The 143,724-nt window shown below is 37.4% G+C and overlaps 9 protein-coding genes, 1 non-coding gene and 1 pseudogene across 22 annotated transcripts; 6 read left to right on the top strand and 5 right to left on the bottom strand.

The window, feature by feature from the left end:
- The first annotated feature begins 7,550 nt into the window (after positions 1–7,550).
- Positions 7,551–13,417, top strand: LOC131310766 (protein LONGIFOLIA 1). Of its 3 annotated transcripts, none has more exons than XM_058337960.1 (6): positions 7,551–7,749; positions 8,062–8,596; positions 9,029–9,099; positions 9,614–11,599; positions 11,702–11,852; positions 12,403–13,417. In XM_058337960.1, the coding sequence occupies exons 2-6, from the start codon at positions 8,440–8,442 to the stop codon at positions 13,233–13,235; spliced, it is 3,198 nt and encodes a 1,065-aa protein (XP_058193943.1). In that variant the 5' UTR covers positions 7,551–7,749; positions 8,062–8,439; the 3' UTR covers positions 13,236–13,417. The 3 variants fall into 3 exon arrangements, with proteins under 3 accessions (XP_058193943.1, XP_058193944.1, XP_058193945.1); XM_058337961.1 differs by having other exon boundaries at positions 7,551–8,190; positions 8,309–8,596; XM_058337962.1 differs by having other exon boundaries at positions 7,551–8,598; positions 9,055–9,099.
- Positions 13,418–16,166: 2,749 nt separating this feature from the next.
- On the top strand, positions 16,167–16,238 carry TRNAT-CGU (transfer RNA threonine (anticodon CGU)). Its single transcript has one exon. It is a non-coding gene; the product is annotated as a tRNA-Thr (tRNA).
- A 7,982-nt stretch (positions 16,239–24,220) lies between these two features.
- Positions 24,221–26,686, bottom strand: LOC131310198 (transcription factor TCP5). Of its 3 annotated transcripts, XM_058337099.1 has the most exons (3): positions 26,434–26,587; positions 26,244–26,352; positions 24,221–25,789 (listed from the first exon to the last, which is right to left on the bottom strand). In XM_058337099.1, the coding sequence occupies exon 3, from the start codon at positions 25,750–25,752 to the stop codon at positions 24,685–24,687; it is 1,068 nt and encodes a 355-aa protein (XP_058193082.1). In that variant the 5' UTR covers positions 25,753–25,789; positions 26,244–26,352; positions 26,434–26,587; the 3' UTR covers positions 24,221–24,684. The 3 variants fall into 3 exon arrangements, with proteins under 3 accessions (XP_058193082.1, XP_058193081.1, XP_058193083.1); XM_058337098.1 differs by lacking the exon at positions 26,244–26,352 and having other exon boundaries at positions 26,412–26,686; XM_058337100.1 differs by lacking the exon at positions 26,244–26,352 and having other exon boundaries at positions 24,221–25,783; positions 26,412–26,588.
- Positions 26,687–41,042: 14,356 nt separating this feature from the next.
- On the top strand, positions 41,043–52,859 carry LOC131310197 (nuclear transport factor 2). The gene is made up of 10 exons (XM_058337097.1): positions 41,043–41,209; positions 43,450–43,608; positions 44,743–44,935; positions 47,844–48,150; positions 48,235–48,470; positions 48,812–48,986; positions 49,804–49,925; positions 50,017–50,076; positions 52,232–52,295; positions 52,408–52,859. Exons 2-10 carry the CDS (start codon positions 43,532–43,534, stop codon positions 52,638–52,640), a joined length of 1,467 nt encoding a protein of 488 aa, XP_058193080.1. The 5' UTR covers positions 41,043–41,209; positions 43,450–43,531; the 3' UTR covers positions 52,641–52,859.
- Positions 52,860–54,978: 2,119 nt separating this feature from the next.
- Positions 54,979–63,926, top strand: LOC131310196 (glycerophosphodiester phosphodiesterase GDPD6-like). 2 transcript variants are annotated; one of them, XR_009195143.1, is made up of 9 exons: positions 55,043–55,255; positions 56,929–57,098; positions 57,478–57,661; positions 57,778–57,852; positions 58,473–58,582; positions 58,940–59,158; positions 59,365–59,520; positions 60,720–61,026; positions 63,890–63,926. XR_009195143.1 is itself a non-coding variant. In XM_058337096.1 (8 exons), the coding sequence occupies exons 1-8, from the start codon at positions 55,243–55,245 to the stop codon at positions 60,957–60,959; spliced, it is 1,167 nt and encodes a 388-aa protein (XP_058193079.1). In that variant the 5' UTR covers positions 54,979–55,242; the 3' UTR covers positions 60,960–61,114. The 2 variants fall into 2 exon arrangements, 1 of the variants encoding a protein (XP_058193079.1); XM_058337096.1 differs by lacking the exon at positions 63,890–63,926 and having other exon boundaries at positions 54,979–55,255; positions 60,720–61,114.
- A 1,361-nt stretch (positions 63,927–65,287) lies between these two features.
- Positions 65,288–69,850, bottom strand: LOC131311715 (uncharacterized). Of its 8 annotated transcripts, none has more exons than XR_009195549.1 (5): positions 69,655–69,849; positions 67,787–68,555; positions 66,094–66,342; positions 65,884–66,010; positions 65,288–65,712 (listed from the first exon to the last, which is right to left on the bottom strand). XR_009195549.1 is itself a non-coding variant. In XM_058339270.1 (4 exons), exons 1-3 carry the CDS (start codon positions 69,665–69,667, stop codon positions 66,126–66,128), a joined length of 999 nt encoding a protein of 332 aa, XP_058195253.1. In that variant the 5' UTR covers positions 69,668–69,850; the 3' UTR covers positions 65,288–65,712; positions 66,094–66,125. The 8 variants fall into 8 exon arrangements, 3 of the variants coding, with proteins under 3 accessions (XP_058195253.1, XP_058195254.1, XP_058195255.1); XR_009195550.1 differs by having other exon boundaries at positions 66,094–66,334; XM_058339270.1 differs by lacking the exon at positions 65,884–66,010 and having other exon boundaries at positions 69,655–69,850.
- Positions 69,851–82,216: 12,366 nt separating this feature from the next.
- LOC131309614 (exocyst complex component EXO70E2-like) lies at positions 82,217–84,130 on the top strand. Its single transcript, XM_058336222.1, has one exon. The coding sequence runs from the start codon at positions 82,217–82,219 to the stop codon at positions 84,128–84,130; it is 1,914 nt and encodes a 637-aa protein (XP_058192205.1).
- Positions 84,131–92,806: 8,676 nt separating this feature from the next.
- LOC131311925 (uncharacterized) lies at positions 92,807–93,653 on the bottom strand. The gene is made up of 2 exons (XM_058339562.1): positions 93,170–93,653; positions 92,807–93,023 (listed from the first exon to the last, which is right to left on the bottom strand). The coding sequence occupies exons 1-2, from the start codon at positions 93,376–93,378 to the stop codon at positions 92,930–92,932; spliced, it is 303 nt and encodes a 100-aa protein (XP_058195545.1). The 5' UTR covers positions 93,379–93,653; the 3' UTR covers positions 92,807–92,929.
- A 21,017-nt stretch (positions 93,654–114,670) lies between these two features.
- LOC131311913 (glycine-rich RNA-binding protein 2, mitochondrial) lies at positions 114,671–120,431 on the top strand. The gene is made up of 5 exons (XM_058339548.1): positions 114,671–114,885; positions 115,708–115,852; positions 115,932–116,000; positions 118,858–118,964; positions 119,517–120,431. Exons 2-5 carry the CDS (start codon positions 115,717–115,719, stop codon positions 120,108–120,110), a joined length of 906 nt encoding a protein of 301 aa, XP_058195531.1. The 5' UTR covers positions 114,671–114,885; positions 115,708–115,716; the 3' UTR covers positions 120,111–120,431.
- Positions 120,432–122,844: 2,413 nt separating this feature from the next.
- LOC131311912 (uncharacterized) lies at positions 122,845–130,191 on the bottom strand. The gene is made up of 3 exons (XM_058339546.1): positions 128,461–130,191; positions 126,644–127,047; positions 122,845–123,797 (listed from the first exon to the last, which is right to left on the bottom strand). The coding sequence occupies exons 1-3, from the start codon at positions 129,332–129,334 to the stop codon at positions 123,117–123,119; spliced, it is 1,959 nt and encodes a 652-aa protein (XP_058195529.1). The 5' UTR covers positions 129,335–130,191; the 3' UTR covers positions 122,845–123,116.
- A 5,089-nt stretch (positions 130,192–135,280) lies between these two features.
- Positions 135,281–138,256, bottom strand: LOC131311911 (chaperone protein ClpB1-like; annotated as a pseudogene).
- Positions 138,257–143,724: the final 5,468 nt, after the last annotated feature.

The following is a 143,724-nucleotide window of genomic DNA, read 5'->3' as shown; positions in this document are numbered from 1 at the left end:
CAAAAGACCTCAATTGGCGGAATTAATAATTCTCACAAAAAAGACTTCTATAACTCTGTGCCTGCATATACTCCATAATTTAGTCACAGGATCATAAGATAACTTTAACCAGGTGTAATTTTTTATTGCGTACAATTCAAAATTGCACGAGAAAAGAGATACAATGATACTCCTAGGTACATAAAGATGACCATGTTTGTCCAAGGACCTAATTGAATTTGTTTCATGGTAATGTTGGTTCCACATAGACATTATGTTTCTATGAACTATTTTTTTTTATCGGCAAAAGTAATATTTTATTAAGAAACTTGATCAGGATATATCAAGTATGGAAAATGGAAAATCCAACCAAAGTTGGATAAACGAGGGCAAAGCCCTAAACACCTGGGGGCGTTACGCCCAAAACATCTAAGGGCCTGAGAACCCAAATCAAAACGATACAGAACAAGCAAAAGGCCTTAAATGCCCAAATAAGAAAATGCATTTTGTTTCTGTGTACTATTGACTGAATAAACTTTTAAGGGAGCACTTGCATTTTGTTTAATTAGAAAATTAAAACGATACAGAACAAGCAAAAGGCCTTAAATGCCCAAATAAGAAAATGCATTTTGTTTCTGTGTACTATTGACTGAATAAACTTTTAAGGGAGCACTTGCATTTTGTTTAATTAGAAAATTACTAAATGGGAGAAATATTTTGCTCATTGTTTTTCTTGATTCTTGCACCTGAGTACTCCAATGCATGAAAGCCGAGGCTTTGTTCGTTTTCCATTTTAACTTTGTTTTGTTTTTGTTTTCTAATTATTACCTTATTTTTCTCTTTAATCACTATTCTATTTTTTCAATTATTATTTTTATTTCTCTCTCTACTCATTATCTATCTCTTCAATCATTATCATATTTCTCTCTCCCCCTACTATCAAAACTACAATATCCAAAGATGGAAACCAAACAAAGTCACTCTTAACTTTGATTCGGCTTCGAACAAAGTGATTATTTTAGTGCTCCTCAGCACGGAGCATTATCACGTGGTGTTTCAAGAGTCAACTTCAACTAACACACATTCGAATGGGAGCCATGCATGTATTACTTGGTGGTAAAGTCCACAAAAATATGTGGTTGAAAAAGCTCTTGGAATACGTACCATGTGAAGTACTGGCCGCCACACGTGCTCCAGAACCAAGTAATAATTTTTCCTTTAAACCCGTCTTGCTGAAAATGGACAAAGACACTCCATTGATGTGTCATGATCATGATTTTATTGACTAGGATCGAGTTGTGAAAAGTTTGGCATCATGTGCTGATTATGTGTGAGAAGGAATGAATGAGTAGTTAGGGTACTTATGATGATTGGGATGGGTTAGTTGGTGAGGAATATTGCTCTAAAAGAGACCAGCCAACACCCACCCACCCACCCACCCACATGCATACAATTTCTTTACTTTTATGGGAGGGATCGAGGGGCCGACACCCTCAAAATTGTCAAGAAAAACTCTCATCTCATGTATGCTATAAATATCACGAATTGAAAGAAACTGCTGCTAATGACGGTTGCTTTATCGATTCTAAATGAAAAATGAGAAGATTAGATTGAGCACCTATACATATCAGATTAAGCTGATTTTTAATGGTCCACTTGGATTTTTTTAAAATTATTGAACGGCTCGAATTTTTCATGCAGGGCCCGGAATAGGTCCTGCGCGCGTGGCCATTGGTACAGAATCAGTAAGGCCATCGTCTGTGGCTGTAGAAGGACTGTAAATATCGAGGGCTGGACAGTTCTTCCCGACCTAATTTTGGACCCTTTTTTAGCTTAATTGATTTTATGATTGGCATTGTTTATTTTTTTATAAGTTTTCGAGAACATGTTTTTGCTTCACAGTTGAGCCAGGCTGAGCGAAGGAATATTCTTTTTATGTTTTGCCATGTCCCCTACTATATCTGTGTCCACATGTTTTTAAAAATTACCGTATCTCGAGTCTATATCTGTGTCCGTATTCATACTACAACGGGTAGGGGCAGTCATGTGCCTAAGAAATCTGCGAAACCACAGAGGCAATGAGGCATGCATATTCACTCAATTCTTTTCTTTTTCTTTTTTTATCTATGCAGCGCGGACACTTTAAGAGAGGAGTCGTGTCTATATGGTACATAATGGATATCTTACTCGGATATTCTCATTTATGTATTTGATTCTTCTCATATGTATATAATATACTAGAGATTGATCTTATTTATTTAGATAATTAAGTATCACATATTGTTTTTGAATCCTCTAAGTTGCATTTCCAAACTTTTGTTAAATTAAGATTGTGATATTTTTACCCAGAAGTCAAAGTAACAAGGTCTACACTTAAAAAATAAAAACAGTTTCTAAGAATAACATAAGATTAAAGTAATTAATGTCTTACTTTTCCAGAATTCATTGAATTGACGAATTCTTACCGTGTCAAATGTCCGTATTCCATAGATTGACTAATGGCTACTAAAATTATTCATAATTCTTAAATTGGTTCATCTTCACGAGTGAACCTTTTTATTAGAACGCTGGCGAAGAAAATTTCATTAATTGCCAAGATCAAAAGATGTAACAAATACAATAGGATCGAAATGTGTTGAGAGATCTAGCCTCCAAGAGTATGACTCTTCTACTACTGCAACTCGCATAAATTTATTTTTGTGTGTAACATGATTCCAAAATTACTCCTAAAAAACAGCTTTATAAACGTAGCATGACTCCCGGTAAAAAAAAACAAAAACAAAAAACCTAGCATGACCATATCCGTATTCTATTTTTTGTAAGTTTTTTATTTTTTTTTATTTTTATGTATCGATCGAGCATATATTGCATATGATATCCTGTATCTGTCGTGCTTCATATTACTAGTTTTTAGTCTATATATGACCAGTAATATTAATATAAACTCCTATTGAAATTTCTTATAGACCAAAATGTCTTCTTCTTTTTTTATCACTAATTAAGCTGGTGTAAATTAATCTAATAGAATTCCTGTTATTAAAAATCTGGTACTAGAAATGTGGTAGTTGATTCATAATGGTCTCCATATATAAACATCACTTTGAATTATTCATAGAAATTTAAAACTAGATTACACATTTCATAACAATCTCCAATGGACCTATGGGGTTGGCCATGGTGGTCTTGGCTTGAGACTAGGGGTATGCTTTCTTTTAAAGTTTCAGGTTCAACTCTCCTTGCTAGCAACTCTTGGGCCAACTCTTGGTTAGAATATTTTTTTAAAGGTCCTTCTCCTCTTCTCTTCCCCTTCTATCTCCCTTGATGTACCTTAATAAAATTTTGCCTTTTTTTTTAAAAGAATATTTTATTTAAGGCTTTAAATTTATATACAAAATGTTATAAATTCAAAGTGGATTTAGGGGGTGCATACCATACACACTTGTGAATTGTAAGAAAGAGAAAAAGTAGTGCTTTGGTTGGTATCCTATCCTATATAAGTAATGAGTGAGAAAGGCATAGATCGATGAGGGGACATGAAAATTACTAGACAGATGGTTGGGATTCTAATTTGCTTTGATGTGCCAATGCCAATATTGTTTCGGAAACTAAGGGCAAAAGCTATTCTTTCTTGACATTGAAAGTTGGCCAAAACAAACATCCTGATCATCTTCACGTTTGGATTTTTGAAAGGTTTGGTGGTTCAAAATTAAGAAAGGTATAAAATGGGAAAACAAAAGGGGAGCGGAAACGGGAAACATGCATGCTAAGTTAAAAAGGCTGTACGTTTCTAACTAAATTAACATTACAAAATTAAAGTCTCTGCATGCCCAATCGATCTTTGCCGTCTGTTCGGCAATCAATTAATGGTCTACGTTATTTTACTTACATTGTAGGATAATATTTGAAACATGGATCGTTGAATTCTTTACATATATTTTCGTCCAGCACTCTTTGTTAAAATAATTTGCCACTGGCATCTTCCAAATTATAGTTAAGATTAGTGGGCGTTTCAACTACTGGACGTTATATATCCATTGAAGGGAGAGAATCAGGATTTGTCACATCATTTTCTCTGTATTTGTATATAGTGTTTTTTTTTTAATTTGTATAATTCCCTCTTTTATACAAATTTTTCTTAGGGATATGCCCAAAATAAGCGTTCCATAACAACCATAACACATGTGCAGTTTAAAAAATGGATTGAGAAAATTGATTTCCTTGGTATCGATAAAGGAGCAATCCACACGATTGCCTGTTTATTAAGATATGTTTCACCTTGCAGATAGCGATGTCTGATAAATCAATTTCCATCGTGGCATAAACAATTAACTTGGGTGACTCCTAAAAAGTAAACGGCTCAAATTGTGAAAGTCACCTTGGAATGAGCCCACATCAAATCCCATTGCATGTGCAGTTGAATAATCTAATTGCAGATAAATCAATTCCATGAAAAATACAATTTGGTCATTTCCATAGATGTCTCTGCAACTTTTTTCAACACGATGTGAGATGCATCATGGAAGAGAGGAAGTGAAGATTAACAAGTTCTCAACCCAGACGGGTTTGACGAAGTGAGCATGAGAAAATAAATATGTGATTGTCCTTCACGAAATCGCATGTTTGAATCTCAGGGAGTTGGCCAAACATTTCAAACCTTGGAAGCCATTAGCAGGTTTGCATGTCCGCTAACTTCAGAATTTTGAAATTAGTTGAAGTACGTGCAACCTGGCCTAGACATCTGGTCGTAAAAATGATTAACGACTTTGTCCAATATTATTCTGTGCTATAAATTGGAAAAGGGCTTGGACCATTGGGGTAGGAGGGGGAAATGCATTCTCCCCTGTTTTTCCGGTTCATAAATCCAGTTTTAATTTCTCTTTTATTAACTCTTAGCTAACAAATCACATGCCCATGCAGGCAAATCCAGACCCACCCACATGAGAAAATTATCCCACATGTAAAAGATATGACGTCCCACGCACTCCTCTCTCCCTTTCACTTCCCAATGTTATGTAGATGATAAAAAAATCAAGGTTATCAAAATAAGAGCAAGTTTACCAGCTTAGGTAAAAAAACATTTTAGGTATTTTACCTAAGCAAAAGCTCAAAATGGGCACTGCATCAGCTTAGGTAAAAAGAAAGCTATTATTCCTTTGTGAAAAAGGTTAGCTAAATATACCATGAACTGTTCACTATGCGCCCATTATTTTATTAATTTTTCCTTTCTCTCTCCTCTTCTCCCCGTCCCATCCTCCCTCCCCTGTATACACACATGAAAAAGAAAATTAATATTTTAATAAATAAAATAAATAAAATAGATTGTATTGGTGTAGTGTTTAAAGAAATATGAGTAGGTAAAATAAAAAATGTGCACTGTTCAAGAGTTTTTTTAGCAAATAACTTGTAAACTTGCTCTAAGACGATAAATTAAGTTTTTAACAAATAATTGGTAAACTTGCTCTAAGACGGTAAATTAAGTTTGGACAAATATGTGGTAGAAAAGGCCATTGGAGTACCGTGTAAGTTGTGAGGCACTGCCACACAGTGCTCCAGGACAGAGCTGGCTTAGAGGGGAAGTCGAGGAAGCTGTCTCTTCCAGCCCTCAATTTTTTGGCCTGAAGAGGGCCTCCAAAAATACAGTTTACAGTTTTACATAATAAAAAGTTTCAATTGCCTTTGAGTAATATTTTCTTGGTCCTGTGGCAGCTTAGGGTTCTTTGAATACTTAAGAAGTTGGGTTTGAATTTTTACCCCTTAAATTTTCCTCAACATTTTTTACAAATAAGTTGTTACCTCTTGTCGGTACTGCTCCAGGAGCAAGTAATAATTTTTCTTTTGAACCCATCTTGTTGAAAATGGACGAGACACTCCATTGATGTGTCATGATCATGATGTGTTGTGAAAAGTTTGGCATGATCATGAGGTGATTATGTGAGAATGAAATGAATTGAGTAGCAATCACCTTCAAACGTAGGGTAGGGTTATGATGAATTGATGATTGGGATGGGTTAGTTGGTGAGGAATTTGCCCCAAAGAATTCAGCCAACAGGTACCCACATGCATGCAACTTCTTTACTTTATGGGAGGGAGGAGCCGACACCCTCAAAATTGTCAGAAAACTCTCATCTCATGCTATAATATCCCCGTCCTATTTTTAACCCCTTTTTAGCTTAATTTTGTTAGATTTCTTTAAGGGTTCGAATCTAAAATTAATTGGTAATAGGTGGAGTAGTTTTTAACCTCTTTATAGCTTAATTTTGTTAGATTTTCTTTGAGGGTTAAAACCTAAGAACTAATTGGCAATAAGTGGAGTAGTCTCTAGATTTTATTAACCAACCTTAGATGACTTAGATATTCGATGTGGGATAAAGTCTAACACCCTTCTCACGTGCAGCCCAGATGCACATGAAAGTGCGAATTGAGGAGACCAGGAGATTCACTAGGGCGCCAGAAACTCAACCACGTGAGATGAGGCCACCCAAAACTTAACTCTGATATCATGCGATTGTCTATTTTTGATAACTCGTAGAGAACATGTTTTTGCTTTACATATGAGCTAGCCAGAGCGGGGGAATTCTTTTTATGCTTTGTCATGTCCCCTCTTATGTTCATGTCCACATTTTCTTAAAAGTTTCATATTTCGTGTCTATATATATTTGTGTTCGTATTCGTGCGACATGGGAGAGAGAGAGAGGGGGGTCAGGGGTAACGGTAGGCAGTCACGTGCCGAAGAAATTTGCGAAACCACAGAAGGCATGCATGCATATTCACTCAATTCTTTTTTTATCTATATGCAGAACAGATACTTTAAGAGGGGAGTCGTGTCCATATGGTACATAATGGATATCTTACTCGGATATTTGTGTATATATATAGATATATATTGGGATGGTTCCGGAGACATCTATAAAAATATCGATATATATATATATATATATCTATATATATTTGATTTTTCTCATATGTATATAATAAAATACTAGAGATTAATTTTCTTTATTTAGATAATTATCAGATATTTTTTGAATACTCTAACTTTTGTTAAATCAAGATTGTGATATTTTTACCCAAAAGTCAATGTAACAAGGTCTACCTTTAAAAGAAAAAAAATGTTTGCATATATTTATCTCCAACTGTATCGAATCATAATGTACACATCGTGAATGAATTTCAACACAGTTATACAACCAAAATTTGACAACTTTGACTTCTATGCAAGTTGGAAAATCCCGCTACAGTGTGCATCACGACGGATCTCACATCAATATTAAAAACTTTGTTGACACGATCATCTATTTAGAAGATTGGACTATTCGAACGTCGCACCTGTTATCTAACCATATTTATGGTCAAGAATAAAAAGTCTAAACGAATAACTTATTAAATACTACTACTTTTTCAAAATAAAATCTGTGTTCTCTTAATATTCTTTCGTAAGATGAAGGGCCCAGATTACTCATACCGATCTATGGTGGGCCCAGAAATTAAAACTGCAACTTACAGCTGGACTTTTTCTAACTGCAGGCAAGCCCGGTCCAATTTCAATGGAGAAGTACATTAGTACAGTATTTTGTTGCCAATCTCTCACTCATATTGATCACATAAACTTTAGTAGTTTACCCTGAAACCATCCAAATAGCATCTGGGCGGCCGTCCTTTTGTTTTCTAGTTGTTGTTCTGTAAAGAAAAACTGCAAAAAAATCTCCACTTGTACCTGTAGAGATTCCCCAAACAGTATTCCTGCCGCTGTAATTTTTAAGGAAATTGAAGGTAAGCTTGCTGATTACTGTCTGTATTGGTGGAAAATTGCAACTGGGTATTGGGTGCCCCATTCTCTTGTTCTGGAGATAAGGCACTGTTTGGTTTAGGGATTGATTTGTTTTGTGGATATCTTCTGTTCTTCTTGTTTGCTTTGATTTCACGTGAAATGCCAAACTTTTGGAAAGCCCTAAGGAATAGTAATCTGTATTAACTGACAAGCTTGTTGAGCTTTTGAGTTCTTATAGTGGGTATCGTGTGGAAGTCTTTTTATCCCCTTACAGAAAAACTCTGATTGGCTGGAATTTTTTTTGGGTTTTTTAGGGACAGATCTGTGAGGCTAGGAGTGGGCAAGACAACATAATCTGATTTGTTGGGAAACAAGCTTCATCACTTGTTTACTTTCTGCCAACAGTAGAGGGGAAAGAAGAAAGAATCAACAACATGATTATGGTATAGTTTCTGGCCTTGCCTATTGGGGTTTTGTGGTGGTTTGTGATTGTGAGGTCTCCAAATCCATAGATTATCATATCGTTCGTTGACCATGCAATTCACTTTAGTTTCTTCATAGATTGGAGTTGTTCTGTAGTCTTAAATCGTGCTTTCCGGGGATTTGAATCTGAAGTTCAATGGCTTGGAGGAAGGATAAATAGGTTTAGGGAGTGACAATATTCAGTCTGAGGATTTGAAGAGAGGGGAAAAATGGCTGCAAAACTCTTATATGCGTTGACCGATGAAAACCCAGATTTGCAAACCGAAATAGGATGCATGAACGGGATCTTTCAAAGGTTTGATCATCAACATGTCGTTCCTGGTAGGCGCAGCGTCAGTGAACAAATCCCCCAGAGGCACACTTCTGGTAATCCTCTATTTGGGCATTGGCTTAATCTGTTTTGTTGTTTGTTGTATTTTTGTGGTTCGTGCTCCTCAATTGTTTGGTTTTCGATCTGATTACCTCAATGCAACTTAAATGGTCGGTATGGTACGAGGCTGGACATATTGAGAAATTTAGGAGAGGTTCTGATACTGTTCTTTTTTTCTTTTTTGTCTTGATAACCGGTGACTGGGCAAAATTGGCCAAGTCGACCAACTAACTCAGGGTATTAATCCTGGTGGGCAAAGCCTGTATGGATTGGCCCAACACAGGAATTGATGGCACGCTGGTGGTTTTTTACTTAATTCTTGATGATCTCATCAATTACCATAACTTTTTTGAATGATCGTCTTGGGTTGCTTTTTTCCTAGTTGTAGCTTGTTTATCATCATCTAACTTTTTTCTTCTTTCATGTAGGTGGTTCCCACTGGTACAATGACACTTATCAACCAGAATCTAATCACATATATCAGTACCCAACCACAAAGGTAAGAACCCTCGCTGCTGGTTTCTAAGTAACTCCTGAAATATGTTAATAGCATATGCATGTGCTTATACTCATATACATAGATACATCTATATGTCTATGTACTAATATAATATAGCTATTTAGTTCGAAGTGTTCCTGTTGAGGATGATCTGACTAAATATTAACTGTTGTGATGTTAGTGAATGATGCAATGTTGCCTATAAGATTAATGTACATAATACCGCGATCAAATCCTAATGGCATTGCATGCGTTGTTATGCCTCAAATACGTATGACTTCCCAGTATAGAAACTATTCAATGCAAACCATCGCTTAAATTTGTTGTGCTAAGTCTTGCCATTACCTGAAATTTGACAGAAAGTTTAATTAACTGTGAACCAGAAAATTTTATGCTCTGAATTTGTCCCTGAGATTTTCATCGGGCTTTATTTGGTGCTGCTACTGTTTATTGAAATGATATGTAAACCTATTTTCTTCCTGCTACTCTGAGTGTATAGCCCTTTCAATTGCAGGAGAAGTATTCAAACAAAAATGCAAACGAGAAACAAAGACTCTCAATGGAATCATCCCGAGCCTCTATCATGTCCTCCTCTCGTTCATCGTCCTTCTCTTCCCTCGACTACAGAATAGCTCAACCGGAATCCTTACCCTTTGACCAAACCATGTTCCCCGAAACTCCTTCAAGATACCCCACAATGAGCCAATCGAGCACCTCTCCAAGGATGGGACGCCGATCCCTTGATCTTCGCGATGTCGTCAAGGAGTCCATGTACAGAGAAGCAAGGGGCATATCAGTTAAAACCACAGACAAAGAGGAGCTGTCTGATCGTGTGGTGAGAAAGGATAAAGACTCCCCAAGGCTTCTGCAGCATTCCAAATCCTTCGGTGGAACGCAAAATCATCCCGCCGATCTCAAGGAGTCTGTAAGGGCTCTTGCTAAACTGAGAGAATCACCTTGGTATGTCAATGAAATTGGAGACCGTTCAAGACCATCATTTGAATCGGCGGATGGGTCAATATTTTCAGCTCCAAAAGATTCCCCTAGGTTTTCTTACGATGGAAGGGACCTAAACCGGTTTTCCTTTGAATCAAGGGACGAATTCAAATCAGCGCCAAAGCTTAAAGAGCTTCCGAGATTATCATTGGATAGTAGAGAGGGTTCAATGCATAGTTTCAACTCTGATTCAAAATCAAGCTTCCTTTTGAAAAATTCGGTCAAGGAAGGTGGCAACTCCAAACGACCTCCTAGTGTTATTGCAAAACTGATGGGCTTGGAAACGCTACCGTATCAGTCCTTCGATAGTGATAATAAGATAGGATTGATCAAAACAACCCCTGTTGAGAGTCCTGACCCCTTTTTGAGGTCATCACGAGTGTCCAATTCTCCACAGAGCTTTTGGAACGAACCGGCTTCGCCACGTTGGAAGAATCCAGACTCAGTTATGAAACCCATTTCAAGTTCGAGGGTCCCACTTGAGCCAGCACCGTGGAAGCAATTAGAAAGGAGCCGGGGTTCTGAGAAGCCTGCTTCTAGGAGTGTGAAATCTCCAACAAGGGCTAGTGACTCCTTTACTTCTGTTTATAGTCAAATTGATAAAAGGTTGAAGGATCTTGAGTTCAATGAATCGGGAAAGGATCTCAGAGCTCTTAAACAGATACTACAATCAATGCAGGCAAAGGGGCTCTTAGATACCGGACGACAAGATCAAGATTCTATCTTTGCAACTCAAACAAGTCCGCGTGTAAATGCTGGAATGGTAAACCAACAGAAGCCACATGATCATCGTGTTACTAATTCAACAGAAAGGGGCTTTACTTTTTTGAAGAACATTGAATTACCAATCGTGATTATGAAACCAGCGAAACTTGTGGAGAAACACGGTATTCCTGCTTCTTCAGTAATCGCGATGGATGGCTTATCTGGTCTCTCTAAACTCAGGGGTGGTGACTATGCACATGGCAGGAAGGGTTCCATTATTACTAGCCATACACCTAAAGAACAGGTTCTGCAAACCGGTGGCAGAGGAAATGGAGTCAGTTCAACTGATACCAAGAAAACCAATAACAGAAATTCAAAATCAGCACAAAGTTCAACACAGTCTCAACATTTATCGAAAGAGAACAGCACAAGTTTGGTGAAGACCTCAGGATCCGTGAGCCCAAGATTGGATCAGAAGAAGCTTGAGTTGGAGAAGCGGTCTAGGCCGCCTATCTCACCTGATTCCAGCAAATCAAGAAGGCAACCCAACAAGCAGCAACCGGAGTCCAGTTCTCCGGGAGGAAAACGTAGGCCACGATCAGTGAATTTGCAGCAAAATGATGACCAATCGAGTGAAATCAGCTGCGAAACTAGGTATCTCAGTTATGAAGAGGACGTAATTTCTATGGGACCGGATGGAATTATTGGGTCAGACTCAGGGACGGATACAGAAGTCACCATTTCAGAGCAATGTGCAGAGACGAAAGCCAAGCATGAAGTTAATGGTTTGGTACAAAAGGTAGGTGATTTTGATCTTCTTTCTTTCTTCTTTGTGTTCAATCATGGACTATACCGATTACTCTTATAGTGGTTGACCAATTTTGTGATATTATTGTTACAGAAATTAGCTCCAAGGTTGATCGAAGATGGAGCATTGGCGGAATTTCCTATAGTTGCTACTGAGAATCCTAGTCCTGTCTCTGTTCTTGACGACACAGTGTATGGGGATGATGCGCTGTCCCCCATTAAACAGATATCGGGCTCTTTCAAAGGTAGTAGTTTTCTTTGCTTGACAATTGGTTCGACATGGCTGAATAAATTGACATGTCTGTATACAATGTCTAGGCTTCTGATAGAGAAAAAACATATTCCAAAACTTGGTTGATAGCAGAACACAAATTCAAATATCGTGACTTTGTTTTGACACAACTATGGTATGGTCAATGGTGTGAGAAACTGAATCTCCGTCGGTGTTGTATGAGGGGTACCAAACAACAAGCGTATTGTCAACTAGCTGTCCAAGGAAAACAATTAACGTTGTGAAAAAGTTTCGCAACTTCCCTTGTGATTTTGGTATCTCGGAGGAAAAGGAATAATTTACGTTATGGTTGAGTCTGCGTTCACATGTTGTGTAAAATCTCGAAAACACTGCACAAAGGAATGTTGGCTTTGTTGCAGCTCCATTCTGATATCAAAAATTTAATTATGTTACGACTGGAACCCTAATTCGGAGTAAAATAGTCATAATCTTCGTTTTAATACTGTGTCAGAAAGCACCATGTTATTTCTACCCATGTCTCACTTCAACTTTTCATGAAACAGATGGCGACACTATGAATTATAATGACGACTGCAGTAGAGACCCATGGAGTCCAGAAGATAATCTCATGTCCAATAGCTCCAATTTTGGTCTCAAGTCAGGAATTGATCGCATGAAATTGCAGAACATTGCGAACTTGGTGCAGAAGCTTAGACAATTGAACTCAAGCCACAATGAAGCCAACACTGATTATATCGCCTCTCTCTGTGAAAACACAAACCCAGATCACCGATACGTATCTGAGATATTATTAGCTTCCGGTCTTCTCCTAAGGGACCTAAACTCTAGCCTGACAACATTTCAGCTTCACCCATCCGGTGACCATATAAACCCAGAGTTATTCTTAGTCTTGGAACAAACCAGGTCAAGCAGTTTACCAAAGGAAGAATCCAACATCAAAAACTTTGCTCATTTGAAGCACGAAAAAGAAAAGTTTCACCGAAAGCTCATATTTGATGCCGTTAATGAGATTCTCATAGAGAAGTTCCCTTCAGTCGGGGGTTCAGCCGAGCCATGGTTGAGGAGAAATAAACTCGCCAGGAAATCCCTGACCGCACAAAAGCTATTAAAGGAGTTGTGTTCAGAGATAGAAAATTTTCAAGAGAAGAAATCAGGTTGTGGGTTAGAAGATGGAAATGACGGTTTGAAAAGCATCTTGTGTGGGGATCTGATGCATGGCTCGGAGAATTGGACTGATTTTCGCGGTGAGATCTCTGGGATGGCGTTGGATGTGGAGCGTTTAATCTTTAAGGATTTGATTGGTGAGATTGTTAATGAGGCGGCCGCTGGTTTGAGAACTAATCCGGGTAGGCATCGCAGGCGGCTTTTTGAATAGCGTTATTTCTTGGGTTTTCCTCGGTTCTTTTTGCTTTTCTTTTGTTTTTGCTTTCCTCTTTGTTATTTGTTTTGTTTTCCATTCTCTTCTTTTGATCAGAAGAATAAGAACTGAAACTTCCCGGTTGGATTGTAAAGAAAATTTCCTTCTGGAGTGAATTATTTCAACATGGTTATTGATAAGATTGTACTGTGACCCTTTACCCGTATATTACTATGTCATGTGTCTGTATCCGTAATGTTCGTATTCTGTGCTTTTAACACACAAAAAAAAAAAAAAAAAATACAACCCTAAACTTCACAGAGGTTGTGCCAACAAGGCTGATGTTCACATTGGTGGTCGAATTTCGAAAATGAAAATTTTCCATGTCGTCCATCATTCCCCACCCGTGGTCCGTATTTGAACTGCTTATCTAGTATCTTAGAACTTCGGGTGAAAGTTGTTTACGCATTTGAACCTGCCACTTCGCCAGTCAGAAGATCAACTAAAGGAGCGCGAACACTTCATTTCATTTGGCGGTTTGATACATTTTACAAGCAGACATGCACGCCATTTTAATTGGCGGTCTGATACGTGTTAAGACACACATGCCCGAACATCATGGGATATGTGTTAGACATGTTACAAGTCATATTTATTTTGTACTTATATATATCGGGCAGTAATAATGCCAAAACTGTTTTTGTTAGTGCCAAAACTCCAGCGCGTAAAAGCCTTGTACACTGCATATGGTACAAACACTTTGAGCACTAGAGTTTTGACACCAACAAAAACAGTTTTGGCACCAACAAAAACAAGTTTGGCATTATTGATCATTTCCCTCGGCATAAACAGAAATATATTGTTGACACTTAGGGAGTAAACATTTTTATTTTTATTTTTTTGTTGAAACTTTAGGGGCACAGCTCGGACAGCATGTGCAAAAACCTTTTCAACAGCTGCATCATGCATTACGGGAAATGCCACTGAAGGTGTAGGTTATGGAGAAAAGAGGTGGATGAACTTGAGCAAGAAATTCAAGAGGCAGAGAGATCTTGTTTCTGTCCATGTGCATTGACAGGCTTAATCTCCATGAGGAATCCTTGCTTCAATTAATCCATTTCATGATGTCAAGTTATTTCTCCATTTTGTCGACATTATATGCGCGCTGTTACTACTATCAACTTTTGACTCGGACGGGTAAATGAAAGGAGCTACTGGAGTTGGTCTCGTGTTGAAGTTATTCTAAATGATCAGTTTGGGAAAAATAAAATTTGAACGCTTGTTTCAAAATATAGTTGATTTTCAAATTGAATTTTAACGACTCACTACTCAACTTGACCAGAACTCGTTCAACTTTATTTTTCATTTACGTACAAGACCTGAATTTACTTTCCCCGGAAACCAAAGGCAGACCTACCTTGGGGCACATGAGGTCATGCTCTTTAAAAAAAAATTCCCAATTTTGTGTGTGTGTGTGTGTGTGTGTATATATATATATATATATATATATATATATATATATACGGGGCGGTTCCGGGGACACTTAAAAATACACTTCATAGTTTCCGATCGAATTTTGATGATCCAGGCCACTCAATGTGATCAGAACGTGATTTTAAGGGTGCCCGCGAGAAATCAGCAAAAAAAAAGACCGGGAAGGGCTTCATCCGAACAGTTTTTTTATTGAACTTTATTGAACGGTCCAATAAAAAACTGCTCAAATCAAGCCCTTCCCGGTTAGTTTTTTTGCCAGTTTCTCGCGGGCACCCTTAAAATCACGTTCTGAACACATTGAGCGGCTCGGATCATCAAAATTTGATCGGGAACTATGAGATTAAGATTTGGAGTGTTTTTTTAAGGGTTTTTTTAAGTCTCCGTAACCGCCCCGATATATATATATATATATATATATATATATATATATATATATATATATATATATATATATATAGTCCTCTTCTTATAAGGACATCCACATTTTATTTAAAATGCGAACGTCCCCTTTTGTCCCTTTTTTGATCGAATTTTGATAATCTGAGCCGCTCAATGTATTCAAAACGTGATTTTAAGAATATCCGCAAGAAATTGGCAAAAATAAAAAAGACCAGGAAGGGCTCGATTGGATCAGTTTTTGATAAAAACGCTATAAAGCTCGGATCATCAAAATTTAATCGGAAAATGGAGCGTCTTTGTAAGAAGATTTGTGTGTGTGTATTATATGTCGAATGTGTGCAAGTAGGCAATGTTTAATGCAGTGGTAAGGTGCTTGCTTTGTGAATGAAAGGGCATGTGTTCGAGGCCCCCGCCCCAGTCCTGTTTTTTTTAATTTTTTTTCAAAATCCACTAGAAAATACTGCAAATCTTGGGAGCAAAACAAAAAAAAGAAATTTTTAACTGTTTCACTGTGAGCGTCGTTTATATGCCACACCACTGCTCCAACCTATCTTCCCACAGGTAGAACCAAGGTTTCCTCCACTCTCCAACAACTTCAATCATTTGTGTAGTACTCAATATAAACTCAACATTGCATTTGTACATTTTTGGTCTCCGAAACTTATACTTGTAGAGTTAATAATAAAAAAATAGATGATGAACATGTGATAATTTTGTTTAACGTATATAGTCGAGGTGTGCAAGTTTGCTCAAGTAGCTTGTTATTAAAATACATATATACTTTAAAATTGTTACTTTATCATGAATGCTAAAATTATTTTGATGTGAATGTGCTTTAACTGTAACTCATTTATTACAGCGTTACAAAAAAAAAATTTATGCCCCTATTATGTCAAATTTCTGGATCCGCCACCTCTGGAAACAAAAGATTCTGATACAAAGTCTATTTTCACTTATAATAATGTGAAATAATCATTCCTTGCTTTGTTATGTTGATGCCATGTAAGCATGTTTTTTTCATTAGAAATATCAGTTGTCCGAAAATTTTGCCATACAGCTTCCGTAGCATAGTGGTAGTGCGTTCGCTTCGTAAGCGAAAGGTCGCGAGTTCGATCCTCGCCGGGAGCTTCCTTCATCTTTTGCGGGCAAATAACTAGGTGATGTAACTGCTATATCTCTTTGCCGTCAATATGGTCCGGATAGCCTCCATTGGCAGAAATTTGTCCTTCAATTCAGCAATTGGTTTCTTTTTTGTTTTTCTGTTTTTACAAGACGCCAACAGCTACTTTGAACGCGGGTCAGGAGGCGCTACCGCAGGTCTACGATCCACAACTAGTGGAAGTTCCCTCGCGTGCACAGATGTTTTCCTTTTCTTTTTTGATCGGTAGAGAAGAAAATTTTCATTCATTACAAGAATAAAAAAAAATGAATCCGGTGAATTCAAGTTTCAAACATCACACGAGACTTAATGCTAATAGAAAAGGATCAAATTGTATCCGAGGAGAGGGGATACAGAAAAGTGTGGGGGTAGTGTTTGATATGGCTTTTTATCTGGATCTCGGGTTTGGATCTGGAACTGAGCTGTCAACCATATTGATCCTCTAGTTTTCATGCGGGCTCCTGTTCAACTCTGGCTAGATTTTCCTCTGATCCGGTTAATTTGTCCCGACCTAGCTATTCGGATCTTGGCGCTTGGGTTTACGTATAGGACCAACACCACAGTTCGGCCCAGAACAGATGGTTTGGATCAAGCGCTCAGCCTCTTGGACTGCTGACCTGCTAGGCTGTCATAGGCTGCTGATTCGACCCACTTAAAAAATAAATAAGAGAGGTGCACATACCCCCAAAAAACACTCAGTGAGAGAGTGAAAGTAATTTAATTCCCATAAAATGTTCGCGTCATCCGGACATAACTTATTCACAACCTCCGAATTAATTGTTTTGTAAATATTATTACTACAGTTACCACCACCATGGCTATGCTATGTAAGTACCAGTTCAACCATTTTGATCAAAAGAATCTAGATGGTAAAACAAATGCAACAATCAACGATTATCATCGTATGAAGCTAGCTAAGCCTCCATTTGAAAAAGAAAACCCAAGCCTTTGAGAAAAATTGGAAAATGGGTTATTAGGAAAATCGCGTGCGTATGAGCCGGTTCCATTATGTATTGGTCCATTTTTTATTTCTGGACCGGTTCACGGCCGATACTCGACCGTTGCACATGATAGGTATTTTAATTCTATTTCTTAACACTTTGATGTAGAATACGTGGAGACCCAATTTCATGATCAGCTGGACTAGGCCAAGCTCCGAAAGTCCAAATGGTGTTTAATTTCAGATTACCCAAATTGGTTAAATTCGGACGAGCTCGGAATAGGCTCAAACTTGATGGACTGACTTATTTTCACGCTCCATTTTTGCGCTCCGGTCAATACTCATCAAACTTAGGTTGATTTAAGGTTGATGATGAATAGTGCTTTCGGCCTAATTCTTTCGTTTTTGCTTTCTATTGCGTTATTTTGCCGTTTTAAGAAAAATTTATTTCGTTAATAACTCTTAGATTGTAATTCCTTTTAAGTTGATTCTTTTTGGGAAAATCTTGTTTTTCTTTCCCGTTTTCTGTTTTAGAAAAAGTCCCAAATTCTGGGACTTTTTATTTTCCAAATTTATTTTTTAGGGTTTCGGCCTATATAAGGGTTTGTAGCCTAGAGTTTATGCAACTTTTAATCAATAATATTGCAGAAATTCTCTCTTTCTTACTTGTGTGCAAGATTTGCTCATTGCGACGAGTTGTTTATCTCGTTTGGACTAATACGCTAACTAGTCTCTCGTGAATTCCGCTGCGTCACACTTAATATTTCTTAATCATTCGTCGCTATCTCCGATTTCGGTTACGTGTTGTTCTACACGCCATAGTTATTGATACCGTTCCGTACCGGCCGGCACGTACCATTTTGACGCAAAACCGGTATCCTAACCCCCAAATTCCGTTCCAGATCAAATATCGGTCGGTACCGGTCGTTTCGGGAAATACCGGCCGAGATAAGATTACCGAAAATTTTGGCCGGAATTTTGTAGAGCCTTTTTTTTTGCCTCGGTATTTTTTTTTATTTGTTTTCTGCCACGGTATCCTTTTTCTGGTAAAAAAAAAAAAACGTTTCTCTGGGTTATCTCTTAACCCCAAAAAAAAATTAGGCTTTAACCATAGTACGTACGCGAGGCTCAAAATCCCAGATTTGCATCCCCTCTGCGCGCGAATAACCCGTGACGCGTATCCGGTTAATTGGTTTTCAAATCAATTTTTCCAAATTGCCTTCGGCCATGGCCTATTTTTTCAAGCGCGTGAGACCTCTCATTGGGTCCTCATTCACAAGTCTACTAATGTGCAAAGTCATTTAAGATGAAAAAGAGTTTTGTAATTAGGCAATGTGGGACAAAATGTAAACACATAGGTATTTTATGACGAATTGCATAGTATGAGAGATTTTTTGAATTATAATTATATATAATTATTATATATATTGTAGTTGCGGTAAATCCGAAACGATACCCAGTATCTAACCGGTATCGATATGTACCGTACCAGTAGAAAAATCGGTACCCTTTCCGATACGGTATTCAGAACATTGCTACGCGCTCGATTCCGTCGCACCGCAACCGTTTGTTCCATGTTTCAGAACCGTTATATAAAACCTTGTAAATACCCCATGATGCAATTACTTTACCCCACGCTCATCCCTTAGATTTGTTCATAGGACCACTTTTATTACTTTTTCTCTTTTATGCAAGCTACTTTACATTACATCCACTTTAGCCCCATAAAGTCTGTCCTTCAATTTTTCTTGGATCTTGTGGCACAACTTGTCAGCTACTGCTCCTGCTGCAATCCTGTCTATATATTCTGCACTCTTTTACCATCTTCTCTTTTTCCTTTAATTTTTTTTTGCTAAAAATGTATTTCGGTACCTCCGTCAGGGAGTATTACCTCGTCAAACCACATATCATCCCACAACACTCATGTCGGGTCCGAAGTTAAGGCCTCGCCACATATGAAAGGTGTTAATTAGGAGTAATCTAAAGCCCCCCAAAAAAAAAAAAATTTATAGAGACTCGAGTTAATTTGGACCTTGTCCAATCAAATCCGAATTTCAATCACTGAACCAAATCCTCTAGTTTCTTCTCATTTTTGGGACAAATGGACTTCTAATCTTTTTCCTCATCATAACCATGTTTTTTATCAGAATTTTTTTAATAAATCTTTGAAAAAGATTAGTAGATTACAAAGATTTAACGGATCAATGGTACACCGGCGAACGCCACCCGAGAACCAAATCTAAAAGAAGGCAAGGAGCCAACCATAACACCCTAAAGAAAAACAAAACCGAAACATCCGCTGAAACAATTCAAACAACCTAAGACCAAAAGAAACAAACACCAAGAACACAACCTAAACCCGCCAAAACCTATAAATTAAAATCCACGTTGAAGAAACAAATTGATATGATTTCGTAACATGTTTTTAAGTAAAAAAAAAAAGTTTGAAATCCAAAATTATTTATTTTCCCAATATAAATGTGTTCTGAAAATATATATATATACGATCAATTCATGATATCTTACATGTCCATAAATCAATTGAAGAGAAACTCAACCATACGATCAACTAGAGAGGATGCCATAACTTTTTCCTGGTGTGGTGCTAGGATTATTTGAATTCTTCCATTACTAATTATAACTCTCTAGGCTGCTAGCTAGAGATGAGTAGCTTTTGGCATACACGTCTTTTCGTGTGTGGTCACACCGATAATCTCCTCCATAAGATCAAATAGGCACAAACATTTTATTTATCCGAACCCCAAGGGATCAACCTAGATATTTGCTTCCTCCTAATATCTCAAATTCGAAACATTTCAAGTCTTATCAAACTCTTTGGGGTCAGTTCACGTGGAGCCTTGATATGGCTTTAAATGGGGCTTCTGTTGGTGAACGATGGGATAATTTTTCAAAATTAGTCGAGATGCGCGCGTAAGTCAAAAAGTTTGTTGTGAAGCCATACAAATTTATCTTCTTTTTCAACAAAGCTGAAGAAGATCTCAAGAAGACAAGAACTATTTGAAATCAAGCTCCAAAGCCATCAAGTTAAATCCACAAATTCATCATCTCCTACGTACCATCAAATATTTGAAGTAGATCTCAAATACTGATAATTTGAGAATAATCTCCAAAGCCCTCAAATCAATATTCGTGAAAATTTCCCATATTTTTCAACCAGATTGGAGACGATCGGTAAATTAAATTTAAGAACAGACTGCAAAGCTCTCAATTCAAAATCCATCAATTTCGTCGTCATCCTAAAAAAGACTAAAGCAGATCATTCACAAAAAATAAAAAAATAAGACTAAAGAGCCGATCGGAAAAAAAAGAGAGGCTAAAGAAGACTTTGCTGTTCAATTTGAGAACAAGCATCATGCATGCCCTCGACTCAAAACTCTCGCAGAGAAGAATCAGAGGATTCAATAATTTCTCTAATTAGATATTAATCAGGGATCGTAGTCTTTTTATTCAAATCAATAACAACCGCATTTTTCCTCTAGTTTCCCCTCTTTGTTTTTATGATCGAAATTTGTGTGGGTACACGGGTAACAAGTAATTTTGACCTAATTTCCTTCTCATCGTACCAAAATATCTAAATCAATACGCTACATATCGTATTAGCCGGATTCGTATTATCCTATATATGCATCGGACGCTTCTTGATTCATATAAGTCTTGAGGCGATTCATTATTCTATTTTCTAGGTGTGCTAGGGCTAGTTGACGACTGCTACGTTGATTCAGGTCCTTTTAAGCTTTTTCGCACAAGAAATAGTATAAGAATTAATGATTACAAATTCCTCATATTTATCTTTTGATACTCATGTTATCGGGGTTTTTTTTTTTTTAAACTGAATGGCGAAGATATTTTTCATTTATTACAAGGATAAATTATTAAATGAAAACGGTACAATAAGAAAAGCATTGAGAAAGTATCGAAAAGTGCACAAAACCCACCTACTATTGCTACTCGCAAATTCGTAACTTATCTCTTAACCTTTCGAATATGTTTTTTGCAAAAAGAGAAAAACCCAACAAATGCAGTTGGCAAATCGTTAACTACACAAAACGCCCAAAAGCCTCGGAAAGTGCACAATACTCTCCTACTAGCTACTACCGATACTCCTTTTATTGTTACAACACGACCATTACCTCTACGCACGTGTTTCGATGTTGCTATTGAAAAACAACCAACGCTACGTACAGATACGTACAAATGGATCGGCTACAGATGCATTCAGAGTCGTACAATTAATACACGTGGGCTTCACATGATGCACGTGGAATCTGCATACATCGAACAATTAAGAACACATCTCTGTCTGCATCTATGCCTGAGCATCTGTTTGCAGAGCTTTTCTAATAACTTATACATACTGCATATTTTTGGTGGTTGTCATGAAATGGATTGTTGTAACTCATCACCAGGTGCATGCACGATAATTATCTTATAGGCCTATTTGGATAGTGAGAAAGAAAGTGAAGAAAAAGGGGAGAGATCGTTCTCACCAAATGATTCAAATCGCACTATTTTTGTAAGATTGATGATAAAGGAGAATGCGCCAATCAAATAATATTAGGTAAAAAGTATCTTCTAATTTTTTTTTTTCCGTTTATTTGAAAGAAAGTAAAACAAGGTTAGGGTTTCTAACAAACGTCTATTGGCACGTTAGACAATAAATTCCACATTTCTTGGGTACGCAATGGATTATCAGTCAATATAAAAAAAGAGTCGCCAAATAACTTAAGCTAGTACAACCTTAATGAATAAGTCTAACGTGCAACCTTAATGAATATTGAGTCGCCAAATCTTTTTAAAGGGATCTAATCAAATAAGTCTTGTACAACCTTAATGAATACTGTAGAAATTAAAGGTAATCTAGTGAAGACATTAATTTGGTTCCAATTATGAACTGCAGATAATTACGATATGTCGGTCACTGTAATTTTTGGGGGGGTAGCTAAGCATATTTCGAGAACTTATAAGATGTACAACGGGACTCGATTGGTCCTAGGAAAGCTAGGGTTTGCGTTTATTGACGATCGATCTCAAAAACTTTAAACTAGTTGTTATCCTAATTGCAGTTTCTGGATCCGTCGACTGTCTAACAAATCGTGGAAACTTCATTAGGTCATAAAATGAACTATCCAGTACTGCAAATCTAGTATTGTTGAACTTTGGAGTAAAACGTAGGTTATGACAGGCCAATGTTGCTGCAAGAATTCCAACTTAATTCATACCTCTCTCGTCGACGCTAAGGTCCCCTCCACGACCACTTGGGCTAGAAAAGTTATTCTAGTGTTCGGAGATTTTCTAAACAAGTGACTGTTCGTTTACATACGTTTGCCAGATGCATGGCCTGATATCCGTGTTCATCATACCCTCTCGATCTGTCCCAAATTGTTGGTAGCTTACGAAAAGTCAAGTAATTTTGAGATCAAAAAATTATTTTTATTTGGTTTGCTGCCAATTAATTGTATTTCTAGATCATTCAATTATAAAGCAAGCAGTTCTATATGTGTTCCAAAACTAACCAAAAATATGTGTAACACGCCAAAAGTATCCGTAACATTTCTTTTCCGAACAAAAAATATTTAAATCTTTGAATAAATAATATAAATTAAAATGGGCGCCCCAGGGCGAGGCGACGTCAGTACAAGGAGCGAGCATCTACCCGTAACAGTTCTATGGTACACTATATATATGTGTATACCATAGTTTTCTCTTGTATTATGGCCCACATAATCACTACAAACGACGAAATAACTTCATCTAGTACACTGAAAGTAAGTTATCTTAATTATACTCACCAATTTCGGCATGATATATCAATGTTTGATGATGTGAAAGAGCATGCAGGCAATATTTAACACAAGGACGTACACCCCATGAGAGAGCATTTTATTACTTGTACTTATTGGAAAGGAAAATATGGTTACACTTTTGACACCCCCATGAGAGAGCATTCTCCAAACGAGCTGCATTTTTTTTTCAGAATCTGAACCATATATTTCTCTACAACCAGACGCCATTTTCCATTTCAAAAATCCGATCCTTTTTTTTATTTTTCCGAAAGGAAATGAAAAATGGAGTTAGAGACGGATCGATCTGTAGTTTATAAGATGCACGTAAGTTCTTGTATGCAGGTGCGATGCATGCAAGTTGTATTGACAGTGTATTCAAATTAATGAGATGAATGTTGAATATATATGAGCCGAGAAAAAAAGAAATGTTGAATATATACGATAAATTAGGGCGCTTCAACTAAGGTCACCCTTATACCACAAAAATGCGGACGTCGCTCAGCTGCCGTTGGATTGTGTTTTGAATTGTCCGGATTCGCGAATAGATATTTATTCGTATCTATTCGCGCGAATAGATTGTCTGCGAATCCGGACCATTCAAAATACAATTCAACGGCTGTTAACAGAAGTCTGCATTTTCCCACTCTAAGAGGTTAGCTGAAGCGCCCTCATACAAAAAATATGTACAACAAATAAAGTTAAAACTAATTTGAAGGAAAGGATGAGTTTTGGAGATCGACTTTTTTGAAAAGCAGACTTAAAAATCAAGAATTATGATTTGAGTGTGTTTGAATAGTAGTATTTTCAAAATACATGTTACAATATTAAGGTAAATTCGATTTTCCGAAATGGAAAATAGGGGTGGAGTTGCTCTGAATACCATTTAAAATAGTTGTACCGCGGTATGTGTGTGTGTGTGAGACAATCATACCATGTCTCAGAATTTATTTATTTTTATCGACAACAAAATTTTATTGAACTCGACATTGACATTGAGATTTATCATCTTTTCACTGCCTCGGTCATGAGAGAGAGAGAGAGAGAGAGAGAGAGAGAGAGAGAGAGAGTTCTTAAACAAAAATCAGACACTACAGAATAAAGGGATGAAATCACTTCCAATTCAAATAATTAATCTGAAACCCTAAGGAGTAGGGGTTGCAACAAATGGATGGCAATCATACAAGTTAAAGCCTACAAAAACAGATTCTAATGTCAAATAATGGCCACTTATATTTTTACCCACTCACAAATTAATAATGTAACTCATTACCATAAATCCTGCAAAATGCACTCAATAATATTCTACTACTATGACAAGAAGAAGAAAAACATAAACCAAAGCATGCAGATTATCATCATACAGTATAATTAAGTTTTATCTCACTTTGCAGTAACAAGCTTTTATATATTTATGTTTCATTTGCTGCATATAATCGTATTTACACACAACAAACACACTTACTCTCTTGAAGAACCCGCCGAGCAAGGGATATCCCAGAGCGCGATTTTGAGTTCTCCTCGTCTGATTCGTTCAGAAAATGTCACTCACAACTGCAGCTAGCTAGGTATCGAACAATATCTTGACCATGATCTTCCCCATGAAAAGCTTGTCTGCTCATGCAAGGAGGGCTCAATTGGTATTGTTCGAGAATTATATAACCGGTGCATCCTTTATTGGGTAGCCTTTGATTGTTCGATCTGCGAATGAAGATCGACTTTGGAGGTAGAACTCATCGGAGAACTAAAAGAATTGAGGGACGAAACGAGTGAGTTCGGAACAACGTGTTGTGAATTTGAGCTCATCAGTGGGAAGTGGTTAATTTGCCTTGTATCGCCCTCTCCTAGAGTGGTAACATAGGGAGGAAACGGAGGGAAAATCGACGGTGTTGCCAAGGGCGGAGATAGAAACAGTTGAGAGCCAGACGAGAAAGGCGCCATCGATGATGGTATCGACATCAAGTTACCGGGATTGGCGGTTTCCGTTTGGGAGGGAAACTGAGACAAGGATAGAGTGGAATTAGGATCCCAATGGAAGTAGTTGTATGGCATGGAATTGTTGAGCAAGTTTGGGAAGGAATTGGAGGAGTTGCTGGCAATGGGAAAGAAGTTCTGGGCTGAGAGATTTTGCTCTTCGTTTGCTCTCATATTCCACTTGGTTTTCTCAACACTAGTAGTCTCCCTCTCAACTTCCTTGAGCTTCCCTCCAAATTCCCAGCCTTTCATCAATGATTTCCCCATCATTTCTTGATCGTCTCCCGCGTTACAGTTGATCTTAACCCCTTCCTTGGCGTACGTTGGATTCGGACTAAAGAAGGGAGAGAAAGAAGATTGAGGGGAATTCAAATCATGAGAAACTAGGGTTGCCGGGTGGAACTGGCTGAAATTCCCCGGGGGCATCTGAAGAGGTGGGAGTTTATCGATATCGAGCTTAGTAGCTTCCATCAACCAGTCTACCACCTTGCTCGGCTGGCTGAGACCGAGCCTATCCTGAAGATCATATACCTGAATAGCTGTGGGAACCGAAAGCCTGATCCGCCGGTCTCTCAAGCCCCTCACGGTGCAAACCTTGCTGTGCCGGTCTTTTCCTCCAAAGGCACGAGAGACGCGTACAATTCTCGGGTTTCTAAATGCCGACCATTGCCTTGAGCTTGATGGTGCCTTGGGGAACTTGTTATTGTTGTTGTTGGTGTCGCCTTCGGCCTTCGCCTCGAAATCTTTTTCTCTTGTAGCTGTGATCATCTTAACTCATCATTGAGCTGCAAGGGGATAACTGAACCTACACAAATTTTCCAATTGTTGGTAGGCAGTATATAGAGGCGATCTTGTAGTCATTTTCATTCTAGCAATTCTTTTGCAACAATCTCTAAGAAATCAATAAAAATATTCTTCGCCGTTCAAAAAAAAAAAAAAATGGACGCAAATAAAAGAAATCAAATCAGTTTGCATGTATGATGAAGATTGAACACCTCGAAAACCTATATCTATAATTTATGTTTAAGATAATGGTAAATCATGACAGAAAATGGACTAGAATTAAGGTTTTATAGTGCAATTTTGTAATTGAATTCAAGAAGTGGTTCTTCTTCAAGAACTTTTGTGAAGAAAGTGAAGTAATAGTTAGGGTTAATTTTAGAGGTGACTGGCCGGGAAAATGGTTCCCAACAACCCAATTGAACACAAGATTCACAAAATTACAAAAAAAAAAGTAGTTGCGGATTGTGAGAACAAACTTGCAATAGAAATGATTAGGACCAAAATCTGATCACTTCAAAATTTCTTCCTTTCCTCTCTTCTAGTATTCTTCTTCTCCTTGATCTAAGATGGTTTCTCTATCTTTCACTGTGCAAGAAAATAGAGTTATTTGACTTTGAAATTAAGATCATGGAAGAAAAACTCACATGAGTCGGAAATCTCACTCACGCAATTCGCAGCTCTTCAATTCGACTCTTGATATATTCCAAAGCATAAAGCATATCCGATTGAGGATTATTGTTGTCGGAGGAGGAGGAGGAGAGGAGAGAAGAGGAGAGGAGGAACAAGGACCTTTCAAGTCTTCTCTTATATGTAGATGAACTGTACGTGTGAACGTACAACTGGATGATAAGATCTAAACCTTTTTTTTTTTTTTCAGAGAGGAAACTTAAGACACAATTTTTGAAAGACAAAACGCGAGAATCTACCATGCCAAGTTGCACGCGGAAAGAGCAAAAAGAAAAAGATATGGCATAGTTTCGACCACGTGGCCTGTCTGTTAATCGATGCGCTAAGTAGACGTTAGTTTAGACGGTTCAGGTCTCCATACATAACACGAGAGATCATAAATGCACATAAAATTAGCCATATACAAGTAGCTACGTAATCAAACTTTGCATTGTACATTTGGTAGTAATTCTTTTTTTTTTTTTTTTAGTACTTCGGAATATTATAGATCGGTCAGCTGAGAAGTTTTGCAGCATAGGTGCATACATTTTGGTAGTAATTCACGTATAAACAAGTACTAAGGCAGGAAATTTAATTAAAACTTTTTTGGGGACCATCCAAAAAAGGAAGGGTGATTGCTTTATTGACAAAGCATGGATTGAAAAAATGCATGCCTATCTCAATAAAAAGAAGGCATGACGTTGAACCCTTTCTTGCACAATATCCTTAAGTTCTTTCTTTCTAGGGCTAAACAACCCATATTTTTTATTTTTTTGATCGGCAAAGAAATTTTTATTTCCTTCTTCTTCTTTTTGGTTTAAAGTCTTCATTCTCTTCTATTATCCCCGTTTTTCAAGAAGAATTTTTGAAGAAAATTATCGTGGTACATATCACCAAGAACAAATTATATCAATAACTAATTAGGCAGTCGAATTAGGCAAGACCAGGACGGTTAACTGCTTTTTAAAAATACGCATCTGTACGTATTTAGAGGACAACGAACAATTGTTATTACTGTGAATGGGTTCTTCTATTGACAGCTAGGCTGTTAATGAACCAAAGAGAATGACAAAATTAAAACCACGTATTTTAATACACTTGTTACACTTTTCGACACACTTCTATACTTGGTTCACGCGTTCAATACACTTTTTCGATCGACAGGCCACCAGGCTGTTTTTAGCATTTTCCCTGTTGTGATGAATGAGATAAGTTTGAGCATGTGACTGTCCAATGAGTTTTTATGGCCTAGGGGGGTATTAGAGTTTTTATTCATCAGCTGGGTAGATGTTTCAGCTACTGCTTTCATAGAAGAGGGACCATATTCAATTATAGGGTTTTTAAAAGCATGCATCCACTTATATAGTAGCAGTAAACTAGTACTACTCAGATCAGGACCACATAGAAGTTGGCTGTGATGAAGTGAGATTTGCTAGCTAAAGCCAAGTTGGACTTTACTTAATGAGCTTAATTATTAGGATTTTTAATCACTGCTTCAAATAGTTAATCCTCAATCTTTCTATAAATAATTAATCTTTGGCAAAGAAAATAGATTATCATGTTTAGGCCGAAACCCTATTGGTAATTTGTTTAGTTTTTCTTAAACTTGGTGTATATGTACAAGGTACAGGCGTACTGAAAACACGAAAAAATTAAAAAATTAAAAAAACGTGCATCGAAATGTGGCTTTCAATGGCTAAAAATTAATGATTTTCAATTTTCTCTTTAGACCTTAGAGCTATGAGAAAAAATCCCTATCGCTAGTCCGAAATTAAGTCGGCCATTTTAGCCCCTTTTATTCACTGAAATAGCTTACGATATAGGATCCATTAAGAGGCTGATAAAGTGGTTAACAACTAACCTTGAATTGGGCCGGTACAGTATTATTTGAAGTTTACGGTTAAAGATTTAATCAAACCCTAGAAAGCAGAAAAGGAGAAGAAAGAGGAAATCAGTTCAAATGAGAAGGAGGCAACCAAACTTCAACTATTTTTGCACAATTAAATGGAGAGAGAGAGAGAGAGAGAGAGAGAGAGAGAGGGATTGATTATATTTACCTGGACAATGAGTAAAAGCGAAAGTGAGAAATACTCCATCTTCAATGTGATTTCCCAAGATTGAATGAATGGAAGATACCCAGAGAAATAAAAACCCTAACTGCAAACCCTAAGCCTAAAAAAGGGGGCAAACTCGTACTACGTTCATCTGTGTGGAACAAAATCAATTGCGTAAATAGGATATGTTCACCACCAAACACAAAACCTCTGCGTGGTGAGATTTCCACTTCTGATTTGAAACCCCCCACTTAAGTATTCAATGGCAATAGTGTAAATAATAGAAGGGAACAAATTTGATTTGGGGTAGAGAATGACTGATTGCTGTGAAGAAAAAGAAGAAGAACTCGACTCATCTCCATAACCACGGCCAATCACCCAAACAGTCTACCATTTACCACCACTCACAAAACTCTGATTCATGTATCCTCATTTCTTTTTCATCTGTAGGAACTCATTCTGGCGGCGATGGCCAAGAGAGAAAGAGTTGCAGGTATCCAAGTTTGGGAAAGCCGACGTTATGCTCTCAGAATGACATGGAATGAGCCGTTGGAATATTGGAAGAAAAAATGGGGAGAGACTTTTAGATTGTCTCGAATTTGGGAAAAGAAATGGGTAAAACCCAAAATGGGAGGTTTGGGTCAAAGATTGGAAAGGATTTTTTGTGGGTTTTGCCTAAATTTTAAATTTGAGTCTTAAAATGGGTCAATGTTGGAGATGCTCTAAGGATTTTCTCGGTCTACGCGCTATGTTCGTGCGGAGGCATATACTTGGTAATGGACTTTGCACAAATGTGTGGGGAGTAGTCTCCTGGAGCATTATATGGCGGTACTCTATGAGCAAATAATAATTTCTTCCTAAGGAGGGAGTGATAATTTTTTTTGTTCGGCAAATTTTTTTTATTAATCTCTGAAGAGGATACAAAGATTAAAAGGGGTAAGGGCAAGCAGAAGCAACCCAAACACAAAAAGAAAACGTTGGCGAGGAAGGAGTGATTATTCCATGCTCCTTGAGCATTGATTTATAAAAGTGTGTGGAGCCTACACAAATGCGTGACACAAAGCTCCTATGGATCAACAATGCTCCAAGAGGATAAAATAATTTCTCCAAAGAATAAGGGGTCGAAATGGCATAGAGAACACCAATTAACTTAATTATCAGTTACTTCCTCCGTCCAAAAATAAATATCTAGTCCACAAAAACGAAAACTTAAAAATAGTACAAATTTTCCAAGAAAAATTCAAACTTTTTCCAACAATTTACTAGATATCCATAAATTTTTTTTAAAAATTTATGAAAAAAAGTTAGAATTTTTTCTTATAGGAAAAGTATTATTTTTAAGTCCTCATTTTGCGGACCGGACATTTATTTTTGGGACGGAAGTAGTACTATTTTCAGTATTTTGATGCTTATAAATTTGGTTAGTAAAATTAGAAGGAGGGGATTTAATTTTTTGGGGACCTTTTGCAGCATAAAAAAGTCAGTACAAGGACAAGTAATAAGAGTGTACCTATTTTGATCCTTCGTTTGGTTAGTCATTATAGAAGGTAGGGATTTTATTTTTGGGGGCCCTTTTGCAGGGTAAAAAAAGGAAGTACTGGGACAAGTAATTATAAGAGTAGCTGTATAATAATATCGGGACATTTAACAGTTTAATATATGAATCGAGAATGGAGTCTTACTCAAGTTAATAAAACTCTTCTTCTTTTCAAAAAAAAACCAGTAAATTTGGTAACAGTAGTATTATAAAAATAAAAATAAAAACCCAGTAAATTCGATTGTTTGTTTGGAGTTGAGGTACGAGAAGTTCTTGGCTATTTACATTTAGGTTTTTTTTGGTTTTTTGGTTTTTCCGGTTGACATCTTGCCTTTAGGTCTTGGGTGACTTTATGCCGGTGTGCCCTTGTTCCTTTTAATCTTCCTAATCATTTATAAAAAGTAATAAATTCTTTTGCTTAGTAAAAAAAAAATACTGTAGTATTATAGGAGAGTATATGGGTGTAACAGTAGTACTTTTAGATTCATAAAAACTTGATCAATTCTTTTGATATATATGTACAGTTAACTTTTTTTTTTGGGTAATGCAGGGTCCCGAGCCGGCTTACGCGCACCTTGGACTAATCGTTACAGCCCCTTCCACAGCCATTTCACACGCTTACGTGAGGTGGTGAGGTGGCCTCAAGAGTTATTGACAAGGAGAATCGAACTTGAGACCTTAGGATGAAGCAAACACCTAAGTCCAGGCAAGGCCGGCTCATAAGTTTTGGAGGCCGAAAGCGAAACTCTAGAATGAGGCCGGCCTCCATATATTTTTCATACAAAAGTTGGTCAACAAAGAGTCTTAATAAGAAAAGAAAAAAACCCATTACAAAAAAATTACCATTACAAAATATAAGCATGTAATTATACAAAAAAAAAAAAATGCAACTATTACGATACCTCAAAATCCATCATTTGAAAAGTAGTCTTCTCACACATTTTGCTGCAAACATACTAATTCCACCGTTAGGCCTATTTTATGGCTCCTAAACTTCAATTGGACCTATTTGTGTTAAGGAGGTTTAGTGCAAAGAAAAAAAAAAGAAGGAAAAATGACGGTCCATTACATGTTTTGATAATTAATACCCGTCAAAAACATGCTGAGAACATTTGTTCAATTTGGAGCCATATATATATATATATATATATATATATATATATATATATATATATATATGTGTGTGTGTGTGTGTGTGTGTATGTGTGTGTGTCCTAGAATTTTGAGACCCTCATTTTTAATCTCTTTTAGGGGCCTGAAGCCCTTGTTTTTCTCCAGCCTCTCCCTCCCGTCGGTCCTAAGTCCAGGCCGAGACCACTTAGGCCAAATCCTTCATGTTTATGTACGGTTAAGTTATCCTTTGGACTCATGAAAACTTCTCTCTCTCTCCCTCTCTAAGCAGAAAGTTCCCTGGCATCACGAGGAAAACAGAAAAAAGTTGAAGCAGAGTAGGTTATTGTAAGGCAACACAGTATTATAAATGGTCGTCTGATCCAATACAGATCTCTGCACTCTTGCAGTGATGACAAATACTGTCTCGCAACCGATCGGGATGAAAAAAAATATCAACTACTAACTGCAAGAACGAGAACCGACAGGGAGTCTGTTCCCGAGCACAAAATTTTATCTGAAGCTCGTCTCGTGTCCTGCAGGGATGAATAGAATCGCTCAATTTGTTCAGATTATATTACATACCTATATAAATACTAGGACAACTTATATATGACTCAATGGAACATTGTCTCCCATCACTCCAACAAAATAAATAAAGTTTTTTCCTGCAATTTTGACTTTTCGTAATTTATCTTAATAAATTGTGGTGAATGAATAGTTAACATCAACCACATGTTTCCCTACCTTTTGTTGCACCATCCAATCCGGACCTTAGCCATACATTTTGGGAGTAGCGCCTCTCCGGTCTTGAAAATGAACTTGAGCCTCCAATTTGCCCCCTTTTCGGAGTGTATTTCTTTTTTCTTTTTTTTTGCCAATCGGTAGGATAGATTTTTTTATTTTTTTGGGTACGCCGGAATTTCAAAATAGATCATTACATGAAGTACAAAGTACTAATCACGGGACACTATATCTATTGTGTGAGAGTCTACGGAATAACCAGACTCAACAATTGAACCAACAGGATAAATAAGCCCATCAAATGGACCACAATTATTAGAAGCCCAACTCAACTACAAACTCCATTAAGGAAAGAAATAACCCCAACAAATTCAAAGGAAAGAACACACATACGCAGGTAGAAAGACTCGAACTCCTAACCTCGTAATGAGATGTAAGAATTCGGGCCAACTGAGCTAGTCCTAGCATATCCAAAACATAAATCATGTCAAACTTCAATATTATGGATGGGCATATACTGGAACAAGTATTCAATATGGATGGAAGTCAGGCTTCTGGTTGAAGTGATTTTATTCTGTTTGTTGGATTTTTTTTTTTTTTTTTAAGGAAAGTATACGAAAATTTCATTTTGTTGTCTTAACTTACAATTAATTCAGGCAAATCAACCCTCCTCCAAGAAAAATTGTGGGATGGCCCCCATCCCTAGAGCCAAAGACGTTGTGCGGGGTTGTGCGGACAAGTCGATCAAGTATGACTCACAACCGATACTCAACTATTACGGTTGATCAGATCGACCCATGTTCACAAATTTACCAATATATATAACCGATTGATTCCCGCTACTATATATGCTCCCCATAAGTATCACGATCGCTACCATTATTTAAAACATTTATAAACTCCCAACAATAAGGGTGCATTTTTGTAAGCTTTTTGTCTAAAACTTTTTTCGGTATTCTTTGACTTATCGTAGTAACTTTTTGTTGAGCTTTTTATTGCGAAGAAGAATCAAAAAAGTAGTATAAAAAATGTGTGCCTGTGTTGAAAAAAGTTTATATAAAACGATACTACAGACAAAAAAAGACAACTGTTTCTTATTTTATTCATCTTTAGTGAACTATTTTTTTTTCTTCTAGTCATAATTTTTTACTTTTTAACCTCTCCTCCCCTTCGTCGAGACAGATGATTAATTCAAAAAAAAATTCAAAAAGCAAATATAATAAAATTTCAAAAAAATACTAAGAAAACACACGAAAGAGAGAAGAAACTAACAAAAAAGTTCATTACAAGAATGAAGCCTAACCAAGTAACCATGGCAGAATTAATCAACCAGCGAAATCTCCAAAATGAACCGTATGTGGTGTTATCATGCATAGATGATTGAACGCAGAAGCAATTACTCCATTGTACTGTAATCAAGACGATTGAATGCACCCCTGCTGTCCAATGGAGTAAGTATTTTAGAGAGAGAGAGAGAGAGGGTGGGGACACATTCATCTGACAAAGGACTATCACCGTCACCAACTACTATCCCCATTGAGCTATCATTATCATCATCATCAATAATTAATCATAATATAGTAGTACTACTATCAGTTGGGAGAGATACCTTATTTTTTTACTGTCAAAATACTATCAGTCGTAGGAGTAATAGAAATGATGGGAGGAATCATGGAGAGAGAGAGAGAGGAGGGCAGGGAAGACCACCGGCCATGTAGCGCAGGCATGCACTACTACTACCGGGCTGCAAGGCACAGTTTTTAGTCGTCCAAAAGTGTTTTTAATGGTCCAGATACTTTTTCAGAGGAGAGAATACTTTTCTTTGGAAGAGTTATTTTTAAAAATTCAAACCGTCGATAGCTGAGATGGACAGCTGACGTAGTGCATTACAGGACCCCCCGAGGGTGGTTTAACGTGTAAGGGTTGACTTGGTCGTCAATGCTCTAGAGAGTTGGGAGGAATCATGGAGCCGATCAGGTGTAGAGCTTATTCTTTTAAGGTTTTACGTCCGAAATCTTTTGCAGGTGATATCAATTCTTTCGGAAACCAGCGCGTGCAGAGCTTTTCACGAGTGCACAGTGGATTGGTCTCCACAATTATTCGAGATGCGGCTGGCTAAGCTGGTCCGGATGCTTTAAAAATAAAAAAATAAAAAAAAGAAAGAAAGGAGAAAGAGGCAGTAATATATGTGCATCCAATACTTGAGACTGACCAATTAGTCGTCCCAATGGACAGAAGGAAGAAGCTCACTTACTCTCTCTTCTCTATTGATTTGCTCTTTTTGTTCTTTTTTTCTCTGGAGTCTGATGATGGAGTAATTTTTCTTACACATTTTTTTGCTGCATTCTGATTCCTGGCAGAGGCCACAGGCCCCCCCCCGAGAAATAGAAAAAGGGAAACCAAAGGAGAGGAGGAAACAATAAAGTACTGGTGGATAGCCGTGATGAAAGCAATGTTAAATGCATTGCTATCTCTCCATCAATGACAGTGCCAATTGTATGCGCAGAAAGTAAACTCCAGTCCTTCTGGCTTCAATCTCTCTCTCTCTCTCTCTCTCTCTCTCTCTCTCTCTCTCTCTCTCTCTCTCTCTCTGCGTGGGATCCTCTATTCCAACATTACGTTTCCATCCTCTGTTGCAAACTATGCTAATTGAATCTCAGCCCTTAAATCAAATTCCTTCTCTCTAAATTTCAGTTTGACCAAAGGAAAAAAAAAAGCTCGTTCTCTTTACCCTTTTTTTTATCGACAAAAGTAATATTTTATTAATAAAAAAAATAAGGGAATTCCAACCAAATGTTACAAATACGGTCAGTTGGGACAAAGCTCGAATACATCTAAAGAGACAAGCCCATAACATTTGTGAGCCTAAAATGCTTAGATCAAACAATAAACATGCACAAAAAAAAAAAGACTAGACCCAACAAAGTGAGCTAGTCTCAGCTCAAGAAAACCCTTAATCTAACCCTAATCTTCTATACAGATTCAGTTCAACGCCATCCACCCACCACCGCCACCAAAAACAGACAGCCCACCACCAGCACCATTGGACCGCCACCTTTAGAAAACAACCTGGCCACCACAAGCCAACACCACTGGAGAAAACAAGCCGAAGATGAGGACCCCAGAAACTGTAGAGAGCGCTCGACCAAACTGTTAGGCGATAACTGAGACACCCAATAGTGAACTTGGCAGGAGGCCACGCTGGTTACCCACGCTTCCAAAATCGCCACATCGACCACACCGTTGGTCAAAACTGCCAGGTCAATGTGTGAATTTAGTTTTGTTAGGCGTGTTGGTAACGGATTCATTGCTTGGTTTGTAAGAGTTTTGGAGGAAATGCGTTTTTACTTGGGAATCCTTTTCGTCATTGTGGTTGTCCACGTCTTTGTTAAATGATGGATGTGCTCTTTGGATAGATGTGCTCTTTGTTTGTTTTTTCGATGATTATCAATGATACGCGTTGTGGCTATCCACGTATTTGTTAAAGGATGGATGTGCTCTTTGTTTATTTTTTCGATGATTATCAATGATACTAGTTATCCTTTTGGGAAGAAAAAAAAAAGAATGTGATTTTGACACTTCATTTTTTGTTTTGTAATCTCACAAGGTCAAGACACAATGAATGGAGTGCCAGTGGCTAAAATTGGAGTGCCAAAATCAATTTTCAAAAAGAAACGGGCAAATGCTTATCGTAATTTTTGGCGCTGTATTTTCCAATGTGACCCAATTGAGAAGCTTTTTTTATTTTTTTTATTTTAAATTGACCGATTGAGAAGTTTATTCCTTTTTTAAAATGACCAATTGAGAAGTTGAATATAAAACTAGACAATAACCAACCAATTGGGGCTAGCTCAATTGGTCAGGACTTTTGGATCTCATTAAGATGTTAGTAGTTCGAATCTCTCTACCTGCGTATAGGTGTTCCTCTTAACAGGCTTTTCATTACTTCTTTGCTTCTATCCCATTATAAGCTTATTTCTTGTATTGGTTGAATTTGTAGGCTTGGTTGGTCTCGTGGACTCTCGCAATTAATGTAATGTCCCAACTTTGTACTTTGTATTTCATATATGATATAAATGATCTCTTTTTATCAATTGAAAAAAATAAAACCCTGGACAATAACCTAGTTATCATCAGAGAGGAACTCTTCCAACTACTTTTGTAAGGACAAACTTTGTGGATAGTTGGGCCAAAAAGGCCCAGTTTAGACCATGAAGCCCATTAAAGAGGTTGAGAAAATATCCACCGAAAAAGAGGGAATCAAACTGTTATACTAGCCTTTCAAAAAAACAAAAATGCTACCAGCACAACCGTTGTGTTGGATGTGTGCGTAATTTTGACCGTCCAGATGTATTTGGACGGTCTAGATTTAAAAAAAAACTCTTCCAAGGAAAAGTTTAACTTTTATGGGGAACAGTTTGAACGAATCCTGACCATTTATTACAGCAATGAACAGCTAGAGATTGGTTGTGTGTTGTGTTTTACATAACTGTTGTGTGTGTAGCACTTTTGTTAAAAAAAAACTGTTAACCTAGTACACCCACCCCAAAAAAATTGGTCAAGTGAATTATAATTTCGGTTCGTCAAGAAAAATCAGAAAAAGTATAGAATTATGAACCAAATTCAAATTCGATGCAAACCTATCAAATACAAAAACAAATAAAATAATAATAAGGACAAAATACAGATTACCTTCCTGTGATTTGAGACTTTGGCACATCACCTTCCTGACTTTTTGAAATGACCAAACTCATCTCCTTGTAATTTGGGACTAAAGTACAACCGAGATATTTTTCTTTCTTCCAAACTAACGGAAGGTGTGCTACACATGCCAATTATGAGAGTTGGAATGAAAAATAAGATTAAATAAAGTTAAATTTGTATGTAAGAAGACAACACTACCCTTTTTCTTCATCTTCCCCAAACGAAATGAATCAACAAACAGCAACCCTCCAGCACTGGTGACGTAAAAAAAATTGAGATTAACTTTCTCTTCGTCTAGACAACCCCACAATTAAGATTAAACTTTCCAAACCTATTTCTATGAAAAGCAGTGGGAGACTGGGAGTCATCGTTTTCAATGTCAATTTTAAAATCGAATTCTTGACAAATTCGAAGCATGCCGGCAAGCTACTGGGTTTTGTTTGGTGGGTGTCATGTACACGATATGTAGATTTCTGTCAAAATATAATTGATTTTACCAATTTGTATGCCAAGGACATTTAAAGAAATTTATGTTCGGCGTAATAAACCAAATGGCTTTTTTTTTGTCTTTATTCAAATTTTTTTCGCATTTGTTAGTGTTTCGTCAAATTTTTGTGGATTATTACTTCGTCATAACAAAAGAAATCTAAAAAGTATAAAATTATTATCAGAACCCAATTTTTTTAATAAAAATAAAAAATTGAATTATTGGCTTATTTTTGTCTTTATTCATAAAATAGGTTTTGAATGTAATTTTTTACTTTGGAAAATTCTAAAATCAACCCATTGGGCTGACAATAGTAAGAGTGTGAATGTATATTAAAATGTGTAAAAAGTACACAGAAATACGTATTTTTTTATCTTCTAATGTTCTTATCGTTAGCCCATTGGGCTGACAACAGCAAGATCGTTTTACTTTTTAGATTCTTCTCATCATGAAGAAATCATGAAGAAGCAATAATCTACAAAAAGCGCCGGCTCTAGCGGGATGACGCTTACATCTCTTAGTCGCAGAGGACGTCTCAGTACTGGAGAGATCGTTTTTGATGTCACTGAAGAGATCGTTTTTGATGTCGCCGTCGCTACGGAAATCGTGATGAAGGTGAGCATATAAAAGATTTATTGGAGGTTTTTTCTAATGTGGGTTTATAATTTTAAACGGTAACTTGTTCGTTTGTGTTGCTGTTGAATCGAAATAATGAGTTTTTGCACCTCATCTTGGTTTTCAATTTTTTTTGAGTTAATTTTTTTACAGGGTTTTATAAAATATTATTCTAAAATTTATGGATATTTTTCTATATTTTTTTGGAATTCGAGGTGAGCTCCACAAAAAATATAGTGGATGGTGTAATGGATGAATGATAGTGTATGTATCATCCCTCTTTTACCATTGAAGGAGTGTGAGTTTTCAGTTTTTTCCATTAATTGAGAGTGTTTGATCTACTACTATTACATATCCTCTCTAAAAAAGACAAGGTATTATAGTCATTTTATCAATTTCCGTTAACGGTGTTAACTTGGCACTTTAGTCCGAAACCACGATGAGGTGAATTGGCTATTTCAAAATGTTAGGGAGGTGATGTACAAAAACTCCAAATACTGATAGGGAGGTAATCCGTATTTTATTCTATTAATAAACAAAAAAATAATCCAAGTGACTTATTAAGCCAAACCACTAGTCTTTTACCATCAAAGGAGTGTGAGTTTTCGGTCTTTTTGCTTACTAATAAACAAAAAATAATCCAAGTGGCAATACTAAGTGTGTGAATGTGTATTAAATTGTGTAAAAGGTACACAAAAATATATATATTTTTTATCTTTTAGTATGCTTATCGCTAGTCTAGTGAGCTAACAATAGCAAGACCGATTAAAAAATTGCAAAAAGACCTTAAAAAAGTTTGCCCAAATATTACTACCTTAATTAAGTTGCTGGCTACTTGATCCATTAACTTTTCCTTAACTTTTGTTGTTTTCTTTTTAGCTTTAACTTTTTTTTAAATGCCATATTTGATTTGCAAATTTGAAAAAAAAATTATGTCAATAAACATACAAATGGAATTAGGGCTGCAAACGAACCGAGTCGCTCGCAGCTCGGCTTGTTAGTGGCTCGTTCAGGCTCAGCTCGAAACTTAAATGAACGAGTTCGAGCCGATTTTTTCAGCTTGTTTTGTAAATGAACAGAGCTTGAGCTAGGATAAGCTCAGCTCGAGTCGGCTCGCGAGCCGGGATATATATACTTAAGTTTAGGATTTTTATTTGTTATTTCATAATTTGTTCTTTCCGTTTTCACTTTCTAGTCAACCAAAGGAAGCGAGAGCGCACACACATCAGTACACCCCCGCTTCATAGGAAAATGGAAGATATATACCTTCACAATCAAAATATTTTTAGTTTTATTAAGCATATGCGAGAATATATATATACATTTTTCGTTGGTTAGTTACGGCTCGTGAAGAAGTTCGAACTCGAGTCAAGCCAAGACTTGCTTGGCTCGAGCTCAACTCGTTAAGTTTTCACTGAGCTCATGTTCGATAAAAACTTAATAAACAAGCTTGAACACCGTAAAGCTCGGCTCGGCTCATTTGCAACCTTAAATAGAATATGGTCTTTCACGTCCCTTAAGCCCCATTCCGTTAAAATTCTTTTTTTTTCAAGTACTTATTTTTCTTTTCACAAAATAGGTCATTCTCTTACAATATATCATATTTAATTTAAAAAATAAGTTATTTTCTTTAAAAATTTTCTCTTCACGTCATAGTTCATTCTCTCATAATACATCATCTTTAATTTAAAAAAATAGTTTATTTTTTCCTAGACTTATACTCCGTTCCGAAAACCTTCTTAAAAAATAAGTACTTATTTTGCCACTTGTCATTCAAAAAATAAGAAGGGTCATTTCATAAAACTCAGATAAAAAATCTCTTTCATATTTTCAAACTCAAAAATAATGTAAATGAAAAAAAAATTCAATTTTTTTTGCACTGTATTAAAGATCTCAATGAGATCTATCAAACAAGATCCATAATGATAAGAAAATTATTTGCGTAAACACATAATTTTTGAGTTTGAAGTTGCTTTATACAAAAAATAAGACTGTTACTATGATAATGGGCGCCGGCAGAGGAAAATCGTACCGGCGGCCATGCCGGGCCGTCTCCGGCCACCAGACGGCCGATCCGAGCCGTCCAAAAATTCTAAAAAAAAAAACGAGGGGGCCAATGTGAGAATCAACGGCATCTGAGATGTGTAGGGTGCTTGATCCGAGCACCCATTTTCCATGTATATATGATCAAGCACCCTACATGAAAAAGGGGTGCTCGGATCAAGCACCCTACACACCTCGGATGCCGTTGATTCCCAAGCAAGCCCCCTCAATTTTTTTTTATAGAATTTTTGGACGGCTCGGATTGGCCGTCCGGTAGCCGGAGACGGCTCGGTGAGGCCGTCGCTACGATTTCCCTCCCCGGCGCTCATTGGTACCTATGTAAATTCTGAAAAAATAAGTACCACCTTCTTATTTTTTTGGAACAACTCTTATTATTGGACAAAAAATAAGTTCTTATTTGTTTTCTGGAATGGGTTTTTAGGCTATCCACAGTGGCATAATCAAAAGCAAATTATTTTTAAAGTTAACAATATTTGGGTAAAAGATAGCTCACAATGGTATAATCAAACTTAACAACATTCTTAGAAATAATCAAATTTTGGGCTTTGGATAACCAAAACTAGCAACCATTTTCGCTCCTCTCCTTGTGGTAGAGTATATGAAGAACCTTGCATTCTTTTACAAATTCAAGAACACATTTGTTTTTTTTTTTTGAGTACATGATTTTTTTTTCCAAATTCATAATACGAGGGAAGGAAGTCACCAATTTTTTCTCCAAAATTAAGGGAGAAAATCGATATATTTTTGCAAAAAAAAAAACGTAATGGAGGGAAGTGATCAATGGTGGAAAACATTTGTCGCCGCATTAAGGTTTTTCACTTTTTTTTTTCATTTTTATTTTATTATTTTTTCGTTCCTCTTCTTGTGATTGAGTACATAAAGAACCTTACATTTTTTTACAAATTCAAGAACACATCTATTTTTTTTGAGTACATGATTTTTTTTCAAATTCATAATATTATGGAAGGAAGTCACCAATTTTTTTCCCAAAATTAAAGGAGAAAATTGATATATTTTTGTCAAAAAAAAAGTGTAATGGAGGGAAGTGATCAATGGTGCAAAACATAAGGGGAGAGAAAGTGAAATTGTAGTGTATCCCTTATTTTAGTTATGGACAAGTGACCATTGTGGATCTCAACATTGTTAAACTTAGCAACCTCTTAAATGGATAATTAAAAACTGATGTGTCAATTTTTAATTATGCCTCTGTGGATGGCCTTACGGGCCTTACTCCCATTATTTTTAAGTCCTATATTTAAAAAAATAACTTAATACACAGAAAAACAGAGCAACAAGAAGTCACAAACATAAACTTGCGTATCTCTGCTCTCGTCCTTGTTCATCTTCTCTTCTCTTCGTGCCCTCACACTCTTCCTCTCCATCGTCAGCTCCATCTCTCTCTCTCTCTCTCTCTCTCTCTCTCTCTCTCTCTCTCCAAGACTCACAATCACTCACCAACAGGTACTCCTCTCGCCCTCTACTCATTTCACCTATTGGAAATGTGCTTCATATAGCTTTTCTGTGCAATGTATTGGATCGATCGGTTTCATTCTCAGCTACTTTTCCTGGGTTCCCTTTTTCTTTTTTGGATTCGAAACTTTAAGCCATTGCTGCTTACACTTAACGCGTAGGTGTTTTTGATAATAGGGATCACGGAGGAGACTGTTCATTTGATGGGTGGTTTGGTTTAGATCAGTAACTTTTATGATTTGGGTTTTGTATCGTCTAGTGGTTTAGATTCTATTAGATTTCAGCTTTTTCTTGGTTTAAATTTACGGCCTTTACGCCATGTGCATGTTTTTTTTGTTGCTTTTGTGCCTTCATTGTTTCATTGGGTTCATGGGATGAGCAATTTTCTTTAGGGTTTCGAAGTACTGCTATGAGGTTACATATCGGGCTCGGGTTTACAGTAGTGTCCCCTACATCATCCCTTGTCCACAAGTAGTCACTAATAGACATGAACTCTATCAACTTCATTGAAATCCATGAACAGAAATGAACTCTAATATGTTAATGTAAGCTTCCTCACAACAAGTATGTAAACAAGTTCATTTATTATGTTACAGTTGCTCTCAGCCAGTTTGTACGTCTTTGATTGCTGCTTTATTATTTGATCATCAATGCGACCAATTATATCTATTTCAATGCATGTAATCTAACGGTTAGTTCATTGATCTCCCATTTAGTGCCTTTTTATGTTGTAGAAAAGAAAAAAAACAATTGTCCCCTTTCTATATGATAAGAGAGGGTAGTAGGCATTCTGTAGGAGGATTTGGCCGAGCGGATTACAGAAGGTAGGAATGGAATGAGCTCCAATGATTGCATGTTGGGAAGGACTCTAATTTTCCTTTTTCAATTGGCAGCTCAAAAATTATTTACACTGTGGATGAGGGGGGTCGTTGTATATCCTAAACCACAAATAAACCTAATATATAAGGTGTTCAAGTGAACAGCCTCCTCACGTGTAACGCCTCCATTGCTCGTCCCATGGTACATTAATCAAAACATTACACAATGAATTCTCCCAAGTCTGGGAGTTTGTTGGGTTGCTGGAATATAACTGAGCAACAGATAAATAACAAGCTAGAGTAAAGATCATATACCACTAGGATATCTCCACATAATTAGGCCTATAGTGTTAGTTTTTGTGTACTTAAAGAACATAACGATATAAGTAGGCCAATTACTTCCCAAAAATTTGAGTCGCACGAAAGTGCTAAGGAGAGGTGGTTAATTGTCGCACGATAGGAACACCTCTTTCCTGAATAGGGGAGAACGTATTGTCAATCAAGTCCCCCTGCATTGTAGTCTTGTCTCCCTTGTCTGTTTGTCGTTGCAAAGGGAACTGGAATGCGAACCTCGTTGGCACTTCTTATGTAACTTCAGCTTCTTGAATAATCACAATTTATGGATAATGTCCATATTCCATAACGTCATCACAGGTCGACTAATAGGACAGAAATATCCATCCACCATTGTCCAGCATTCATATGAGTAAGGATATAGTACGTGTTGTACGATACAATTACGTCAGTAGCTAAATCTCTAATTAGTAGGGCAGGGATACATGTAAAATGAACCTGTTTGTAATTTGGTGGAATGCTAATCTGTATCAATTAGAAATTAAAATAGAAGAATTAGTTAAATGGCTTAGTTGACTTTGATCCAACCTATGAAGCACAGTTTATTTCCTAAAGTAAGGTACAAATCAGAGTTTGATGTTATTACATAAAGTCGGTATACATCAAAAAGTAATTTACAAGCAGGTTAAGCATAGGAAAAAGTCTCATAAAGCTAATTTCATCTCTGTTTAGAAGAAAATACTATTTTGAATGGGGTACGACTTGGGTATATACTGGGTTCCTCTAGGATACAGTAAAATCCGAGAAAAAAACTGGTTCATGTTACATGTATGAGGTATGCATGCAAAAGTACCATGCAATTGCTGGTTCATGTTACGAGTTACAGGTGCGACCCTTTTCTGAAGTACCAATGCACGTAGCTTGTGGTCGTGCTTTTGTACTCGACCCACAATAGGAAATATATGGTAGCAATAGCCAATTTTTGAACGATATTGGTGTAGTCAATAGCCTTCTCAAAGTTGTTTCATAGTGAGGCTAAGAAGAATGATTTTGTAGCGGATTTGATCGTGGCCAAATGACATGGACAGATGGACTTGTTTGGCTGTATTTGTTCACTAGACCATCACAGGATTGGGAGTTGGAGGTCGTGCTAGTGACTCAGTTCTTTGAGCTTCTTCATGGGAGTGAGACCTTGCCTCTCATGGAAGGTAGGTTGAGGTGGAGGCATGATCAAAGGTTTATTGGTGGGATCTTTCTGTCTTCTTGTTGTTGGATCAGGTAATTCCTTTGCTTGGAGGACCATTTGGAAGTTGGGGACGTCTTCTGATATCAATTTAGTTTTTCTGGCGTGGAAAGTGGCCTTGGATTCAATTCTCACTACAGAAAGAGACGGAGGATCAATTTCTTTTTCATTATGACGTGTCTAAAGACCTTTGGGACTTATGTCAAATATATTTGGGATTCATTGGTGATGCTTGGTTCTATCTAGCAGTTTTGGAGCACTTCGTCTGAGTCGTGTGCTTGTGAAGAGACAGGTAGAGGAATAGGGAGACTTTTGAGGGCCTAAGACTTTAGTCAGCTGTACAATCGTTGAAAATTCCTTTTTAGAAATTTCGTAATTTTACAGAATTTTCGTTTTTGAATCCTCCTTTCTTCTTGTAGATTTGTTCCGTAATCTCAACGTCTATGTTGAGCCCCTTTTGATCTGTCATGGTTTTTGTACTATGGTTGTGTCCCTCTACGAACTTTTTGATTAGTGCATATTTGCTTGTAAATAGATTCAAAGAAAAACAGAAAAATAATAGTTTCTTTGAGGAAGAATTCCATATTTCCATGTATCGCCCAACTTTCACGAATCAAATTAAATGGATCCTTGTGAACAAAGGAAAACTCTTTGGTTTTCAACTTCCTTGGGAAACAAGAAATAATTTCCATTTGAATAGGGAAAAAAATAAACTTTCTAACATTCAACATATGAGGCTATTTGAAACCACCGCTTGCGCTTTTATAACCTTTTGGATATTTGAAAGGATGGTTCTTGTAGTCCTCACGCCTTGAGATTTTCTACTGCATTGTCCTCTCTGTGTATGTGTAATTGTAGCAAACATTCCGGTCCTTGATTCTTCCCTATAATTATTGTGACAACTAGAAGTTTCTGTATCTATAATTATTGTCTTCTCCTATTGTTAAGTTAGTTATTCTACTGTTTTATGGCCTTCAATAAGGGGGTTCATATTATTTTTGTCTTTGTTGCGTAATGGAGCCTGATTTTTTCCTATCATTTTTTTTATTGTATTCTTTTTTTGTTGTGTACTCAAATTTGCTTCAGATATATTTTTTCTTACATTTCTATGTTGTTATTCATGAAGTTAAAATTGATATCCTTTTAATTTTTTTGATGCTTATTTTCAGGCAGATGGCAATGCAGGCGGCATTTCCTTCTGCTGCACTTCATGGTGCTCAAATTGTTGCCAATGCCTTTGTTGAGCAGTATTACCACATTCTTCACCAATCTCCCGAATTGGTTTATAAATTTTACCAAGATTCAAGTGTGCTAAGTAGGCCCAACTCCAATGGTGTAATGACTTCGGTGACAGCAATGCAGGTGAGTCCATTGTGAATTTAACATGTACACACTTGTATAATTTACAAGTATAGAAGGAAGCTACTTTTGGATGATTCTTTAATCTATTTACTTGATTACCCTTGAGTCTAATTCTTTTTCTGTTTTTTTAGTGAAGCCTAAAGAGTAAAGACAACAAAAGGCATCAAAAGTGGTGGTGCAACCTATTTATATATGTGGTATATGGTAGAAAACAAACTATGCCCCTAATGGAAAACAAATATCACTTGAAAGAACAACAAAAGAATGCAATTAACGAAGATCATCTTCTGAGAAATAAGAACGGGTACTCAATTTTAGATGCTTGAGGCTCGATTGACAACCCAGCATTTTCAGAAGACTGTCTATTGTACAGTTTGTACTCTATTCCACGCCACCATTTGAGACCTAACGACACTACTCTGCATCCTATTTGGCACTGTGACTTTCAAGAACCTTCTGGATGGTTCTTAGCATTACCAAAGGTGTACGTACATACACACACACGCCTACTCACCGGAGTGTATGGTAATGTGGCTGAAAATCTTTGTCCAAGGCTATTATTAATATTCAATAATAGCTGCTTGTGGGCTACCACAGCCCTGGTGGATCGGGGCGGCCCGAAAAATAATGTTTTGATTTGAAAAATTGAGGAGTTGCCACCCGGATTTATGGTTTGCCACCCGAGAAACTGTTTTAATTGAAAATGATTGTTTGAATTTGAAAACCAGAGATTGTTTTGAGTTCGGAAGCCATGTTACGAGAGGGGAAGGGTTTTATGGCACCCCTCTCGCCCGACACGGAGTCGGTCTCTACTCAATATTTGTGGGATTTATCGAAAGCATTTTATTTCATGAAAACAACTAGTATATTCATAAAAACAACAAATAGCAGTGTATACATGTGATTGTGTACAAAGTATGCATGAGATATGAGAGATTAAAATTAAAAAGTACTTCAAAATGAAACAACACCACTGAAAGCACTCCTGAGCACTAAGCAGTGTTCCTGGGCGCTTAAAAGTGATCCTGGGCCCATAGGAATGGTCTTGGGCCCCCAACCAAGCTCTCAGAAGTGGTTTCGGGCGACCAGAAATGGTCCTGAGCGCTCGGGAGTGGTTTTAGGCCTCCTGTGGTGATCCTGTCCCCCTAGGAATGGTGTTGAGCACTCAAAAGTAGTCCTGGGCACTCAGGAGTGCACCCAGGAAGCTAAAAAAAAGTTTAATTGAATTTTTTTTTTGGATCTCTTTGCTCTTGTTGTTAAACCAAGATCAGATGGCTCACAACCAATATGAGGAACTGGTATGAGCCACTGATCTCCCTCAGACAGGGAAAAACAATAGGCTTAGGTACAAAAATGAAATTTTATACCTTTTGATCAAGCTTGAACTTCACTTCTTGAAGGATTTGAGGACTATAATATGGCTGGAAAACAGTGAGAAACGGAGTCTTAGATGAATCTAAGACTGATAATATTTTTGTGATTTTCTTGGATTTTTCTTTGAAAATTATTTGAAGGTGGAAGTTGAAAAATGTTTGAGGGCGGTTAAGAACTAGAGTTTCTGAAAATAGGGGAGTGAGAGAGAGAAATTTCGTGTCCTCCCCCAATGCTAGCACAATGGGGGTATTTATAGGGGGGGGGGGGGAATAAGTTTGAAAATTAAAAGAAAATGAAATGGAAATTGGTTTTCGGGGGAAACATGTGATGATATTCCTGCCGGCTTAGGCAGGCCTCTGGCACGTTCAGGTTTGAACTACAGGACTGAAAAGCCTGAAAAAATGTGGTCAAAGGTCAAGCTCAACATCCAATGGCCTGTCAGAGCTCCCGAGCGCTCAAGAATGAACTCCTAAGCGCTCAAGAATGCCACTCCCGAGCGCTCAAGAGTGCCTGCCCAACTTCAGAGGGGCGCCACGGACACTCCCGAACTTGGATTGGGTGTTTTTCGAAGCGTTGGAAAGCTGGTTGAGTCCTCTTTCTAACCTAATTAGTTTCATTCAAATATATTTTATACGCTGAAATGTGTACCAATTTTATCCTCAGGGTGTCGGAAAAAAAAGATGGTTTTGGTTTGAAAAAGACCAAGAAACATCGTTCAAGCTTTAGCCGAGTCCTGTTTTGATTCCGTTTCATCATCGGGGAGCCTCAAGGCCACAAATTAAGGATAAATAATAGGTCCAAATTGGGGTGTCTACACTACTGACATCAACTTCGACACCTCAGCATCTCACTGCTGAGTGTTTGGCGCAGGGCTGCAGGTGCATACTTATTGACACCAAATATATGGTTGAACCAAAGGTCTGGGTTACTTAAGGGAAAAAGTCAATGGGAAGACACTCGGTTCTTTTAAGTTTTTGTCATGGTCTGAAGGTGGAAGACATTATTTTGGTTGTTCAGAGGAGAGGTGGTAATACACGTCAGGGGCACTGACTTTGAAACCCAAACATTCTCTATGCTATCACTTGCAGCACCATGAATTAGTGGGATCAGGTCTGGTGATTGAAATGAATAGTTTGACTAGGTTGGGGATGAGCTTTCCTTAATTTTGTGGTTCCTTTTGCTATGTAGACTTCCTTTCCATTTTTATGCCATCAAGTCATATGCCCCTGATGTCAACTCAAGTTCAAGTATTCTAATTGTAATGGATACACTGTGTGGAGTAGTGTCCAGTGTCCACTAGAGATGATTTTCTGGAGCAGCCGAACTCGACGTTGAGTTTAAAGCTTTGTTAGAAACTTCCAGAGTTTATTTATTTAAGTTTATATTGTCACTTGTATGATTTGTTTCTTGATTTGTGCATGTGTCCTAGAAGGGACATTTTTTTGCGTGTCCATCCTTCAGTGTTCAAACATTCTTAACTTCATATGCGACCCACGTCTGTTAACAAAATCCTGTTCTTGTTTTGTTGGATCAGGCAATCAATGAAAAGATTCTATCCATGGAATACCGGAATTACAAGGCAGAGATAAAAACTGCAGATGCTCAGGATTCATACAAGGAAGGAGTGATTGTTCTTGTAACAGGATGCTTAACTGGAAAGGAGGACAGTGTTAGAAAGAAATTTACGCAGACATTCTTTCTAGCTCCACAAGAGAATGGCTATTATGTCCTTAATGATGTTTTTAGATATGTTGATGAAAGCCAATCATTGGATTTCAATTCCGTGTCGGAAAACGGCATTAATGACAACACTCAACTGGCCCCCTCAATGTTGGATCCAGGTTGGCTCTAATTTTGCATCCTTCACTTGCTATATTGAAGTTCTCTTCATAATGAATCTTGGTTTTTTAAAATCCTTTTCTCAGAGTCCATTCGTGGTCCTGATCAGCCTTCATTGGAGCCTGTTGCGACCATTGAGGCTGAGGATCTGAATGGTGCAGAAGTTTGTGACCCTTCGGACCATGAGGAAGGATCAGTTATTGAAGAAGAGATTATTGACGATCCCCCAGCTCATTCAAGTTCGAATGAAGTTGATACAGTTGTCAGTTTGGATCCTGCGGCTGCTGCAGCACCAGGGGAGAAGAAATCTTATGCCTCAATCGTGAGTCTATTCAAAAGTTACCTCCTGTATGGTCATGTTTGTTTAGCTGGACTAGTAGTGGAGGGGTAAATAATACCATAAATATGTAATCCAGTGGGACTTATAGTGACGGTTTGGTAATACCACATCCCCCAAGAATATCCCTGTTCTGTGGGCTAGTATATATCCAAAGAAGATTTAATCCTAGCTGCAGAAGGTCCAACCAAATGTGAAATATGTGGTCCCCTTGGATTAATCGTCAATCTGAGCCTTTAATCTGGACAAACAAAGAGGGCCTACGGCCCCTACAGGCTTTACTATTGACACTTTTGGAAACATTTATTTGACGGAATTTCGTATAGGTGAAGGTTACTAAGGTTGTTGCTAAAGCATCTACCCCAGTCTATGTTCCTACCCGTAGCATGAGGGTGGCAGCTGCAAATGTAGATCAACAGTCTCTGGGTTCTGCAAAACCACCTCCTGAGTTAGAAGTGCCAGCTCCTAGTGACAGTGCTCCTGAAAGTATCCAAGAGGAAGGTATCAATCTTTTTGTGTACTTACCCCCAACGATTGGGGTGTATGAGGGTACTGTTATTGTTTTTTTGTTTGCCATCTGCATAAATAACTAGCAAGTAGCAACTTAATAAAATGGTGAATGTTCTTTGGGGGAAAAAGTTGTGTTACCGGCGATAACAAATAGTTCCGGGACGGGAACGGGAACATAAACATTTTACTCCACAGGCCCTAAATTGTGGTGCGATAGGTGTAGATTTATGGAGAGAATGAACTTAATTCAATTGCTGATCAGCCTGATCTAATAAACTAGTATGTTTTCCAAACTAGTCATGGGAAACATATATTTAGGAGCATAATAATAATCAAAATATTTTATGGTTTCTCTTCTCAGAAAACTCCACTCTTTCTATACTTTTAGTTTATTACATTTCGTTTTTGTGAGAAACTCTGGTGATTGCTTAATTCCCTTTTTTGGAAGGAAGGTACCATTTTTAGGAACTTGCATACCAAAATGTAATTCGCTAGGGTCCTGGCAATGCCTGGTAACATAGCGCAAATGTCCTTTACCCCCTTTTTGGAGCCTCTAGAAGCAGACATCTGATACTGAATCAAGGGACTTGTGGCTCCCCAAAGCAAGCATTGGGCTACTTCCAATACTGAGTTCTCATTAACACCCTTGTGCATCCTTGTCCTTCATCGTAGCATTCATCCTTATCTATTGTGGGTGGTGGGTTAAACATATGACTATGGTGTATAGATACATGTTCAATATGTTTTGACGTTTTTACATATCTTATTCTGAAAGAAGTTTTCTAATTTCGACTCATACCCCGTAAAGCTGAAGGCCACTCCATATATATTCGGAACTTGCCTTTGAATGCTTCGGTTGTGCAGCTTGAGGAGGAGTTCAAAAAATTTGGGCCCATTAAGCATGGTGGAATCCAAGTCAGAAGCAACAAGGTCTGTCTTTAGATTTCGCTACCTGTATTCTTCTCCAACACAACATTTCTGGACACAATACTCACCAAGTTTATATGGTGGGCAACAACAGGGATTTTGCTTTGGCTTTGTGGAGTTTGAATCATTGGATGCCATGCAGGCTGCTATAGGGGTACCACTTTTAACACTTTGCTTTCATCCTTTTACATGCTACCTGCTGTACTATGCTTCTGTCTATCAGTCGAAACTGAGACCTCGTTTGTTCACCCTCTAAATCATACATTTTTTTTGACCTTGTGAAGGAGGTTGAGCATAAAAAAAAGAAAAAAAAACTACCTTAGTTTAGCTCAATAACTGTGTGATACAGCCTTTCCCGAATTTCTGTTCTAACTAAAATTGACGATGATGAAGAAGACAGAAAGGAAGAGGAAAGATTTTCAGGGGGTGACTATAATTGTCTCCTATGCCTTTTTATTCCAGAAGAGATAAGAATTGGTACGAATATTTTACTTGTTTTTCTCACCTTGGAAATTGTAGACCCCTTGAGGTACTTATGGAAGTCCCTATACAGGTTTTCTTTTCAGACATTTTGTGTAATTATGGGTGGCCAAGTAGGTTCCTTCAACAGCCTGGAGACAAAATGGTTACCAAATCTAATACCATTAGCTTAGGATCCTAAGAGGTGTAAAACACCTAAAATAACTTGTACAAACATGAAAAAATCCTGGTGAAATTCCCATTGTAATGAAGGGAATAAGAATGACTCCAAAAAGGAATGAACAGTAGTTTGCTACTAACATAAATTGACTTGGGTTTTTCAATGACATTATATGTGGCTTAGAATCTCTGTGATACATTGCTATTACATCTTTGATCTTTCCCCTATGTGGGAGGAAACTCGACCTTGAAATTTTATGCTTTTATGTCAATTTTCAAATCCCTCAAGCAAGTTATTTGGAGAACTGTAAAGCCACTATAGGTTTTTGATCGTAATGTTATACTTCAATTCTAAGTATTGGGACGTGTTTCTGATCAAAAGTTCAAATAAGTTCTTGCATCAATTATTAAAGGCCTAGGATAAAGTTGATCTCATCAAATGTAATAGGATCATCCCTTTGGAAACTGTATTTCTTTATGACAGTTAATTTGCTACCTTGCTATCTTGCTATCTCTAAGATGCCACGAAAAAGGCCCTAAATACGTACATAAATATGCGCAGCAATATATATGAAATTTGCAACTATAAAGAGTTGGTACCATAAAATGAGAGCTTGTTTAACAAGATTAAGCAAGATTAAGCACCGGTACCATAATATTGGCAACTGGCAAGCTCTCATGACATTGTTTAGCTTAAGGTGAGATAACAGCAAGATTAGACAAACCAACAGACCTTATTAGCAGAAATGTGAGAAGGTTAACCAGATCATTTAACACAATTAAACAACCCCCACATATCTAATTTCCATTCTAGTTCTTTCTTTTTCTGGTTCAATTGGAGTCATTGAACAAAATTGAATTTAAACTGGAGTTCAACTGATTTAATGTTCTCAGTTAACATACGCACCAAATTAGAGACAGTTATTTTCACGGAAACATCTTGATAGAGGACAAGGGGAAGGGTTTCTTTAATTTATATGCTCTGGTTTATGCATGTTTAGATACAAAATAATCTAGGCTACTCATAAAGAGTGTCGGGTGGATAGATTTGAAACCATATTGTAGATCCAAAACCATATCATGATGTGCAAGTCTAAAAGAGTGGATCACAATGAAATCTTAGTTGCTATTGTAGATCTAAAAGCATCAATCAGAGTAATATCAGGAGAGGCGGGGAGAGAGATGATGAATGAGAGTACCTATGAGATGTGTTATCGGGTTAGGAGAGGCGTGTGTTTCGGCAGCATCTCCCAGAAAAAGTGTTTTTAAGTCATTCATTTTCTGTTGACCGAGGAAAGCATTTTTGGTTGAATTATGTTTTCCCTCGCACCAACAGGTGAGCACCAAAATGTTTTCTTGTGGAAAATGTTTTGCACCCGAAACAAGCAAAGCTACAATTTGTTTCCAAATATCAGTGACCTTCAAAGTACATATTGAAAATATGTGAAAAAGCTGTTTAATAATCCTTTTCCTTTTGGGTGAAGCAGTTTGTGAGCTACTTTAAACCCTTGGTCTAGTCTGACCAGAGTCACCAGACTAATAGCCAGATCTTGCATGTTTAGTAGTCCAATTTGCTTTAGGTTTCACAACTTATCTGACCACTGCTCAAAATCAGCTCTGTGGACTATCCTTGTTTCAATTTCAATTGACATTGTAGATAACGTTTTCAGGCCTCAACCGTAACAATTGGGGGTCGTCAAACCGTAATTGAGGAAAAGAGGACTACCACTCGAGGCAAGTTCTGAATTTCTCTTTTCCTCACATTGTTTAAGTAAAGACAACTGAGGACTTTCCTGGTAATTTTGGAGTTTTCCTTAATGAAAACACACTGTCCTGTGATTTTCAGTTGGAAGCAGCGGGAGAGGGAGGTATCCTTCAGGGAGGGGTGGATTCCGCAATGACGGCTTCAGGGGCCGCGGCAACTTTGGTGGTGGCAGGGGCTATGGCAGAAGTGAGTTTTCAGGCCGACCCAAGGGCCCAAGTGGACGCGTTGGAGAAGGTTATCAACGCATTGATCAGAACGGAGGTGGGAGAGGAGGTCGTCAGGGAGAGGGCAATAAGAGTGTTGCTGCAGCATAAAGGGTCAACAAATTCATCGTTGGAGATCATTTTTTCTCAGCAGAAGGGGAATATTTTCCTTTCTTTTCCCTTTTTGCTTAGTTTAGGATTGATATTTCTCTTTGATATTATGTCAACCCCTTTTCTGTCTTCGGGATCACGGTTAGGTTACGTAGTTGGTAAATTATTCAGTTCATTCAAAGGTTTCATAAATGACATGAAAAGGTGTTTTGATCTGCATCTATAACTCTCCCTGAAGCATATCAAAGGGCACTCTCTCTCTCTCTCTCTCTCTCTCTCTCTCTCTCTCTCTCTGCATGTGTATGTGTGCGTGTACACTCTGTTGTTGTTGCTTTCGAGGATATTGGTGGTACCAAAACCAGGGCCATGGATGATGCAAGTACGAAGAAATGAAAATTCAATGATAATCCTACTGTGAAGTGTCCATAGTCGTATATTAACGTGGAGCATTGATTTAAATTTGATTTCTGAAGGTCGGATAAAAAAAACTTGAAGCTGCCTCTGAGAGGAGATCCGTTTCTCTATTCCCGACGGGGAAAGTTAAACTTTCCTGGCTTTGGGATAGTACATGCTTTCTCTTCTTTGTTTGGGTCTCTGAACTGCTGCACCTTTTCTGGAGTTTCATCGGTGCCAGGGTGGTTTTCGGCATTGCTGTTACTTGGGCAGGCTTTTGCACACCCAGAAGGTAAAATTGAGGAATTCTAGATTAATAGTCAAGAGGTTCAGGCATTAGAGAGATCAAACTCTGTCTCAATGAAGCATTATATTTGATGGACAGAATTGCATGTTCCTTGGAGCTTCCAAGTTCCGACCCCACAAAACAAAGTAACAATTTCTTCTTTAGTTCCTCAGACGCCAGATTTTTACTTCCTTGTCCTCTGGATTAGGCAGGGTCGGCTCCAGGATTTTCATGCAACGGTGACAAATTTTAGAACTTGTTAGTGACGGAAAACTCTTCGCAAAAAGTAAACTTTAACTTGGCAAGATATATAGTATAGATAACCGGATGTTCGGGCTAGGTTGCGCGCATATCGACTAAGTTCAAGGTTTTGAAGTTAATGACATGACAAACCTCCCATTAGTCCATAGGATTTGAATATGCGACAGTGTAAGCACTTATTAGTTTTCTTATCCCCGAGTCCAGTAAGAAGGTCTGGCTTTAGATTTCGCTATCTCTATTTATTTTTTTTTAAGACCATTTGGATAATTTTCTAGGGTTAGTTTTTGAAAATTACAAACTTTTCTGTTTGACTTTGGAATGGAATAGAACTATAGAAGACTAAAATTAAGAAAATGATTATCAAAAAGTAACAAAATAGTATTGTAAGATTAATGTCAGTATAATTCTTGCTGGAAATCCTCTAAGAAATTGTGCTCCATGCTTGTATGATTTAGAAGTTAAAAAACCAGTAAATCATAGGCTCTTGTAGTCATGTACCATATATATTTCAGTAAACCTACGAAATATTAACCCCACAAATACCAGCAAGTCGAGTGGTACTCATGTATCAGGTGGTTGTTTCAAATCTATCCCTCCATCCCATTCTCAATTACAATACTATAATAGAATAAAGTTTTATTGAATTGCAAAAAAAATCCTGGGATAGGGAGATGCTGCCAAGCGGGGGTGCTTGGCAACGGAGCCGAGCAGCCGTTCATCTTAGGAATCAACCGCTTGGATGTTGACTGAACAATGGATGGTTCAGATCTGTATGCGCTCAGATTCAATATGAGCCGTCCGTGCCGAGGGACCTGGGAATGCTGCCAAGCACCCTGGGTGCCAAGTGGGGTGCCGAGTGGCATCCGACCGTTTATGTTAACATAGACGGCTCGGATTGAATTTAAGCTCATACAGATCTGAACAGTCTATTGCTTGGTCAAAATCTGAGCAGTCAATTGCTGAGATATACGGCCAGATTGGCCGCTCAAGCACTCTCGCTTGGAAGCATCTCCCAATCCTTGTGCCGAGATGAATGACCGAATGTCACTCGGCACCTCACTTGATAAGAGGTGCTAGGCAGCATCCTCAGGTATGGTGCTATTGACTAAACAATATTTTTGATATTTTCAGTACTTAGTTCAAAAATACTCACTATTTAAGACAAATCATTTTTCTTAACTAGTAAATTGACTAATGATATTTTTAGTAAAAAAAATAAATAGGAGTATATAGCACGAACGTACCGAAAATGATTGGCTCGGAGGGCGAACCGTTGGTCACGGTCAACTTTTATAGTCAAACATCAATTATCCCCAAAGAGACATTGACCCTTTTAGATTCCCAAAGCCTATAATACTCACAGACCAATCACAGCCATCTGCACTTCTCCCATAAGTAATATGGTCCATCCACCTCCTTATCACTCTCAATCGGATATTCACGGCAACGAATCAAAGAATTCGAAAAGCAATTGAGTCCCCACTGGACTAGAAGACTTTACAACCTGTTTGTACATATGAAAATACGTAAGTACAGTACATTGTATAGAAAACCCAGAAATAAAACAGGTAGAAAACAGATCAAGAAACAGCACAGAGAGAGAGAGAGAGAGAGAGAGAGAGAGAGAGAGGGAGGGAGGGAGGGAGAAGGGGAGGCTACACAATGGCTTCTTTTGGTGAGGATCAAACCCAACTCTACTTACTTGATTGCTAGATTTTCCTGTGATACGTACATGTCTTTATACGCATATATATATTTTTGGTGGTTTCTCATTGGAACTATCATTTGTATTTTTCTGGGTGTTTTGCTTTGGGTACAATTTTCACTTATATAATTGCTGTTTGGTTTTTGAATACTGGCCTTTTGTCTAATTTCTGGAGTATTTCCCAAGTTGTTTCTCTCTTTGGATAAAAAATACCCGGTAGGTAGATTTTTCGGGATTAGTTAAGGTACGTGTATAAGCTGACTCAACACCAGAGTCATAAAAAAAAAAACCAGTGGGCAGTAGTTATAGTCAATGATTAATCACTTATTTAATACAGTGATGAAGCCTGTTGTGATTTCGATTTGCCTTAAAAATGCAATTAAAGCAATTGATTTTCATTTGTTGTTCTTGCATGTGATGATATTGATTGAATATGAGAGTATATTGCCATTGCTATTGCTTGTTCCTGCATTCTGTTTTTAGCAATTTCATTACTCTTGAATTAAGTGGAAAGGATTGATTGACGGGACAAGAATTTGCATGTGTACGCGTTTAACAGGAAATTGCTTATATCAATCCTAGTATGATATATAGAGATAGATTGTGGTATAGGAGTCTTAGTGTGGACCTTCTTCTTTTTTTTTAACCCCATCATGGCAATTTTTGGCATGGTTTAACTTCTCGACGAGCTTTGCAAAATAAACTGTTATGTGCTGACCATCTCGTTAGTTCGGGATGGATCCGAAAACACCAAAACTGCACCGATCCAGTTTTTTTGGGGGGAGTTCGGGAGCAACCAACGACAGCTATCCTCCTTGGGCGTGACCAAAGGAGCCCCCCTCCCCGCAGGGTTTCTGTGGTGATTTAGGAACTTCCCGTGCGTCCATCATCTATAATAATTGCACGAGGAAAAGGTTTTGATGTAAGCATTCACGATGATCAGTGTCATGGTTAGTGGGATTGCACAAGGCAAGCCACGGGGATATCTATATGTGAAACTCATGTCAATCGCAATGGTTGATTCCCTTAAACTGAAACAAAATGGCTCTTCTCTACTGACAACTGAGTTATGAGAAATGACAAAATGCAATGACCTCAAGTAGTTGGTATAGGACATTTTTTGGGCTGGGTGTATGCGTACTCTGCTTCCAAATTTCCTAGTTGAGGTCTTTAATTTAACCATGTGTAAGCGTTTGCAGACATAACTATCATAATCTTATTTTTTTCTAAATTTATTTGTTTTGGTCCACTTGTGTCAATCACAAGAGATTGGTTGCCGGTCAGTATCATTGATTTTTTGCTCTGGCATTAAATGGGCCCCCGCTAGTGGACGGTAGGATTGGTCCCTGGGATTAATCAATGCATGAGTAAGCTGCCATGGACACTTGGTTATAAAAAGAAAAAGGTTTCTTTGATTTTAAGGTTGAATTCACAATTCTTGTAAGTAATATCAGTTTCGGATTAGATAATCCCGTTTTTTGTAATTCTGTAACCAATCAAACTACCAGACAAATGCATGTTACTCATGCTTTTGAGGGGGAATTTTTTTCATTTTAACGTAGTCATTGAAACTTTGCATGCTAGTGAGAATGCTTATTTTTTGCAAAGTTGGTTGATACATTCTTCCGATAATTGACTCGCAGGCGTTCTCCCTTTTATTTTGTTGTTACTCGTTGTTAAATGTTCCGCAAGGCCTTTGTATCCACTACCAAGCAAAATCAACAGACAGCCTCTGCAGACTTTTCGCCCATTTAACATTGCACATCGAGGTTCAAATGGAGAGATTCCTGAAGAAACAGCTGCTGCATACATGGTAAGCCCCACAATATAAAATTTCAAACATCTGTAAAATTTGTTTGCCTGTTTTGATTATCTAGATGATCTGATAAATATGTACTGGCCCTAAGCCGATCAACTTGTCTTACTACTAGTCCAATAGGGTTAACGCAGTTGTATAAGTGTGTTTATGTTACGTCCGAGGCTGAATGCTATACTTATCCCATAAAATTAGTGCTACTAACTGGCAGTTTTGGGGTTCCGCAAAATATCCAAAAATTCGTGATTTTGTCTTTCTTGTTTTTAAACCTTTGGAATTGATCCTTTAGTTTTACTTTTTAACCTGTTGATCGTTGTCTTCGGTATGCTATGAGATTATAAACATCATTACTGAAAAAATGACTAATTTGTTGCAGAGAGCTATTGAAGAGGGTGCAGACTTCATAGAAACAGATATCTTAGCTTCCAAAGACGGTGCACTAATTTGCTTCCATGATGAAACCCTTGACGCTACAACTGATGTAGCAGAACACAAGGAGTTTGCCAACCGTAAAAGGACCTATGATGTCCAAGGGGTTAACAAAACTGGTTTTTTCACTGGTAAATTCTTTTATCTAAAACACGTGTTGTAATAATGCTTGTGAAGTTGATTTTATGCGGTCACTGAGGACATTGTGAGTGGACTCTTGAATGAATATTTCTTAACTATGGCGCAGTTGATTTCACACTGAAAGAGCTAAAGACATTGCGGGTGAAGCAGAGATGCCCCTTCCGGGATCAACAGTATAATGGTTAGTTCCCTTCAGAATATCTTAGCATGAACCCAAGTAGTTCCAAGATGTTATTTTTATATCTTATGACATTTTCTTTAACTTGTAACTTTGTGCCTCACTATATAACCTGACAGGGAAATTTGAGAATGGATTACCTGTCTGTGCTGTGTCATGTAAAGGAGACCATTTGTTTAGTGTTCGTGGGCGCAAGTTTAGCTTTTTTTACTATAATTTTTTCTTTGATAACTTAGGTGTCCGGGCTAGCTTTCGCGCACCTCGACTAATCATGCAAGTTTAGTTATTAAATCAACAGTTTAACTTCGACCTCACAACTTAATTCTAGATTTCGATTTGTCTAAAGGTCTTGTATTCGTACGAGTATTTTATAGCTCTGTTACTAAACTGACTGATTGAATAGAAAGATGAACATTTAAATTAGACAAATGTCTTTTTGACGCAAATTCCTGTGAACAAATTAATCGAAGTTGAAACTATTTGGTAACGAATTAAATTCGAATTTGGTAATATGTAGGATCAGATATAAGTTCTCTTTAAGTAGTTGGTAAAGGAAATGGTAACAAAATAACAAAAGTAAGGCAATAGTTTCCTCAGGTCTCTGTTATTTGTTTACTATGCAGGAAAATATCAGATCATTACTTTTGATGAGTTCATTTCAATTGCTCTGGACGCGCCGAGAGTTGTTGGAATTTATCCCGAGATCAAGAGTCCAGTGCTTATCAACCAGCATGTGAGTAAACTTTTATACAGTGAATGTTGCTTGAAGATAGTTTTGTAAAAACTACGATCTTGTTTGGATGTTTATTTTAGAATCAATCAAGAATCTAATAATTTAGGTTGTAGAATCAGAAATTTATTTATTTGTCAATTTTCCAAACAAACTCAGTCGTAGAAATCATCAAAAATACGTTTCCAGAATTTAGTGAATAGATTAATAACATATGAAAAAGAAGAGGGCTTTTGTTTCCAAAAAATAGTATGTGATAATCGTTTTGCAAACCGAGTTATAAAAACTACTAGCAAATAGGGAGACTGATGGAACTGAATCGAGAACTTATGTTTACCGAGAACTGCTGTTTTGAAACAGGTGAAATGGTCAGACAGTAAGAGATTCGAGGACAAATTTGTGGAGATTCTTAAGAAGAATGGATATAAAGGCTCGTATATGTCAAAAGAATGGTTGAAACAGCCTGCATTTATCCAGTCATTCGCTCCAACTTCTCTTATCTATGTCTCAAACCTGACAGACCTTCCCAAAGTCTTCTTAATAGATAACGTTACGATGCCAACCCAGGACACAAATCAGGTTTCTCTATATTTTCTATTATTCTCCTTTTGGGAAAGTAGTAAATTACACATTCAGGCCATTTTTATAAATTCTCTTACTGGTTTATGCAAGTTCTAGTATGGGTCACTATCTCCGATGTGTGCTTCATATGATACCATGTTCGTTTCGAAATCTAGGACTGTGTTATATTGTTCTGAAACTAATATCTTTGTTGACATATGCAGTCGTATTCGGAAATCACTTCGGATGCTTACCTTGACTTCATCAAGGACTATGTTATGGGAATTGGACCTTGGAAGGATACAGTGGTACCTGTTGAGAATAACTACTTGCAAACACCAACTGATCTTGTCACTAGAGCACACGCTCGTAACCTACAGGTTTTTACTCTCTCTCTCTCTCTCTCTCTCTCTCTCTCTCTCTCTCTCAGTTGCATAGTTTTATCAGGTTCATCTCTTATGTCTGCAGTTTCTTGTTATCTGTTTCTTTTCTGTGTATCACATTGCAATGCAAGAAATATACTCGAGTTTTGCGTTTCAATTCTTGCTCCTAGCACCTCTCTCTGGCAGACCAGGAAAATTCGAGAGAAAAACAAGGATAGTGGCCATCATTAATAAGGTGATAATTGGATTGTCATGATCCACAGTGGTTGTCCATGGACAAAAAATTAGTAATAAGAAGAAGAAAAAAAAAAGGGATCTGGAGCAAACCTGTGAATGTGAATGTCCTTAAAAAAAAAAGAAAAAAAAAGGATTAATTAGGGAAAAAAAAGAAGTTCTTTTTGCCCATGGACATTATAATTAGTAATAAGAAGAAAATTCTCTGAAATACTTAAAGCAAACATGTGAATGTCCTTAAAAGTGATTAGGTTAGAAAAACCAAAGAACCACCACAAAATGCTGACCAGGTATTTCACGAGTCACAGACTCTGAAGTCCATAGAGGGCAGGTGTAGATGATGGATTTAAGGAGGGATTCACCAAGAGAAAGGCAAAAAAGGATCGGGAGCACCTCCTAGCAATAAATCTAGCTTTTTCTCTTCATATTGATGATCCAAACACATGTCTATATATTGCTGATATCCATTGCACAATGTTCGCCCTCAAGAGCCACATGGGAGTTAATGTTGTGTAGGCATACATACGGGATATATGGACTGCAATCTGATTCATAGGATTAATTACCTTGAATATTCGATGCTTTCATAAACTTCTCACTTGCTTCGACTGACTGATGGAAAAGCTTGTCAGAAAATGGACTTTCCACTTCTGCAGATGTAAAAGCCGAATGGATATGTTGAACATCCAAAGAATAGTCGCATTCATCGGATAATACGTAAAACAGTCGAAATAGGATAGGAGAGAATAAAGTCCAGATTGATGCAGAATTTTGCATATCTTGAAAGGTTTTTTCTTCTGTCTTAATGTAATTAATCTGCAGGAAACTGGATACGGTTGAGTCCAAACATGCATTTTTCTACCTATGCATATGTGCTAATTAACTGCATTACCTGGTTTATTCTAAATTTCCATGCTTTGTTTCTTTTTTAGTTTAGCCATTTTAATCTGTCATCTTTTCAGGTCCATCCATACACTTACCGGAACGAGAACTCTTTCTTACACTTTTACTTCAATCAAGACCCATACGCCGAATATGATTACTGGATAAATAAAGTAGGAGTGGATGGACTCTTCACAGACTTCACCGGCAGCCTCCATAAGTTTCAGGAATGGACCTCCCCTCTCTCCCATAACGATGACGACGAATCCGCACTGCTGCATAAAATTGCATCGATGGTGTCAAACTATAGAAAGCATTGAGATTGTTTCCTCGTACTTATCGTAACTTCTTGGAAATCAGTTTCGAAAAAAATAATTGGTGGATAGTGTTGACAAAAGGATTCATCATTTCTCCGGTTTGAAATCTTTTTTGTGACAAAATTTTGGAGCCTTAATCATTCAATTTGGATTATGCATATTTTTTTTTTTTTTTCTGAGGATCGCATGTCGTGAGCATTTTTCATGACTAAGAAGCCGTGGCAATCAAGTAGTCTAAAGACACCCTAAAAAATATGTGGCTTTAAGCCATTTCACAACGCCATGGTTCACGAATAGTCCAACACATACTACTAATATGCATTTCAGAGGCTCGCGACTCGCGTCTCAGAGGCGATATAATAACAACTTTTATAGAGAGAGAGAGAACTAGTTTTGATTTAATTACGTGGAACTCAACTTGCAGTTCGATTACAAGGGCCTAGCTCGTCTATTTATACGGAGATTAGTTCAACTAAACATAAATTAGGCAACTAACTACTACTACAGATGACAGAGAAAACTTCCACAGCACACTAACGAACTATACGCCAACAAATTAAACTGCCAGCTGTATTCTGTTGACCATGAGCTAGATTGAGTTGATTCCGAGTGATCCCTGAACTCACCACAATATCTGACTCAGTTGGTAAACCCTGGACCCTTTGCCGCCATCTATCCAATTTCAACTGTTAACTCCAACTTCCAAATCACGGACTCTAAAAGCAAAATCAACAATCCCAAGACTACCTTATAATAACCAAAGAACCTTCTACCCACATAGACACTTTTTACACATACATTCCACAAATTTTTTGTGGGGCCCCCTATGGGATTCCAAAAAATGATCTGAGTCATTCATTAATTTTAAAATATTTTTTAAGGGACCTCATAAAAAATCAGCTCAATCGAATACATGTAAGTGCTTGATCCAATCTTATAACTTTTCATTTAGAATTTCGGATTAAAATTTGAATGAAAAGTTGTAAGATTGGATCTAACCTTTTACCGGTATCTGATTGCTGATTTTTTACAAGGTTCCTTAAAAAATGTGGGACCCCGTAGTGGGCCCCACAAAAAATATGTACAATGTCTGTGTAAAAAGTCTATGTGTTTGAAGTGTTTTTGCTAACAAAATCATACCCAATGTCGTAGATAATGTCCCGTGTACCCGAATAATTCTCGGGAAATTCATGTTGAGAGTCATCACCAACTCTCTAAAAGTCTCCGGAATGTTCTGGATTTATCTAAAATCCTGTAGAATATTCCGGACCCGTTTAGTACCTTCCGGACTTCTCCAAAGTGTTCCGGGTTATGCTAGAAACTTTCAGAATATTCCGGAAGCTTATGGATTACGACAGAGTCTTTTGGGACTTCTTAACTCTTTTATAGAAGAATTGTTCTTCCTTATCTACAGACTTTTTGTAGCTCTTATAAAAAGGAGATAGGTGAAGTCATTTGTAAGACGTGTGTGGTGAGAGCACCAAGTGTCAGAGGGCATGAGTGAGTGAGTGTTACCGTGTCCTTGAGAGGTGTCTAGTGTACATGTGCTGGTTGTGTTATTGGACAGTAAATCTAGCCAGCTTGCCGGAAATCTCCAACAACCTAGGCTGCTGGAGATGGTCTTAGAGCATCACCAACCCTTACTATTTTTTTTACCCAAATTTTGGTTGAGATTTAGGTCAAAAGCTTGATTTGTGTAAAACATCTCCAATGCAAAACCCATAATTTTACCGTAATTTATTATTGAATGACACACTTTTAATTAATGAGTGGCACACTTGTAAATGAGAGTGAAAAGTAGGTTTGAAAAAAATAAGTATGGGTTTGAGTCTCCTCGAATTTGGGTTGGAAAATGGTTGGGTTGGAAAATGGGTGGGCGAATGGGTATCAGGGTATGATATATGATATTGAAAATAGGTTTTTAAGCTTTTTACTCAAATTTTGGGTATGGGTAATAAAATGGGTAAGAATTGGTGAAGCTCCTAATAGCCTAAGCATGCACTCTGGAAGCAGGGTCACATTTGGAAGGCAAAGCTCCACCTCGGGAACCTTCTGTTGTAGCCCAATCTCGTCGCAATCAAAGCCACATTGATGCCTTCATCGTTGCCGTTGAAGAACCGGGAGTCCGTCGCAAAATATCACTTTCTTGGTTCTGATTATAAGGTTGATATTGTCCTTGATTTGGACTGATTAGTTCAGATGAGATTCGATGAAAGAAGGTCGTCAATGAGATCACGTCACTGGTTGGTGACGCATCTTAAACAAAGAATTCTAGGAATTTCTTTCATTAATGGCCAAAACTCATTGGGAAAGTTAGGAAGTTGTCGAGAAATAATTTATGCAAAATTGGGCAATCGGGTTCGAATTGAGACTTGTCGACAAAGGACATGATCCTCGCTCGTACTTGGGTAGCGATGACAAACAATCACATGTTTCCTGTCGATCAGCTCATTCAATGTCCCAATGAGCATTGGCGACCCCGCTCGTACTTCAATTGAATTTTGTCTGACTTTTTCTTTGGGCAATCGGGTTCGAATTGAGACTTGTCGACAAAGGACATGATCCTCGCTCGTACTTGGGTCGCTTGTACTCGGGCCCGAGCGATGACAAACAATCACATGTTTCTTGTCGAAGCTCATTCAACGTCCCAATGAGCATTGGCGACCCCGCTGGTACTTCAATTGTATTTTGTCTGACTTTTTCTTTTTATTATTGTAATAGGTCTCAGTTGAGCGACTTGAAATTTTGTAGGTGTGGATAAACAAAGTAGGAGTGGATGGACTATTCACAGCCTTCATAAATTTCAGGAATGGACCTCCCCTCTCTCCCATAACAATGACGATGAATCCGCACTACTGCATATAATTGCATCGATATTTATCGTAACTTCTTGAAAATCAGTTTCGAAAAAAATAATTGGTGAATAGTGTTAGGTTAATGAAAAAAGGAATTCATCATTTCTTCACTTTAAATTCTTTTTCGTGACAAAATTTTGGAGACTTATTAATCATTCAATTTTGGTTATGTATTTTTTTTTTCATTGAATTGCATGTTGTGAGCATTTTCCATGACTAAGAAGCCGTGGCAATCAAGTAGTCTAAAAGACACCTAACAAAAATATGTGGCTTTAAGCATTTTCTCAACGCCATGGATCACGAATAGTACAACACATACTAATATTCATTTCACAAGGCTATTAAGTTTTTTTTATTTTATTTTTAGAAGAAGATGATATCTCATTCAAGATCCAAACGCAACAAATTACAAAGGAAAGTGAGAAAAACTGCAATGGGGGAGGGGGTAAGACGTCAAGGCACGTATTTGCATCTCGCGACTACACCAAGAAAAAACATCATCAACTATGGCCCCAATTTCCCAATTCTTTGGAAGAACCTGAATTTAGCTTCTCAATTATCCTCTTGGAATCTGATTAGACAATAAAATTCCTCTCACCCCAGGACTCTACCATCGCACATACAAGCCTTATGAACGTCAATAATAGAGGGAGGATAGAAGAAGGTGAGGAATTCAACTTTGGATAAACTGCAGTGAGAAACTCCCCGTTAACCGCATATGCCATACTCTTGGACTAAAATCTCGTCTATCTATCTATCTATCTATCATCAATCTATTAATTAATCAATATCCTATGAAAATGTATTTGAACCCCACAAACCCCCAAACCCCAATTCCTAATTTCCTGAATTTTTTACTTTTACCCTACCTTTTACAATGACCAGCCTTGAGGTATCTGAGAAATACACTAGCTTACCCTACCTTTTCTAAAATTCCATTCACCTCCCTCCTGGTTTACTTTTAGTTTTTGATATCAAGTTACCCGCTCCGTTAATTTGCTTCTCACCACATGCTGTGTTCTAGAACTCTATTTAAATACTTATTTTTTAAGAAGCACTTTCAATTTCAAAAATAATGTGTTCATGCAAATAATTTTTTTAGTAATATAAATCTTATTTGATAGATCTTATTGAGATTTTTTGAGTGGTGCAAAAAAAAATTTGAAAAATTATTTTTCATTTGCATTATTTTTTAGTTTGAAAATATGAAATAAGTACTTATTTTTTCAACCAAATTTGCATTACATATATATTTGCGTCCCGAGGACCCAATGCCAATTAGGAAACATTCTGCTGAATACTACTCCTAGTTTGATCGCACACAAGTTAACCAACCAAACAAGTGGAGAGGCTTACATCGCATGCTAATTTGGTTGAACTTTTTTTTTTTTTTTTTTGGGTACTTCGGAATATGATAATTTGGTTGAACTGGACTACAGCAAAGACTGGTTTTTTCATGAAATGAAACCGAGACACAAGGGAATAGTAAAAGAAAGGGCAATAAGGCTACATAGTAACATCAACTGCTGTAAGCATACAAACTATCTGGATTGATTACCAGCTAGTCCCCTTCGCCATTTATTTTTGCTCTTCTTTTTTGTGCGTACGGAATTGCTGTCAAACCCTCTGTCGAATTCAGATATTCCGCTATACATAATCAACAGGGAAATGGAAGACAAAACTAAATGCTAATGACGATTCAAGGACTCTACAAAATGCTATCATGTCCAGATTCTCAACAGCTACACCTCGGCATCCATGTTTGAATCGAACAACATATTAACCTCAAAAAAAATTCCTTCACCCTTCCGAAACCAGAAGTGGACTAGTATTCAGGGAAAAGAATCCTGCTTCCATAGGCTGCATATATTTTCTTTCTGCATTCTACAAAAACTATATACCTGAAACCACCAAACAGAAGAAGAAAAGCATGTTATGTACGAAACTAACAGAAAAGAAACACTTCCTTGTATATTTTTATGGCTATTATCTTTTTCAATCAAGAAGTTCCGAGTAATTCCCACAACCATCTGTTCAGTGAAAGTAAATGCGAACAAATAGAAATTTCATACATGGATCTCATACAGAATGATGTTGCCTTTTCGTGTTCCTTTTCATTTCAAAACCAAAACCACCACCATTCTGGATGACAAATTGACATCTAAGCGATGTTACTGCCACATCAGTCACATGGGGTTTCTGCATAAAATTTCAGTTCTAACTCATTATTCCATTTAGAGTTGGAATCAAGGGATGTGCAATTTTAAAGGGAAGAGTCTTACAAGCTTTTTCTTTTTTGTCAAAGAAAATTATCTCAGCCAGTCTGTCGACAGCAACATGTGAAGCAAGAAAACCAGTTGGTCTGAGGGATAGGTGGTTGATGAGCCGTTGGCTGTGGCTGCAGCTGTGGCTGTGGCTGCTCTGCCTGTGGTTGTGGCTGTTTTGGCGTCTGGGGTTGAGAGTGCTCCGGGCCTACCCTGGGTGAACCACTTCTCTTCGATGAACCCCATTTCCCAGCGTCCCCTGTCAATCTGCAATTTTAGAGGTATTTCAAATGCTGTAGACTGTTTTGTAAAGACGTTCTAGCTTTACAATTAAAATCATGGGAATCAACTAAATGGGAGACTATGGGGTAAAAGAGGCCATCAGGTCAACTAGTTTTATGCAGAAGATGTGCGAATGAAACCTAACACCACGTTACCAGATGGGAATTCTATTAAGAAAAATGAATGGCGGTCTTTCAGAGTTCTTTTTCAACTTTGTTACTTCATCTCTCGAACCTTCTTGTCCTGCTCGCAAATGAGATAAGCACTAATGAGGCAAATGCAAGCGTTGATCTTCTAGGTTTCTATACATAGTTCTTTTGCTTACCAACAACAATAACACAATAAGGGATGAATATCATCAGTACAGCTTCTATCCTTGTCCTAAGCAAACAAAGAATACCTATTTAAACTAACACGGTAACACCAATCTACTACTGAAAAGGTTAACAAAAAATATATACATACTCTTACATATATTTCCAAGTGAAGCCAAATATTTTTCTGTGGCAATAAATCTTCTACTTAGAACATTATATCTACAAAATCGTATGAATGCCCAGTACACACCAACAGCATATACATAGGACATTAATTGAGAAATGACTGTTTTCTGAAGTGTGACCAAAGACTCGTAATTCTACCCATACTCCTCAAGGACATGTATGTGAAACTTCCTGAACGTAGCAAGAACTAGAAAGCAACTTCACAAATTTGGAAAAGTTTAAGGAAATTGGAATATACACAAGATCACATAGCACCAAAATAGTTTTCCAACACTTCGCGTCCACCACTTTGTCAGAAGCTTTGCCAGGAAGCTTCTACTTGTTGAAGCTTTGTTTCTGGGATTCCGAACCACAACAGTAGACTTGCAAGTTGCAACTAGAGTCTAAGAATAGGGAGAGGATCTTATTGCAGAGAGATAATTAAAACTGTGCATCTTAAAGAAGAAGAAAATGGGTATGTGAAAGTAACATTGTACGTTCTCATAACTAATTTAACTCTTGTTTTCTTATTGTGCCATACAATTATTCCGTGTGAATATCCCTGCTTCATAGAAAGTAAACTTGCGCAGAAACACAAACAAAAACACCTTGCATAAATGTAATTCCACATACCTGACCATCAAGCGTTTCACGTAAATCAACTGAATGTTGCGCCCCAACTCTTTGCAAACGTGCATATTCAAACACACAAAAATGTATGTTTACCATGCTTAATTCACGAAATATCTAATGCATGAAAAAATCTTGACACGAAATATATGGACATGTAAGGGTCATGCCAGTTAAATTCAGGATGGAATATAGCTGTCTTCAAAGGAAATAAAATTTCAAATGGGAGCTATATAATATTAGTAGCAATTACTTGTCCATGAGTAGAAGCTAAAACCTCATATTTTCTAGTTGAAGGGGCGGTCAGCATAGCTTACATGGGAAACGCAAAAGATTGGGTACTAGCACCACTGATGTCAGAGCGGCCCGAAACGCAAGGATCAAGAAACAACTTTTTGTTTCTTTTAGCTTCTGCATTTTCCCGTATGACCTCCTGCATGGTTTCAACAGCTGCTTCAGCCACATTACCCTCACTTGATTTACCCATACCAGTCAGTCCATTTATTGGGGGTTGATTAGGTGTGAAGTTGAACATTTGAGCAGACGTGGTACTTTCACCGGGCAATCCCAGCTCTCCGGATCGCCAAAACATAGGGTCGTTGCTAAAACTCATATTTCCCATCTGAATGCTGAAAAGTGACTCGTTGGAAGCTACACTCCACTCCACTGGGGTCGTAGATTTTGTTCTTGCAAATACTGAAGATGGAATCCTGTGTGACGGTGATGGGTCCCCAATGTGGTCCATCGCCTGGATTGGAGGGGACTCTGTTGATTTCTTCTGTCCATGATCTGATTGTTCATCTTTAGGTATTGAACTTCCAGAAATACTCTTTTCACCATATCCGGAATCACCGATTTCAAAGTAATCATCTTGGAATGCATCATCAAAGGGAGAGTCGGGTGAGGAAGAGGATGATTTAGAGGATGAGGATCTTAAATTTTCCCCTGAGGTGGAAAGATCAACACCATTGGCATGAGAACTATGATGCATCCTCAAACCACTAGGAGGGGTGGCCTTGTGTTCTGATTCCATTACTGCAGATGCCTGTCTTGTTTCAGAGTCCAACATGTCAATAACAGGAGTTTCTGTTGCAAATAAGCATAAAGGTGGTAAGTTTCCACTTCAAATCCTGAAGAAAACAAGTAATGAAATAATCGCCCTGCCAAATTATCAATTCCAAAGCCTCATTTTTCTGTTTCGATAATTCTTTTTTCTTCTCTATCCTGCAATAGCACCCCCTCGGATGGAAGCAAACAGTAATGCGATACACGCCCTGCCAAATTTATCTTATAATTGTTCTAAAGTTTGCATGCATCTGAAACATAGCCAAAAAAAACACCACAATTAGATCACGTACGTACTTAACAACTCCAGGTATCAACAATAACAAAAAGAAATACTAAAAGGTATCCTGTATGAAGCTATATCAATGCCATGATTGATTCACAACTACGTGCACCATATACATGCATTTGTAACTAACCAGAATAATACATGAACTAGTACCAACTGTGCCATACAAAGTCATAACAAATGAACCAAAAAAAACATGCGAACTTCGCTTTTTGCCAGACCACACGCAATTCAAAATCACAACAAAACTTAGCATTTCTATGGTACATAGTGTACCATAACTTTCTCCAAGGTTTTTTGTTTTTTTGATGATCAAGTGTATGGTCAGCGTACGCGCACCTAGACTAATCCTTGGAGTGGGGACCATAAACCCACCACCTACTAGTGGAGGCCCCACTTAGAGCCGAAGCGAATGTTCGGAATGAATTGGCCCTAAAAGAGTTGATTTGATAGCACCTGAGAGGTTTCGAACCTGAGACCTTAGGAAAGTAAACCCCTAAGTCTCGGGCCTTGACCACCGGGCAAACCCCATTGTGGTTAACTTTCTTCGAGGGGGAATACCTTGTTATATACACAAACCTTTATGTAAATATAAATGTGTGCTAAAATGAGATAAAAAGATGGGAGTTAGACGCTGGGCCTAAAGAATTCCACCACACATAAATGTGAACCAATTCCTTATTAATTAAGAAGACTTGCATCATGGTGTACTTGCTAATTGGGTTTCCAAAACAACTGTCAAGAAAACCACAAGGAAAAAGAGAAACCCTAAAAAACTTAATGGGAAAAAAGGAACACAATCACAGGGCAAAAGGGAATAGGAGGAATTACCCTTTTGGGGCATGGAAGAAACCGATAAATAGGACTTCTGAAATTGAATTTCCAGGATCAGCAGTCCCTTCCGTCGCCTCCCCAGGCCTGTCTATGGAACAGAACGAGAGAGAGAGAGAGAGAGAGAGAGATGGAAGGCATAGCGTAGCCGTAGGCGATTCTCTCTCTCCTCTTACAATTGCGCGCCAATCCCCCAAAAAATCGCGAATCAATCAACAGAGCAAATAAAGCAATGTCATATTTACATGTTGCCCCCTAAATTATTACACATTTTTAAATTACCCCTTAAAACTACGAAAAATCTATAGTCAACCACTGTAAATTAGCTACACCATCAAAGGAGGCTCCCGCTAGGATGATCCGGGGACGCTGTCGCCCCCAAAGGCCTAGTTCAGTTGCAAAAAAAAGATGGAAAATGATAAGAAAATTAATTTTTTTTTATAATTTTTTGTTCGTTTAGGTACTGAAAAAGTTATAAGACTCACCGCTTGAACTTTTCCACTGGAAAACATTTTCTTGCAAAATAAATCTCGTCGAAAGGAATGAATTCTTATTTTTTCTACAAGATTTTTGTCGAAAGAACACGCATAAGAAAATAAATTCATTTTTCTTTTATTTCAGCTCACTTCACTTTTCTTGTGAACTAATTTCTCACACAACATTTCCGACAATTGAATGGAGCCAAAAGGTCCACAGGCGTGCTGGGTTCCAAAAATGGCGTCGTTTGAAACCCAAACCGATTGCCACCTGCCCTGCCTTGGACTGTGTTTGTTCACCTAAACAGAATAGCTTCTCTCTCTCTACTTGGAAACTTGATATCTATCTCAAAACCAATTGGCAATGAGTAGAGAGGTCCCAAATATTATTAAATGATCACTCATTCCACTCTCAAGCAATGTGTGACTTTATATCTTAACATCCCCCTCACGTGCAGCCGCTTTTGAGGTCTGTCACGTGTGGCCACTTTTGGGTCCTATTATCGTGGAGTCTTTTCTCTGATCTGTCATCGCGGGGTGTGAATTGTTAATTTTATAAAATGTGGGGTGGAATGGGCCCCGCTCTAATACCATGTGGAAACTTTATATCCATCTCAAAACCAATTGACAATGAGTGAAGAGGTCCCAAAATGTTATTAAGTGATCACCCATTTCACTCCAAAACAATGTGGGACTTTATATCTTAACACCTTTCAATGGCGACCGAAGAGGCAACCAAAATTCCTTTCATTCCATTGATAATTTGATACCCCGTAAGGACGGCAACAACTAATTTACTTTTCTTCAAAGGTTTCACTTCCATCCTTTTCCCTTTTGGAACAATAAAACTTTAATTGGCTCCTTCCATTTCATTCTAAGTTTTTTCAAAGCTCTGTGAATCTGCATCTGAGTACTCCTAGAGCAGCAAACGAGCCGAGTCGAATCGAGTTTTACCATGTTCAAAATTGTTTATTAAGTTTTTAACAAGCTCGAGCTTAGTGAAAACTTAACGAGTCGAGCTTAAGCTGAACGGGTCTTGGCTTGACTCGAGTTCAAGTTTGTTCACGAGCCTTAATAGACCCACAAAAACGTGTGTGTGTGTGTGTATATATATATATATATATATTCTCGCATAAGCCTAATACAAGCAAAAACAAATTGATTGTGAAGAGATATATATATTTCATTTTTCTATACTCTACAAGAAAATAATCTCAATTTTAGAATAATTATAACATGTAATATATTTTTGTAATGATTCTGCATCAAGATATCAAAATGCTAATACTAATTGTAGTAATTAATGTAAAAAGTTTGTTAAGTCTTAGCTTGCGAGTCAACTCGAGCCGAGTCTCTACTAACTTGTGTTCGGCTTGATAACGAAACGAGCCTAGAATTTGAGCTTAAGCTTATTTATTTATGTCTCGAGTCGAGCTCGAACGAGCTTTTACCGAGCCAAGTCTCGAGTGACTCGCGAACGGCTCTATTCGTTTGCAGCCCTAAGTACTCTATTTCATCTTTTAATACCGACCTTTATTGGAATTTTCTCTAAATCTCACCGGAATTTGGGTCATGCATAGATTTAAGTACTGATTTTTCAAATTATGTTGAAAAAACTTGTTTCTTTAAGCAATCAAAACTGAACTACAATTCGTTTTTATCTTAAGTGGGTTTTTCACAACCAGTTTATTGTTTAAGATGTACCACTTTATGTTGCAACGTCTTTGTTGCATTGGCCCAACAACATTTGTTTTGATAGTCATGGTGTGGTACTTAACTTTATACAGCACATTAGGCTCGTACCAGATCATAGAGATAGCCCCCACCATGTAGACCAGAGTTGTGCTCTGATACCAATTGTAACGATCCGCGCCAATTAACCTACTAACCGTTAGTCTAATCATGTGGCTCAAAAGGTTAATCTCGAGTTAATAATAGCCGGTGGCTCGTTGCTATATACTACATTATAAAGATGTGGAACTAAGAGATTTCACATGGAGTATACTCCAAAAGTACTAAATAAGTAACCCTACACCTATTATGTGAGTGTTTGCGCATTTGGATGCGTTAGTAGACTTGTTGCTAAGAAGTTCTTAATTTGGTTCTCTAATGACTATTACACACATTGATCACACAAGAGGATCCGGACTCTTGGTTATTTGTTTCTTTAATCGGCAAACAGAAGGAAATGTATTAATGACAAGATTATTCAAAGATTCCTGGGCCCCGCTAAAAATTATTTGCAAATGATACTTTGGGTCATCATTAAACATATAAAATGGCCTCATTAGGGAAGCTCAGATTCTTAAATTTGGTTAATGATGATGACTAGTCCATTCAAAGCAATATATATATAAAAAAAAGGCAGAAAGTAGGAGTAATTTAATATACTCCTTTCTGGAAGTGCTCACATAAACTACTGTGGACTGACTCCATTTGGACTGGGGAATTTATTTTTATTCTTGTGATGTATAAAAATATTTTTTTTTTTTGACTCGACAAACGAAACTTTTTATAATAATTTACCGATCCAAAGGAATAAATTAAGATAAGGATAGGGAAAAAAGAACATTGGCTAAAATTTTGGCCTTCAATTTGAGGCTCTCACTCTGCGTTCTTGTAAACTACTGTATTTATCCGGAAGGACCGGAAGTTATTTCGGTATTTTTTTTATTTTTCATAACTCTTTTTTTAAAGTTTTTTGTCGTAATTTTTAGGATTAATCATTCGTCTCGACGAGACGAATCGAAAAAGTATAAAAATATAGGCCAATGTTTGATGCTCTTTTTAGTCTTTAGTGGATTTTTTTTTGCTTTTGGTCATAATTTTTACTTTTTAGATTTCTTTTATCGAGATGAATTATTAATCCAAAAAATATAACGCAAATCTAATAGAGATTTAAAAAAACAAAACACACACACAAAAAAAAAAGAATTGAGAGAAAATTTTATTTGAGCAGAGAGGAGGTACATGCATCATGAATTTTGATCTTTTAATTAATTGAGAGAAAAGGAATATATAGGAGATGAACATAATGGAAGATCATAGAGGTGCATACGGTTCGGATTGGTCCGGTTCTCTAAAAAATAAGTAACCGGACCATTTCAAACGGTTCTAAAAACTTAGGAACCAAAACCTAACCAATATATGTGTGGAACCTAATCATAACCAAAATTGATCAAATTTTGGTTCGGTTTCAGTTCTATTCAATTAGCATCCAAACACTTAGGGTTTCGGTAGGGTAAAATAAGGATTGTAGGAAGGTATTCTGCTATAATAGAAAAAGAAGGGAAAAATTGAAAGAATATAATTAGGAGTTTGGTAATGTAAAGAAAAAAGAAAATTGTGGAATATGAGAAATTGATAAGTATTTGAGTAAGAAAAAATGAAAGGAGTTTTTAATTAATCATCCTTTTTTGGGGCACTATGTAAGTTTTCATCCCTAGTAATTTTGGGGGTTATGTTTTCATCCCCTTTGTGTGTGCTTTACCATATTTACCCTTATTATTATATATATAAGTCAAGTTTTTTGAATTTGGGGATGATGATTTTATTTCCATATATAACTGATTTGATGGGGATTCCAAAATGAGAGTCCATGATTTTAGGCCCATTTGTAACTGATTGAGCATTTTCGATAATTAAAGAAGTTTTTGAAATTTGTAGTGGGGGCTAGATTAGTGGGATGATTGCATTCCATATATAACGCAATTAGTGAGACTAATCTGATCATTTTTTTAGGGATCATTTTTTGTTTAGAACATGGCATATTGAGTTGTCTGATCATGTTTTTTAGGTTGCCCTGTATGTAGAACATGGCATATTTGGTTTAGAACATGGCATATTTAGAACGTTTTCATGATTTCATGAAAACATGACTTCCAAATCTTATACCAAAAAATCGATCATCTTTTTCATGAATACATCCTGATTTAAGTCCAACAAATTTCACGGTTATTCAAATAAACCATGAATAAAACAATAATCATCATTTATTTTTGAATCATTCAAATAGGCCATGTTTATTTTTGAATCATTTATGTTTAATTTCATGACCTATGAATCATGATTTCATGTTCACGAATGGAATATCGTCCAGAAACTCCAATCCGAAAAATAGGACTCTAATCTGAAACGAAAACCTTATTGGCCGAACATGACCTATAAATTATGATTTCTAAAATAATGTTCTAAACATGACAACTTATTGGGTTTCCACAAAATAGGTGATGTGCATGTTTTAATGACCTATAAATCATGATTTCATGTTCATGAATAAAATATCGTCCAACAACTCCAATCTGAAAAATAGGACTAATCATGTTTAGCCAGAAAAGAAGAAGAAGAAGAAGAAGCTAGCGGCAGCCATATTTGAATGTTTCAAATCATGACGAAATAAGAAGGATTGGGGATTATACAACTACTACTTAATTAACAAACTAGGACAGTACTACAATATCATGTATGTAAGATTTGAAAGGAGCCCCGATTTGAAAAACCCACCGATAGCTTCTTTTTCCCTTTCCGGCAACAAAGTGGGGAAAAAAAGGCAACGAATTCGTCTACGCTAAACGCTCCGGGCAGCGGCAGTGGAGGAAGACGACAAGCATCTGTTGAGCGCTGCCGATTCCGTCGCCTTGACGGTTGCAACCATCTTGTTGTGACCTGGTCAGTCGGCGACGATGCGCCGGATGAGTTGTTCATGCCGCAGTGATCTTGATTGGTGGGGGTGCGACCATCCCATTTTGACAAAATGGTTGAGGATGAAATGGTTTTGTACTGGGGAGGTGGTGGTCGAGATTTTTGGGAGTGATTTATGGGATTGGATGATCGAATATATAAGTTGAATTACAGGGACTTCCGGAGTTATCTTTTCGTCCCATTTTTCTGTGAATATATATATATATATATATATATATATATATATATATATATATATATATATATATGGGTACTATTGGTATTAAAAAAGAGGAAGGATGAAATCATAAGTGGAAAAAAGTCAAAGGATGAAAACTTACGAGGAGTGACGCAGGAGGACGATTCTTTAAGTCCCCCTAAAATGAAATTGGGTGCACTCAATACTCTTGAGCACCCCTAGAAGATAATATTTATTAACATTGAAATGAAATTACATTTTTGTAGCAAACCAAATTTCGATATCATGGATTCTAGTATTGGTTCGGTTTGGTAAATTATGGCTCCGTTTGTTTTGATGTAAAATGTTTTACAATATAAAATTTTTTTCATGTAAAATTTTTTTTTCAAAAAACAAATTTCAAACTTTTATTTTTCGGTATTTGGTTAACACTTGAAAAATACTTTCAAAATAGTGTAGAGAGGGAGGGGGGGCTTAAACGGCAGAGAGATCTGAGAATATCGGAAATGAACGTGGGTCAGGACTAACGATTGAGGAAATTGAGCAGTGAGAATTGGCAGCGGGTTCATTTCAAAAAATAACTTACGGAAGATTTGAGGGTAAGTCATTTTCATCCAATTAATGGAAATTGATTTACTTGTAAAAGGTTTTACACAACCAAACACCGAAAAATAGGTAAAACATTTTACGCTCAAACAAACGAAGCCTATATCAGTTCTTTTCTTCCAGTGAGACCACACTATAGAGCATAAAATTTGAATTGGTTTGATAAATTTTTAAATGATAGATAGGATTTATTTCTACCATAAATATTGAATTAGGAATCCATCACTCCTACAAATCACACTCAATCAATTGGACCAGTATAGAGGTTTCCATAATTGAGAAAAATTATGCCCCAAATAAAGGATTTGTTAATTTGAAGAGTTATCTGCAAGTGCAGTAGGGTGCAGTTGGTGCATTTCTTATATTCTCATGCATATGTGCAGAGTTCAATTTTCGTAAGCATTCATCTCCCTCCTGAAGTTCCCTAAGATAAAATAGATTAGGATTATCGAATGGAATATATATATATTCTTGTCCTTACTAACCCACCAAGATTGGTCAAGCTTTCCTTTTGATATTCTAGTCCTTACTAACCCCATCAAGATTGGTCCTTTTGATGTGGAATTTTGCTTCCTTCTCTAGGAGAGTGATCCCTAAAAATATCTTTAGCTAATTTACTCCATTACTTCCTTCTCTTCCATTCCACGGTTTTGAATGTTGAAGGCTTCCAAGTTAAGATATATTGCCATATCTGTTAATGTAAAAAATTGAATGGATCAAATTTACAGAAATTTTTAACACTCTATCCACCATAGGATGATCAAATGAAGGGTCTAGATTTATAAAGGATTCAAAAACCGCTCGTCCTTATTATATAGATTATTATTGTATAGATTATATACTATTTTTATAGATATAGATAATCACCATTAGATTTCTTCACCGCCCCATATTATTGTAAGGTTCATACACTTAATTTTAATTAGGTTTCAAATGGGTACGCATAAAAGCCTATAGCACTAAGTGATGGTGACCCAGGAAGATCGACTAATTTTGGCACTTAAGCACTATTGCGATTCTAATCCGTCTCAGGTTCTCCCTTGTGCACGCAGGTTCAATTCCTTTGGAGTCCACACCACATCAAATGAATCAAATATACATTGAATGACCCATATTTACTTAAACTATTACAAATGGTAAGCCACTCAATTTGTATATTAAGATCCAGTCTTTTTTTCTATTTATCAGATGTAAAACTCAATCTTTCACGCATATATGTTCCTCACAGACACCCCAATGTAAAACTTAATTTTTAGTTCATAGTCTGAAAGTTGTGTGAGTGCAGGTCAAACACATGTTTGATTTCTTGGCCAACTCATCGGGTCATCTGTCGTTGTCAAATAGGAGTGAGAAATAGTACTTGGATAGAAGAATACGCGTTAAGCAATAATATATGTCAGGATAAAAATATTTAGACAGTTGATTTTATCACTCTTTTTATTGTTAACGTTACTTTTTTAAAAGTGTATTTTTGCACCAAAAATATATTTGCAGAGGAGTGCCGTTAACAAAAAAAAAGTGGCAAAATCATTTTCCAATGTTTATGTGATATATAAGATATATGTGAGGTTCGTAATAAAATTATTTTCTTCAAAACATATGAATTTGTTCAGTTCGGGAGCATATTTTTATTGGTAGTTCAGGTCAAACACCATTGCAAACACATCACTCAGATCTCGTTTCGCTAAGGGAAATAGGTACTTATTTTTTCAATAATAGAGTACTTATTTTTTGAATTAAAGATGCTTGTCAAAAAAAAATAGAGCAGAAAATATGCTTGTCAAAAAAAAAATTAGAGCAGAAAATATGTACTCAAAAAGTAAGAACCTTAGCAGAATGGGGCCTGATCAGTTGCATTGGTCCCATAACCTATTTCGATTATTTAAGCTGTTTATTTAATTTGTAGCTCTAGACATGTAAATTATTTCGGAAAAAAAGTAAATGGATTGGATATCGGTCTATATATGAGTGCATGATTAAAATCATGAGATTAACAAGAAGAAATTAATTTATTGATCCATTTTCTCAAAGAAAAATGTAAATATTGAAGATTGCTACTAATGTCCGATCAAATCGATTTTTGCATGATAATTTGTATCTTGAGACCTACACAATAAGCGGTTCAAATTATTAAAATTATGATAGAGCTCGCTCTATTTTCAATGGTGTATTGAAATACCGAGTAAGTAGCTAGCAGGGGGTGCTTGGCAGTATCCCGGTTCAGTATATTTACCCTTTTATCTTAATTAAGCAACAAGCTAACGTCAACACTGCATGTGGCACAATTTCTTTTAAGTAGCCCAAATTGCAAATGGTCCCTTCATTGATTGGTCAAACATAGTACAACATAGCCTCCTCAGCCCAAAGCCCCGACGAGTCAAGATTCAAAGTCAATTTGTTGGAGGTTTATCATATACCGTTATCACAAAACACTAAATAGTTAGAAATGCCATCAAACATTAAAATCATGAACACAACCAATCAAATAGTAGAATTAGTCTTATAATTAGAGTTGAGTAAATAGCATGTGAGATTGATGAGAGACAGGCCATTCACTATTTCACTGTCCTAGCCATATTTGTCTCTCTTCAGTACCCCAATATACATCTTGTAGTTTTTGTCTTCGCGTTGCACGATCGGTGGAGAATGAGGGTGCGGTAAGCATGAATCAGATTGCTCACAAAATAGAAAATACTAATACAGAAAGGTAAGAGAACTCAATGTTTTGAAACAATGTGGGGGTGATACTATTTATATAAAATTCTAATTACATTTTTACAAGAGTCATGATGAAGTCTCTTCATCCAAAAATAAAAAATAAAGTCACACCCTTTGACAAATTAAAGACATGCACCTATAGTATAATATCTCTTTAATTTTCAAACTTAGAAATGTTCCAACAGAAATTTATCAAAACCACAAATCAATATTTGACGGTTTATCCTGTGAGTTTTCGTGTGATGTAAAATAACACAAATTATGATTCTATTTAACAGTTTGAAAAGTTCAATTTGAAGTTCTAAATTAATTCACGCAAAAATTAAGTTGATCAAATTCTTAAGAGTTATGAGTGGAGTCTGACTATTAATTACTTTGAAAGAACTATCCTTTAACCAACTGTATTGATATTCAATCAATTTGATTCCTTGCATAAAGATTTTAAATATTGGAGTTTCTTAAATAAATAACTTGAATCGTTAATGAGATAGTCACAGGGGAACTTTCTTGAGAACTACTAGCTATGAGCAAGAGAGGGGAAATTCTAGGGAGCACACAATTATAAAAATAGATTTTTATTTTTTCTTGACAAAAGTCTGTATGAACCCCTGCTAAATGCATGTGAGTATACGATCACTACCACTCCACTTGAAAACATGTCATACATTTTTGCAGGGGATGTTACGAGCACCAAAACTAAGTAATTTTAAAAATATTACGTCATTCTAAAAAATGTGAGGTATCATATGGCAAAAATAATGTCTTCTTTTGGTAAATGACATGTCACACTGTGATTTTTGTATTGTTTTAATTAGTTACGCATTTTCATAGTGTATCTCAACAAGTAACACTAAGTAATAGTATCCAACAAATAGATTGAGGCACCATATATTTTTGAGAGATTATTCAATACCCCTTGCTCCTATTCCACCACACAATCATTGGAGTTCATACACTTATTTTGGACACCGCATGATTATATGTTGGTAGAAAGACCTAGTCATCTAGTACCACATGACGGTGCTTCTTAGGCATTAAATAATTTTTCTAAGAGAGTGAATGAGAGGAGTGATTATTAAGTGCTTTGGAGCATTACCAGTACTCGATGCTCTAGGGGCCATTCCCATGGGGCCACAAACAGACTTTGTTCGGTTAAGGCTCTGTTTGGAACCCATTACTTGATGCTCTAGGGGCCATTTCCATTAGGGATGGCAAACATACCCGCCCTGTCCCGAACGGGGTGGGTTTTCCACCCCATTTTCGGGTATCGGGTCGGGGTAAAAATTTTCAGACCCGCTCGGGTTCGGGTGAAAGTGCCCCGCCCCGGAGTATTTATGGATGCTGGGAGCGTGCTGTGCATCGTGCTGCTCGGCTGCCGGTGCCGCTTTGCCGGCATTGGCCCAACGATCGGAGACGTCCACTGTGTAAAGCTCGTCGAGTACTACAAGTGTATCAAAAATCAACCCGATAAAATATTGTTAAAGACTTCATCGGAATACATATAACTTGGAAAAAAATGAATCCTAATGGATACGAAACACTAGATCAAACCACTGAATCCATTCTTTTCGAATTATATGTGTTCCGATGAGGCACTTAACGATATTTGATTGGGTTGATTTTTGGTACACTTGTAGTACTCGATGAGCTTTACGTAGTGGACGTCTCCGATCGTCAGGCCGATGCCGATAAAGCAGCACCGGCAGCCGCGCAGCACGCTGCACAGCACGTAGCTATGCAGCACGCTCCCAGCATCCTGTATTTATATATATTTTTATTTATATATGTATATATACTTATATACACGTCCTTTCATTTTTTTACCATTAATCCAAAAAACAATGTCTCTTCACTGTCAAGTAGTCTAATTAAATTTAAAAAAGAAATAAAATTTAATATTTATTGGTGTTTAGTGAATTTTTTAAAAAGTTTTCTTAAAATATTTATAATAAATTATATACATAAAGAAATGAAATAAAGTATCTAAAATATTAATTGCAATTAAAAGTTTAGATAAAATCGCGATACCAAAAGACACAAAAATAATTTCAAAAGTTTTATTTTTTGGATAATTTTTATTCTTATTTAGCATTTTTTTTTACTTTTTTACTTATACTTTTTTTTTTTTAATTTTTACGGGCGGGTAAACCCGTTCCCCGATCGGGGCGGGAACGGGGTACCCAAAAAAACCCGGTTGGGGCCGGGTTGGGGCCGGGGTCGGAAAATGATTTTCAGGTCGGGGTATGCAAAAGCCCGCCCCGCCCCCCTTGCCATTCCTAATTGGCTAATTCTCATGGGGCCACAAACAAACCTTGTTCAGTTAAGGCTCTGTTTGGAACCCATGGAAAGAAAAGGAAAAGAAAGAAAAGGAAAAGAAAAATGAGAGAAAAAATTTACTATTCACTACACTTAAAATTTTTATTTTCTTCACTCTTTTCCCTTCAACCAAACAATGAAAGGGAAAATGTTTTAATTTTCTTTTCTTTTCCTTTCCTTTCTGGGTTCCAAACATAGACTAAGGGTTTTAGATTTTAGATTCTAATTGTTATCTTATTTCTCACTTCATTCATTACTCCTATATTTAATTATTACTTTCATTTTTTTATTTATCTTTCTCTAATCATTACTTATTTTTTTAATCATTACTCTATTTCTTTCTACACTAATTACCTACAAATCCAAAATCTCAAAACTAACAAAATCTTAGTGGTGGCGTATACTAATGTATGATAGAAAAGATTTCGGACCACAATGTGGCCGTGCTCTGAGTCTACGAGAGCAAGTAAGTTGAGTCAGAGAGAGCTCGCTACACCGTAGAGAAATCCCTGAAAGGAAAAACTACATTTTGCCAACCCCGCGAAACTTAACTACATTTTCCAACCCCGCGAAACTTCTTCCTCATTTTCTCTCCGGCATTGCGAAGTTCAAACTATTCAACAGAAAAAAAAAAAATTTATCCCCCCCCCCCCCCGCTCTCTCTCTCTCTCTCTCTCTCATTTGGAGTGAAACTTTTTCTCACCCTTTCTATGCCCCCTTTTTTCTTAGACCCGAACCAAGAAACACGCGTAAAACACTTGCTCCCTTCCATATTTCTTGTTGTTGCTCTTAACCAGAATCCTTTCTTGTTTTTGCTCTTGCCCGAAATTCTCCAGTTCCATACTGTCCAATCCTGTTTGTTCATCAGTTCCTGGTATTCAGGTTTCAACTTCTGATCAATATATTCTTGCTTGCACTTTTCTATTTTAACCAATTGTTTATCGGTTTCGTGACCCAATAAAGATCTGATTCGTTGTTGTTTAGTTTGTGGTTGAACTATTACTTACGGTTTTCTGTTTGCTTCCCTAATTTTGTATGTGGGTAATTAGGTTTTGTGTTGATGAGATTTTATTTGATCGGATTGGGGTTAAGTCTGGTTTCAGTTCTTTCTTTTAGTGCATACTGATCTGGATATGTCAAACGACATGAGAAGGTTCAAGATGAAAAATCAGTTAGGAACACAAAATTTGAGAGAATTCGGTGATTTTTGTGGTAAGGGATGTCTTTCCTGTCATATTTTCACTTGTTGTCTCAAAGTCTTCTTCTTTCCTGGGTCTTGTTCAGAGCAATAGGTTAGATTCCTAGGTGGGACTACTTTTCTTCTTCTGATTGATACCCTTTTGTACCCCTGATTCCCTTTTCACCTTGGTAAGTATTTGAGATTGCTCAAATCAGCTCTTTCTTACTAACCCGTGTCAATCTCCAAACTTCAATTGGAGGATCACCAATCTGCTCTTAAGTCCTTAGTCTGAGGTTTTCTGTCAAACCCGGTTGTGGTTTTTCGATCTCCAAGTTTCTGAAACCTGTGCTTTTGTAAAACTATACAAGGATTTGAGGTGTATCTGTGATGACGGATTTTTCACCTATAACTCCGACCTATGATGGTGAAGAGCATGTGTTTGCTGCTTTTCATCACATAGTGAAGGCATTAGGGGCAAGTAAGAATCTGACTGATGATGTGAGACGCCTTGTGGCGGATCTTGACAACCTTTTGTCCACAAGTACCAGAACCCCAGAGAGAAGGGAAGGTGAAACAAGAGAGGTGGAAGAGCAATTGGAATTTGCTCAGAAAAAGGTCATGAGGTGGGAATCAAACCGGTCGATGATATGGGCTTTGGGCCGGGAGGAAGCTGCAGATTATCTTCAAGCAGTTTATGAAATCCAAAGGTTGACAGAAAGTTTGACAAGTTTGCTTTCAAATGGTGGTGGAAAACGAAAGGAGTTGCTTGACCAAGCCAATAGTGTTTTGCATATGGCAATGGTAAGGCTTGAGGAAGAGCTGATTGACATTCTTTCTAAGAAGAAGCAGTCATTGAAGCCTGAATATGTGTCGTCCCACTCGTGCGATGAGGATGTTTCATCTGATGTATCAATAGTTTCAACTGAGGATGAATCGATTGAGGAAACATCTAGGAGAAATAGTGGTGGCACTGAACGTGAGGATCATAAGGTCGATTTGATCCATCCTAGTGTAATTTCTGATATCAAGTCAATTGCAAATGTCATGTTTGCTTCGCATTACAATCACGAATTTTGTGACACTTTTGTAAGCTTCTGGAAAGATGTATTGGATGAGTATTTTGTCGCTCTTTGCATCGAAAAACTTAGCATCGAGGAATTGTCTAAAATGGAATCGAAACAACTGTGCAGCAAGATCAGGAAATGGAACAGGGCGATGAAGTTTATCATTAAGGTTTATTTGCCAAGTGAGAAACGCCTTTTTGACCAAGTGTTTGGAGAATTTGGATCCACGTACAAAACTTGTTTCATTGAGGCTTCTAGAGGTTCAATGTTGTGCCTCTTGAATTTCGGAGAAGCCGTGGTGATTGGGCCCCGGGAGACAGACAAGCTGTTTACGTTACTTGACATGTACGAGGTCCTGTCAAATCTTATCCCTGATATAGATACTCTGTTCTCCGAGGAGGCCGGTGCTTTCCTTGGGGCTGAGTTCCACCAGCTTATGATAAGATTGGGTGGTACCGTGAAGGCAACTCTTTTGAAATTTGAACATGATGTTGCTTCACACCCATCGAGAACTCCTTTCCCTGCGGGTGGGATTCACCACGTCACGAAATATGTCATGAATTATGTCAAAACACTTGCTGAGTATTCTGAGACTCTAAATTTGCTTCTTAGGGTGCAAAGTGGGGAGGATACGGTTCTAAATGGTCAAAATATTAGTTCGGATAATTTTTGTCCATTGGCTGTCCATCTACAGTTTCTGACGTCCAATTTGGAATCCAATATCGATCACAAATCCAGGTTATACGGGGATGCCTCTTTGAAGCACATTTTCATGATGAACAACATCCACTATATGGTCGGAAAGGTTAGTGGATCCGCACTTGAGGAATTCTATGGAGTTGAATGGATAAGGGAATACACTAGGAAATTCCAGCAGCACGAAACAAGTTATGAGAGAGCGACTTGGAGTCCAATCCTTTCTCTACTGAGGGATGATGGAAACAACAGAAGAGAAAGTCTTAGGGGGAGGTTTAGAAACTTCAATATTGCTTTTGAGGAGGTATATAAGTGCCAGACTAAATGGTCCATCCCTGACCACGAGCTTCGGAAGGACTTGCGAATTTCCACTTCGCAGAAAGTGATCCAAGCGTACCGGCCCTTCACCGGTATGAAATCTGCAATCATTGGCGAAAAGTACGTTAAGTACTCTGCCGATGAGCTGGAGAATCGTATCTTGGACCTCTTTGAAGGGCCACCTGCTTCGCTGCACAATACCCGAAGGATGTTGACTTTTTGAAGGGTACCAAGTACTTGAATTCATCCTTGCGTGGTACTTTTCGTTTCCCAAATTCTTTTGTTATTGTATTTCGTAATTGGCAGATGTGTTGTAAAATAGTATTAAATTGTTCATTGCATTCTGTGTTTCTCGGGCGTGTAGCTCTTAATTGTTGTAATATATTCTTTGTTCCAGTCATTATAGGCACACATATTTGAGCTGCCTGTTCTTTTCAGATAGGTTTGAAGAGAGATGTTTTATCATTCTATGGATTTCATATCTACTTTCTTTTGTTTTGGTATCATGGAACTCTTATTCCAATCTTCTCCTGGTAAATGAGAAATATATTACAATTATTATGAGTTTAGCATACAAACGAACCGACCAATTGGTTGTTCATACTTGGTTTCAAATCTTAACGACCTTCAAAGTGTTTCCGAGTTCCTTCTTAATCAGCTGAGTCAATCTCAAACGAGCTTTAATCGAGCTGATTTTGATTCGATCTCGAGTAGCCTGCTTCTTTCAAATACTGCAAACTTGTCGAGCCAAGTTGCGAGTTGTTCAATTTGGAACTTGCTTTGAACTAGCAGAAGCAATGGCTTAAAAAGCAGCTAAAGGCACCATGGGTGTATGATGGCTACACATTTTGCAGTTGTTTGGATCCTGTTATTTCATGTCCATTGTTTTTTTAGATTATGAAAACAGCTGATCATATCACTAATCTGCTATTTGGACTAACCTGGTTATGACATGTATCTTTCAAATGGGACTTGTTGAGTTCAAACTCATTTATGCGCCTGAACTCAGAAATCATTTCATCAGTAGCAGTAAAAAAATTACAGCATTTGTCAAAAAGTATAGGAAGGTCAAAATCAAGAGTCTTTCGTCTGGTGGATAAAACACCTTTTTACCGGTCGGAACGCAGGACTTTTTGAGTTTAGAATTCTACGTGCCTTGTCACTACTTTTGTTTTTTTTTCCCATTTGACAGTCAACTCGACTAATCTTTTCTCAGTCCGGTTAAAAATAAGTCATTCATACCAGAATTAAGAAATTCAAAAGAAATTACTTTATTGTGGCTTGACCCTAAGAATTGAACTATGCTCAATTGTGTAGGAAGAAACCCCACCAACTAAGGGGACTAACCCTCAAGGCTGTTAGAAGTAGTAGTGTAGTTTATACTACCAGCTCTCATCATCGTTGTTAGGAACATGTATGAAAATTTGAGTCCTCCATTGAATAAAAAAAAAAGATCTTAATATACAATTGAATGACTCATCACTTATGAGGCTTGGTCTTTTAAGTGGATATGAGTTATTCAATATATATTGGTTACAGGTGATGTGGTGAGGACTCCGTAAATACTCTTCAACGAATTGGATCTACGCGCACATGGGAACACCTCAGGCGGATCAAACTCCCAACAATCATGGTGTGAGTTCGAGTTACTAATCAGAGGTTGTGATAAATTATAGGAGTACATGCCTCTGGTGTTGTGACTTGATTTGGAATCACGAAAATTGATCTCTCAGGAAGAAGATATGAGAGATTAAAGGTTGCTTACTTCCTTAATAAGTAGCTCTACTTAAACATAGTTAAGAAAACCCGACTTATCTAAACTTGGACGGCAAGAAGCAATCACATCTCGACCGTTCATTTTGACTTAAGCTCTGTTTAGTTGTCGGAAATGTTGTGTGAAAAATTAGATCCTAGAAAAAGTAAGTGAGGTGAAGTAAACGATACTGAAATTTATTTTCCCATATGGGTTCTCTCGACAAGAAATCTTGCAGGAAAACAAGAATTCCTTTAACAAAATCCATTTTGTGAGAAAATGTTTTCTATTGGAAAAGTTGAAGCTATGGTTTCTATAACTTTTTTAGGAGCTGAACACACAAAACAAAAAATTTCAAAAAATTTGATTTTTCCGTACTTTTTCATCTTTTCCGTGAAACTAATCGGGACCTTAAATTACTCTAAACGGTGAGAATGGACTCTATCCGGTCTTTGGAGAAACCCAATCCGCTATCCTTTGAAGGGTAAAGAGGCGGTGACAACGCCTCATTTGAAAGTTCTCCATTTGTTACAGGAATTAAATCTCAACCACATAGAATGAAAGGCCATGAATTAAAATTGACTTACGAAGTCAATGTATAAAAAAAATGCCATTACAGCCTGTAAAATGGTCGAAATCGATGTGCTTTTAATTAATTGACGACGACGCGGGTTAGGGTTAGGCAGGATTGAAGAGTCAAAAAGAGTGGGAGTAGAGGGGAAAGACTACAATACATACCTTTTATTTGGGTGTGTATTATATACACCTCCAAAATGTTATGAATAATAGAGAAAATGTTACGAATCGTACTGCTAAAAAGTTACGAATTGTATAAAGGTTACGAGATATACCAAAATGTTATGAATCATAGTAAAAATGTAATGAATTGTACTGCTGAAAGGTTATGAATTCTAAAATAAAAGTTACGAAACACACTAAAATGTTATGAATGAATCATAAAATAAATGCATATGATACACTCTTTTAAGGGGTGTATATTGTAGATTTTCCCGTGAGTAGAGTAGGATTTAGTCACTCTAGCGGCATGCGTTTAAAGGCACTCGTAGCAATCGTAATCCGCAAGTTAATACGCGTAGAAGCGATTGGCCCACTTCTGCCTCGGACAACTTCACGATCTAAGTCACATAAAGCGCGTGTGGTGGTGTGGTTGTGAGAGCACGGGCATGAAAGCGTGTCTCGAAAATCTCCAAACGACTAAAATTTGTGAGTGCAAAGATTGAGAGCGTAAATACAGGCCATTTTAAAAGATTATGTGACTAAATTCACGACAGCTCAAGATACATAGATTTTAAAGTGCACCCTCCGATTAGAGCAACTACGCTAGTTGCTTTTTTTTAGAAAATTTTGTTGCAATTTCTCAAAAATGACAAAAGAAATAGCAACTACCACCCCACATCCACGAACTCAAAAGTTTCTCAAGTGCGGCAAAATGTCATTTTATTTGCCAAATTTGAGAAAATTTGGCAAAGTCGTCATTTTTGATTGAGAGATGGCGAAAAATGAGAATGGCAAAATGACATACAGGAGTGTAGTGCCCTTGCGATATTTTTTTGTAAAATGACACTAATCATTGAAAAAAAATGATAATGACAAGGGTGAAATGGCAAACACCGGTGTGAATGCTCTCAGTCCATTCCGAAAACCCTCTTTGTGATTTTCATGAAGTGACAAAGAAAGTCACTAAATCTCGTCTGTGCTAGAAAAAAATGAGGAAAGGGCACAAATGAAACACGTCAAAAAAAGATAGCGGTTGCCAGTAATGGAATCTGATATGCAGCTACGTGTACACCGCCGCGTCAAGAATCTCTCCCAACTTTCATTTTCATTAAGATAAGAGAAGAAACGCTGAGGGTAATAATTTTGTCCACCTTCGACCAATCCAAAATTCTTGTTAAAGTCTTGCTAAACTAGATTCTACGTAGGGTCCATTTAATTTCATTAATGATTAGTAGTTGTTTTTTTGAAAATGAGTAAGTGATTAGCTTAAGGTATCGAAGTAACCGATACGACAAGTATTACAAAGAAAATACTGATAACAGTGTAATTCTATGAATTTTTTTACAATTTTATTTTTGATAAGAGCAATATATTAAAAGAGTTAGTAAAATAAGTAGAAAACTACATACTACCATATAACATGTGAGTCTGCAATAATTAAATCAAGGCCACTACAGAGCAACTCAAGAAATAGCCCCTAAACTAAAAACAAAATACTCGAGAGAATTAACAATCAATTGTTGCATTAGATAAGAATTTAGTTCTTGGTTTTGACCGGATAAATTGGTCTTTTGACATTCGAATGGTGGCCAATTAAGATTAAATTTGAAGAAGAAGTTCATTAATGACGTAGTTGTAAATTTAAGAGGGAGAAAGTGGCCTTTAAAAGTTGAGTATACTCAATTTGATAGAGTGAGATTTAAGAGACGAAGGGAGTGAATTTTGCATTCTGTGTTTCTCAAGCCAAATATGGCTATAGTGTAGCTCTTAACGGCCCGTTTGGATGGAGGATTTGTTTTGGGTGGATATAGAATGAGGGTGGATTTGAAGGTAGATATGTAATGAGGGGTGATATGTTAAGAAGGGTGGCCCCACCTCTTAAGAATGGTGGATTTGTAATGAGGGGTTTGGATGATTTGTTGACAAGGAGGATATGGAAGGTATATATGATGGGATTAGATATCGAATGACTGAATTGCCCCTACTTTGATTTTTGGAATGCTCAAAATTGATTTATTTCATACTAATTAGAATAAATTGATATTTATCTTTAATTTTATGATAAAATAATTTCATTTTAGAACACAAATGTTGAAATCATGTTTTTTATTAGAAAAAAATATTATTTTCTGAAAAAAATTAAAAAAACGTAATTGCAAAAGTGGAAAAATGGCACCCATGGACCCCATATACTTCGTTTTCTGGGGAAAAAAAACATATGTATATGTAAATATAGGTACACAAGACCTCGTTTCTATCGTTTCCTCAAAGGGAAAGAAGAAAAAAAAAAAAAAACCCATCGCAGGTTTACTTCTTCTCCGACGCCGACGTAAACAACCCAGCCCAGAGAAATCAGGGGTCTTCTCTGGCTATAAGATCTCTCTCTCTCCGCCGACCATCTTCTCCGTTCGGTCTCCTTCTCTTCTCTCTCTCTAGATCTCTCTCTCTCTCACTGTTGGTCTGGTTTTCAGAAAACAAAAATCGTCTGAGAAAACAAAAACTCTCTCTCCCTCTGCGTTGGTCTGGTTTTCAGAAAACAAAAATCATCTGAGTAAACAAAAACGAGGGCCACCTGGATCGATAAGGGGGATTTGGAGGGGTAAAAACGTCTGAAAAACCCCCGGATTTGCCAACGACGGGTTCAGACCAGTTCTTCACAAATCCACCTCCAAGGGGATTTGAAGCCGCTACAGTATTCAACTCCAACTTCCTTAAAACTCAACCAAACACCGGATTTGAGTGGGACCAGGACTCCAAATCCGGCCGGCTCACAAATCCCCCCTTCTTCTCCGCCATCCAAACAGGCCGTAATTGTTGTAATGTATTCTTTGTTCCGGTCATTATAGGCGCGCACATATTTGAGCTGCCTGTTCTTTACAGATAGGTTTGAAGAGAGATGCTTTTTATCATTCTATGGATTTCAGATCTACTTTCTTTCGTTTTGGTATCATGGAACTCTTATTCCAATCTTCTCCATACCTTGGGAATAACTGGTAAATGAGAAATATAGAAACATAAAAAGATTTGCTTATTACAATTATGGATTAAGCATACAAACGAACCGACCAATGGGTTGTTCAAACTAGGTTTGAAATCTTAACGACCTTCAAAGCGTTTCTGAGTTCTTTAATTGAGCTGATTATGATTCAATCTCGAGTAGCCTACTTCTTTGAAATATTGCAAACTTGTGGAGCCAAGTAGCGAGTTGTTCAATTTGGAACTTGCTTTAAACTAGGAGAAGCAATGGCTTAAAAAGAAGCTAAAGGCACCATGGGTGGATGATGGCTACACATTTTGCAGTTGTTTGGATCCTGTTATTTCATGCCAATTGTTTTTTGTTTATGAAAACAGCTGATCATATCACTAATCTGCTAGTTGGACTAACCTAGTTATGACATGTATCTTTCAAATGGGGCTTGTTTTGTGTTGTGTTGTGTTGTACATTGTGTTGTTTAATCTGAAACCTTTGAAAACAGTTCAAACTCATTTATGTGAATCAGTACCAGTAACAAAATTATTTGTCAAACGAAGGTCAAAATCAAGTCTTTCGTCTGGTGGATAAAACACCTTTTTACCGGTCATAATGCAGGACTTTTTGCGTTTAGAATTCTACATGGCTTGTTACTATCCTTTTTTTTTTTTTTCCCATTTGACAGTCAAGGGTGTTAGGTCGAGTTTACGTACAACTTGAATAATCTTTTCTCAGTCTAGTAAAAAACAAGCCATTCATGCCGAAAATAGGAAATTCAAAATAAATTATTTTTTTGTATCCCAAGAATTAAACTCTACTCAATTGTGTAGAAAGGAAACCTACCAACAAAAGGAATATTTACACCCAATTTTGGCCAAAATATAATTTATGAACCGAAAAGGTGATTTTGGGCCACAAGCTGGACTTAATACGGGTTACTTGCTATTGGGCCGGATCAAATTCAGTCAGGCTATGAGGTTAAGGTGTAATATTCAGGATTGGGCCTCATTAATACCAAAAATCTCATTATCATGTACCTGGGCCCAAATCCACTTTACTTTATTGGAAGGAAGGTTTCCTTAAACCTATTTAGAAGCCCAGATTCACATTCCATGATTTAGCCCATGGTTAAGTCTATTTGGCCCGAGATAGAAGCCGAAGGACCTTGGTGGGCTATTGGGCCCATTAGTAGGTCCAAATCAGTTAAAACCCACCTCCGGGCCCAATTGGAGAGGGGGCTCAAATATGTATAGTAGAATGATAATTATGGAATAAATACATCAAAGACTACAGAACCGTTATTCTTTAAAGTGAAGCAAAGTCCAAGACACATGCCATCCATGCAAGCTTCCGAAGCAGCTTGATCAGGCCAGAAGCTGCTTGGTAAGCAGCTTAGTTAGGCCTGAAAAAGTAGCTCAACAATGAACCAGCCGAATAGGAGGGATCAAGTCCCAATAAATTCTTTTTGTGCTATATCATCATGTATAAGGAACCTATTTTTAAATAATAAAGGGCCCACAAGGAGGGACTTAAAGCTAGTAACCTCCCACATCGATAGTTTGGGTATATTATGTGTGTTTAAAGGGTCAATTATGCATCTTCCTAGTCAACAATTACATAGGTGAGTTGGTATATGAAATTACCCTCTTACTCTTCTTCAAAGCTTTTGGTCCATGATTCTTGCCAAAGTATTTTGGCCTTCAACCTTGGTGGGTCCAAGGGTCAACCTTTGGTAATTTTCTAGGCTCAAATAAGCTCCAAGCAGTTTGAAGGCCTAGAAGTTTCTCCCAAAGAAGCCGAAATTCTTTGTTTGGCAAGTTCCCCTACATGCAGGAAGCTCAAAGGTCTGAGGATTTTGCAGTTGATTTCTTGGAGTGAAGAGCAAGGTGTTAGGCTCGGAGTGTCCCCATAAATTTGGTTACACAATGTCACTCCTTGCGACCGCTCTAAAAACAGACTTGTTGGTGAAATGTCGAATGCCATAAAAAACTTAATTAAAACTATCACTAACAATTATTGGTTTTACGAGAGATGGTGGAAAAATAGTCTGACAAATGGTTTCAGAGCTAGGAAGTCATGGGTTCGAGTAGCGGGAGCGTCATCGTGAGGGAGAGATTGTTCGGCCCGAAGTGCCCTCATGGATTTGGTTACATAATGTCACTCCCTACGACCGCTCTCATAACAGACTTGCAGATGTGATATCGAATGCCATAAAAGACTTAATTGAAGCCATCGCTAACACAAATTGATTTTAGGAGGATGGTGGAAAAGCGGTCCGACACAAGGAAAATGGGACACTTGGAAGCCATGCACAGGTCAGTCCAAGCAACTGAAGACCTGGAGTCTCCAACTATAAGTACCAGAATGAACAACCTTAGAAAGGTTCCACGACCATCAAAGCCCAGTGCTTACTCAAATTGTCTTTCAATTATTTTTACTTTTCAACAAAGTACTTTATCTTTCCGTACAATCTAGCCCAGCCTAGAGTTCGTTTCATTTCCTTGCATCAATCTACTTTGTTAAACCATTAGTTCATTTACTGTTATCCTTTTCTCTTTCCATTTTTCAACAATGGCCAGGAAATTCTAAGTCATTTTTCGTTAAAGGCAAACTACGAACCAAATATGGCCTTACCATTTTGGTCGTACACAACCGCTCTACATACGAAGTCAAATTTGAGGCACGCAGGCCTTAAACACAAACTTGGACTGCAATCCAGACCTGGTACGCTCGCAACAAGAAGAAAACTGTGCACGTCTCGCGGTTTAGTAATTTTGCTCTTTTTGAGGAAAACATTTGGCACGTTCGGTGGGACCCTAATCGCTAAAGGGTAATCATGGGAATAAAAGGAGTTCAAGCCACTGGTGGTGACCCTCCTCACGTGGAGAGTCTAGAACAGCAACAAGTGACCAGTAGAGAAGAAGCTGGAGGCTTTGAGCAGCCTTTAGCCAGTGTGCAAGACCTTAATGAGTCTATTGACATCGTACGCAATTACATGTTTTTGGCCAACCGCGAAATGTCACAGGAGATCACTCAATCTGTCAGCTCTTCCATGATGGAAATTCGAGATGCTAACCTTCATATCACGGCCAATTTTGGTCACCTCACCAACAAAATGAATGATATGTCAACAAGCATGAATGACCTCTTGGCCATAATGTAGGAAGAAAGAAAGGGGAAGGTGCATGCAGAACCTCCTCCCCAACAACCATCAATGCCACAGTTTGGGGTTTTTGTTGGAAGCCAAGAACAACAAACTCCAAAGAGCCTTGTTCCTCATCCTCAGGCTTGGTACCAAGCCTCCAGTTCTGGTGGCCCATCACACGGAGGAGTCCAGGGTCAGATCTACAACTTAACATTGAATCTATAAAACAACTTCTGACAAACAAAAATGTAGACAACCTAAGTCACGTAAAAAAACAGACCTCTGACTGTTGCTGGAGGAAAAGTACAGCCCTATATCATCCACACCAGGACAGTACTCCAGAAATATATGTGTCCAAACATTATAACGCGGAATCATTGTGAACAGAAGGACTTGAGGCATTGCTTTTGAGAACTCATAGACTTTGTGACGGACTTTCGATGGAGGATGAGCAAAAACCTTCATTGAGTTCTTTGCGGTTAACACTATCAAGAATTTTGAAGCTTGCCCTGGACAGTGCAAAGAACATAGTCATTACATTACTACATTATCTTTTCTAATTCAGAGAATATGGAAACTAACTGTAAGAATGGAATAGTGTCTCAAGAAGCATCAGCTGCTAAACGAATTCAAGTGAAAAATGATTGATACTCACTTCCAAGACGAATCTAGAGCAGGACCTTGAGAACACTTGTCATCTTTACGCAGAGTATTCATCCGGTGACCTTTCTCGGCATTGAAATTTCTTGGCTCCACATTACCAGAATCATTATTACCATCCACGAGATAGAAGCTAAATACTAGAGAAAAGTCAGTGGTATTCAATGAAAATTCTTCAGGGCACTGTGAAAACCCAAAATACATTTTTCACATGCAATCAAAGCACCTGGATGTCTACAGTCATGATGTAGGTAGGTCAAGTTCATTTCGCAGCTCTTGCCTGAACTGACTATTGGTAGAAAATGAATCGTTTGTGGGACGGCTGGTGATGATTCATTTGCCACATTATCTTCCTTTGCACTAAAGTTGGGTTTCAACAGCAGAAAGAACGACATCCGTAGGCTGTTCCATGGGAAAATGTTCCTTCCTGGGAGATTGCGAAGCTTTCTTTTTTGCAACAGACAATACAAGCACAACCATATTCTTGCAACCTCTGAGGACAAACAACCCCTTAGACCCATATATTACACCAAAAATAATGAAGGTGTAAATTGTTGAAAAATGTATGCATTATAATTTGTGAAAATTTATATGCATCTCTATTAATTATTTTGATGATTAATTCAATGATATTTTTATTCGGCAAATACAAAATTATCGAAAAGTCGATTCCCGAATTAAATATTTTCGTGACCTTGAAATATAGCATAAAGTCTCTTGGATTCATGATTTATATTTACAAAGACTTTATTGAGCTCAATACATGCTTTAACGGTTTATTTAGATGAAATTGTGAGCCACAGGTTGACGAACCGGCTGACAAGCCGGCTGTCTGAACAGAAAGCTGTGACAACCGGACGACCACCCGGATGACCACTCTATCAAACGGCTAGTTTCAAACGGCTAGTTTCCAACGGCTAGTTTCAAACGGCTAGTTTCCAACGGCTAGTTTCCAACGGCTAGTTTCAAACGGCTAGTTTCCAACGGCTAGTTTCCAACGGCTAGTTCCAACGGCTAGTTTCCAACGGCTAAGAAGCATATGGATGGCTATATAAGGCATCAAGAACTCATTAATGAGGAGATACACAAGCTACAACATTCCATATTATTGCAAGAGCAAATTCTCAAAAGATCAAAGCCAAAAATTCTCATTGTTCTTCCACTTTCATATTATTCTTGAGAGAAAATTTGTACAAGTCGTGAGCGATAATTTTCATACCTTCTTCACATACTTGTATTTCCTAAGTGAGTGTTTGAGTCAAACACTTGAAAGCTTAGAAGACCAAATTCGGGTTGGAATTTGGGTGTTATTGTTTTTGAGAAGTTTTCGGAGAAAATTCTTGCGGTTGTGCTAGCTCCTCGGGAAAGCTAGAGGCATTCGGTTCTTGTAAGCACCCGCAAGACTTACAAGTTGTAATCTTTTAAAGATTAGTCTAACCTTCAAGTAATTGCTTGAGGAGAAGTGGAGTAGGGCCGGACCGTGGACAAATCCGGACCGAACCACTATAAACGGGTTCTATCTCTCTATCTCTCTATTTTGATTGCATACTTATTGTTTGCATATATTGTTAGAGATAAATTTTTATTGGTAATTATTACTAGCAATCCTATTCACCCCCCCTCTAGGTTGCATAATTTGGGTAACATAAATGTTACCCAATAGACTTGTAGACAAACAACAAGGAACAATTCGTCCCAATGTAGATGATTATACTTAATCTAGATAACAATGTAAAATGCACTTTGGTTTGTGTTAAATTTCCCCAATAAAGAGACTCAAGATTGAGCCTCTTAACGCTAATGTCAATCATATAACAAATTATTGAGATGTTAAAATACAGGATTTAGTGGTTTCAAATCAAATTCGCCGATTTTGAATGCAAGATAGATCCTTGAAGAACTTTGGTACTGAACATTGTGATTCTAGAGCACAAGAAAGTCAAAGATTGACAAGTCTACATTTTTTTTTTTTTTTGATAAGTAAATCATTATTTAAAAGAAGACATTAAAGGAATGTAACCACCCGTATACAAAAAGGCCACCACGACTAAAAGGCCCTATGTTCACTGTTCACCACGACAAGTCTACATGTTCACCACCTCAGGATTGCATGACGTCAATGGTCAACGTAAAGTTTAGCTGACTTCACGTAACCTCATATAGAACTGGCATTCAAAAGCCTGGAGTAAAGCCTTTTCCGTGCACTGGGAAAGGATAGGATCCACAAATTGCAGAAAGCTATGCAAAATCCAGATGACCTTTCTCTTTGACAAGACTTGTTCACCACCCCAGGATTGCATGACGTCAATCGTCAACACAAAGTTTAGCTAACTTCATGTAACGTCATATAGAACTGGCATTCAAAATCCTGGAGTCTACCGTGCACTGGGAAAGGACAGGATGCACATTGCAGAAAGCTATACAAAATCCAGATGAACTTTCTCAATCCCCATTAAGATTAGTGAGCAAAAAATTATATGCACCAAATCGCTAGAGATATTACCTTTAGGTTCTTTTGATGTGTGAGTTACAGGTTGTTCACCAACTCGACTGGTAAGCTTGTTGCCATTTCTAGGAGGCAAAAATCCTGAATGCCTTGGGCTTTATGGAAGTTCTTGCAGAAATAGGAACAACAATTTTTTATGGCCCAGATAAACCATACACTTTGGCAGGATAACTAACACAAAACTACAAAGAGGTGCAATAAACATCAATGCCAAAATGATTCATACTCCTTAAAAGACACGCCTAGATATACGTCTTCATCGACAAATTCAGCGATTAGAAAGGCAATAGAAGCACCAACAAACAAATAATAAAGCAGGTCCTGAAAGAAAAATGCATGCAATCTGAATCCTGCATTTATTTGTATTATTTTAATCTCTCTGTAAATGTATTCAAAAGATATTTACCTAATTATTAGCTCTGATATTATTGTTGTCGTCGATTAGTTAGCTTTCCTCATTTCATTTGCCTGGATGCATTCGACTATATTAGATTTCTTTCCCGATTGCTCAAGTCATCACTCTGTATTCAAATTAGCGATCCGCTATCACTCATTTTCTTGCCTAGCTCACTACGTCATAAAGCAATCACAGGTAACAAATTATTTAAACTACTCAAATTATTACTTAATTAGGGTCGTCACTCTTTTCATCAATAATGAAAGATTTAATTAAGTACGGAAATCATCATTTTCTTTCTTCTCAAATACCGTGCTTATCACCTCCATCAAAAGTAAATATAGATTACACGACACACATATTTTTATGGTATTAAGATACCAAACAAACAAACAGTTGAACAGGATCTTTTAAAAATGATGAGAATACATTCATATCTAGGTTTATCAACATCTGAAGAATGTTTCTCGAAATTTTATAATGACTATGTACTCCTACATACTTGTATACACCTTTAGTCACAAAATCCTCCTGTAGGACCCTCCGCTCAAAGTTGCCAAATGTACTTCCAGGTCCCACCAACGTCACCTGCAAATGACTATGGAAAACCCATTCTCGTTTGCATATGGGGTAAAGAGTAGGAAGTGGGGACTACAACGCTTTATAGACGCTAATACAGTTTATACTTTTCATACCCAATTTCATTTGAAATTGATTCAGCTTTGCCTTTTGGACTCTGTAAAAAGGGTGGGGAAGACATACGAATGAGCTTAATCACCTAATTCAACGTAAAACTCAACAAGAACAAACTACAACATGGTGTATTTTCATTGGTCAGTAAACAACAACATTTTGTATGGGCAAAACATGATAGTGCCTTTAAGATTACAATTCTTTATTCACCAAATTGACATATAACATTGAATTAAATGTCAAAATTAAAACACAAATGCAATTTGACATCGACAGAGATGCTTAGGAAAGTTAGGAGCAGATAAACCAGGAACGGTGTAAAGGAAAAACTTGAAGTAAGTCCTGACGTAGCATCAAACTCAATATAGCATAAAAAAGGGTTGTAACCACTAGACCTACATCTTGGCAAAAAACTACAAAGAGTTGCAAAAAATAAACCTACTTCTTAGCTACTTTTGCAGCAAGTTTGCTCTGACCGACTACCTGATTCAAGCAACCTTCCATTCCCAGCCTGATCAAGCATACCTTCTCCATGTCCATCACCTAAAGAAGTCTCCTCACCCTTCAATAACTCCAAATTGCATCCCATTTGCCATCTTTGTTATAGGTATATCTTCCTCAACCGGCGACCCCCCTCTTTTTTCTTGGGCTTGCAATTGGGAACAGGTGGAAGCAGTTTAGGACACTTTGCTGGTGGTGGCTCCTGCCACTTTGCAATTTTCTTAAGAATCCCATGGCAAATGGCTCGCCCGTGATTCCCAGTTGGATCTATTCTGTTAGAATCGAAACGAGCAACCAGTCTTGATTTTGCAGCCAGTAGCATGCAGACACACGTCCTTAAAGAAGGTGGTGTACTCTTGAAAATATGGTTAAAAAATTAAGTGTTTCAATTTTCAATCCGTTTGAATCGGTGCAAAGATCTTGTTATTCTGATCATATTATTCTAAAGTGATCAAGTTTCTGTTCTATAGTATTTAAATGAAAAAAAAATTGTTGTCTTTACTCAAAGCTGCAAAAGCTGAGCTGTCTTTCGTGTAATTGGTTCGGCGGACCCTCCCGTATACACGGAGGGTCCGTGTAAAATTTATTCTCCTTTCTATAACGTCTTCTTCTTAATAATTTTCTCTTCCTTTCAGATGTCTTTTTCCTTCAGTTCCAAACAGGCCGTAAAGATAATTCGGGGAAAAAAATGTGAAACAACAAAAAATGTAAGAAATAGAAGTAATAAACCCCAAGAACAAAGTAACTAAAATCGAGGAAGCGCTGGGTAATCTGCAATTTTGAGACACAGTGCAAATCATCGTGATTAATATTTTCCAGATCGTAGCAAAATCGATCAGCCCACCCGTCGTTGCCTTCTTCATCGCAGCAGCATAACGAATATTGCAGCGGCTGCATCATCATCGCTGACTTAAGGCTGCTCCTCCGTCTTCTGTCTTCTTTCACCATCAGTTCCGATCGCTCTCCCTCTTGTTGTTTTGGATCTCTGGGTGCAATCCCTTCTCTCGCCAATCCACACTTATCAAGGAAGTGATTTTTTAGTGCCGAACAGGTATATCCAACGTGATACTTGCTATCCGTCCGATACTTTTTTGGATGGTTCATATTGAAATCCTCTTTCTCCTTTCACCTCAATATTTTCTCTTTCCTCTTTTTCTCTTCAAATCTAAGCGGTTCAAACATGCAATAGAAAGGATAAAAATAAAAACAAAAACAAAAACACGCAATGAACGGTTCGGATGCGTAAGAGGGCACAACATGGTACCGCTCGGCATTAAAAAAACATCTGAGCTGTTCAAGTACACTATAAGGGTCAATTCTTTGTCCATTTTCTTTATCCCTATCACCCCTCTAAAAAAATTTCCCCTATCAAGAGTCCTTACTAGTGCTGTTAGCCGACACCGGAAAAATCGGATCGAACTGAATTTTTCAAACCGGTCGAATAATTTCGATCTGATTCCGGTTTATAAATGACCGGACTGAATTTTTCAATCCGGTCGAATAATTTCGATCTGATTCCGGTTTATAAATTTTTTTTTATAAACCGAAAAAAATAATTTCAATTCGGTTTATGTATAAATAAAAAACGTATGGGAGGGGAATCGAATGCTGGAAGGTTAGAAGGATCTCCTCTCCCTTTACCACTGGGCTACCCACATTTTTTTTTTATGTATATTGATCTAATAAATATATTTATTATATAAAATCAATCATACATATATAGACTATTTTTATGGGTTTAATTATGTTTTTATGGGGTTTTTTTTATGTATTGGCCCCAAAATTAATCCTATTTGTTGGGCCCAAAAAAAGGGGTTGAATTTTGGGTTTTTGATTGATATTTTTGTGGGTTGAATTGTAAATTTTTTTATGTGTTAGGCCCAAAATATAGCTTATAAATGAAAATCAGATAAATTGAACCAAAATGCCTGTCGAAACCGGACCGTATTATTTCAACCGGTTCCGATTTTCAAAAATCTCAAACCGGATAACCGGTTTCGACTGAAAAATACACCGAAACCGGTCGAAACCGGATTGGTATCACCCCTAGTCCTTACACGATAAAATTTTCAATATTGACCGAATATATCTCACATGGTACTGCTTTGCATATTTAGGCCATCTAATTTACTTTTTAGACGGTTTGAATTGAAATTTTCTCTCTCCTTCACCTCAACACTTTCTCCTCCCTTTTTTGTCTTTCAAATCCGAACAAATCACGTGGTAGCCACCCAACACTGAAACATCAATAAGTGTGAAAATAGGGGTGCACACTGGTCGGCCAGCCCGCCCAGCCGAGCCCACTTTTCTAGGTTTCGGAATGAAAATTTAGGCCCATAGTGTTGGAACCGGTAGAAATTTAAGTCCATTTAGTTAATGGGCAGTGTTTGGAAAAATTTCTCACAGCCCGGCCCGGTCCGAATAAAATAGTAATAGTCTTTTAATATGATATGTATATGTTGTTATCCTCAAGGATTTGTTTGTAACTTAGGTAAAGTGAGAGAAAAGAAAGAAAAGTAAATAAAAAATTCCTCCAATTTTTGGATTGGAGAGGAAGATTAGAGAAAATAAAAAATTCAACTTTTATGAATACTAAAATTTTCCTCCCATTTTTTTCTTATTTTCTTTTCTACCACTTTCCCTAAGTTCCAAACAAAGCCTAAGAGCCATAGCTGCTTATGGGGAATTTCCGGTAGTGATTTGGTGAAAAACGCTAGGGCATTTTATCTTCTTGTTCATATTAATTAATAATTTTAGCATCTTATCCACACTAACTAACAATTTGTTAACATTAATTTCTTTCTCAACAACTTTTTAGCTCATATGCCCATTAATAGCTTATTCACTATCGAAAACAATTAAAAACTTAATTACAAAAAATTATTTCTCAAACCTTATTCACTGTCGAAAACACCTTAAGAGGTTGTTTTTTCTTGGAGCGGCGCATCTCCTCTTATTCAAGAGTAAGGTGCATCTTTGTCCAAGCTTTTCGAAGTTTTTTGAAACCTAATACTGTCCAAGCTTTAATATGCCTTCAAGATTGGATGCGAGCACAAAATAAAGAAGATAATTATTGTATATTTACTTAATTTAGAAAATATTATTGTATATTGGGCAAATTTCACTGACCTCCCCTGAGGTTTCTGACACGAACAGAAACCTCCCCTGAGGTTTTTGAAATAACACTGCCCTCCCCTCCTTTACCTGAAAATATCAAGGGACCCCCCTCTCCGTTAATTGGACGTTAAAAACGGATGGAAAATGTTATTTCTCTCTCCACCCACTACTAAAACTAAACTAAACTCCCAACCAAACAAAACCGATGTTATTGTACTATATTTTTTACAATACCTATACTACCCTCACCAAACTCTTTACCCCTCTTATTTATAAAATATAAAATACAAAAATCACTACACTTTGTACCCGTTTCATTTTGAGATTTTGTCCTTATTTAAAAGGATTCACATTTGTTAATCTTCTATCAAATTTTTGTGAATTATTAGTTTGTCTTGATAAGAGAAATTGAAAAAGTAAAAAATTAAGATTTTTTTCAAATATTTTGAGAAATTCAATATTTTGGGTAAAAATAATAATTTTGTACTATTTTAATTCTTCTTGTTGAGATAAGCCAATAATCCACAAAAATTTAACGCAAAACTTGCAAATACGAAAAAATTCAAATATGAACAAAAATCAAAAAGCCTAAAAATCCTACAAACAAACCCCGTAAAAATCAAAAAGCCTAAAAATCCCACTAACAAGCCCGTACCCTCCATTGCCAATAGTTTGTTTTTTGGTTTTTACGGGATTTGTTTGTGAAATTTTTAGGCTTTTTAGTTTTTGTTCATATTCGAATTTTTTTCATGCGGACCTGTTTGTGGGATTTTTAGGCTTTTTTATTTTTGTCCATATTTGAATTTTTTTTGTATTTACTAGTTTTGTGTTAATTTTTGTGGATCATTGGTTTGTCTCAACGAGAGGAATCAAAAGAATATAAAATTGTTACTTTTATCCAAAATATTGAATTTCTCAAAATATTTGGTAAAAGTCTTAATTTTTTACTTTTTCAATTCCTCTTATCGAGACGAACGAATAATTCAAAAAAGTTTGATAGAAAATTAGCAAATGTGAAACCTTTTAAATAAGGACAAAATCTCAAAGTGAAACGGGTACAAAGTGTAGTGATTTTTGTATTTTATATTTTATAAATAAGAGGGGTAAAGAGTTTGGTGAGGGTAGTATAGGTATTGTAAAAAATATAGTACAATGACATCGGTTTTGTTTGGTTGGGAGTTTAGTTTAGTTTTAGTAGTGGGTGGAGAGAGAAATAATCTTTTCCATCCGTTTTTAACGTTCAATTAACGGAGAGGGGGGTCCCTTGATATTTTCAGGTAAAGGAGGGGAGGGCAGTGTTATTTCAGAAACCTCAGGGGAGGTTTATGTTCGTGTCAGAAACCTCAGGGGAGGTTAGTGAAATTTGCCCTTGTATATTTACTATGCTTTAGAAAATAAATAGGCTTGTTGTGCCGGCTTGAGAAATAAGACTTTTAATTGGATAGAGCTTGGAAACATTAAATAAAACCCGATTATTAATGGATTTAATTTGGGCATGCACAAATTTCGTTATTATCTAGTATATAAGCATGGCCTGGCTTGAGCTAAGTGCACCCCTAGGTGAAGCCCAAGTCATTACTGCTATAGTCCTATTTGATGTCTTTTTAATCCGTGAAACCCAAGAGCAGAGGTGAAAGTTAAAATGGTAAATCGGGCCGAAAACCGAAATTGGACCAAATCGGTGGTTTGGTTTGGCTTATAAAGATAATCAATTTTGTTCGGTTTGCATTTTAGCCGAAAAAAATTGGTTTGGTTTGGTTTGTCACCTTCCAAACCAGTATAAGCCAGACTGGACCGGATATATACATGAAAAATACAAATACATTATGTTATCTATTCTTGTGCCTTCTTGTGCCTAAAGGCACAAGAATATATATATATATATATATATATATATATATATATATATATATATTAGCGGATACTTGTGCCTAAAGGCACGTTCAAACGAAATATAGTCCCAACTTAAATAAGTTATCTATTCTATCCGTCTGCTCTACCCGTCCAATATAACCTACTCACTATCTGTCTTACTTTAAAAAGCTCATGTCAAAGTAGAGAGAAAAAATAAAAAAAGAGGCAATAATTTACAGGTTAATTATCAACCCTCTTGAAATAATATCAACTTAAAATAGAAAAAATCAAAAGGTAATAAATTGGAAAGGAAAGTGTGTATATTACCACAATAGGTCAAAGTATAACTTAAGAAAATATTCTCTTAATTGGAAGGCTGCGGTCTTAGCTTGAAGGCGATTAATGGCTGTAGAAGTGCTTATGTTTGTATGTGTAGACAAAAACCGTTCTGTTTTATAATATAGATATGTATGTTTGTATTTTTTTTCTTATATTAATATATAATATATATGTTTGGTTCGGCTTACTAGTCTTCTCTATCTCTTGTTTAAAAATTATACTCCCTTCGTTTCAAATTTTTGGTCCTCTACGATTTTACGTAAAAATTTTAATTGTCTATATCTCTCAATGTATATTGGTTTTTATGTTTTTAAAAATATTATTTTATGGAAATAATTAAAATTTATCAAACAATATCCATATTTAAACAATATACATTGAGTGATATAGGTATTGAAAATTGCAAGTAAAACCGGATAAGACTAAGAATTTGGGATTGAGGAAGTAACATATATATGTTACGAAATCCGAATCGGTGAGCGAACCAAAAGAGGGATTGGGTAGAAGGGTAACTGATTCAACTGCGATTAAACCGGAATCGAACTATTATGTCATAAATGTATTTTGAAAATATTAAAAATCTTTAACTAATTAGAATGAGCACATAAAAATATACATGCATAGAAAGCTTGGAAAAATACATGTGTCCTTGGACTTTGGAGTGAAAAGAGGAGGAATTGAGCTAGATGAATTGTGGACACTTTTGTTTCAATCCCACGTCAGTGGGTTTTCAAATTCTGAGCAGCTCATCCACCTATAAAAAGTTAGGAAAATGAAGGTCAATGACGTATTTTAATAATTAATATTCGTTAAGAACATTTTCAGCATTAACGAATGGTCTCAATATATTTTTAACGGATATTAATTATCAAAACACGTATTGAGCCATCATTTTTCCTAAAAAGGTTCATATTGATGAAGTATGTGAAATAGCGTGCTTGGGCTAGCGTGATTTGGTCGCCATCTCGATCGATCACGCGTCCAGCTGTTGTGTATGGCCCTTAAAAGTCCATTATTTAGTTGAAAAAATTTCCGATTTGGGTCCATTTTGTATGGTAATGCGTTGTTTGTTTTACTTTTTAAAAAGTATTTTTCAAAAAAAAATTCTACTTCCAATCATTTCTCTCTCTATCTCTCTCAACTTAATATCCCTACTACTCTCATAATTTTTTTTTTCAAAAACTAAACCAAACAAAGCATTTGTCTTTAGAAGTCGGTTGTTGAAATAAGATGGTTTCGGAATAAATTTGGATCGGGGAGAGGGCTGGTGAACCGACCGGTCGAGTTTGGTTTTTAAAACATTGCAATAAACTATATTTAGGGAACTGGGTGTGTTCCGCTTTTCCCCTTAAAAAATAAGTATTTATTTGTAATTTTAAAACTTAAAAAATAGGTTTACTAAAATTAAAAAATATGCAATATGGATTTTGTTTGATAGATTTCAATGAGATCTATCAAACCCTACAAAAAAAATTGAAAAATTATTTTCGTAAGCCTATTATTTTTTAATTTAAAAATAAGATATTATTTTTTAAATACTTATTTGAGAATCTGGAACGGGTCAATGCTTGCTGCATATATATAAGGGCATCACAGAATATCTGTGCCCAAAAGCGTAGCTCAAAACTTGCTAAAGAAAATGGAAAAAAATCCATCGTATACTACATATTTGGAAGGAGTACTGTATTTTTTTAGTTCATTCAAGCATTATTAAATCAGTGGCTGAGCAAAGATTTCTATCCGAGGGGATTGGATGAAAATATAAATGTTCATCCATAAAAATCTTCTTTGAGCTATCGTATCATACTCAATTTGTACATAATACTTTGGCAATACATCAATAAATATGTGAATTTACTATTTTTTTCGTCTGCAGCGAAAACACACGTGTATATATATTTTTTCATATATTAAGGTAACTCACATAATTTCGTAAGCTGATGTGAATTTTTTCAAATTTAACCTAAATTAAGTGATACAAATATACAAAAGATTAAACTTATACCTAGCTCATATTAAACTTTTCAAAAATGGGTGGGGCCGGGCCGCCAGCCCCCTCTGCCCCACTACAGCTCTGCCAATGGAATTCACGTAACTTACAGTAAAACGATCCACTCCATTTCATGCCATGGGAAAGACCCATTATTTAAGGAACATTGAATTATTTTTATAGATTCCCAGAACTCTAATTATTCAGTGGCAGATATTGCTGTTGGAGCCAAGCAGACTACTACTCGTAAATATGTAATTTGTAATCTTCTAGAATAATGTAGAATGAGTATTTAAATATCTAAGTTTAAAATAATTAGAAGTGTGTAGAAGTAATAATTACACTATAAGATATTTGTATGAGTATAACTAGATAATTCTAGAAGAAGCATGAAAGATGTTTTGTAATTAAGCACATAGGTTAAAACGAGAAAAATCTAGAAGTTAGGAGATCTTTGTAATGCACATGTGCTTACTCTACCTAGACAATTCTAGAGAATTCTATGTTGGTGGAAGTGCTCTATAAATATAGCCTTGTTGTACTCACTTTGATGCAATGAAAAAATCTATAAGAAGCCTTTCACAACTTGTCCTTATAACATCTCTCACCCATCCTTTCTTTACAAATCCCACTCTCTTGTCCAATTTACTTCAAAATCTAACTAAGCACCCCAACAATTTTGGTATCAGAGCTAACATAACCGATCAAGCCTTGTCCTTCTTGTCACGCCCTGAATTTTCAACATAATAATAATAATAATATTTTCAATTAAAATACTTCGCAACAATTCAACGTAATACCCCCAAATACTTTCCATAATCCATCCAAGAGAAAAAAATCAAGTTTTAAAAGTTTACATTAATGGCACACCTACCCCGTATTCTTAAACAATAATCCCAAGAGAGTAAGGCAAAAGAATATAATTGAAATTATGATTACATCTTCAAAGGGATTTTACAAAAGATGCCATGGTAATTCCTCGGTGTTAGTTTTCAAAAGTATGGTCAAATGCACAGCACGCACTCCATATCAATGCCCCTGAGAGGTACCTGAAAATAATAATAGGTTGAGCTACACTAGCCCAGCAGAGAAATCTTTGCTCAAACTATATGCATATGAGATGATTTATGCACCGGAAAGAACAATGACAACAGTAAGATTCTCACATGAACCGAAGCAAGGATCTATGACTTGATAACCGACACCGTTTCCACACTTGAAGCTTAACACTCTCTAAGTTATCCGCTTTCAATATGTCGAATGTTCTCGATTTTTTTTTCCGGGCAAATGGGACCCCGTGCATCCCATATTCGTTCCGGCATCACACCGAGCGGTGGATCCGTGGCTTTCTTGTGCACTTTCGGGCATTTGGGACCCCGTGCGTCCCATTTCCGGCATCCCACCTCATAGTGGTTCCGTGGCTTTCTTCGTATCGTTCTATTGTCTTAAAACGCAATTTTTCATTCTACAAGCCTCAATACCGTATAGCATAATCCATATCAAGTCCATATCCTTCATAAAATATGCCACAATGCTCACATAATAACCCGAATGCATAAACAAAGGAAACAAGTATCATATTCATTTAGTTTTACGCTTATCCTTATTATAACGAGGTCCAAAAGAATAGGGACGAACAACGAGTCGTTGGAACACGAGCAACAAAGTTTAGAGATGACTAGAATATAATTGGGGAGTGTTAGAGGTGATCGAGAGCCAATACAATCGACGAATGATCAATAGAGTTCAAAAACAGTTTTCTTAGGCATTGGTACCAATACCTCAAAAAGTAGGTATTGGTACCAAACCAATTCAGAGAGCAATCCGAGATCAAGGTATTGATATCTCAAAAAGTAGGTATTGATATTAAGGTATTGATACCTAAAAAAAATGGTATTGGTACCACTGCTTGACAGTGGACGATTTGCAGAAAACGAAGACTATGTATAACTTCGATTTCAACCAACTAAAGCACAAATTTGGCACACAATCAACCCATAAACATGTAGAGAGAGTAAGAATTCCCTACCTCGCCTTGGAGAACGAAACCCAACGGGATTTGATCGAGCCCTAGCCTTGAAATTCGAAATCCTTCGAGAATACTTCTCTCCGAGCTATATCCAACGAGATACGGGCTCAATAACAAGAATGGATGAAGGATTGAAGATTATTTGTCTTGGGTTTTGAGTGAGGAGTGAAGTTTTTGGTGTTGGAGGAGGAGAGAGAGAGAGTGCCGAGAGAAAGGAAGAGATCGGGAGTGAGAGAGAGAAAGTGAGAAGTATTTTACTCCTCTACATACACACCCACACCCACACATATATATACTACCCACACTTCAAATTGCACATGAACCCTCCCACAAACAATTCTATCACATTCACCCCAATTCATTTAAACTCAATAAAATCCATATTTTCGTTAATTAAAATACTTAATAAATCTTTTATTAAGTTTTTCAAAAACACGGGTCCTTACACTTCTTTCAACCATCATGGGGACCAACTCTTCCACTTTCAACTATGCACAAAATCTCATCCCTATATTTGAGGGAGAGAACTATGGCTATTGGAGCATCCAAATGCAAACTTTATTTGTCTCACAAGAATTGTGGGATCTTGTTGAAAGCGGATACGAGGCACCGGCAAATGCCAAAGAAGAAGCAACTTGGACGGAAGCAAGGAAGAAGAAGTTCAAGGAGAACAAGAAAAGAGATGCTTTGGCTCTCCTCAACATTGGGGTAAGCAAATCTATTTTTCCAAGAATTATGCGTGCAAAAACTTCAAAAGAAGCATGAGAAATACTAAAAATTGAATATCAAGGTTATGATAAGGTTATCTCCATTAAACTTCAAACACTATGGAGAGACTTGGATAATCTAGCAATGAAGAAAAATGAATCCGTTCAAACGTTCTTTTCCCGAGTTGCTAGAATTATCAATCAAATTCGAAGTTATGGAGATACCCTTCCGGATAAAAGAATCGTCAAAAAGGTTCTTAGAAGTTTGCCTCCAAAGTTTGATCATGTTGTAGCCGCTATTGAAGAATCCAAGGATTTGTCTAAACTTACTCGACATTAACTAATGAGTTCTCTCGAGGCTCATGAACAAAGAATGAGCAGGTTCACAAATCAATCCTTGGAGCAAGCATTTCAAAGCAAAATCAATTTTGGAGGAAAGAACCAAGAAGATCAAGAGAAGGGCTCATCTCGAGGAGGGGGCATGAACGGACAAAGACGTGGAGGCCAAAAGGCATTTCAAGCCCGGAACAAAGGAAAAGGATACGACAATCAGAGGAATCCTAATGACGGTAACTTTAACTCTTCTTGCATTATTTGCAAAAATCTAATCATGCATCAAAAGATTGCAGATTTAAATGCAAGAGATGCAAAGTTTCTAATCATTTTGATCGAGATTGTTGGTTCAATCAAGAAAAAATAAAGCTAATTTTTCAAAAAAAAAATGAAGCTGAACACGTATTCTCTTGTATGAATGCTCAACAAGAGTCAGATAGCATTTGGTATCTGGATAGTGGATGCAGTAATCATATGACAGGCGATCGTGAAAAGTTCGTGCAACTTGATGATAAAATCTCTTCACAAGTAAAACTGGGAGATGGGAAGCTGCAAAATATGAAAAGAAAATGAATTATCGCTGTCTACACAAAGGAGGGAGGTAACAAAAAATTAATTTCAGATGTCCTTTATGTTCCTGGGCTTACTCAAAACTTATTAAGCATGGGGCAATTACTGCAAAAAGGCTATGCACTTAACTTTGATAATGATGAGTGCACCATCATTGACAAAAAGAAAAATTTTAAAGTGGCAAAAGTCAAAATGACTCCAAATAAAGTTTTTTCGTTAATAATGCCACTTAATGAAAATTTTGCCCTTAAAGGAGAACAAATTTATGACTCATATTTGTGGCATCTAAGATATGGCCACTTGTATATAGCCACTTAAATTACAAGCGCATGAGATTGCTAAAGGAGAAAAATATGGTGAAAGGGCTACCAAATATTGATAAAGTTTGTGAGGGATGTATATATGGAAAAATGCATAGACTCTCATTTCCAAAGTTCGCTTGGAGAGCTAAAGCGCCTTTGGAATTGGTGCATTCTGATATTTTTGGCCCTATCAGAACACCATCTCTTGGTGGGAAAAGACATTTTCTCCTCTTTGTTGATGACTATACAAGGATGATGTGGCTTTATATCATTGACAAAAAATCAGAAGCTTTCTCTGTATTCCTCAAATTTCAAGCCTTGGTGGAGAGACACAGCGGAAGACAAATAAAGACACTTTGGACAAATCGTGATGGTGAATTCATCTACACTCCATTCATGGACTATTGCAAGGAAAAAGGAATCAAGAGGCAACTTATTTTATTATTATTATTTTTTGATCCGCAAAAGGCAACTTACAATCCGGAAAATACCTCAACAAAATGGAGTGGCAGAACGGAAGAATCGAACAATTGCAGAGATGGCACGGAGCATGCTTAAAGGTAAAGGCCTTCCTAACACATTCTGGGCCGAAGCTGTCAATACTGTTGTTTTCATCGTCAACCGTTCTCCCACCAAGGCAGTTCGAAACAAGACACCATCTGAGGCGTGGAACAAAGAGAAGCCACAGGTAAATTTTCTCAAGATTTTCGGTTGCATTGCATATGCATTAGTTCCCTCAGAAAAAAGGGAAAAATTTGACGATAAAGGAGAGAAATATATTTTCATTGGATATAGTGACGAGTCCAAGGGTTATCGTCTCTATAATCCAAACACAAATAAATTTATGGTTTCTCGAGCTGTGATATTTGATGAAGCTGTTGCGTGGAAGTGGGAGGACAATTCCTTCCAAGAGCCAAAGTTTTTTGAGTCTGAAGATGCAGGACATGAGCGAGAAACTTTGACTCTAGATCCAAGTCCAAATAAAAGCCCACGTATCAGTCCAGAGAGCTCATCATCGAATGATCTCAATCCAACAAGAAAGATATGTTCCTTTACGAGATATATATGACTCATGTGATTTTGCCTTCTTCACTTGTGAACCACATAATTTTGAGGAAGCTGCAAAAGAAGAAATTTGGCTAAAAGCAATGAATGAAAAAATTGCAACTATTGAGAAAAACCATACATGGGAGCTCGTTGACTTGCCCAAAGGAAAAGCCGTAATTGGTCTTAAATGGGTTTACAAGACCAAGTACAAAGAAGATGGATCCATCCAAAAACACAATGCCCGCTTAGTGGCAAAAGGCTATTCCCAACCACCTGGAATAGACTTTAATGAGACTTTTGCTCTAGTCGCAAGGATGGAGACAATACGGGCAGTCTTGGCCTTAGCCGCACAAAACGAGCTTCCCGTATATCAGCTCGATGTCAAATCTGCCTTTCGGCAAGGTGTATCAACTTCGGAAGGCCCTCTACGGCTTGAAGCAAGCACCGCGAGCTTGGAATAGCAATATTGACAAGTACTTTTGTCAAAACGGATTTGAAAGAAGCCAAAGCGAACCATCCCTATATGTCAAAAAAGGAGGTACGCAAGATTTTCTCATTGTTTGCCTTTATATTGATGATTTAATCTACACAGGCACCAATGAAGTAATGCTCGAAGAATTTAAAAAAGACATGATGAAGGAGTATGAGATGACGGATCAAAGCCTTATGAGATATTTTCTCGGCATTCAAGTAAGGCAATCCAAAGGAGAAATTTTTATCTCTCAAGAAAAAAATCTTGAAGATTTATTAAAGAAATTCCGCATGAACAACTGCAAACCGGTTTGCACTCCACTCTCTGTAATCTTCTAGAATAATGTAGGATGAGTATTTAAATATCTAAGTTTAAAATAATTAGAAATGTGTAGAAGTAATAATTACACTAGAAGATATTTGTATGGGTAGGACTAGATAATTCTAGAAGAAGCATGAAAGGTATTTTGTAATTAAGCACATGGGTTAAAATGAGAAAAATCTAGAACTTAGGAGATCTTTGTAATGCACATGTGCTTATCTCTAGCTAGACAATTCTAGAGAATTCTAGATTGGTGGAAGTGCTCTATAAATAGATTTGATGCAATGAAAAATCTATAAGAAGCCTTTTACAACTTGTCCTTATAACATCTCTCACCCATCCTTTCTTTATAAATCCCACTCTCTTGTTCAATTTACTTCAAAATCTAACTAAGTACCCCAACCAAGCGGTCTAGCAGACTGTTTATTACCATCCACAAACTTATCATAAGATTTTTCCGAAAAAATCAATCAAATATGAAAAATGGAATTCTAATCACTTAGGAAAGTCACTCCTCAAGTGCAAAATAAGGCCTCAGAAAATAAAGGTTTCATATGTAGAGCCCTTCAAAATGGTCTTTCTTCTTGGAGACGATCACATCTTTCGCCTTCTCAAAGTCTTCATGCATTACCTGAAAACAATAAAACACTTCATTCGTTAGGAGTAAAAAGAAGCCATAAAGGAAAATGTTTTAAATCATGACTGGGTATACCAGTTTGTCTCGGTTCAACCGTTTGTTTAGAGTGATTTTAATGAAGGAAGCCGGTTCTTGAAAAGTAAAAGATTTGTACCCAACCCAACCCGGACCGGACCGTTGATGGTCCAACTGGTTGAACCGTCCGGTCAAGTTTCCAAAACATTTAAAAACATAATATCAGAACTAGTCGAACATGCATGCAGTGACATGCACCTAATAATTACTTGGGTAATAATAAATTGTCTCACCTTCACACTACGCTCCCTTAAAAGCAAGCAAACCAGCTTCAGTACATATTGCCTTTATATCCGCTCCAGATATTTCATCCTCGTTCATAATAATTTTTTCCAAATTGACATCATCAGCAAAAGTCATCATTGAAGTGTGTACCTGCGTGCATTTCACACATAACCAGGTTTGTAACCGAAGAAGTTCACAGAATCAGGACTAATTAGCATTGATGCAGTAATGTGTAATTATGATATATTCTACTTGTGTAATCATTTCATGCAAGTACCTTAAAAATGTGCCTCCTTGTCTTGATATCAGGAAGTGGGAATTCAATCTTCCTATCTATTCGACCGGGCCGAAGCAGAGCCGGATCAAGGTTTTCAATTTTGTTCGTTGCTAAGATCACCATGACGTCTCCTCTTGAATCAAAACCGTCTAACTAGTTCAGCAGTTCCAACATGGTCCTCTGTATTTCACGCTCACCACCTGAACGAGCATCATACCTACATAGCAAAAATACAATTGTATAACGCACAAATATACTGTCATATCAGTCGATCAGCAATATTAATTAGGGGCTCACCTCTTATTACCAACTGCGTCAATTTCATCAATAAACACAATTGTAGGAGAGAGATTATGAGCGACTTTGAAGAGTTCCCTCACTAATTTTGCACCATCTCCCAGATCCTTCTGGATCAATTCACTCGCAACGATGCGTAAGAAAGTCGCCGACGTGGAATTCGCTACAGCCTGAAAGATGTCCAATAACCACAGATCAAACCAACATTGTGCTAATCCCTAAGGTTCTTTTCCCTGAATCCTTACCACAGTTTAGGCCCATAAGTCTTTGTAATTTCTCGCTTAAAGTGATTAAGAAATTTATGGCTAAAGGGATTCTTCGAGAAGTCATTACCCCAAACCAATCGGCGTTTGTTCCGGGAAGGTTGATCCAGGACAACAATTTTTGGCTCATGAAGCCTTTCCTTACTTGAAAATGAAGAGAAAGGTAATGAAAAGTTAACATCTCCTGTTTGACTGTCAATGGGCTAGAGTCGTTTGGTTCTACTACTCCCTCCGTCCTTTTTTTTGTGTCTAGTATTCCATTTTGGGCTGTCCCTTAATAAGTGTCTATTTTGTAAAGTTAGGGGGGTAAAAGTTGGTGTATTGTCTATTTTGTCCCTAAAAGTAGATTTTATTTTGAAAAGTTAGTGAGTAAAAGTGTAATGATGATGGGTAAGTAGGGAAAGTGGAGGAAAAAGTTGATGTGAAAGGTGTAATGATGATGGTTGTGTTTGGTTGGTAGTTTAGTTTAGTTTAGTTTTGGTAGTGGATGGAGAGAGAAATATGGTAATAATTAGAGATATGGGTAATGATTGGAGAAAGATAGAGAGAAAATGAAATTAATAATTAGAGATATAAGATAATGTTTGGAGAAATATATAGGGTAATGATTGAAAACAAAACTAAAACTAAAACTAAATTGGCAACCGAACAAAGCCGATGTCTTTTTAATAAGTTGGAGTTACGAAGCAAGACACTTAAAAAGGGACGGAGGGAGTAGTAGATTGGGTCTCCCACCCTCTTAGTTTTGTTTCTTTGCTTTTAGCTAAAAATTTGCTTCCAGTTTTGTAGCTTAATGAGAGACAATGATTGAGACAACAAAAGCAAATAAGACGACACTTAAATTCTAAAGTATAGCTGTTTGATACTTTTTTTGTCTTTAGTAAACTTTTTTTTGTGCTTTTGATCGTAATTTGTACTTCATCCAAATTTGTTTGTCCAATTATCGAAATACGTGTCTTTCAAAAATATATTTATATATTACATTTTATAATATTTTTTTATGATTTTGAAGATTTTGTATAATAAAACTAATTGAGATCTATCAAAAAGATTTATATTGCATATTAGAAACATTACGAATTGAAAATTACAGTCAATTCTTTGAGAGGTTAAACGCTCTCAAAAAGTCAAAAAAGAGACAAATAAACCGGAAGGGAGGGAGTACTTTTTAGGCTCCTCCTATTGAGACGGATGATTAATCCAAAAAAAAATAACGTGAATCTATTAAAAATTAAAAAAAATGAACAAAATATACAAAATGAAAAAATAAGTTAAGTTTAGAAGAACTTTGCCTTTGTGAGATTCTCAGAGTTCAAAATATAGAAGGGTTGGAGATGAAGGGAGTGAATTTTGCGTACGCAAAACCCATGGTCGTGGGTCGCCGGGTCGGCGTGAGGCCGGACTTAACAGTGCAAAGGGTGGGCTGCAGTTAAATCAATTTCCAAGGCTTATTAGAAGGTGTTCCACTTTTTAAAAAGTTAACTTTTTTTTAAACGGAGGTAATTTCAAACTCAAATATAATGAAAATGAAAAATATTTTTTTAATTTTTTTTGCACCGTTTAAAAGATCTTAATGAGATCTATCAAACAAGATCCATATTGATAGAAAAATTATTTATGTAAACACATGATTTTTAAGCTTGAAATTACCTTCTTTTTCAAAAAGTTCTTTTTTTACAAAACCGGAACACCCTCAGCCCACTCTCATTGCCCATAAATTTAAAAAAAAAAAAAAAACCCTACTCTAACGATATGAAATTATGAATCAACTACACTACTGGTCCTTATGATTTTTCCAAACTTTACTCTAGATATTTCAATTTCAATTACAATCAATTTTAATTGTATCAATCCATCAAGTGGTGGATTCTAGCTGGGATCTAGTTTGGCAGGTTTTGGAAGCTTAAATTTTAAAAGCTCGATCATTTACATTTCCTTAAACGTCAGAAGGCTTGACTAACAGTTGTATCATCGGAAAAATACTTGTTGGAACATTGGAGAAGAGATGATTTGGCTTGAGATTTTTAGAGATTGAGTATGTCGTATTCTACCATTTGTATTCCCCTTGATGTGATTCAGAAGTTATAGCACAAGCACGAACACGTACTCTAAGCCAAAAATAAGAATGCTAAATTACTCAAATGGTCCTTAGATTGTTTGAAATGTGCTTCTCATGTTTCTTCAGTTTTAAAATGCCTTATTTGTGTTGGAAATATTCCAATAGACGAAATGGTTTCGATTAATAAAAAAGCTGACACACACAACAATCAAAGCACAATATCAAACACAACCTCTCACATATATGTAGAGTTCACACATACTAGTGCGTGTGGGTCTCATATGTATGTGAAAAGTTGTGTTTGGTGTTGTGTATGAATAATTATGTTCCTAGTATTTTTGTTCGACTAAATCGAAAATGAAAGTCCTAGGGCTAAGATTGTTGAAAATTGAAATACAACTACGAGAATGACTAAAACTCTGGGGACCAGCAGTGCAGTTTTCCCTATTTAAATCTTCACGAAGCATTCAACCTTCCCCCAGCCTCTAATCCAACGGTTCACACCGTCCAAACACCATCCAACGGCCGAAATCCATTTCAACACTCGTAATTCTCGCTCCCAAGTACCGACCTTCGCTCTCGTAAAACCCTAATCGATCCAAACCCTTTTCTAGGGTTTTAGTCTCTCCGAAGAAAGAGAGAGAGAGAGAGAGAGAGAGAGAGAGAGAGAGCCAGGCCCTAGCGATCGACGCTGAAAAAGGTAACTCGACACAAGCCTCAACCAAAGCCAAACCTTTTCTAGGGTTTTAGCTTGTGCTTTTGTGCTGGCATACATGCTACTATGTGCGCGTGTCGTTGTATATACGTGTTTAGTCAGCTGTGCCGATTATGCTTGATTTCATTTTCCGAATCTCGTTTTATACTCCGGTGTTTGGGGCTCGATTGGTACACTCTGCAATTGATTTTCGATCGATTTGACTTTTGACTCTTCTTCAGTTTTTTGTTTGATTATCATCGTATTGAAGTACCAATTTCTCTTAAGTGCTGTGTTAATGTGAACAGTGTGTTGAAATAAGTTGGTGTAGTTAAAATTTTGCCCTAGTGTGTTGAAATGTGGGAAATGAGTATTGAAGTTCACATTTTTTTCGGGATTAGTTGCACCTCAAGAAACTGCTCAGTCGTGGACGGCAGCGTGATTTCAATCTTGGGAGGCTGATTTATAGGATTATTATTTATTTATACTTCTGAGATTAAATTTTGGGGTGGAACTGTGGAAGACATTACATTTTTCCAGAAACCAAGTTGCGTGGCGACCCCATATAATTCATTAATTTGGAGCAGTTTATGGAAAGCTTTGGGGAGTTAGTTGCCCCCAACAGACCTTGATCTGTCTGTGTGGCTGTGTGCTGAGTGGGAGGTTATTAGCAAGACCTGCAGTTGATTATCTGAGATTTTGTAGTTTTCCTGTTTGATGGAACTTTTGTACTACAAATGTTAATGATGGACTTCCGTATGAATGTATGATGAATTAGTATTTTTACCGTTTTCCTGTTATACTTATAAACAAAATATTATGAGTTAGGTCGCAGCAATGGCTTTCTTAAGTAAAGCTGGGAATATACTGAGGCAGGCTGCAAGCAAGCATGCCAATTCAAATATTTGTGGATCCAATCCTTCTGTATTTCAAATGATAAGATGCATGTCAACTTCAAAAGTCTTTGTTGGAGGTATCCACTTCGCTCGACTGGTATTGATTCCCCCATTGTTCTTAATACTGTGCTAATATAGACTTCCCGTAACTTGCAGGACTGTCATATGCTACAGATGACATGAGTCTGACAAATGCTTTCAGCAAGTATGGGGAAGTTGTGGAAGGTATAACATAACCTGTATAGGGAAATGATATCTACTTGCATGCAGGCAATGTTGCACATGTGAAAAGTATTGCGTATTATATTAGTGCATGCCATTGTATAGGTAAGCCTGATGGTGTGGCGTTCCATGACTCTTGTATCCTTGCTATTTCAAAGATATTCTTATTTACCCACAATGGAGGGAAGCCGGAGGGTGCTTTGTTCCTCTTCTTTATTTTGTTTAGGTTGGTGAACATTTTCATTGAAATATGTTGCATTATTGCAAAAAGAATTCGACTTTATATAAAGTTGTAGAGTGTGTTTGATTATATGTTCATGTCTGCGTGTTATTCCTAGTTTGATGTAGGCTAAGAAGCACGCATACGGATACGGGATACAGATACGATACGGATACGCGGATACGCGATTTTTCCAAAAAGTAGGATACAATACGTTGGGGATATGTTGAATATAAAAATAAAAATAAATTATACTATAAAAAAAAATCCTAAATCAGACACAAGAGAGAGAGAGAGAGAGAGAGAGAGAGAGAGAGAGAGAGAGAGAGAGAGAGAGAGAGAGAGAGAGAGAGAGAGAGAGAGAGAGAGAGAGAGAGATTTCCGTATAGGTATATATATGCCTGTGTGTGTGTGTGTATATATATATATATGTATACATACATAAAACTTCTTATAAGGGCGCCCTTACCGTATTAAAGTGAGGACGCCCCTTTTCCAACTAATTTGCGATGATCCGAACCGCTCAATGTGTTCAGAACGTGATTTTAAGAGTACCCACGAGAAATCAGCCAAAAAAAAGATTAGGAAGGGTTTCATTCGAGCAGTTTTTGTTTTTTTCTTTTTTCTGAACGGTTCAAATAAAAACTGCTCGAATCAAGCCCTTCCCAGTCTTTTTTTTTTTGTTTGTGATTTCTCGCGGGTACCTTTAAAATCATGTTCTAAATACATTGAATGGTTCAGATCATTGAAATTTGATCGGAAAAAGGGAGAAAACGGGACGTCCTCACTTTAATACAGTGAGGGCGCCCTTATAAGAAGCTTACTGTATGTATATACTGATACACGAGACAGAGAGAGATGAGAGATGAGAGAGAAGAAGAAGACGAGAGAGAGAGACTTACAGGCGTCGTTGTCGAGAGAGATGAGAGATATCCATCGTCTTATTTTTTCTGCCTTCCGTTCTCTGTTTTCGACTTGTTATGTAGACCTAATTGCAGTTTTGACCCTTTTATTTTAAGTAATAACATTTTTAACCCCGCGCGTATCCAAAATGTATCCGAGTGTATCCGAAACGTATCGGGATACCAAAAACTAAATTAAAAAATAGGATACTCTAGAAAAACATATTGGATATGTATCTGGAGCGTATATGCATAAGGTACGTGATACGTAAGCTTAAATAGAGTATCCGTGCTTCATAGGATGTAGGGATGACAATTTGAACCGAACCGATGGGTACCCAAACCGTAACCGAAATTTTTTTCCGAACCATGACCGAAATTTTCCCCGCGGGTACTGGTATGGTGGAGTGTAAGAAATATCCGTTTGTATGTGTATGTATGTATGTAATGCTTCTGCCGGTTAGGGTTCACTCGCATCACTTCCACTCCATGCAGCCAACACCTCTCAAACCCACCCCCTCCTCTCCTAATCTCCTCTGCAACCCCTCATGGCCAGACGGCCTCACCCCTCTGCCGTTCGTCGATCATAACCCCTCCGCCGTCGATCATCACGGCCCTCCGCCGTTCATCGTCGATCTTGCTCTCTCTGGCCGTAAGTCACTCTCTCATCTCCAGCATATCAGTTTCTCCTTCACACGCATGCTGCAACCCCTTCCTCTTCTCCGTTCAACATCTATCTCTCCTATCTCCAGCGACGACGTTCTCTCTCTCATCTCCAGCTTTCTTCGCAATCCCCAAGTCATCGATCTTCGCGATGTTGTTTTGAAGTGAAGAACAGCCGTTTCGAAGATGAATCGGTTTATCTGACTATTTTTTCCTTGATTACTGATCGTTATATGTTTTATTCGATCAGATCTGTTTTGGTTTATTACTCCTGTATATATGCATCTCAAATGGGAAGCAATTCAATCTGTACTTCAATAAATTTGTCTGCTATAAAGGTCTGCAATTTACCATCGGATTTTTCTTCTGTGGTTTCGATCAGAAATGAGTGATACTCATCGGTTTTTGACTCGAGTTTTTTTTTCTTTGTTTGGATCAGAATACCGATCGGGTATCTGTTCGGTTCGGGGAGTACCCAAACCCCGTTTGGTTCGGTTATGGGGCAGCTGGTCTCCTCCCCGGTGGGTATCGGGCCGGATTCGGGTGGGTTGAAATTTTCGGGTATCGGGTACGGGTATCCCAATATCCGCCCCGTTGCCATTCCTGGTTTGATGATTACGGTTCTGAACCTGGAATAATTACTTTTCACTTGGTGTCTGTATCGCTCGGCATCACTGTCTTTTCACCTTAAGTCTTGTTGATGGCTGTGTAGCATTTGCCACCACACCTTCATTTGTGCGGTATTCCTAGTTTATGCACGATTTTTAATTGGTGTCTGAATGACTCGGAATAATTTTGCTTTCCTGTATTATGGTTTCTTGATGGCAAAATAGTGGCATTGCGATTTCCCTTAAGGAGCTCTCCTTTATAAACAACTCCATATCCTAGTTATTCTTGAAGTCCATGCTTCAGAGATGCACAAAATGCACTGAGAAAAAGAGCTGTGTTTTTTGTTGTAAGTTGAAAGCTGGGGGTTTAGAATATCCATTGGTGGAGGCTAAGTTTTATATTATCGCCTTATCGGGATTGAAAGACAAAACTATATTAATGCTGAGCTGCTTTACATATCTTGCAGCTAGAATCATTGTAGATCGTGAGACTGGTAGGTCCAGAGGGTTTGGCTTTGTTACTTTCACTTCTGGTGAGGAGGCTTCTGCAGCTATCCAGGCCTTGGATGGACAGGTAATTATTACTTGTGTTTCTTATCCATCTGTCTGTCATAGAGAAAAGTTAGTGAGGTGCTGGTATTGGAATTATGGTAAATGTAATTGAATCTGGAAGATATGGACGAATTTAATAGGGCATATCCCGGAGAACTATGTTTTTAGGCAATACTGGTCATGAAGGAGTTTTAAGAAGCTGAATTTTGTTGGGCAACGTGAAACATAGTGTCATGCCCTGGTGGTCAATTTCCGTGGGATTTAGTGCTTCCTAGATCAGTTCTCGTAGGAATTCCAAGTCATTCAAGAGGACTAAAAATGGGTACTTTCCATTGACTGTTGAGAACAAGGATTTCTGTCCTTTTGTTCGGGGGATGGTGTATACTGTTGAACCTTGTTTAAACAAGTTTTGAACTAGATGTAAACGTGTGTAAGCTCTGTGTACCCCAGCTTATGTTATGAAATATTTGATTGTACGATTTTATGAAGAAGAAGAATGTCCAGAGCTCACTCTTATTGTACATGTTAGCTGGGAACTTTGTTTGACATTGGTTTGTCTAATTGTTTATTCCAGGACCTTCAAGGCCGTACGGTGAAGGTGAACTATGCAAATGAAAGGCCCCCCCGAGGTGGTGGCTATGGCGGCAGCTATGGCGGCGGCGGCGGTGGCTATGGTGGCGGCGGCGGTGGCTATGGTGGTAGTGGTGGTTATGGTGGTGCTGATAACTATGGAGGAGGATCCAATTATGGTAACTATGGAGGTGGTGGTTATGGTGGCAACTATGGAGGTGGAGGTGGAGGTGGTGGTAACAGTTTTGGAGGAGGCAACTTTGCCCAAGGTGGCACAGCCACTTATGGCGGGGGCAGTGTAGCTGGAGGCAACTATGGAACTGGAGGTAGTGGTGACACTTATGGAAGTGGTAGCAGTGGAACCGGTAGCAGTGTCAATTATGGAGGCGGAAGTCAGATTTTCAATGCAGCCGGAGGAGCTGAAAGTGATAGCTATGTGAGTGGCAATGCTGGAGCGATGAATAGCTTTGGAAGCAATGGAAGTATTGGATTGGGTGGTAGTGGGGAGCAATTTGGCAGCAGTGAAAGCAGCGGCATGGCTGAAACGTATGGGGATGGAGATGATGAGCCTGGTGACTATGCCAACAGAAAGGATTGAAAATCTTGAAGCCAATGGGAATAGTGAGGAAGTGATTGAATTTACTTCCTTTCGGTTAAAGTCTTGTTTATTGTCTCCCTCTCTGTCTGAACGTATTTTGTCGCTGCTGGATGTAAACTGAAGTTTGATGCGATTTCTGAGGTTGCCAATTTTCTACCGAGAAGTGCTAGTACTGCTATATAGCATTTTAGGCAGGTTTTATTGTCCAGCGGCTGGAGAATGATTTCTCATGCTGGCTAAGTTCATATTGTTCGCCGTTTCTAACTAGATGTACTCCTAATGATGGTAATAATAAATAATAATATTTTGTTGCGATAGCAATCTACTTGATGAATGGTGCTTTGGCTACCATTTTTAGCTTCCAATCACAGCGTTCGGTGACCAAGTCTATGACGCCTCATTCATTGCTGGGCCACAGACGAAATGAACCGATGGCGAGCAGCTTGAGACTTAGCTGGTGAGGACTAGTTTGAACTCGGCTCATTAAATTGATAAACGAACCCAAAATTTTAAGCTCGCTTTGAAAACAAGCTGTGCTCGAGTTAGCTGAAACTTGGCTGATTAATAATAGTACATAGTAATTTATAGTATTTTATCCAATTGCTCTTCAAAGAACTATATTTATTTGACTAGAGCGAGAGTCAAAAATCTAAATCAGTAGCGAGTCCTCAGCGCTCACCAAATTTTGGACAAGCCCAGCTTCAACATTGTAAAACTCTAGCTTAGCCGTTTGCAGCCCTATTGGTAGCTAAAAATCATCCATCATTTTCCTCGAGTCGTGGATTTGCAAGGCAGAAGACAAAAATACTAAGAATGATTGAGGACAAGACCTGAAAATGTGTTTTTTCAGTTTTCTTACCATTTCCCTTGCATGTACATCGAGGAGGTAAAATGACTTTTTAGTTATTCCACCGAGGAGAAATACAAAAAAGTAAGCTAAAACTGAGGAGGTAAAAGAAAAGGTAAAATGGCTGGGATGAAATAGATCGGTATTAGTACCGAGCGACTGTAGGAGGGGTATATTAAACAATGATTGTTTCTCTCTCCTCCTCTCTCTCCCGTTCTTCACTTCTCTCTCTCTCTCTCTCTCTCTCTCTCTCTCTCTCTCTCTCTCTCTGTGATAGATTCTTGCATCCGGAGCCGGATCGGAGTCCGGTTGAGGGTTTTGCTGTTGCCGTTGTTGGTCCCTGAGCCGGCTTATTTTGCTGGCTCGGTGAAACCCAAAACAGAACCTCTAGTTTCGATTTGAAGAAAATAGAAATGTAGAAGGAAAATCTTGATTTTTGATTTAAAACAGAAGCAATTCAAGCGAAGAAAGGAATCTCTGCTTTCAATTGAAGTTGAACCTATCAGAAAGTGCTGAAAGATGGAAGGAAAAATCGGGATCTACTATGACAGATACACTTTCTTATTTGTGTGTGTATATATATTAGTATTTTATAAGGATATAGAGGATAATAGAGGATTGGTGTGGGGTTGAAAGAGATATGAGTAGGTAAAAGGAAAAAAGTGCACTGTTTAATAGTTTTTTCAATTTCTTTTGTTGCGTTTTGGAAATATTTGGGATCTCAGTGGCGGATGGGAGTTAATAGAGATGAATGCTTCGCATTGGCTGCTGTGATTATGTGGCTTATTTGGAAAGGTCGGAATGGAGCACTCTTCAATGATAAAGTTGTCCTTCTCAGAGTGGTGGTTATTAGAGCGGTGGGTTGCCTGCGTGAATTTCAATGTGCAACTACCTCCTTTGCTACTGTTACGGGTGTGCGAATTGGAGAAGCTAGGGGTGGATGGCAGAACCCGTGTGGAGGATTTTTTAAATTTAATGTGGATGGAGCATGGACAAAAGGTTCTGGGCTGGGTGCTTTTGGGGTAATAATAAGGAATGAGCTGGGTGTTTTTAGAGCTTCTGCGAATGGAAGACTGGATTTGTGTTCTAGCCCCATGGTTGCAGAGGCATTAGCTGTTCGAACAGAAAGTCTATGGGTACAAAAAAAATGGTACAGATTTTGTACATAGATTTTTTGTGGGGTCTACAACGGGTCCCACACAAATAATCCGAGTCGTCATTAAATGTAAAATATTTTTTCAAGGGTTCCTGTAAAAAATCAACTCAGTCCAATACCTATAGGTGCTTGATCTAATTATCTAACTTTTCATTACCCGGAAATTTGAATGAAAATTTAGATGATTGGATCGAGCACTTATAGGTATTAGATTGAGCTAATTTTCTATGGGGACGCTTAAAAAAATATTTTACATTCAATGAACGGCTCGAATCATTTGTATGGAACCCGTGGTGGGCCCCACCACAAAATCTGTTCACAATCTGTGCACAGATTTCTGTACCAGTAGCAGGGCTCCTGTTCGAATGGGGTCCAACTGGGCCAAAATCTGGATTTGAGGAATGTGCTTATAGAAGGTGACTCACATGCGGTTATCAATATAATTAACGGTGTGGTGAACCAAGAAGTGAACATTATTATTGACGATATCAAGGTTTTGAGTAGTTTTGCTTCTTGTACTTTCTCTTATAGCCATAGATCCTCTAATTCAGTTGCGCATTTGTTGGCTAGTAAAGGTTTAATTAGGTTGAGGTATAGTCGTTAGACTGGGTCCCCACCCGTTTGGCTTCTTGATCCCTTGTCTAAGGATGAAATGTCCTCTTGATGTATTGGTTATAAAGTAATAATATCATCAGTTATTGTTTTGACCAAAAAAAAAAAATTAACAGTTGCCCAAGAAAAACATGGTAAATGCTGAAAATGGAGGAAGTGAATATGGAAAATGAATTCGAAACCGCACATGCACATGAAACGCATCAGAATTAACATAAGGGTATTCTATTCTAGTACATGTTCTTTAGTCAAAATTGCAACTTCTTTCCCACAACTAGCTTCTATCAGTTGAGGCCTTCTATCAGTTAAAATGATGAAGAAAGAAGAGATTTGAGACTCGTTCAATGCACATTTTACCTCGTTACACTGCAAAATCGTTCTTTCAGTCCATTCATTGTTCACATTCATCACCCGAAAACAATCCTTTCTTAGCGTTCAAAATGACAGAAGAATCTTTCCTGGTTTTCTCAACAATCTGCTTTATCAACAGCATTTCCACCTCATCATGTCCATTCTCACTTTCATCACCCCACAAAAGGTGTTCATCCAAATTCCTTACTTCATGAGAAACTAGCGCCGGTGATGATTCACCACCATTTTGGTTGAAATTTTGTAGTGTGTTTACCTTGCCTCCTGATGTCAAATCAGCTTCCTCTGACTCATTCAACTTTGCAAATGCGCTGTACGCCTCATTATAAGCATCTAAAGCTTCCTCAGAGAGATTGATAACCACAGGTTGGTCCTCTATGATATCTTCATAAGATGATGATCTCAGGTCGCTAAGTGAAAGGTCCCTAAAAAATGTCTCTCGCTCTGACTCCATGAGCTGAACCTTCCTATGGCTATTTTCAAGTGCTGTCTCGAGCTCCTTGACACGTTCTTCTAGTCTGGACTGGATGACTTCATGCAGATGCAAGGTTAGTTCTCTGGGGGAGACGGCGTAGTTAGCAGAGTGAGGGGTGGAGGTACAAATTCCATCACAATCCGCATAGGGTTGGGCTTTGGCTTGTCTACGAAACATGTCGGGTCTCAATTCGTCGTGAGTGATTTCTGGTATGAAGTCTGGGTCAAGCTGCAAAGAGTTAACACGCTGTCAGAGCCCATAAAAGTAATAAATCAGTGCTATTACTGTCAAGTGTCAAAACAGTAGACTTCAGTTCAAGTGTATGCATTGTCGAGGTCAAGGTGCACGTATACGTGCCCACTGAAGCGAGGGCTTTTCAGTTGTATCACCAAACAAGCTACAATACATATCATGTATTGGATACGACAAACAGCTTTCAGCTACAGATATATCTTAAGAGTTAAAGTGGCACGGAAGCAATTATCTGTGAACTGGTCTTCTCCTTTTCAATTCAGTCATGGGTATGGCAATATGGCCTTCACAGAGAGGGTTAGTGGGGGTCTCAAAGTTTCGAAATCATCCCTTTCTCTTTACAGTATTGATGATGAATACTGTCGACTAATACAGGTTGAAAACTTCAAATACCCTTGACCATATCCCTCCATAATTGCTGATGAGAAATTTCAAGAGCATGATTTCCGTACCACCAAAACTATAGCAATTCAAGATCATTCTACCCCCTAATTTACAAAGCTTAAAACCTCGCTACTACCATTTAGATACTCTACTCAACATAGCAGTAATTCATCTACCAAAAAAGAGGGAAAAAGAAGAAAAATAACTTCAGTAGGGCATCAAAATCGTACACAGGATTATTGACTGTTAAGCTATGGTCATACATTACATGAAAGCAAAACAAACTAAGACTAAGGAATGTATTACTTGAAAACAAAGAATCCACAAAAAGATGACTCCCATGGACTTTGAGATGTTCAAAGCCTTCCTCAAGAGTTACAGTACATATCACGTATTGGATACGACAAACAGCTTTCAGCTACAGTATATATCTTAAAGAGTTAAAGTGGCACGGAAGCAATTATCTGTGAACTGGTCTTCTCCTTTTCAATTCGGTCATGGGTATGGCAATATGGCCTTCACAGAGAGGACTAGAGGAGGGTTAGTGGGGGTCTCAAAGTTTCGAAATCATCCCTTTCTCTTTACAGTATTGATGATGAATACTGTCGACTATTACAGGTTGAAAACTTCAAATACCCTTGACCATATCCCTCCATAATTGCTGATGAGAAATTTCAAGAGCATGATTTCCGTACCACCAAAACTATAGCAATTCAAGATCATTCTAACCCCTAATTTACGAAGCTTAAAACCTTGCTACTACCATTTAGATACTCTACTCAACATAGCAGTAATTCATCTACCAAAAAAGAGGGAAAAAGAAGAAAAATAACTTCAGTAGGACATCAAAATCGTACACAGGATTATTGACCGTTAAGCTATGGTCATACATTACATGAAAGCAAAACAAACTAAGACTAAGGAATGTATTACTTGAAAACAAAGAATCCAAAAAAAGATGACTCCCATGGACTTTGAGATGTTCAAAGCCTTCCTCAAGATGCTTTTACCACTCCGAACACCTGAATAGAGAATATGGCCAATTGCAAGACTACCAAGGGATTAACATCAAGAAACAGATTATTCATCCCAGGACAACACCAAGATCGCCACTTTCAATTACATAACTTGTCCGGACCAATAGAATAGAGAAAAGAGAGTTTTTACCTCTAGGTCCAGAAATAGAAAATAGAAAGTAATTCCCACCAGGTCTCCTCTAATTAATGAAACACTGAAATCTTATGAAAGTGCCTAAAACCCTAAACCCTGAAAGTGCCTAAACCCTAGGGTACCCTATGAAAGTGCCTAAACCCTAGGGTACCCTATAAAAATGCCTAAACCCCTAGGGTATCCTATGAAAGTGCCTAAACTACTAAAACTCTATAATAGGAAAGCGCACCCCAAAACCCCTATGAAAGTGCCTAAACCTAAATCCTAGTGCTCTATGAAAGCGCCTAAACCTAAACCCTAAGGTACCCTAAAATCCTAGGGTACCCTAAGATTTTTGGGTACGCAAGGGTACGCAAGGTACCCATTAAGGTACCCTAAAGCCCTAGGATACCCTAAAATCCTAGGGTGACACTTCGATTGATGGTAAATGTATTTTTGTAAAAATGGACCTAGTGGTAATTAAGTATTCCATCTTACCTTAGTGGGAATTAAGAAGTGGTTTTCTGTAAGGGCTTTTTACAACTAGGTACAAAAAATAAAAAGTATTTCTCACCAGGTCACCTCCAATTAATGAAACACCAAAATCCTATAAAAGTGCCTAAAACCCTAAATCCTGAAAGTGCCTAAACCCTAGGATACCCTATGAAAGTGCCCAAACCCTAGGGTACCCTAAAAAAGTGCCTGACCTATCAGGTATCCTATGAAAATGTCTAAACCCTAAGGTACCCTATGAAAGTGCCTAGATCGGTAAAAACCTATGATAGGAAAGTGCACCCTAAAACCCCGATAAAAGTGCCTAAACCTAGACCCTAGGGCTCTATGAAAGCGCCTAAACTTAAACCCTAGGGTTCCCTAAACCCTAGGGTATCCTAAACCCTAAAACCCTAGGGTACCCTAAAATTCTACGGTATCCTAAAACCGTAAGGTAAGGTTTTAGGGTACCCTACAACTCTAGGGTGTCCTAGGGTGACACTTCCATTAATGGTAAATGTATTTTGTAAAAAGTGGACCTAGTGGTAATTAAGTATTCCATCTTACCTTAATGGGAATTAAGATGTGGTTTTCTGTACCTAGTGGTAATAATCCCTTAAACCCTCTTGAAAATTCCAAATGAAATGCCTTCCAAGAGAACAATGAATTTCAAGTATTCATGAAGCAATGATGTGTTGGTTTTCAGTACATGGAAAATCAGTTGCAATGGTCTTCTCCTATGCCACTAGGTCTAGAAATTTTTATGCATAACAATGCAGTGATAAACATATAATTACCTCAACTAGACTAGACAATCTTCTCTCCAAACTCAATGAATTCATGTTCAGTTCCAATCTTTCCAGTTCAGCTTGAAGCTCAGCTTCAATTTTACTCACAGATTCAGAATCTTCCTCTGCTTTCTGATCAAGCAGTTCTTTGCCACAATATTTCCTTGATCCATCCCAATTCTGTTGCGAGCAAAATGAATTTGATGTGCTTTTATCAGAATAGTCCTCAATGGCAAGCTCTTTTACAGTTAATGCATCTTTCATCTCGAGTTCATCTTGTAGATCTTGAACCAAGTTTTCAGTATGCTCTAACAAGTCATTCAATTTTTCTACCTCCCTTTTATTTGCTAAGAAAGAAGATATCAAGCCAACAGATAACCCGAGACCGAAAAGAGGAGCCCCATGAGATGATCCTGACCAACGTGACAAAATCATTGAATGAGTTAGACTTAGATCACAATTAGAAAAACGTTATTCAAGAGGAACCATTATTCAAGAAATTAAGCTGTCAAGACTGCGTAATTCCCATCAGAAAAAAAGTTTGTATCCCTCAACTTTTTAACATATCAGAACTGCTCCAATTATTCTTTAATATCACATTTCAAATTATGAAAATGAGATAAGATAATTTTGCAATTTACTAAAAATGGGATTCGGGTACCTTAATTAATGAAAATGAACAAAGAAAAATGCATCATGAAAATGCTGAACCATTGTAAAATCACTTGAGTCAAACATTAAGTTCCAACCCTTTATAGAAGCCGTGTATGAAATAACGAATAGAAAAGAAAAAACAAATGTTGATTGACATTTAGATCCACGTGGATGAAGGTGCTAAACAACCTTACTGCTTTTGAGATTAGCAAAACAGAGATAAAAAGTACAAATTCCACTGCCCCATCAAAGTAATACAACCGAAGAAACAGGATGCATTCTTCTCCATGAGTTACTATTGCTACTGCTAAGACAAAGGGTAAAAAACTGCCACCCTATCTTCGCTCCCAAGTCCCTGGGCTCTACCACTCGAGGTTGAAGGGGAGGGAAACCATGACTGCCACCATAAAAGACAACACGAGCAATCTCTTCCAACCTCGGTAGTCGGCATTTGTACCATGCAACTACAAGTTGAGGATAATGGAGGTCACTGGATTTTTGAAGAATCCTTGAGAGAGAGTGAGATGAGCTCAGGTAGGTAGGGTGTAGAAGGTTGTCTGGTCTATGGAGTAGAAATTTGCAGAAAATGGTCGACAGTGTAGAGAGGAGAGGAGGAAAGAGAAAATAAAATAGTTTTTCCAAAGTGTTTCCTGTAGTACTTACTGCTTGCCATCATTGAAAATTTCTCACTGGATGAAGTGAGATTATGTTCATGAGGTTTGGGGCTGTGTTGCCAGACGAAGTGATCTTAACATGGCTAACTGTTGTTTCCCTCCGTTAACAAAGGTTGGAGTTAAATGGGGCTAGGCTGATAAAGAAAGGTTTGCTGACTAGTAGCTGGAGTGGCTCGTCATAATCGGGTCGGAGTACCACCTCTCGCGGTGATGTGGGACTCCAGTGTTAAAGAATACTCATTTAAAACCAATGATTGAGATTTCCAAAAAGCAAGGGTTTAAAGTTAAACAAGGTGGTTACCATATTCACTTTTCCGAGAACCTGCCAACTAGAAGCTTTTGGAAGGTGAAACTAAGTACAATTTTGGCAACTACCTGAAACTTGGATTGCGAAACCTAAACAAACTTTATTATGAGGTTGGATTCTGCAGATTTCATCATATAGTGGCATTCATGCCCCTAGAGAAAAGAAACTTTATCGAGGAGTAAGAAGCGTACCAGTTAGTAAATCGAAGTGCTTCGCATTGATCATTTTACTAGAACTGCTCAATTTCCTACCAAGCCCCTTCCGCATTTTAACTTTCACCCTCGGAAGCTCCAAAGACCCAACATATGGTAGTGGAGGAACTCCCAAAACAGTCTCATTTTCTGCTGAACTGATTTGGTTACGAAGCTCATTTTTTCTATTTTCAGTTGGCAAACTAAATGAATAACCCCCTCCGCCGATTATCCTCCTTCCGTCAGTCACAAAGAACGGTCTCAGAGCCGGTGAAGATTGTGATGGAGCAGAACTAAGCACATACTCTTCCATTCCAGCATGTTCCCTATACAACTGAGCCATGAGGCAACTTTCTAGGGAACTAAGAGGCGTTACAAATTGCATATTAGATTTTCTACTTCTAAGAGAGATCCTATTCCTCGTGAAACCATAAGAAGTACTCATTTCTGTCGTTGGAGGCTCATGAAATGAATCGCAGGTATTTTCAAACTTGTTGGCATTTTCTCTTAATCCTTCTGCTACTGCTTGGTCTTCACTTTGCAAGTATGCAGGAGACAAAGTAGATATAGAAAGCACATTGCAATCCCTGTAATGATCAAAGTTATATAATTTTTCACCCGATGCGGAAGCACTTTGAGCAGCTTGCTCCCTTTCTCTAGGAACATCTTCACCAAGTCTTTTTCTCGGTGCCAATCTTCGCAAAGGACATCTCTTGTCACCATGTCGACCCATGGAAGGTGGTGATCCAGGCTTCACAAATTTGGAATCCCCGGAAGGAAACTCTGATGAACTTTCCACGTCCCTCTTTACTTTCTTCCAATGTTTTGCTAAATAGTCGGCACTAGCAGCTGCTAAAGCAACCCATATATCCATAACTGCTTTCCCTTTCCCAGTAAATAAATCACTACCCAAATTCCACGGTACAAAATTTCCTCTTCACCTTAATTCGAAGAATCATAAACCTGAAGACAAAAAATTTCACGAACCCAACAATACTGGAACTGAAGAACCGAGACCCTCAATTTTTGTGAGGCGAAAATCAAATTGAAACAGAAACTCCACTAACATGGAACCAAGATAGAATATCTCAACTCATTAACCAAAACCACTTTTATTTCTTTGGAGCAGTGATAAATTGGATAGACAAAAGCCAATTATTAACAACCAGACATCAAGAAACATCTAAGGAATCAGGGCCCCAAAATTTTGAATACGTTAAATCAGTGCCACAAAGTCATACTCATCAGAACCAACCACTCACATCAGAACAAGCTGAGTACAAATAATATAAATCCAAGTTATACCCATTTAACAGCAATTCCTACCTAGCAAAACCCATCAGAGAAAAAGAACCCATTTCCCTAAAACCCTCACCAATGACTTCAATCCAAACAATACCCAATTGAAAGAAACTTAAAAACTGCAAAATCCACAAACGGATTGTCCTATTTTCGAAAATTACTCACCAGTGCAGTTGCAGGCGATGAAGTACGGGAATAATATGCAGAAAGATAATCAAGAAAATGGGTTATTTAAGCCATTTCCAAAATTGAAAATGCTAGTTTTGCCAAGAGCTGAGACATGCGAGGGAAATCAAGAGGACACAAGATTCAGCGAGGATGCGATTGTTGTGGAGAGAGAGAGAGAGAGAGAGGATTGGGTGCAGTGGGTGCCTCGGAATGCTAACACCCGTTGATCCCGTTCCTCCGTTATCTAGAGGCGATACACGCGAGTCGGACTTTTTTATACAAGCAATTGAGAGGGGAATATTTGTTATTGCCAGGAAAGAAAAAGAACTACTTCCAGAACAATGTTGCTTGAGAAACAACGTCGTACGCGATTGGGAGTGTAATATTTTATTTTATTTTTGGAAAATTTTAAATAAGCACTTGAACTTTCACCTCAATATCTCATGAACAACTGAGCTAATAATTTTTCAGAAAAATACCTGAAGTTAATCGCCTTTAAGAAATTGGGCACCCGGGTCCTATTTCCGTCCATTTGGTGATGGAAAATGCACGCCTAATCTATTTTTATGCTGACTTGGCTCTTTTTAGCTGAGAAAACGTCTTTTGGAGGAAAACCAAAGCACATACCGTTATTTTGGAGGGAAAAAGACACTTTCTATCATCTTGTTTTCCTCTAATTTCTCCTAGAGAAAATTTCTTTTTTATCCCTTCGACTTTGATCAAAAATTCATTTTGAAAAAGACACTTTCTTTTATATCCCTTCAACAGGACCACATTGAAAAAAATTGAAAAATCGAAGTATTTTTATGCCGAAATTGAAAGGTGAAGGACCAAAATGAATTTTTAATCAAAATTGAAGGGATATAAAAGAAATTTTCCCTTTCTCCTATATCTCTCCCCCCCTCTATTACACGTATAAAACCAGCCCTTTCCAAAGAGAAATTACCCTATTTTTCCCCTCATCTTCTCTGCACTTTCACTCCCTACCATGAACAGTAACAACAACAGCAGCTTCAGCTCCAACATTGAAGACAGCCTCTGCAACTTATGTGGAAGACAACATGAGATTCAAACCTCATGGACCAATGCTAATCCTGGTTGGAGGTTCAAACCTCAAGTGTTTTGTGGTCATGTGTCTTTGCACGTGATTTGGTTTTTCTCCAAAAAAACGTCCTCTTAGCTAAAAAGAACCAGTCATCATAAAAAAGGGCCAGGTATGCATTTTCCATCACCAAATGGACAGAATAGGACCTGGGTCCCTAATTTCATAATGGTGGTTAACTTCAGGTTTTTAAAAAAAAAAAAATCAAATAGTTCAGATGTTTATGAGACATTAAGGTGAAAGTTCTCAAGTTGAGGTGCTTATTTGAAAATTTTCCCTTTTTCATGATTTTTTTTTAATGCACGGTGTCCTGAACTAGTTTGTGTGCACCTTAGACTAATTCTTACAGCTCATCCCACAGTTGTTTCACACGTTTACACATGCAGATGAGACGACCCCAAGAATTGTTGGAAAGGAAAGTTGAATCTGAGACTTTAAAATTGAGCAAACAGCTAAGTTCCAGTCAACTTTAAGATTAAGACCACTTGGCCAACCCCAATTTTTATTTTATTTTATTTTACGATCAACTTCAAACATAAGTTTTTCAAATCAGGGTTGGTAAAAAATAGGTTAGGAGTACTCCTATTATTTTATTTCGGTACAGAATGACGAAGTATAACACTTTTTTTTTACAAAAGTTGGTACGGGATTTTTTTTCATGAAGATTGTCTGAAAATGTTCTCTCTCTCTCTCTCTCTGCAAAATGGTGAACTATAGCATAATGAGCTCTCTCTTCTTCTTTTTTTAAATCAATTTGGTAGAAGGGTTTTTTTTTTACGAAGATTTGTTGAAATGATTTTTTTTTTTCTTTTTACGAAATTATGAACTATACCATAAAGCTTTTTCATACAAATGACAAACTATAACAAGACTTTTTTTTTTTAATCAAGGTTGGTAGGAACAGTTTTTTTTTTCTGATACGAAATGATGAATGATATGTAACATAAGTTTTTTTTCTTTAATTAAGGTTGGTGGTGTTAAAAAAACTTTTTTTGGTTAAAAAATGAGGAACTATAGTAATTTTTTTTTAATCAAACAATGCGTTGGGTGTAAAGAACAAATGGGGCAAGAGGGATAAAATATGGATCCAGATATATCTCTTTCGTAAAAAATTATCTCAATTAAATATTAATAAATTCTTAATCGAATCATGCTTACTGATTTCATATGTTAAACTAAAATTCTAGACAAGTGTCATTGATTAGATACTTCAGAATATAGGATTGCGTTGATTTTTTGCACGTAAGATTACAAGATTAATTCATAAACGGTTTCCATCATTGAAATAATATACGATGTGGACCTACACTATACGATCTTTTAACAGATTAATAAATTGGACACAAGTTCTGGAAAGAGTTCCGATTAATTGAGTTAGCCTCAGTTGGTTAGATTAGAAATGTTCGTACACAACAACTTGATATATATACTCCATGAAATAGGAATTGGATCCTCTTCGATCTTTAATTTGGACAGGACGAGACAACTTAAATTCAGATTGTCCATTGTAGCAATCAATTATTCGAATTTGCTCCGATATTCTCACCGATAAGAGCTCTTACTAGTAAAAGTATTTGAGCAATTTCGAATTATTGATTAGACGGACTACCAATGTACTCCATAGTCCATGTTTAATTAGATTTTCTCGTCAGTACTACTCCAAAACTTGGATGGAGGAGAATCCGAACACTAAAATATGTGGGAAACCCATAGTACAAAATTTCCGTGACTAGGCGAAAGATTCTAATCTTGGAGTATATAGTATGAGGTGGAGATTGTATGTTTTCAGGTTATTTTTAAGGTAAAGGATATTATAGTTTTTCTAATGCAAATCTTATATAACTTGAAGCAATTTATAAAAATACAATAACATACGTAATAGAGTAGTATTTTCCAAAGATTTTCAATGTCATCAGTAAATTCGTTTATTTATATGCCGAAAAAAAATAATAATCCGTTGATCAATCTAATTTCATTTGTGTTATAAGACCGGCACTTTGAATTACTTTTTACTTATAAACATTGAAATGAAACATGCACGATCGTTGCCATTGTCGAAACCAGAGAATGAAAGCACTACGCAAAATGGGACCAATCAATAGTCCATCTGATGATGATCAGAACAATTTATTTTATGTGTCTTGACGTATTTAACATCCATGCAAAAATTACATTCATTAGACATTGATATCAACTTGAACGAACCATATTTTGTCACAAAAGCAATAGTTAGACAAACTCTAACTGTAGGGTAAACTTTACAAACGGTCCCTCTAGTTTTCATGAATTCTCATTTTCGTCCCTGTAGTATCAATTTTGTTAATTTTAGCCCTATAATTTGCATTTTGTCTCAATTTCGTCCCTCTTGCTTACGGCGTTAATGAAATAAACGGAATTGGAGGACAAAATTGTCATTTTTTCTCATAGAGGGACTAAATTGAGATTTCATGCAAACTAGAGGGACTATTTCCACTATTTTATTTTTTACTTTTGTTTTTGCAAATAAATTCAAAATACATCCTATGTAATATATTTCTCATCTCAATTTATATTGAATAATCAAAATATGTTGAATTTTTTAAAAGTTTTTATTATATATATCACAAAAAATATGAGAAAATTCGAAAAGCAACCCCCATGTTATTTGTCTTGGCCGGTATTGTATTTTTTTTCAATTGAATTTTCAATCTCGCTATTTTCTTTGTCACATGATTAAAAAGAGACGGGATTTTGGAGTTAGCTAACTCTCGCGGGATTGCGACCCTTTGTCCTGGCCATTGTAGCACGTGTGTCACAAAAGTTGTTCAATAATATTTAGAAATCTTGTAATTGTGTTTAATTTAGCAATAAAACACTATTAAATATTAAGAGATCTAATACATTAAAACATGGGTATAAGTGTATATATTTTGGGACTTACTCATAAGATCACTCATATAACAAATAAACACGGATTTTGAACATTTTTTTTATCGGGTGAAAAAAATAAGGAGATTATAAGGACATGATACAAAAACATTAGCTAAGGGGTTGATTTATGCATTTTCTAATATTTTTGTAATATGTAATGAAATATAAATATAATTTTTTTTATAGTTTGATTACCCAATAAAAAATAATTCAATTGTCAAATACATTACTTATGGTCTTTTTTATTTTATTTGCAAAAAACAAAAGTAAAATGTAAAATTTTAGAAATAGTCCCTCTGGTTTACATAAAATCTCAATATAGTCCCTCTATGAAAGAAAATGACAATTTTGCCCTTCAATTCCGTTTGTTTCATTGACTGCGTCAGGGAGAGGGACGAAATTGAGACGGAATGAAAACTATAGGGTTAAAATCGATACAATTAATATTAGAGGGACGAAAATGAGAACTCGTGCAAACTAGAGAGACCATTTGTAAAATTTGCCCTTATTTATATTCAGACAAATATGGCTAGATTAAACTTTTTACCAATCTTTGATAAACTCGATTTTTGGCATGGCAGTTAGACATGCCGAGACCAACTACATGAATGGTTTGGACTGTGAAATAAGACTGATTCCTGTTTTTCATCACATGCAAGACAGCATGAGAGATCATCACATCATAGGATCTTGACTCCTTAACTTCAAGGTGCTAATCTAACTATTCTAACATTCCTCACGATAAAAAAACAATTCCTATATTAGGGACCATTTTTTTTTTTTTAGAGGGTTTACATGATTACAAGCAAAGGCCACCATAAGTTTGATGTACCACAAATTGGCCGTCCAGGAATGCTGGCAATCGGCTCTCTTTAATTATTAAGTGAGTGATACTTTCCGTCGTCTTTCTAGATTTGCGCAAATATTTTTCAATTGATTATTTGTCTCAACGAGACTTAAGAGGAATTTAAAAAGTATAAAATTATGAGCTAAAGCAACAACAAAAAAAAAAAGCTCATTGAAGACGAAAATTGTTCAAACAAAGGCAATTTTATTGTCTTGTTTTTCTTTTCTGAACGTTTTTCAACTCTATGGTTCCAACTAAGGCCTACCGTAGATGGATTCAACCTAAAATAGAGGTGCATACAGACAAGTTTTGATGCGCTTTGGGCTTTGATAAAAGATTTTACAATTCAAAAAAATTGAATTTTTAGATAATGCAACTATGCAAGTACCGAACGATATCAGACTAAGCTAAAAAAAATGTACTATATGTTAACAAATGAATCTAGATAAAATAAACAATTCCGATTATTGAAGTAAGATTCATAATGGTTTGCTTCCTTTTAAGATCTCAGGTTTGAAACCTCTCAGGTACTATCAACTCCTTTGGGATCAAAGATGACAATCTCATCTAGTTCGTCGAGCAACTTGGGTTCGAAGTGCTTCCTCACCTGCCAATTAGTCAGAACCCAAGTGTGATTAGATTAATTCAGAACATCTTTCACCACAACGAAAACTCCTATTCCAAGTTTTGCGTTTCTAGAAAACGTTAATACGCTAACAAAATAGATGAAACAAGTCAGTTGAACGGAAGATCCATTGAGACCATGAAACTGTTGCTTTACCACTTGCATCACCTTTTCCCGAGCACTCTCCGCCGTCCACTCACCAGCTAATCCTTCCGAGAGACGCTCAGTGCGGAGGTTTGAAGTCATAATTATTAGAGAGTTGGTAAGTTCAACCGTGTGACCTTCGCTATCTGTCAACCTTCCTTCGACCAAAACTTGAAGCAGAGAACTAAAAGCAGGGGAGTGTGCTTTCTCTACTTCGTGAAATAGTACGACACCATAAGGCCTCCGCCTCACTTCCTCTACCAGCTTTCCACGGTACTCATACCCGAAACTGCTGAACCCGTCAAAACAAAACAAAAACAGTAAGTAATCATCATTTTGATCCCTTACGGCAGAAAAAGGTGATGATAAAGCGTTCAACGTATTGTAATTATCATTCCGAATTAGCATAGTTTCATCATCATAAAGTTGTTCTGCAAGAGCCTTAGCAAGCTCGGTCTTTCCGACACCATCTGGACCAAGAAGAGGAACGAACCACTTGGTTGTTGCGGCATTCCTAAACCAACTCTTGACTTGATCACAGTCCTGGCGACAACATTGACTGCGTGATCTTGTCCCACCACCCTTTGACGCAACTTGTCAGCGAGGGTACGCAACGTCTGTTTCTCTTCCTGCCCAAGTCTCGTCACAGGTATGCCTGTCCACCTACTCGCAACTGCTACAATTTGTTCTGGTCCCACAGTCCCAAGTGCTAAATTTTCTTGTATATTCGCCTCAACTTCAACCCTTGCACCTCTAGTTAAACCATTACTTCTTTCACCTGCAAGAAGCGGAAATAGGAGCTTCTTCAGCTTCTTCTGTTTCAGAGTGCAACGCTCATCATCGTTTCCTTGTTTCTATCTAGCTCGAGTGTCATATTTGCACAAGCTCCATCAACTAGGTCAATTGCTTTTTCTGGTAGACGACGGTCTGAAATCCAAAAACAAACATGCATCTGAAACACAGTATTGCATTTGAAAAACGCAATGTAGTCATGAATGAAACAAATAATTTCAGCCTTGTAAGCTTCAGAAGGTTGCCAAAAAAGAAAAAGAGAACACAATAAGAAAAAGTCTGTGAACATACTAGCTGGAAACTGTAATCACTACGTACCGGTGATATGTTGGGCTGATAGCTGTGCAGCAACCACAAAAGCTTGATCCTGAATGCTAACACCAAAGCCCTTCAAACTTCTTTTTCAACCCTCTGAAGAATACTAATTGTGTCCTCGATACTTGGCTCAACCACATAAACCTGCTCAAACTGACTCTCAAAAACATCTGTCTCCAAAAATTTCCTATACTCGTCAGAAGTTGTTGCTCCAATGCATCTGAGTTGTCCCTTGGAAAGCATTGGATTGAAGAGATTAGCGGCTTTTATGGACTCTTCAGTTCGACCAGCCAAAAAGAAGGTGTATTTTATTAACGACAAAAATAGCTTTGTGTCCGGCCTCTTCGACTTTTTTCAAATCATCTTTTAAACTCTTCTCAAACTTTCCCCTAGATTTCACCCCAACAACCAAATCCCCCAAATCTATGGTGATAAGCCTCACATCAGTAAGATTACGAGGAAAACACCCAGTAACAACTCTCTGAGCTACGCCTTCAACCACTGCTGTTGTGCTAACACCGGGCTCTGCAATAAGAAGTGCATTGTTTCTGGTTGTTCTTCACGATAGAATCGTGAGTACCATTTGAATCTCACCGTCCCTTCCGAGTACCGGATCAAGCTTTCTAGCCGTAGAAGGGGACTCGTTTGTCTTGCAAGTGAACTTGTCACGATTCATGGTGGATTTTCAAGCCTGCTACAAAAAGTACATTACAGTTCAATTCAGTAGCTTTATTTTGCCCAGTTCTTCTATGTCCACGACAGAAAATTGAAATCACAAGATTTATGATATACGAATCAAAATGTATGCAAACCATATCACAAGCTTGTCTGTAATCTGAGTGAAAAACATATTGGATCGTAAAACAAATCGATCAACTCAACTACTAGAACTTCAATAATACTCCCACGTCCCAAATTGCTCACCCTCTATGAAAAGTCGGGCATTTTTTGGATCGAAAAATAGTACTTCGTGGATCATTTTTTGAATCTATTTGTACCAAATTAAAGTACTCTACGCGATCTTTAATAAGGAAAAGATTTCAAAAAACAATGCACATAAAGTTCTTTATTTTCTGATCTAAAAAATGCAAGACTTTCCGTAGATTTGGAATAGAGGGAGCACATTTTCATGGTACTCCCTGGTAATATGTTTGCCAATTTGCCCTTGTTAGTTATGTGGTTCACTTGGATCCTAAAACTTGCGAACTGTTTATTATGGTAGCATCTAAGACTTCTTTGCTCTTGCTACAGCTACCACTACAACAGTTTTGTATGCTTCACTTCTGATCAACTGCTTCAGTTTCTGTTCTCTATTTCTTCTTCATCCCTCCCAGCTACTCCCATTTTCTTTCCTGAATTTTTCTTCCAGTATGATTGCAAAGTTTCCTGCATGCTAATCGTATATGATGTATTAATTGCTTTCCACATCACCTATGATCTTACAATTTGTTATTTTTATTACCTTTTCATTTCACATCAGACATATTCGCATTTAGTCATGTAGTTACAGTATACATTAAGGAAAGGTGAAGAAGACCTTTTATCAGCTTCAATGTGGACAGAAGGACCAACGTACTTGACCCGATCACTGGAAACATACAATCAGACGACACAGATAAATAAATAAACCAGAAATTTGCATTCTTAGACCCTGGATCAGGAACTAAGAGATGGTATCATTAGTCATGTAGTCACAGGATACATTAAGGAAAGGTGAAGACCTTTTATTAATTAGCTTCAATGTGGACAGAAGGACCAACGTACTTGACCCGATCCCAGGAAACATACAATTAAACGACGCAGATAAATAAATGAACCAGAAATTTGCAGTCATAGACAGGGATCAGCAATTAAAATAATAAACAGAATCAATAGGTGCCAAAAACCAGAACAATAATTTGAACACAGCTGCAACCCACATGCAAAACACGAAGGAAAAACACTGCCAAAGCCATCTATCCGTCAAGCTTCACGAAATCAGGAGCACAGATCAATAAGTGCCAAAAAACCACACACACAGTAGCGCGTGTTTGCCGGAACGTTCATGGAGGTTACATACTTACATATGTTATAACTGCAACGAGCAAAGCTCGCTAACACCTTATTTCACCAGAGAAGCACTCCAAACTAGGTACATAAACGCACTCTGCAAGACCTGAGGTCAGTCCAACTATTCGCCCGAAACAAATCATGCTATCAAGGTTAAACAGACCAGCATGATCGACATTCGAAGCTAATTCGCACACTCTCCTTAAGTCGAACCCCAAATTTAGCAAGCCATATAAGGAAGCAGAAACAAGACGGTGGACCAAGGAAAACTCCTAAAATCACGTCTCAGCTTATTCCCTCTACGGCTCCACATTAAGCATTTGAAGATCTTGAAGTCCCAATGGAACAGCCGGCAAGAGAGAGAGAATTAAACGGAGACCACCCAAATATTGGTCAACAACAATAAGGTCCACCTGATATAGAAACATTTTATTCACTCACAAGCTCCACCCTTAGAAAGAAAACGGAGAATCAATCCCATCCCTTTCCACCAAATTAACCAATCAAATTTAAGAAAACAGATGGATTTCAGACAATGAGTACTTTAAGGCCGAAACTGAAACTGTTTCAAGAAAATTGAAACCTTTCAAGATCTCAGACATCTAAAAATATGGTATCACTTTTTTTTTTGGGTAATTAAAAGATGGTGTCACATTCAGTCATGTATAACTCTTCCTCTTCTTTTTTTTTTTGATAACCGGATGTTCGGGCCAGCTTGCGCACACCTCGACTAATTCCGGGGCCCTGAAGTTAACCACCGGGCCGGCATAACCCTCAATGGCTCCAAAGTTTGGAATGTTTGGCCTCCGTGGAAGTGAAATCTGTGATCTCATGGAAGATCACTTATTGCTTTCTCAAAACCACTTTTGGGGTTGACTCTTCCTCTCTTTGAAACCCCTTAAACAGTAGACCCAAGTTCAAAATTTTGGAGAAAGGAAAAGAGATAGGTCGGTTCTCTCTCCTCTCTCATGAGCTACTTCTCTCTCCTCCAAAACCACCGATCCACCACCACCATGGCAATGTGCATAACGTGGACAGCAAAAGTCGGACTCAAGGCCAAATTGGAATGGTTCTTAATTATCACTTGGGTTAGCTCCATGCGATTTAAATTCAATCTCGTAATCTTCAATTTACACGGAAAAATATGTTGGCAGAAGTCAAATTACCCCAACAAACAAAGAGCAAAAGAAGAGGTCAGTATGTATATTACGACCACATTGGCTAAGTATGGGATTAGCCATGTGCATATAAGCTTTGGGCACCCTTCTATTGTAAGTTGGTTTTCAAGTGTAAGTTCTACCTAAGGGTTTGTATCATTTGCGGAAGAGAGTTTTACATGCAAGTGTCACGTCCCAATTCCAATACGGGTCACGTGACCGGCCGGTGACGGAATCACCAAGGCCTCCAACACTTTTCCCATTCAGAGCACACTAAATAACATAAAAAGAAAAACAGCAAAAGCGACTATTCATACAACTCCAGAGTGTCTATACGACGTAGCTAAGCTTAATTTACAATACCACTTGTCTCAAAACTACACAACGTTCCTGCTCCTTTTTACAGACGTGCTATTTACAAGAGCTAACCAAAAAAAAACACATCCAGCCCTCAACTTGCTATCTACAATAACCTGAAAAAATAGAAAAGGTTTTCATAAGCCGAAGCTCGGGTGAGAAACGTATACCAAAATTACAAGTTTGACCATGGAAATACCTTACTTAATAAAACAATTCAAGAACCAAGCAACATTTCAAGTATTCTCATCAAATTTTCCAATAACAAGCATTTTGATCCATAAATTCAATTTTTTGGTCCAAAAGATGGACACTTTTCTTCTTCCCTTTCACTTTTGCACATTCGAGCGATAATAACATTCAACGGTATGTTTGCCAGTCAGTTGGGGAGCGACCCCATTGAAGAGTGGTAAGATATTATTACCCGGTGATGCCTGGCTGCATCTCCTACCTTATTACTTCACGCCGCTGGTATCTTTACCCGTCCCCTAGCGCTCGGGACACCGTTCAAATGAATTATATTATCACGAGCATGTACTAGCAACCAGTAAAATTCAAGTTTCCAAAACATATTGCCATGATCTAATTTAACTGAAACTCAAAAGATTTATAAACCAGCCATTGCATGCATTAACATCAATTAAACCAAGTAGGAAGTTTAAATTCCATATTTTCCAGCAAAATCAAGCAATGGCATCTCATTCCAAAATTTCAGAAATACATGTAACTAAGGTATGCGCAACTCACCAAAAAGATGCATCTAACTCGACGTGGCACCGAACTAGCCCAAGGCACTGGTGTCTATACAAAATGTATCACGAATTACTACTGTTACAGTTGAACTTAGGGATAAACTAATTTCCAAATCAAGCCATTGAATAGGCACACGGACTGTTTTTTTTAGCTCTAAATTGAAAGTAATATACTTAACCTATTATGTCTTGTGAAGCTATTGGTACGTGAAGCTATGGGATACTTATACGGAGATAAGAGATGGAATACTTATACGGAACGGGTAAAGATACCACTAATATGTACATCCAGTTTAGTGGATGTAACATATGTTACATCCAGTTTATCCTGTTCAGGAGTAAACAATTACATCCAGTTTAGTGGATGTAACATATTCCACCAACGGCGTGCTTCTCCTCATTATAAACGTGTGCACACTAATCTGATTAGAGTTGCAATATGTTTTGGGAACATATTGCCATGGTCCACACTTCCGTTTGATCTAGGATGTTTGGTTTGAAATGCATTAGGCCGACGTAATTTCAAGAAAAATATCTAGATTAGTCTCTAAACTCTCAACAAAATCCATATTCAACTTCCTTTGAACTATGATGCAAAACTTTGATTCTATTGCTTCATGTGGTATTCTTTGGAACTCTTTTTGTAAAACTTTGATTCAATTAGCCCTTGTGGTCTTCTTTTGAGCCTTTGTATAACTTTGTTCCGTTTGCTGTTTGTGAATTCTAATGGTGAAACCTCAGAAATTCTTCTATTCAGCCCTCATTATATTTTCTAAGATGAGCATACGAGTAACTTGATTAATTCCTAGACTCTGTGCAATTCCATTTTCAACTCCTTTCTAACTCTTTTGTAAACTTGGTTTCATTCGGCTTATGTGGGTACAGTGAATGTACAAAACAAGAATTGTGCATTTTCTTCTTCCATACCCCTTGCCTTTGAACCCAATTCCTATTCAAACAACTCAGAAAGAAATGTGTTGTAACCAAGCTAGGAATTTTCACGATATCCAAATTTGCTATATGCTCAGATTTGTTCTTCTAAGTGGTGCCTTATCTGATCAATCTAAACGCTTCTTCTACTCCATGGAACTTGTTAAATGTCCAATCTGAATATGATTCTTTTTCCTAGAATTTTCATCTGTTATGAAAGTGGCAATTGAGTCCACTTCTGAAACGTTTCAAGCAAGTTGATATCGGTAATAATTGGTAGAGTATGATCAGGTCAAGGTTCTCTTTTAGAAGAAGTTGTATTTTTCTTAGACTCTGTTAATTAGTTTTTAGGACTTCTTCTAGAGGGTGTCGTCATTATCAAAGCTGACAAGGAAAGATCTCAATAGAGAAATATGAAAAGAACACCTAAAACTGAAGTGGATGGATACGATGGCACGAATTCCCGTTCTCCGGATGGGAAAGAGAGATTTGGGCTGAATGACAAGACATAGGAAGCGTATTGATGAAAAACGGAAAAGTTATTGACATCTGAAATCTAAGTCCAGGTTTAGGAAATTTTCATTACTTTTGAGCAAATGATTCTGACTCTAGAAGACATGATCGATGCTAGTTTACTCGAGGATTTTCAAGTCAAGGGCAGCATCTACTGTCAGCGGAATTTGCCTACATCAGTAGCTATCGGTCAAGTGTAAGCCAGACGTCCTTCAATGCATTATATAGAAAGTGTTGCAGAATCTTGATATGCCTCATAAAGAGCAACGATTGGGAAGGAGATAGCATATGAGGAACAATTCGAGTGAATCTCAGAACGCTGCGTACCAAATGTGACAAACGTGTTTTACCACCGCTGATCAAGATACAAGAAAGCTGACTATGCAAAGCGGGAAAAAAATGCTACTCAAGCTTTGTGAAGACACATTATTATTCGATTACTATCAGCTATATTCAAGTTTGGAGGACCAAACTTCCTAAGGTGGGGAGAAATGTAAAATCCTGACTTTTAAAATTCTAGTAACGTGATCCGAATAGGAACTCGACACTCTAATTTAATTCAAATAGTAAGTTAGGCTATGCGAAGTGTATCGTTTTCCGAATGAAAATGTGAATTCTGATTTAATTTTGTAAATACTATGGGACAACTGGGTTACATTTGATACACTTTACGAATTACGCAATATTGGAATCTTTCCTTTATAATCGGACACTGTCATGATAATCTACATATTTTTGTTAGTATATGTTGAATTTTTAAGATTTTTCGTAGACCAAAATCTGAACGCGTTCAAACAAAATTTTCGATGATCGGACGCGTGATGCCATGTGTCCTGATGATGTGCCAGAGGAATGACAAGTGTCACTCAAAAGGGAAAAGAAATGACCTGTTTCACCTATACCCCCACCGATGTATATATATTCCCATTGGGATTAATTAACTTAAAAAGACAACAAATCTTTAGAAGACAGAGACGACCTCCTGTACCTATGCTTCCATCCGAGTTTCACCGCTGGCCGTACCGCTCAATCTCACCTGGGGAAAAATTTACCGTAAATCTACCGTTTTGTTTGGTAATTTCTCATTCATTCACTAATTTACTTCCAATAGGTATTATGATATGTACTCTAGTTAAATATCAGAGGATGTAGATTTGGGCAAACCACATACAAAAGCACGCACAGCGCACATAGCATTGAGAAACGGCAGCCATGGTTGCCGGCCGACTCGACACCACTCCAGCCACTCCCTCTCACCTTTCCACTGTATCTCTTTCTCTTCTTGCGTTCGTTGCACCCTA

The sequence above is a fragment of the Rhododendron vialii genome, chromosome 12a (assembly GCF_030253575.1).
Source record: "Rhododendron vialii isolate Sample 1 chromosome 12a, ASM3025357v1".
Lineage (NCBI taxonomy): Eukaryota > Viridiplantae > Streptophyta > Magnoliopsida > Ericales > Ericaceae > Rhododendron > Rhododendron vialii.
The sequence above is the reverse complement of the archived record's forward strand: the minus strand, read 5'-3'. Positions and strand labels throughout refer to the sequence as shown.

What these genes read in the sequence shown, in the direction of transcription:
- LOC131310766 (XM_058337960.1), top strand. Translation starts at nt 8,440, where the DNA reads ATGGCTGCAAAACTCTTATATGCGTTGACCGATGAAAACCCAGATTTG. An exon ending in ATCAGTACCCAACCACAAAG is followed by an intron (nt 9,100 to 9,613) that starts GTAAGAACCCTC and finishes TTTCAATTGCAG; the next exon opens with GAGAAGTATTCAAACAAAAA. An exon ending in GATATCGGGCTCTTTCAAAG is followed by an intron (nt 11,853 to 12,402) that starts GTAGTAGTTTTC and finishes TTCATGAAACAG; the next exon opens with ATGGCGACACTATGAATTAT.
- LOC131310198 (XM_058337098.1), bottom strand. Translation starts at nt 25,752, where the DNA reads ATGATCACAGCTACAAGAGAAAAAGATTTCGAGGCGAAGGCCGAAGGC.
- LOC131310197 (XM_058337097.1), top strand. Translation starts at nt 43,532, where the DNA reads ATGGAAGGTAGGTTGAGGTGGAGGCATGATCAAAGGTTTATTGGTGGG. An exon ending in AGAAATCTTATGCCTCAATC is followed by an intron (nt 48,471 to 48,811) that starts GTGAGTCTATTC and finishes AATTTCGTATAG; the next exon opens with GTGAAGGTTACTAAGGTTGT. An exon ending in TGAAAGTATCCAAGAGGAAG is followed by an intron (nt 48,987 to 49,803) that starts GTATCAATCTTT and finishes TACCCCGTAAAG; the next exon opens with CTGAAGGCCACTCCATATAT.
- LOC131310196 (XM_058337096.1), top strand. An exon ending in CCGGGATCAACAGTATAATG is followed by an intron (nt 57,853 to 58,472) that starts GTTAGTTCCCTT and finishes TTTACTATGCAG; the next exon opens with GAAAATATCAGATCATTACT. An exon ending in CAGTGCTTATCAACCAGCAT is followed by an intron (nt 58,583 to 58,939) that starts GTGAGTAAACTT and finishes GTTTTGAAACAG; the next exon opens with GTGAAATGGTCAGACAGTAA.
- LOC131311715 (XM_058339270.1), bottom strand. An exon ending in CAATCTTTTGCGTTTCCCAT is followed by an intron (nt 66,343 to 67,786) that starts GTAAGCTATGCT and finishes CTAAAATTGCAG; the next exon opens with ATTGACAGGGGACGCTGGGA.
- LOC131309614 (XM_058336222.1), top strand. Translation starts at nt 82,217, where the DNA reads ATGACGGATTTTTCACCTATAACTCCGACCTATGATGGTGAAGAGCAT.
- LOC131311925 (XM_058339562.1), bottom strand. Translation starts at nt 93,378, where the DNA reads ATGTATTTTGGGTTTTCACAGTGCCCTGAAGAATTTTCATTGAATACC. An exon ending in GCTCTAGATTCGTCTTGGAA is followed by an intron (nt 93,024 to 93,169) that starts GTGAGTATCAAT and finishes TGCACTGTCCAG; the next exon opens with GGCAAGCTTCAAAATTCTTG.
- LOC131311913 (XM_058339548.1), top strand. Translation starts at nt 115,717, where the DNA reads ATGGCTTTCTTAAGTAAAGCTGGGAATATACTGAGGCAGGCTGCAAGC. An exon ending in TTCAAAAGTCTTTGTTGGAG is followed by an intron (nt 115,853 to 115,931) that starts GTATCCACTTCG and finishes CGTAACTTGCAG; the next exon opens with GACTGTCATATGCTACAGAT. An exon ending in TCCAGGCCTTGGATGGACAG is followed by an intron (nt 118,965 to 119,516) that starts GTAATTATTACT and finishes TGTTTATTCCAG; the next exon opens with GACCTTCAAGGCCGTACGGT.
- LOC131311912 (XM_058339546.1), bottom strand. Translation starts at nt 129,334, where the DNA reads ATGGATATATGGGTTGCTTTAGCAGCTGCTAGTGCCGACTATTTAGCA. An exon ending in GCACTTCGATTTACTAACTG is followed by an intron (nt 127,048 to 128,460) that starts GTACGCTTCTTA and finishes CACGTTGGTCAG; the next exon opens with GATCATCTCATGGGGCTCCT. An exon ending in GATTGTCTAGTCTAGTTGAG is followed by an intron (nt 123,798 to 126,643) that starts GTAATTATATGT and finishes AACTCTTTGCAG; the next exon opens with CTTGACCCAGACTTCATACC.